The sequence below is a fragment of the Acinonyx jubatus genome, chromosome A2 (assembly GCF_027475565.1).
Source record: "Acinonyx jubatus isolate Ajub_Pintada_27869175 chromosome A2, VMU_Ajub_asm_v1.0, whole genome shotgun sequence".
In the NCBI taxonomy this organism is placed as follows: domain Eukaryota; kingdom Metazoa; phylum Chordata; class Mammalia; order Carnivora; family Felidae; genus Acinonyx; species Acinonyx jubatus.
This window is the reverse complement of record NC_069383.1, coordinates 93326546-93470724: the sequence shown is the minus strand read 5'-3', so window position 1 is coordinate 93470724 and position 144179 is coordinate 93326546. Positions and strand designations below refer to the sequence as shown.

Genomic DNA, 144179 nt, shown 5'->3' with positions numbered 1-144179 from the left:
ATACTACGAAACTCTAGAATAAAGACAAAATTTTGTCAGAAAAAATCCAGATGATGAAGGATATCGATTTCATTCAGGCTATGGCATTAGGAGTAGTCCCCAGATGTGATGGTTGGAGTATCTAGGCAGGGCGGTTTTGCCTTGGACTTCTGTAGGGAGGAGAGACAGGTTACAGGTGTGGGGGACTTACACTTGGGATTGTTTTTGCATTTAGGGGACGTCTCAGTCAGCGAAACAGGAAATGTTTATCTTTGAGTCCAGCTAGTTTCAAGGGGACAGTTTTTTTTTTTTTTAATTAAAAACAAATTTTTTTTTAACGTTTATTCACCTTTGAAAGACAGAGGCAGACAGAGCATGAGCTGGGAAAGGGCAGAGGAGAGGGAGACACAGAATCCAAAGCAGGCTCCAGGCTCTGAGCTGTCAGCACAGAGCCCGATGTGGAGCTCAAACTCATGAACTGTGAGATCATGACCTGAGCAGAAAGTCGGACGCTCAACTGACTGAGCCAGGTCCGGGGACAAACAGTTCTAAGCTAATCACTCATGAGACAAAGAATGGGATACCGGCCAAAGGCAAAAGGTCTATGTCTGGCCTTGTCACTCTTAATCAAGATTTTGTGTATGTCTACACATGCTTTTTTCTTCTCTCTTTCTTTAGCTGGTAAAATTTCAAATACATGCAAAGATAGAGGGAATAGTATGATGAATTCTCAAATAGCGATTGTCCAATTTCATCAAGTATCAAAATTTGGCCAATCTTGATCATTTATCCGTCTTTACTTCTGTTATTTCAACATATTTCAAGACAAATTCTAGACATTGTGTCACTTCACTCCTTACATACTTTGATGCTAACCTGTAAATTGTATTTAGCCAATTCCTGGGGTTTAGGAAGGCTTCCTAGAAGAAGCAACATCTAAGTTGAGATGTGAAGGGCAGGTAACAAATAGCCTGGTGAAAATGTAGGTGGCGGAGCTGAATCAACGAGCAGGATATGTTCTCCACAGAGAGAGGAGCATGTGCTAAGACTTTGAGGTACATTTTGAGGACAAAGGGATCCATGAGTGAAGTCATATGATATTTGTCTTTCTCTGACTGACTAATTTCACTTAGCATAATACCCTCCAGTTCCATCCACGAAGTTGCAAATGGCAAGATTTCATTCTTTTTGATTGCTGAATGATACTCCATTGTATATATATACCACATCTTCTTTATCCATCCATCCTTCAATGGACATTTGAGCTCTTTCCATACTTTGGCTGTTGTTGATAGTGTTGCTATAAACATGGGGGTGCATGTGTCCCTTCGAAACAGCACACCTATATCCCTTGGATAGATACCTAGTAGTGCAATTGCTGGGTTGTAAGGTAGTTCTACTTTTAATTTTTTGAGGAACCTCCATACTGTTTTCCAGATCGGCTGCACCAGCTTGCATTACCACCAACACTGCAAAAGAGATCCTCTTTCTCCGCATCCTCGTGAAATCTGTTGTTGCCTGAGTTGTTAATTTTAGCCATTCTGACAGGTATAAGGTGGTATCTCATTGTGGTTTTGATTTGTATTTCCCTGATGATGAGTGATGTGGAGCATTTTTTCATGTGTCAGTTGGCCATCTGGATATCTTCCTTGGAGAAGTGTCTATTCATGTCTTTTGCCCATTCCTTCACTGGATTATTTGTTTTTTGGGTGTTGAATTTGATTAAGTTCTTTATAGATTTTTGGATACTAACCCTTTATCTGATATGTCATTTGCATATGTCTTCTCCCATTCTGTCAGTTGCCTTTTAGTTTTGCTGATTGTTTCCTTTGCTGGGCAGAAGCTTTTTATTTTGATGAAGTCCCAGTAGTTCATTTTTGCTTTTGTTTTCCTTGACTCCAGAGACATGTTGAGTAAGAAGTTGCTGTGGCCAAGATCAAAGCCTTGCCCGTTTTCCCCTTGAGGATTTTGATGGCTTCCTGACTTACATTGAGGTCTTTCATCCATTTTGAGTTTATTTTTGTGTATGGTGTAACAAAGTGGTCCAGGTTCATTTTTCTGCATGTCACTGTCCAGTTTTCCCAGCATCACTTGCTGAAGAGACTGTCTTCATTCCATTGGATATTCTTTCTTGCTTTGCCAAAGAGGAGTTGGCCATATGTTTGTGGGTCCATTTTTGTGTTCTCTATTCTGTTCCATTGAGCTGAGTGTCTATTCTTGTGCCAGTACCATACTGTCTTGATGATTAGAGCTTTGTAGTATAGCTTTAAGTCCAGGATTGTGATGCCTCCTGCTTTGGTTTTCTTTTTCAAGATTGCTTTGGCTATTTGAGGTCTTTCTGGTTCCATACAAATTTTAGGATTATTTGTTATAGCTCTGTGAAGAATGCTGGTCTTATTTTGATAGGGATTGCATTGAATATGTAGATTGCTTTGGGAAGTATCGACATTTTAACAGTATTTGTTCTTCCTATCCAGGAGCATGGAATCTTTTTCCATTTCTTTGTGTCTTCTTCAATTTCCTTCATAAGCTTTCTTTAGTTTTCAGTGTACATAGATTTTTCACCTCTTTGGTTAGATTTATTCCTAGATATTTTATGGTTTTTGGTATAATTGTAAATGGGATCGATTCCTTGATTTCTCTTTCTGTTGCTTCATTTTTGGTAAATAGGAATGCAACCGATTTCTGTGCATTGATTTTTATATCCTGCAACATTGCTGAATTCATGATTCAGTTCTAGCAGTTTTTTGGTGGAATCTTTTGGGTTTTCCATATAGAGTATCATGTCATCTGAGAAGAGCGAAAGTTTGACCTCTTCCTGGCTGATTTGGATGCCTTTTATTTCTTTGTGTTGTCTGATTGCAGAGGCTAGGACTTCCAATACTATGTTGAATAACAGTGGCAAGAATGGACATCCCTGTCTTGTTCCTGACCTTAGGGGGAAAGTTCTCAGTTTTTCCCCATTGAGGATGATATTAGTGTTGGGTCGTTCATATATGGCTTTTATGATCTCTAGGTATTATCCTTCTATCCCTACTTTCTTGAGGGTTTTTATCAAGAAAAGATGCTGTATTTTGTCTAATGCTTTCTCTGCATCTACTGAGAGGATCGTATGGTTCTTGTCCTTTCTTTTATTGATGTGACGAATCACGTTAATTGTTTTGCAGATATTGAACCAGCCCTGCATCCCAGGTATAAATCCCACTTGGTCGTGGTGAATAATTTTTTTAATGTATTGTTGGGTCCAGTTGGCTAATATCTTGTTGGGGATTTTCGCATCCATGTTCATCAGGGAAATTGGTATATAGTTCTAGGTCCACATTCTTGAATGGAAGAATGAGGACATTGCACAGTACACAGTTGAGTCCACAGGTCAGGAGGGAGATGAGCTGGCAACAGAGATTTGGGAACAGTCTGCAGACATGTACTTGAGAGGGAAAGTGAGCTTAGGCCAGTAACCAGAGGGATGCCAATATTTAAGTGCCCGGCAGAGAAGTCACATTACACCTTGGTATCATTTCCTTAAGCTTCATGATCGCATTCGTTCATTATTTTTCTGGCACCCAACTGTGCTCCTATAGTAAAAACTACAAAATTGTTAATTATGGCAAAGTCTGTGGCCTTGTCCATGGGGATAGTGAGGACAGGAGGAATCTACAAGATAGTAGCAGGTTGGGCTAGTGCAGGGGATAGTAAAGTGATCAGGAAGAGGGAGAAGCAAACAGAGTCCTAAGAATTACAGAAATGGCGGGGTGGGTGGTGGGGAGAAGCACAGGAAGCCAGATTAGCCAAAGAGGGACAGAGTTAACAGAATAAGCATGAGACCCAATACAGAATATGCATTTAACAAAAATTCATTTTATTTTTTTTTAATTTTAATTTTTTAATTTTTTTTATTTTTGAGAGAGCGAGCACAAGTGGGGAAGGGGCAGAGAGAGAGGGAGACACAGAATCCGAAGCAGGCTCCAGGCCCTTTGTTAGCACAGAACCCAAGGCCCAGGAAAGGCGGGGGGAGGGGGGGGGTTTGCGGAGGGAGGGAAGGGGGCAGGGAAGGGGGCCTGGAACTCACGAACTGTGAGATGATAACCTGAGCTGAAGTCGGACACTCAACCGCCTGAGCCACCCAGATGCTCCAAAAATTCATTTTACTAAAAATTAATTTAAAACACTATAATGACCATTTATTAAGTGCCATGTGCTTGATATCTTTTCTCCATGATTTCACGTGATTCTGGGGACACTCCACTGAATCGCTTTTCAGCCCCCGAATGAGGAAATGGAGGCTCTGAAAGATCACCCAGTGTCTTGCTGGTTAGAAACGCTGGAAATGACCTATGTTCTGACTCAGCCACTTGTCAAATTGGGACCTGGGGCAAGTCCCTTCATCCTGACACGTGGCAGTTGAGAGACCCCCAGCTTGGAACCACAGGCCCAGAGGGGCTCTAATGCTCCTGCACTCCCGCTCTGCAAGCCAAACCTCAATATCCCTATTTTACAGATGAGGAAACTGAGGCCAGAGACAATGCCAGGTCTAGAATCCAGTCTCCTCTAGTTAATAAGAACCTCTAATTTTGAAGCTGAAGCTGCTTTTGGGCCATCGCGGACAGTCCCTTCTCTCCGGATCCACACAGGAAAAACATGCCCAGAGGAGATGCCACTGTGAGACAGACAAAGCTGGAGACCAGCACATTCGCGGTCCCGCTGGAGGCTGGACGCCCGCCTCCCCCACCGCGCTTCCCTTCTGCGGTGGTGCGGCGGAGCCAGAGCGGGGAAGATCCGGTTTCCGGTTTCCAGACACTGCGGGCGTAGCCTTCTCTGCCGGGGGGTTCCCCTCTCCTAGAGCAGGCCGGGGAGGTCCAAGTTGGTTCCTCCCTTTCTGCCAGGCTGCAGTCGCCACGGAGACCGCCTCCCAGGACTCCGGGGACCACAGCTCCCCTCCTTCCCACGCAAGGGGGAGAGGAAATTTCAACCAATGAGATAGCGGGATTCCTGTGACGTCGCCGGTAGCTGGGTGAGTGTTGGCCGAGAGCAGAGCCCCGCGGAGATTGGAGCCTCTGGGCGGGGTTGGGAAGGATGGTGCGGGATGAGGAGTAAAATGGGAGTCCAAGAGTCACAGCTTACTCTCCTGCTGGGTGTCCCACAGGCACTCCTCTCGTGTTCGCCCCAGATGCACCTGCCTCCCCCCCCCCCCCCCCACTGCTCCTCCCGCCTTGGGTTTCCACGCCGGTGGCCGTCGGGTGGGGGAGGATGGGAGAGGAGCACGGTCAGAGAAGCCCTCGCTAAGAAATCCGGTTGCTGACTTTTGATTCCGCCTGGAAAGGCTGAATGGGGTTCAGGTAGCAACGGGAGGTAAGGGTGGGAGGACTTTTCTTGATAGGGAGGGTGGAGGAGGGACACAGAAGTCTACTCAGCTAACTGAGGTGTACATGGGGGAGGGAAGGGATTGGCCGGAGCTGAGTCATATGAAGCCTGTCTCCACTTGCTCCTGCTGGAGGTGGCCAGCAGACAGTGGAAAATGTGGGTCTATAAGCCGCAGAGGCCAGAGTGGACATTCCTATGTGACAGGCATCTCCTCACTGGTATTTGTGGTTGGGGTGAGGAAGGGGGGTGTCTTTGTCAACCATTCGTTGGGCCCAGAAGGTTCTGGGGCTGTTCCTTAGACGACTGGCTCAAACCAGAACCTGGCTCAACCCAGCTTGGAGAGGGTCCCTGGAGGGAAGTCAATCATTCCTCCGCCCCTCCCTTTCTCAGTAGATGTTAAGGGCCAGCTGTGAGGCAGGCCTTGTTCCAAGAACTGGGGATACAGTAATGCATAAGACCACAAAGTTCCTGCCCTCAAGGAGGGCACATTCTAGGGCACATTCGAACCTGCTGGAAAGACTCTGATACCTAGACTCTGCTCTATAAGTGATCGTTGTACTGAACATAGTGAAGAGATCATGACCAGACGTGGCCCTATTTTTTTTAAATTTCAGCTTTGTTGAGGTATAATCAACATATACAATTTTAAGATATTTGAAGTGTACATTTCAGTGATTTGATATATGTATTCGTGGAAGGATTCCCCCATTTAGTTAATTAACATATTCACCACTCTTTCTTTCTTTCTTTCTTTCTTTCTTTCTTTCTTTCTTTCTTTCATGAGAGAACATTTACAGTTTACTCTCCTAGCAAATTTCGATTATACAATACAGTATTTTCAACTGTAGTCACCATGTTTTATATTAGGTCCTCAGAACTTACTCATAGCTTATCTTATGGCTGAAAGTTTATACCCCTTTACCAGCCTCTCCCTATTTCCCCCACATCCCAGCCCCTGGCAACCAATTTTCTACTCTGTTTCTATGAGTTTGACTTTTTTTTTTTTTTTTTTTTAAGATTCCACCTATAGGGGCACCTGGGTGGCTCAGTTGGTTGAGCATCCAATGACTCTTGATTTTGGCTCAGGTCATGGCCCCAGAGTTGTGGGATTGAGCCCCACATCAGGATCCATGGGCTTGGGAGTCTCTCTCTCTCTCTCCCCCTCTCCCCCACTCACATGCTTTCTCTCTCTCTCTCTCTCTAAAAAAAATAATAAAAATTAAATATTCCACATATAAGTGATACCATGCAGTATGTGTTTTCCACTGTCTGGGTTTTCACTAAGGAGTATACCCTTTCTTGATGGCATCCTGGCCATATCCTGAAAACTGCCTTTCCCTAGAGCTAAGGACAGAGCCTTAAGGCCACATCTCCAGGTCCCTGGCTAGTATCCATCCCCTCCACCCAGTATGTTCTCTCCCCTTTGGTCAAATCAGAGGATTCACCTAGGAAGAACAGGGCCTGTGTTCAAACCTCAGCCCTACCCTGAGCTGCAGTCTCAGAAAGGAGTAAGAAGGGTATGGTGTCAAGGTTCGAGGGACTTGGGACTGGCCAAGGACAAACATATGATCATGAGACGCAGTAACACACAAGTTTTAACAAGGTTGTTCTCGAACAGGATTACATTCCAGAGCAAGTCTCTGACAGCATGAGACATAAGAAGTTTAAAGCGAGCAAATGAGAGGGATCCTTCCCATCCAGAAGAGGGGGGGATATGGGATGCAGAGAGGGGCTTACATGTTCAGCAACATGGTGGGGAGTGTCTGGGTCAAAGAGCAGCTTGGGGTCTTATAACTGTCAGGCTCTATCTTATCTCTGGCTCACAGATATGGGGTGAGCTGTGTCTTGCAAAGTATGCAAAGCAGACAGACTCTAAATGGCTAAAAATCTGCTTGTTTGAGTTACTTTTTAAATAAGAGGGTGTTTGGGGCGCCTGGGTGGCTCAGTCGGTTGAGCGTCCGACTTCGGCTCAGGTCATGATCTTGCGGTTCTTGAGTTCGAGCCCCGCGTCGGGCTCTGTGCTGACAGCTCAGAGCCTGGAGCCTGCTTCCCATTCTGTGTCTCCCTCTCTCTCTGCCCCTCCCCCACTCATGCTCTGTCTCTGTCAAAAATAAATAAACATTAAAAAAATTTTAAAATAAAATAAAATAAGAGGGTGTGTAAAAACTTGAGTTTTGTGCTGGTGGGCTCTTGAGCTAAGGGGTCTCAGCCCGCAGTGAAGAAATGAACGACCTAGGGACCCGTACACGAAGGCCATCTTTTGCTCATTTACGGAACACATGGACCAAAGGAAGACAGAAAGGTCTGCTGATGGCCTTCCTTCTGCGTGTGACCTTGTCTCAGGATCCTCTCAAAGAGTAAGCGAAGGCATCTCATTGCAGATATTTTCCACCCTCGGAGGCCTCCTAAGCCTGCTATTCAAGGTCCTTCAAGATCCGGCCCCTGCTGGCTCCTTCGCCAGCCACTAAGAATTGTAATGACACAGTGAGGAGATAGTCTCCTTAGAATACAGCTTCTCTCACATCATAATCCCACTTGAAAGCCACATCTGTCTCCAGCATCACATGTTGTCTTCTCCCAGTGTCCGTGTCTCTCTCTCTTCTTACAAGGACATCAGTCATATTGGATTAGGGCCAACCCTTAATGACTTCATCTTAAACTGATTACATCTGCAAAGATCTTATTTCCAAATGAGGTCATACTCACAGGTATGGGGGTTAGGACTTCAGCGTATCTTTGTGAGGGACATAATTCAACCCATAACACCAGGCGAGTAACTTCCTGTGAAACGAATGTGATAGAAATATATGGGAGCTTCCATAGACCTTTCTTAGGAAACAGCATGTGGGTTCCCTTTGTCTTTTCACTGTCTCTTCCTCGATCCTGTTGCCCAGAACTGGAAATCTGATGCTGAGGCCTTGGGAGACAAAGCAACAACATGGAGGTACCCGGGTTCTTCACAATGTGGAGCACGCTTCTAGCCCTGGATGGATTTACGTTAACGAGAAATAAGTTTTAGTGTTCGCTTTGATATACTAAAAATCAGAACTAAAATTGGAAACCATGCAAAGATTAGCATGGCCCCTGAGCCAAGATGACATATGCAAATTCATGAAGGGTTTCATATTTTTATGGACAGATCTAGACAGTATAATGCTAAGTGAAATAAGCCAGTTAGGGAAAGACAAATACCATCTGATTTCACTCATGTGGAATTTAAGAACAAAACAAGTGAACGAGGGATGGGGGTGGGAAGAGAGACCAAAAAACCCAGAATCTTAACTGTAGAGAACAAACTGGTGGTTAGCAGAGGAGGGAGGTGGGGGGCTGGAGGAAACAGGTGGTGGGGATGAAGGAGGGCACCTTCAGTGACAACCACTGGGTGATGTATGCAAGTGCAGAATCACTAGATTGTACACCTGAAACGAATATAACATTGTGTGTGAACTATATTGGAATTAAAACAATTTGTTTAAAGATAAAGGAAATTTCAAAGTGTATAAATCCCTTATTGTGGAGTTTCTACCCGGTGCGGCAAAACCCAGTTCTCATTAAGACACTTTGTGCCATCCTGGACTTGGGACTTCCCCGTGGGGTTTGGTTTCCCCTCGGAGTTACCAAGGGGAGGTAGCAAACTTCTCTGGGGATTCTATCATGTCCTCCCCTTCTCTGGGACACTCACCGGTGCCTAATCTTGTTCTGATATTTTTCTCCCTTCCTCAATTCAGAGGGTCTCCTAAGGCAGGGAAAAAGTTATTCCCTTACAGCCATCCAAATCTGTAACTTCTGTCATAAATTGCCGGCCCCGAGCCCCTTAGGGCTTTGACTTTTGAAACTCAAAGGCTTTATCTCTCATCCTGTTGTCCCAAGGATGTAATCTGAAAGTCAGAAATCCAGAATGGACATTTTTTTGTGTTGCTGTACTCCTCCTTTCTCTGGGGTCGTGAGCCCAGAATGCTATGCCAATGCCCTATTAGGGGAAAGGTCAAAAGGCCCAGGAATGACCAGGAATGAAGACATGCGCTAATTTATCAAACAGGACCCTGCCACATGAGCATTCTCCTATATGTGGTGTCAGAAAATGCCAGTACTAGAAAATGTCTTTAAGAATCTTCCTCAAGTGAGCACGAGCCCCGCATCAGGTAAAAAATCACGAGCCCCAGGTGAGCCCCACTTCTCTCTGTCTCTCTCTCTGCCCCTCACTCACTTGTGCCCTTTCTCTCTCTCTCTCTCCAAAAAAAAAGACTCTTCTCCAAAAGAAGAGTTCTGGGTTCAAATAAGTTTGAGAAACAGAGCTTTTTACCAGGCAAATATACACTGTGAAGTAGATAGAGTGCAGTACAGTAAAACCGTGGTTTGCGAGCATAATTCATTCCGGAAACATGCTTGTGATCCAAAGCACTTGTGTATCAAAGCGAATTCCAAGCACCTTCGGCTCAGTTGTGATCCCGTGACCTTCGGCGACACATACTACTCGTATTGCGAGACACCGCTCCTTCATCAAACTGAAATTTATTAGAAACGTTTGCTCGTCTTGCGGAACACTCGCAGAACAGTTACTCGCAATCCAAGGTTTTACTGTCACTCCTAAATGTATCTTTCTTTTCAGAATGATTTACAACACACCAAAGCACACGAGAGTTGTAAGATGCATCTCTACTAAGGTTATACGGGTGTGTTGTCTGGGAAGAAACATGAGCTGGTACAAACGGTGGCCTCTGGGGAGCCAAGGTGGGAAGTAGACTTCCTTCTCACTGTACCACTTTTGGTATTTGGGGCTTATGCTTTCTATGTGTAAGTGTTACCCAATGACCTATCACAGCCACTAACTCAGGAAATGAGCAGGTGAGCCCTGGTGCTGGCAAGCTGAACTGCCCTGTCCTGGAGAACCCAGGGAGCTGGACACATAGCTCCTGGCTGGGTTTGCCAACCCTGTTGCTGACCAAACTCGGATAAGCCTGTCACAAGAGAAGCCAATAACTCAAGAGACAAGGGTTTGGAAAAGAGAAAGAGAGAGAGATTTCAGGTGCTGGGAGCAGGGGGAGGTGCAAGAGAGCAGGCAGAGAGAAAGTGACCACAGCAGGGGATGGTAGTGTGTGTTCAGCATGGGATCGTAGGCAGGGGCGGGGACGTGGATGGTGTGGTCTTCTAGGCATTCCGTTGCTATCAGGGCTTTCCTGACACGGCAGTTGGAATGTTCTGGTCACTGCAAAACATCTTCTTCAATGCCTCAAGAAAGTGCAATAAGAAATAAGAACAATGGGTTGCAGTTAGAGCATGAGTTAAGCGGTCCTGTCTACTTCTGGCTTTAACAGCTGGGGTTTATAGTTGAGCAAGAGGGCTTGCTAACACGTACATTAAAATAGATAAAATAGGTGTGCCTGGGTGGCTCAGTCAGTTAAGTGTCTGACTTCGGCTCAGGTCATGATCTCGCGGTTTGTGAATTCGAGCCCTGTGTCGGGCTCTGTGCTGACAGCTCAGAGCCTGGAGCCTGTTTCGGATTCTGTGTCTCCTCCTCTCTCTGCCCCACCCCCCATGCTCATGCTCTGTCTCTCTCTGTCTCTCAATAATAAATAAACGTTAAAAAATTTTTTTTAAATAATAAATAAATAAAATAGATAAAATAAACTGGTGGAAGCTTAGATAAGCCCCAAACTGGATATCGAGTTGACATCATGTTTAAGCAAACCCTCCTCGGGACTGATGGGTGCTGCTCTCTACTGAAGGTCATCGTCAGAAACATCCCTCAGAAGCTCATCACTGAGCCTGATGTAAGAATGACATTGAGGATGCTATGAAATAGGAAAGCAAGGAAAACAAAAACATCTGATTTAACTGCTCTGGATATAGAACATGTTTTCAGAGCTCTAACGTGTAGTCAGACTTGAGACCCACTGGCTTCAAGAGGGAACTTCAAGAGGTCTGTATCCACAAGCCAGTTCTCTTGTTTTGGGCAAAGCACTAGGCAGGGGATATTCAAGAGTAAGACTCAGTCTCTATCTTCACATGGCTCCTGGAGCGGGAAGTCGCTCTGTTTCTTATCAGAGATGCTTCTGGAGAGAGCTGCTCCCCACACCCCACCACTCCCAGCTTCATTACCTAAGAGCTGGGGCTGAACTGAGAAGGGTTTGCTCAGAGAGAGCTGAACTGAGATATTGTGTCAGCCTTCGAACCCTGAGGACAAGTGGCCCTTCCAGGCCCTTTGGGAGAATTCCACATTCCAGATCACACATTGCAGGCCTAGGAAATAGAGGAGGGGTACCTAGGCTTGTATAGCAGCTGGTCCAAATTTGCCCTAGAAAAGCCTTATTGATCACCAGCCCTCGAATGAATGAACGAACGAACTATATATTTTTTGTGATCCTGATTCAGAGTCACAACATTTTTAAAACTCTAGCAATGGAGAAATCATCATTTCTCAGGAGAGAGAGCATTCTGATTTTGGAAAATTCTATTTTATCTTAAAACTTTTATCCTGAAATGATTATGGGCTCGCAGGACACTGTAAAATTAGTACAGAGAGTCCCGTGTACCCTTCACCTCACTCCCCGCCACTAGTGATATCCTATTTGGCTGTAGTATAGTTTCAAAACCAGGACATTGACCTTGGCATATTACTGTTCTTATTCAGTTCTTATTCAGTTTTCCATCACTTCTTTTTTAATCTGAATTCATTTGTGTATGCAACTTGTATAGACCATATAATTCATTCATTTAAAGTGTACAGTTCAATGGTTTTTATTTTTTTTAATTTTTTTTTAACGTTTATTTATTTTTGAGACAGAGAGAGACAGAGCATGAACGGGGGAGGGGCAGAGAGAGAGGGAGACACAGAATCTGAAGCAGGCTCCAGGCTCCGAGCCATCAGCCCAGAGGCCGACGCGGGGCTCGAACTCACGGACCGCGAGATCGTGACCCGAGCTGAAGTCGGACGCTTAACCGACTGAGCCACCCAGGCGCCCCATCAATGGTTTTTAATATATTAAAAGAGTTCTACAACCATCACCACAGTCAAGGTAAAGCCTTTTTGTCACCCCAAAAAGAAACTTTCTACCAATCAGCACTTATCCCTTATTTCTCCCAAACCCTCAGCTCCAAGCAACTACTGATCACTGATCTGCTTTCTGTCCATAGAGATCTGCCTGTTCTGGACATTTCATACAAAAGAAATCATATCATACTTATAATCATATAATTTTAGCCCTTAGTAATCTGGCTTCTTGCGCTGAGGATAATTTCATCAAGGTTCATCCATGCTGCAGTGGGCATCAGTACTTTATCCATTTTTATTGCTGAATAATAGTCCATGGAATGGATATACACCTTTGTTTATCCACTTATCAGTTGTTCCACTTTTGGCTATTATGAATTGGTTGAATTGATTGGCTATTTTATTGATTGAATTGATTGGCTACTATGAATTGATTGAATTGATTGGTTATTATGAATCGATTGGTTGTTTCCACTTTTGGCTATTAAGAACAATGTTACTATGAACATTTACATACAAGTGTTTGTGTGGATATACGTTTTCATTTTTTTCAGCTATTCCATCTAGGAGTGGAATTGCCAGATTATATGGTCACTCTATGTTTAATCTTTTCAGGACCCGCCAAACTGTCTTCCAAAGCAGCTATACTATTTTACGTTCTCACCAGCAGTGTATGAGGGTTCTAATTTCTCTACATCTTCACCAACACTTGTTATTATGTCTTTTTGATTATAGCCATCCTGGTGGGTGTGAAGTAGGATCTTATGGTGTTTTTTTTTTTTTAAGATTTTATTTTTAAGTAATCTCTACACTTAATGTGAGGCTTGAGCCCATGACACTGGGATCAAAAATTGCACGCCCCACCCACTGAGCCAGCCAGGTGCCCCTCATTGTGGTTTTGATTTTAATTTCTCTAGTGACTAAAGACATTGAGTACCTTTCATTTGCTTAATGACCATTTGCATATCTTCTTTGGAAGAAATGTCTGCTTGGATCCTTTGTCCATTTTTAAATTGGGTCATTCATTTTTTTATTGTTATGTTGTATGAGTTTTTCATATAATCTAGGTACAAGTCCCTTAAATATACGATTTGCAAATATCTTCTTCCATTCTTTATGCTTTCCTGGTGGTATTCTTTGAAGCACAAAAGATCTTAATTTTGATGAAGTTCAATTTATCTATATACTTTTCTATTGTCGTATATGTTTTTTGTCTTATAGCTTTAGAAGCCTTTGCCTAATCCAAGATTATGAAGATTTATGTCTGTATTTTCTTCTAAGACTTTTGTTGTTTTAGCTCTTATGTTTAGGTCATTGATCCATTTCAAGTTAATGTTTTTGTATGGTATGAACAAAGAGTTCAATTTCATTCTTTTGTATGTAGATATCCAGTTGTCCCAGCACTATTTCGTTGAAAAACTGTTCTTTCCCTTTGATTTGTCTTGGCACCCTTGTCCAAAATAGATTGACTGTAAGCGATTCTTCATTCTATTCCATTGGTCGATTTGTCTATTCTTATGCCTACCACACAGTCTTGATTACACTAGCTTTGTAATACATTTTAAAATCAGGACTTTGGGGGTGCCTGGGTGGTTCAGTGGGTTGAGCATTCAACTCTTGATTTCAGCTCAGGTCATGATCCCGGGGTCATGGCATGTAGCCCGCGTTGGGTTCCACACTAAGCATGGAGCATGCTTGGGATTCTCTCTGTCTCTGCCCCCTCTCTCCACCCCTCTCTCCTGTTCCCATGCTCTTTCTCTCTCTCCCTCTCTAAAGAAATCAATAATAAAATAAAATAAAATAAAATAAAATAAAATAAAATCAGGACTTTGTTCTTTTTGCAAGATTGTTTTGGCTATTCTGAATTTTTTGAATTTACATATGAATATTAGAATCACTTCCTGCAAAAAAATCAGGGATTTTGATAACGATTTCATTGAATATGTAGATCATTTTAGAAAGTACTGCATCTTAGCAATATTAAATCTTCTAATCCATGAACACAGGAGGTCTTTTCATTTATTTAGTTTGTATTTAATTTCTTCCAACAATTTTTTTTAAGTTTTCAGACCATACATTTTGCATTTCTTTTGTTAAGTTTGTTCGTAAGTATTTTACTCTTTTGACACTATTGTAAATGAAATTGTTGTTCTTATTTTCAGTTTCAGATTGTTCATTGCTAGTATATAGAAATACAACCGATTTTTGCATATTGATGTTGTATTCTCAACCTTGCTGAACTTATTAGTTGTAATAGTTTTCAGTGGATCCTTCTGGATTTTCTATATACAAAATCATGTCATCTGCAGATAGATTTTTTTCATGCATTTGAATTGAATTGAATTGAATTGAATTGAACTGAAAGTGTATTTATTTTGAGAGAGAGAGAGAATGTGAGAGGGGTAGAGAGAGAATCCCAAGCAGGCTCTGCATTGTCTGTTCGGGGCTCGAACCCACAAACCATCAGATCATGACCTGAGCCGAGTCAGCCATTTACCCGACAGAGCCACCCAAGGATCACTTCCATGCATTTTTAAAATAGACTTTATTTTTTAGAGCAGTTTTAGGTCCAAAATTAAGAGACGTATACTTCCTGCCTCTACAGGTGCATAGCCTCCTTCATTACCAACAATCCCCACAAGAGCGGTACATTTATTACCATTGATGAAGCTACATTGATGCATCATTATGACCCAGAATCCAGAGTTTACATTAGGTTTCACTCGTGGTGTCGTACATTCTATGGGTTTGAACAAATTTATAATGATATGTATCCATCACTATGGTATCATACAGAATATTTTCATTGCCCTAAAAATCATCTGTGCTCTGCCTGTTCATTCACCCCTCCTCTCTAAACCCTGGCAACCACTGATCTTTTAACTATTTTTTACCTCTTCCAGAGTGTCATGTAGTTGGAATTATACAATATGTACTCTTTCCAGGTTGGCTTCTTTCACTTAGTAGTGTTCATTCAAGCCTCCTCCAGGCTCATTTTTCTTTAGAACCGAATACTCCACTATTGGAGGTGCCACAGTTTATGTATCCATTCCCCTATCAAAGGACATCATGGTTGCTTCCAAGTTTTGGCAATTAAAAATTAACCTGCTGTGAGGCACCCGGGTGGCTCAGTCAGTCTGACTTTGGCTCAGCTCCTGATCTCATGGCTCGTGAGTTTGAGCTCCGCATCGGGCTCTGTGCTGTCAGTTTGGAGTCTGGAGCTTGCTTCACTTTCTGTGTCTCCCTCTCTCCGTGCCCCTCCCCTGCTCATGCTCTGTCTCTCTCTCTCTCAAAAATAAATAAACATTAAAAAATAAATAAATAAATAAATAAATAAATAAATAAATAAAGCTGCTGTGGGACACCTAGGTGGCTCAGTCAGTTAAGTGTCCAACTCTTGGTTTTGGCTCAGGTCATGATCTCACAGTTCGTGAGTTCAGGCCCCACAAAGGGCTCTGCAGGGCTCTGTGCTGATAGCATGGAACCTGCTTGGGATTCTCTTTCTCCCTGTCTCTGCCCTCCTCCCCCCACATCTCTCTCAAAATGAACACATAAACTTAAAAATAAAAATAAAGCTATCGTAAACATCCAAGTGCAGGTTTTGGTGTGGATGTAAGTTTTCAGCTTCTCTGGGTATATACCAAGGAACACAATTGTTGGATTGCATGGCATGAGGATAGTTAGATTTGTAAGAACCACCAAACTGTCTTTCAAAGTGGTTGTTCTCCCCCTCCCACAGGGGACCTCTGATGGGCAAAGAGAGCTAAGCCTGCCCCTCCCACCCCTGTGCACCTTGCGGGTCCACCCCAGCTAATACACCAGATCCCATCGAAGCAGCACCACAAGCCTGGCAGTGTGCAAGTAGCCCAGACAGGGGCCACACCACTCCACAGTGAGTCCTGCCCCTGGGAGAGGGGAAGAGAAGGTACACACCAGTCTGACTGTGGCCCCAGCGGTGGGCTGGGGGCAGACATCGGGTCTGACAGCGGCCCTGCCCACCAACACAAGTTACTCCAGACAGCACAGGGGAAGTGCCCTGCAGTTTGAAGCCACCCTAGGGACTACCCAAAATGACGAAACGGAAGAACTCTCCTCAAGAGAAACTCCAGGAAGTAGTGACAGCTAACGAACGGATCAAAAACGATTTAAGCCATATAACAGAACAAGAATTTAGAATAATAGTTATAAAATTAATCGCTGGGCTCAAAGTGGCTGTTCCGTTTTGCATTTGCAGCAGTGAATGAGGGTTCTTTCTGTTCCCCATCCTCACCAGCACTTGGTGTTGTCAATGTGCCAGATGTTGGCCACTCTAATAGGCGGGTAGTGGTAGCTCCTTGGTTTAACTTGCATTTCCTTGGTGACATACACGACGTGCAGCATCTTTTCATATCCTTATTTGCCATCTGTATGTCTTCTGTGGTGAGGTGTCCGTTAAGGTCTCTGGCCCATTTTGTAACTGAATTGTTTTCTTATTTTTTAAAAAATGTTTGTTTATTTATTTATTTTTGAGAAAAAGAGAGAGAGAGTGAGCAGGGGAGGGGCAGAGAGAGGGGGAGAATTCCAAGCAGGCTCCAAGCTGTCAACACAGAGCCGATGCAGGGAACTATGAGAACATGACCGGAGCTGAAATCAAGAGTCAGACACTTAACCCGAATGGACCACCCCAGTGCCCCTGTTTTCTTATTGTTAAATGTTAAGTGTTCTTTGCATGTTTTTGGATAAAAATCTTTTAACAGATGTGCCTTTTGGAAGTATTTTCTCCCCGTCTGTGGCTTATCTTTTCATTATCTTGACAGTGTCTTTAATTTGCATTTTCTTAATGGCTAATGATGATGAACATCTTTTCATGTGTTTATTTGCCATCTAGTGTAATACCTGTTTATGTCTCTTGTCCGTTTCCTAATTGGGGTTTGTGTGTTACTGTTGAGCTTTGAGAATTCTTTATATATTCTTGATACAAGGCCTTTGTTGAATATGTGTGATCATATGCTTTAAAGATTAATTTCAGTTATGTAAGTAGTACCTGAATGCATTTCTTATTTATTTATTAAAAAAAAATTTTTAGGGGCGCCTGAGTGGCTAAGTTGGTTAAGCATCCGACTTCAGCTCAGGTCACAATCTCACGGTCCGTGAGTTCGAGCCCCGCGTCGGGCTCTGGGCTGATGGCTCGGAGCCTGGTGCCTGCTTCCGATTGTGTCTCCCTCGAGCCCCGCGTCGGGCTCTGGGCTGATGGCTCGGAGCCTGGTGCCTGCTTCCGATTCTGTGTCTCCCTCTCTCTCTGCCCCTCCCCCGTTCATGCTCTGTCTCTCTCTGTCTCAAAAATAAACATTAAAAAAAAATTTAAAAAAATTTTTTAATGTTTGTTTATTTTTGAGAGAGAGAGAGAGAGAGAGACAGAGTGTGAGCAGGGCTGGGGCAGAGAGGGAAGGAGACACAGAATCCGAAGCAGGTTCCAGGCTCTGAGCTGTCAGCACAGAGCCTGATGCAGGGCTTGAACTCACAAACCGTGAGATGGTGACCTGAGCCGAAGTTGGGCACTTAACTGAGTCACTTAGGTGCCCCAAATGCATTCCTTATTTAAACATGGTAAAATAAATTGGATAAGGTTTCAATCCCTGAATCCTTTCCTTTTCCACCATCTGCCCAGTGATAACCATTATTATGTATATGAGGTATAAAATCTAGATTTTTAAAAAACGCTTTTCTCAAGATATACAAACTCAAAGAATGTATATGGTGCTGTTTCATATATGGGTTTTACAAAAAAGTTATCATACTGTTTGTATCACAGTGCAAGATGCATTTTTGAATTAAGGATATTTTAGAGAATTTTTTTTAAAGTTTACTTTTAAGAGAGAGAGTGTGAGCGGGGAAGGAGTAGAGAGAGAGGGAGAGAGAGAGGATCCCGGGCAGGCTTCTCACGCTCAGTGAAGAAGCCAGATGTGTGGCTCCAACTCACAAACCATGAGATCATGACTTGAGCTGAAAATGAGTCAGACGTTTAATGGACTGAGCCACATAGGCTTAGAGAACTTCTTATGCTGATAAATAGTTGTAGTCTGTTCCTTTACACTGTTGAACTTTTATTTTTTTTTATTTTTGACAGAGCCAGAGAGCGAGAGAGCACGAGCAAGCAGGGGAGGGGCAGAGAGAGAGAAAGAGAGAGAGAGAGAGAAAGAATCTCAAGCAAGGTCTATGTTCAGCCCAGAGCCCAACCTGGGACTTGATCCCACAGCCCTGGGATCATGACCCGACTGGAAACCAAGAGTTGGACGCTCAACCGGCTGAGCCGCCCAGGTTCCCCATGTTCCTTTACACTATTGTAAATGCACTGTATTGTATGACTGTGTTATGTTTTGTTTAACCACACCTCTGCTCCTAGACAAGTGGTTCCTGGTGCTTCTCCAGTGAACAGTGCTGCAGGGAACCACCTTGAACATGACTCTGGGCACACGTGAAGAGTGTTTCTTTAGTGAGACACAGAGAAAGGGAGTGTTGTGAGCATTAGGGCCCGTACGTTTTATATTTTAATAGACCCTGCCAAATCGCCCTCCCAGCTGTGTGTGTTTCCCCACGCCTTGGTCGACAACCTCATGTCTTTTGAATGAATGTGAGACCCACCATTTTGTATGCCAATGCCTACTGACTGCAAAGAGGATGGCGGGGAAGATGAGTGGGACTTAGACATATTGCCGGTGAGGGAAAGGGGGGAGCTCACACTGACTGCCTTCTCTGCCACGAGGCCTGTGCCCCGACGCTTTCTGGTCATCTCTGTTAGGAACTGTCATTGACTGGAGGGGACAGAGGAGACGTGAAGATTAAGTTCAGTGCGGGTTCCAGATTAGACCGTGAAACAGATAAAGGGGGAACAGTGGTGAGATCTCACATAGTCTGTAGTTTAACTGTTTTGTACCAGTGTTAATTTATTCCTTGTGACAAGAGTACCCTGGTTATGTTAACATAACCTGGGAGTAGCTGGGAGAAGGGTATGCGGGAACTCTGTACAATCTTGGCAACGTGCCTGTAAATCTAAAATTATTCTAACATAAAAATTTATAAAAGAAAAGACTGGAACATGCAATAAAATACGATGTGTGGACCGTATTTGGATCCCAACAGAAACAAATGAAAAAGAGACTTTTGGGGGGATAAAACAGCAAAATTTTGAATACAGACTAGGTATTAGACAATCTGAAGGAATTTTTAGGTTTGTTAGGTATGATGTCATATGTATGAACAAAAATCACCTTCACCTATTGGAGGTGCATCTCGAAGTGTTTGTAAGTGAAGTGACGTGAGAGCTGGAATTTGTTTCGAAATATCCAGAAACGGGGTACCTGGGGGGCTCAGTCAGTTAAGCATCTGACTCTTGATTTTAGTTCAGGTCACGATCTCACGGTTCATGAGTTTGAGCCCTGCGTGGGGCTCTGTGCTGACAGCACGGAGCCTGCTTGGGATTCTCTATCTCCCTCTCTCTGCCCCTCCCCTCATGTTCTCTCTCACTCTCTCTCAAAATAAATAAATAAACATTTAAAAAAATTAAAACAAACAAATAAATAAAATACTCAGAAATCATGGTGGCGCCTGGCTGGCTCAGTTGGTAGAACAAACATGAGACTCTTGATCTCAGGAGTTTGAGCCCCACATTGGGTGTAGAGATTACTTAAAAAAATAAATAGGGGCGCCTGGGAGGCTCAGTCAGTTAAGCGTCTGACTTTGGCTCAGATTGTGATCTTGTGGTCCATGGGTTTGAGCCCCATGTCGGGCTCTGTGCTGACAGCTCAGAGTCTGGAGCCTGCCTCGGATCCTGTGTCTCCCTGTCTCTCTGCTCCTCCTCTGTTCATGCTTTCTCTCTCAACAATAAATAAACATTAAAAATAAGAAAATAAATAAATAAATAAATAAATAAATAAAATATACATGATGCCGCTTTTTTTAAAAAGTTAAAACAGGGGTGCCTGGGTGGCTCAGTCGGTTAAGCATCCGACTTCAGCTCAGGTCACGATCTCGCGGTCCGTGAGTTCGAGCCCCGTGTCGGGCTCTGGGCTGATGGCTCAGAGCCTGGAGCCTGCTTCTGATTCTGTGTCTCCCTCTCTCTGCCCCTCCCCCGTTCATGCTCTCTCTCTGTCTCAAAAATAAATAAACTTAAAAAAAAAAAAAGCCTATATGACTTTGGGCAAATCATTAAAAAAAAAAGTTAAAACATTCAGAAACAAAAGAGAAGTGCTTATGGGTAAAGTAAAATAATTTCTTGGGGTTACTTTAAAATACTCCAGAAAAAAAAAAAGTAGTTGTGGAAAAAGATGAAAACAATTGGCAAATGTTGCTACTTACTGAAACTGGATGGAAGATACTGGTGTGCGTGAATGATTTTTTCCATAGTAAAAAGTTAAATAGACAACACGGCTCCGTGGATAGGAGTGGCTTAGTGACGTCCCACTTTTTTCACACTTCGATAGCACTTCCTATGTTGTTTGACGCTGTGCACAGAAACTGCTTCCTTTCTGGTGTGAAGGCTCCTTGCAGCTGTTTGATCTCTGCACCAACCTCAGTCACTCCAATCAGTGCTTGTTGAGCATTAGTATGTACCAGGGGGACAGGCTGGTCAGTAAAAGCAACATTGTTGCTAACTCATTGAATACATAATCCAGGGGGGTCATCATGTCCTTGGGTCCTGAATTACTGGAAGCCAATGAAGGGAAGGAAGCCAGTGGCTTGGCGGTCTGCTTCTGTTGTCCTGTCTCCGTCTCCAACCTGGACTCTGACCTTTCTGCCTCCATTTTATAAGGATGCTTGTGATTACACTGAGTGCACCAAGATATTCCAGGATGACCCCCCATCTCAAGAGCCTTACTCAATCACATTTGCAAAGTCCCTTTTGCCATGTAAGGTAGTAACATATTCATGGGTTCTGGGGGTTAGGACATAGACATCTTTGAGAGGGTGTTGTTCAGCCTACCACATCTTTTTTTTTTTTTTTTAAGTTCTGTGTTTATCCTAACAAAAAAATTGGAAGTTAATGCGATGGTTTAAGCAAAGGGAGGACCTGATCAGCTCTGACCTTTGCTCTGACTTTTGTAACCAGGATGGCCAGACTCGGGGCCAGGAGGGGAGCTGGAGTGGGTACAGTGAGAAACTAGGAGGCTATTGGAATAGCTCATTTTGCTTGCATGAGGATGCTGGTGGTAAAGATGGAGAAGAAGAATTATGTTTGATGAATGAACGGATGGATGGATGAATGAATGAATGAATGAATGTTCTGTCATGGAACAAAAGGAACCTGCTTCCTGGCATAGAGATTTCCACTCTAGAAGCACCCCATGCTGCTGCACTGCTGAGACCTGCCGACCTTGACCATCTCAGGATGGCCTTCCAAGGCCCACATAGTCGATGACCTCAGAAGGTTTGTGCCTTCTCTCCTAGAAGCCATTATCTTTGGCATCAGGACAATGACACAGCCGAAGCCTCTCCCAGCAGAGGAGCAAAGGCAGAAAGCAGTTGCTGATTGTCTTGAATGTTTCCATCTCTCTCTGGCAGACACCCAGTAGGGCATGGTGGGGCCCAGGGAGGCAACCCGGATATGGTGCTGGCTGGCGCTGGCCTTTCTGAGTCCTATGTTGATAGAAGCTCACGAATGTTACTCTGTCTCAGAATAAATACATACAACCGTGACGTAGGTTTCACAATTTATTTGGCCCATCTCAGCATGTACTGTCCTTTTCATTTACTGTCACTTTTCTGAGATTTACAGCATTTTCCTTATCTCAGGAATGTTGTACGCTGGGGGCCAGATAAGAGAGAGGCAAGGTATGATGTGCATATGTAGGTGCACATACCTGTTTCACCCATGTGCTTCCCGTATGCTACTGGCCACTCAAGAAGATTGCTTTTTGCGATCGCAAGCCGACCACCGGAACGGAGGATCAAGGTGAAGAGGTGATTCTACTTTGGTGGTTTGAGTCAATGAGCCCCCCATCCTGCCCAAATGCAACCTCATGCATAGCCTATGAAGTGGGGGGTGCTGGTGCTTGGAGCTGGTACCTTGGGTTGCTTTAACTCAGTCGGTGAAACACACAATCCTTGATCTTGGCGTTGTAAGTTCAAGCTCCATGTTGGGTGTAGAGATTACTTAAAAAATAAAATCTTAAAAGAAAATCTTCAGGCCCAGAATTCTTCAGCAATGCTCAACTGTGTGCCTCCTGCATACCAAGTGTCAAAAGACATTGAATGATTGGATCTCCCCAGACTCAGTCAATACGTGTCCTGAAGGCTTCCCCTAGGCTGGAGGGTTCATATCAGAGGCCAGAGTGATTACTTATGCCCATGTTAAGGATTCCTGACTTTGCCTCTCCCCCAGGGCTCCAGTGAGGCTGAGGAATCACGAGCTGTATCCGACCTGTCCTTCTTTCCACGATCCTCATGCCTAGTATCCCCACCTCACTGGGAGGATTCCTGACTCTCATGAGGTACCAGAGTGGGATAGAACCGCATGGAGTGGACTCAGCCAGCAGAGCAGGACTGTCTTGATTCTGCCTTTCCTGCTGTGACATTGCACAGGCCACCTGGTCTCTGCAGACCTCAGTTTCCAGTCCCCGTGACTCGTCATCGGAGGGTCCATTCAGGGCTAAGATTCGCTGAGGACCGATGTGAGACAACCTGAATCTCTGGCTCCTTCAACAAGTTTCCTAGTTCTTTTTTTCTCACCTGTCAGCGTGAAATAGGCTCAGGAAGGCATCTGCACGGTTTAATCAATGCCAAACAGAATGTCACACAGACACGGGTTTGGTTAGAAACAGGGGGCCAGGCACGGTGAAAACCTTCCTCTGCATATAGGAAATCCATGCCCTGTAGCAAAAATGGTGAGGACTCCTCTGCGGTCCCCACAGTAATCCTAGGAGGTAGGCCGTGCATGCCTGTTTTACAATCAAGAATCTGAAATCCGCTGACTCTCTCCTCAAGGCCGGAGAGAAGCAACGGAGGCCGGACTGGAATTCCAGTTCACCAGGTTCTGGAAACCTTAGCCTCTCTTGTGCTGTCTCCATTTATTTTTACTTTATTTTATTTTTAAATGTTTATTTGTTTTGAGAGAGAAGGGAGAGAGTCCCAAGCAGGATCCATGCTGTCAGTGGGGCTCGATCCCACCAACTGAGATGATGGCCTGAGCTGAAATTGAGTTGGATGCTTAATAGACTGAGCCCCCCAGGTGCCCCGAGCTGTCTCCATTTAAAGCACCCTCAGGGGCGCCTGGGGGGGCTCAGTCGGTTAAGCATCGGACTCTTGATTTTGCCTCAGGCCATCATCTCACAGTTTGTAGGCTCGAGACCCACTGATGGTGCAGAGCCCATTTGGGATTCTTTGTCTCTCCCTCTCTCTGCCCCTCCCCCACTCACAAGGAATTAGAAGCCAAGACCTGTGCTTTAATTCTGGTTCTTCCTACATCACTTGTGTGATTTTAGGCAAGTTACTTCCCGCTTCTGGCCTGTAATATGAGGGAATCTTGGCTACGGCCCCTCCTAAGCCAACCTCCAGGACTCTAGAAAATACATCTCCGTATCTTTCCACGACATCTGGCATCCTTTGCAAAGATCAGTCTGCGCACAACTCTCGGGGTTACAGGCTGAAATTCTTCACCCTTCCTCCACCCACCTTTCAGCTGGGGCCCAGATGTTGGCTTTCATATCTATCTGTTCCTTTCCCTTCCAATCCAACACACTCTTGTATTTTGGCTGTTGCTTTTCTTTTTCTTTTTCTTAAGTTCATTTTGAGAGAGAGACAGCACAAGCAGGGTAGGGACAGAGAGAGGGGGAGAGAGAGAATCCCAAGCAGGCTCCGCACTGTCAGTGCAGAGTCTGATGCGGGGCTCCCACACACCAACCGTGAGATGGTGACCTGAGCCAGACAACCAAGAGTCGGACGCTTAACGGACTGAGCCACCCAGGGGCCCCTGGGTGTTTCAAACACTCTGCCCTTAGGAGCATTTCCTGCTAGCTGCTTGCAAACACCTTTACACTTCAGCTGTTTGTTTTCATCGGGGCTTTTGATAAAAGGAATCTTGTTCTTCTATCAGATTAGCCATGCAAGTTATCACAGGCCTCATGGCCTCTCTTGAACAGACGTTCAATGCTCCCCAGGCCCCTCCCCATCCCCAGAAATGGCGTTCTGTAAAGACGAGAATACGGACTGACGGCCAAAGCTCCCTCCCGCCTGCCTCCAGGCCCCTGCCCTATGTGGGGCTGCTGGAGCAAAATGCCTGGAAAGTCATTCTGCGTTTAAGAAAATATGGGAGGAGATTTCCGGCCTGCCAGAGGCAGGCTGACTCTTTCCTGACGTTATGGGAAAAAAGCTGTAAGGCTTGACTCCACAGCTGAGCTCTGCACAAAGTTTTCCCTCTCGGCGCTTGGTCTTTGTCTCAGCAACCAGGCTGTGCACACAGGAGGCCCCTTCGCCTCCGCCTCTTGTTCTCGGCTGCAGCCTTGGGGACGTGTGGGGCGTATCCCACCATGAATTCTCGTCTCCACTCTGCATTGTGCACGGAGCCAGACCACTATGCTTCCAGTGCCAGGTAACGGTTGCTAGCTCTGTGGCCCCGGGCAAGTTTTTCTGTTCTTTGGCCTCAGTTTCTTCATCTGCAAAATAGGGGTAAATGATAGCACCTACCTCATAGGATTAACACTAAAATTAAATACATATATACAGTATCTTGCATATAGGATGCACAGTTTGTTATAATTATTTTTCATGTTGACAATCATAAGAAATAGGCGGTCTAGCCCAGAGTAAGGAGGCCGAATACCTAATCTTTGTTGTTTTTTAACTTCCTCTCCATCGGCATGGGACACCGGGGTAGTTTCTTCCGTGTGAATCTCTGTAATTGTCTCTGACTCATGTTTGTCCTTCATCTGCTATATTCCCAGCAGCGCCCACGGTGGGGGATATACAAATCTACAGAAAACGAAAGGCATGAATGAAGACCTCTATTGACCTGCCACTCTTGACTTCCTAATTTGCTAAAGGAGACTTCTAACACTGGGTTAAAGCAAAAGCATTGCTTTGAAATCTTTACAGGAACTTTTGGTAAATGCTTTGATGGTTGCCAAATATTAAGTTTTATGTCCTTGTCACAGAATGGTGAGACATGAAACTCTGATTTAGTTTAAGACCAGAATTTAATCTAACCTCTGTTTGGTATATATGTAACATCATACCCCATACTGGTGTTAAACATGGGTCCAGTGAGGTTAAAACTATGCAGTTATAATTTATGTGCTCATTCTGGCACTGCTTATGAATTAACTAAGAAAAGTGGGGCACCTGGGCCGCTCGGTCGGTTAAATGTCCGACTCTTCTTGATTTTGGCTCAGGTCATGATCTCATGGTTTTTGAGATCAAGCCCCAAGTCGGGATCTGTGCTGACAGTGCAGAGCCTGCTTGGGATTCTCTCTCTCCTCTCTCTGCCTCGCCCCCACTGGCACTCTCTCTCAAAATAAGCAAATAAGACTTAGAAAAAAAAAACAATGTCTGCTGTTCATGAAATTCTCTCCAAGCTGTTTGGAGGGTGATCACTCCACATTCCCAAGTGCATACGGGTCCGTCCAAGGGCACACCAATCTTGATCAGCCTGAGAGTGATCCTCTGAACCCTGAAATGACCATCAAGACCAAAGGTGTGGATGAGGTCACCATTGTCAACATTTTGACCAACTGCAGCAAGAACAGAGGATACTGCCTTTGCCTACCAGAGAAGGACCAAAAAGAAACTTGCATCAGCTCTGAAGTTAGCCCTGTCCAGCCACCTGCTCCGTGTGATGCTTCTGAGCTGAAAACCTCCGTGAAGGGGCTAGGGACTGATGGGGACTCCCTCATTGAGATCATCTGCTCAAGGACCAACCAGGAGCTTCAAGAAATTAACAGAATCTACAAGGAAATGTACAAGACTGATCTGGAGGACATCGTTTCTGACACATCTGGTGACTTCTGCAAGCCGATGGTTGTCCTCAAAAAGGGTAGAACGGAAGACGACTCTGTCATCAATCATAAACCAACTGACCAAGATGCCCAGGATCTCTAGGATGCTGGAGTGAAGAGGAAAGGAACTGATGTGTTCAAGTGGATCTGCATCATGAGTGAAGAGTGTGTCACCTCCAGAAAGTGTCTGGCTACTTCCAGGGATAAAAAGCTACTGAGCTATGACATGCTGGAGAGCATCAAGGAGTCAAAGGACACCTGGAAGAGGTTTTCCTGAACCCGGTCCAGTGCGTTCAGGACAAGCCCCAGTATTCTGCTGACTGTACGACTCCATGAAGGGCAAGGTCACTCACGATAAAATCCTGACTAGAATCATAGTCTCTCGCAGTGCAGCGGACCTGGTGAAAATGAGGTCTGAATTCATGAGAAAGTACAGCAAGCCCCCATACTACAGCATCCAGCAAGACAGGAAGGGCAACCATCAGAAAGCGTTGCCATACCTGTGTGATGGGGGTGACCGAGGCCCACAACAGCAGGAGCGGCCAGGAGTGGTGCTCCTCTGTTTCCAGCTAAGTTTTAGAAAATAGCTTGTGACTGACAGTCCCCTTGTGCCCGTCCCCGCGAGGATGACCTTAGCAGTGTCCCCTCACCATCTTTATTTCAGTTGCCTAAGCACCGTCTGCCTCTCATGTCTAGTCTTTTTAGTGAAAGAAATTAACATTCCAGGGAGTTGGAAGGGACATCTATGTGAAACGCTTTGCCTCTTGTGTACTGTGTCATGAACAGATGAAGAAACCAAATTTTTACTTTATCAACAAGAAAGAAAAAAAGAGAAAGGAAGGAAGGAAGGAAGGAAGGAAGGAAGAAAAAGAAAGAAAAGAAAGGAATGGTAGGTAACAGCATGGTTACTCCTGCCACAGTTTGGGAATTAAATGGTCTCTGGGGATCATTCCGATTAGAACACGATATAAAGCTGGCCCCCAGCCATTTTAGTTTGGCAGTCTTCTAAAAGTAATGTGCAGTTGTGACCGCATAACAGTATCTTCCACGTAATCGTGCACATGGGGTCCTCCCATTTCTGAGCCCTCCCTGAGCCTAAGCAATGACTTTATTATCCAGGAAATCTGGCATCACTCAAAAGAAAGCCCTAAACTGAGAGTTCAAGACACTCAGCGGCTTTAAAATCTCTGATGAAGAGGCCCAGGTCGGGTCGTCTGAATTTTACATGTTGCATATATTGTAAACATCAAGTAACACCACAAGCATTTAAAAAAAGGAAGTTTATTGGTCTTTAAATGGCTCAAATTGCAAATAAACCAATCGGGTAGTGGCATCAGCCTAAGACATGTGATGCGTCTTTGTCAGTTGGCTTCATAGCACCTCAGTACCCAGGAGAGGAAAGGTCTCAAAGCAAAGTCACAATGTTAGTGGTTAGGACCCCTGGTTAAATAAGACTGTGATGAGTACACACGGAGACCGCCGGGCCCGCGGGGCCAGGGTTACATTGGTAACTTGAATTCTGCACACGGCATAGCCTATGAAAAATACGAAACGGAAGATGTACATCTCAAACCCTTTAAGGACAAATATTTAACATGACAAGTCAGATGTAATATCTAAAGAGCTGAGTTCCTAAAAAGCCTATTTTTGTTAACTTCACATACACACCCGTTACCTGGAACGCCTGAATGCATTTTTCACTTGTTGAAATCAGGACTGAGCAAAAAGAAAGACAAAGTTTATTGAATTAGCCGTCTTAGCCCCATTCTGAAGAAGATAACAAAAATCTGGACAGTGGTATATTTCCCATTGAAATTATGTTCCCAAACAGCATGCTAGAATTCCTCCAGTGGGCACGGCACGCCAGGGCGACACAGGCTGGTGTTCGGTCTGCAGATGCCAAACATGCCTTCTGCACCATACTCGGGGTTCACTGCATGATGTTAGTGTTAGGAAAGCGTGGCTCCGGTGTTCTCCATTATGAACACGACTACAGGGACTCCCGGTAACTCTCCTGCAGCCAAACTGTCACCTCCTAAGTGCAAATGTAGAAATGAACCGGCCGCAAGCACGCACACCTTCCCGAATGTTCTAGTGCAAAATGCATTAGCATTAACGACACCTTTCCTGTGCCCTGCTCCCGAGAGACCAACAACTTAACACACGCTCACCACTTGTAAAAAGGGAGTTCCAGGGACCGAGGGTTCACCGAAACAACTGTACTGAATCCCCACAGTCTACAATTATCTTACAAGTATGGGCTGGCCCTTCATGTCAAACTACCTTACGGTTAATGAAAAGCGATCAAGGAGCTCTGGACCCTTACTTTCGAGAACCAGAGTATGGCACACATTTTAAGTTTGGACAGACTCCTAGCAGACAGTTATTTTGCAAGAATCGTCTATACAAAAGTTGTACTCCATACCAGGCAAATACTCTCACCAGGACACGTGGGGCAATGGGCCCACGGCACCAGCGGGGACACATCCAGAATGACACAACCGGGTACTTTTCAGTTTCTAAATTAAGGCATATTCAAAAATTTCCATGTACAAGTTTACATCACTTTTCTACGTTAATCACCAGGTAATTAATGCAGGTTCACAGATGAATTACTCTCAATTTAACTATATGCAACAATCATGCCAATAACTTTTCTTCTATATTTTGCATAACAATGGTTAAAAAAAAGTGGTACAGTTTAACTACCATGTTCACAATTGTCATTTTTCAAGGCAGTAGAAGACCAAGACATTTTAAAATGATATAAAATTTAAGCTTTGTAATAAACCAGAGGAAGTAGCCTTTCCTCTCATCCCTCCCACCCCGTCTCGGCTCTAACAGTTCCAGAAAGACTGCCCGCGACACACAAACCCATACGCTACATTCAGGACCGCGATAAATGTAGGCAATTATGAGAGAAGTTGAACTCTGCTTCTTGGTGAAGCCACATTAATTTCTTTTTTAGTGAATTTGACTCTCAGTGCAGTTCCAATTCATGCTTTTAGTGATACATAACAATTTCCAAATCGTTAAAGTAATTTCAGTCAATTGAGCCTTCAATGGCAATGCTTATAAATTATATTTATTAGTATGGTCAAGATAAGAAAGGAGTTTGGACTTCGATTATAAAATGCAGCATCTTTCTCTGATTCTCTTGGCTAAACTTTTCCTCTTCTTTTTTCCATTCTTTTCTTTGCTGTCTTCCATTTTTCTGGCTCGAATTTCCCTCATTAAGTCAAAAAATACCTAGAAAGAAGAAAATAGGGTAAATAAAGCCACCAGATAGTATGACCTTGGTACTTCTTGGAACCGGAGCAGTAAACCTTGGGAATAAGTAAGAGTAACTACTTAAGAGCTTTTGTCTGGGGGCCACCTGGGTGGCTCTGTTGGTTGAGAGTCTGACTCCTGATATCAGTTCAGGTCGTGACCTTGTGGTCGTGGGATCGAGCCCTGTGTTGGGCTCTGGGTTCTGCACTGAGTGTGAAGCCGGCTTGGGATTCTCTCTCCCCATCTCTGCCCCTCCCCCACCCATGCGTGCTCTCTTTCTCTCAAAATAAATAAACATTAAAAAAAGAAAGAGCTCCTGTTTGAGGCGTGTAGGGACAGGAAAGCACAAAACTAGAGTCTTCTTCAAGTACACTGGGAAAATCGGGAAATGTTCTGAGTTATGCTTTTTGGTAGAAATGTTCACAAAATATAACCTGATCTTCCCATCCCAACTTTCAAGACAAGTGATGATAGCTCCAAAGACAAAATTCAATGGACCGTCTTTGAGCAATTTACAATTAATAAATGTATCTTACCAGTTCATCTTTAAAAGTAATTAATTTATGTTTAACAAAATTTATATTTAATAACTGGTTTTTCCTCAGGTCCATTTTTAGAAACAAAGCTAAGGAAAGTGAGTGCTTCCTTTGTCATTTTGATACCAGAGGCTAAGAATTTATCAAGTCTGTCTTGATGTCTAGAAACTGGCAAAGGAGAGATATTAGTATAATAATTTAAAAATTACTAATGTAACAACTCAAAAGTTAAATATCAATAGCAAATGTCTGAGTGCAGACAGACAAGAGCCTAGAAGGGTAAGGGCTCACACTGTACACGAATAGTTATGTGCGTGTATGATGAATGGATGAATAACTTTCATGGTTTATACCCAAATTCTGAATTAAAAAATTCAGTTATTACTTCTATTTTATTTTTTTATTTTTCTCAAGAGCATGAAATAAGAAGTGACACCACACCGATTAAAAACAAACATTTAAAAAATTCTGGTTAGCTTGTGCATTCTGAATGCTGTTAAGTCAACAAATGTGGGTTACGTAACGGCCAGTGTGCCTTTTCAAACATGCCTCCAGCTCTCTAAAGGAGACCGACTGGAAAAGCAAGGTGCCGAAAAGCACAGGTGGAGAGTGAGCCTGTGCGTGTGTAGAATATGGGTTATGTGGATCCGCCTGCATGTGAAGTAGAAACAATGAAACCAAACACTAGTATTATTTTGAGGATGAAGGGAACAGGGTACAGGGAACAGTGAGGCATCTCTGAATACATCTCGTTATACAACTTCTATTCTGGAAATGGACATGTCTTACGTCTTAAAAAATGAAACTGGACACAAAAACTGAGAATCAAACTAAAACAAATAAGACTATACGTAGAGTTGGTGACATAATCCTACGGGGGACAGGATTATTTCGAGGGACTTTAAAACACAGTATACAGAATGTACGTCTCAGAAGAGAAGCCGAACAGAAAAACAAAAACAAAAGCTCAACAAATAAAAAAGACGGATCTCCGACATCACTTTGTAACTTGGCTGTTACTAGTAGCAGTGGTATCGTCCTTTTGAACAGTTTTATACAGATGCTACAGGACAGTGTAAGGGAGCAATTATGTTGATGTGGGTTAGGAACCAAGACTTCCAGTGTAAGAGAAGAGGGGTCAAAATCCCGAGTGCTAAACCTGAATCAGAAGTAACGGTGGGCTCTCAGGATTTGCTTCCTTGTAAGAATACATATGTGCCAGCACTTCACTGAAGGGACACGAAGCAACGACAGCCCAACAGCAATAAGCAAATTAGTCCCCAGGCTTTGGCTGCTAAATACCATTCCTGCCAAGGGAACCAGCGTTTCCTAGACAAAGTGGACGATTCCTGATCTGGAGTGAAAAACAAAAAGTCAGTCAGAAAGCAAGGAGGCTATTAAAAAAAAAAAATAAGGCAAGGAACAATCAGAGAGACTAGTGGGTTAAGTCAAATGGACACAGGACCAACACACAAGGTGAGGGGAATGGTTAAAACAGGGAAAAAGTGAGCAAAGAACATCCACAGAGGATGGAGGAGACGAAAACACACAGGTGACACAGACCCCATGGGCCCACGGGCTCGGCTTCCCCAGGATGGAGATTTCAGAACCCTGTGCTTCGAGTCCACAGTTGGCCATCGGGGCAGGGAGCTTCCAAACTAGCTACGTGTAATATCCGAGGACTCCCCTGCGGCTTTCAGATGTGGACTTATCACTATGGAATAGACATCAGAAGAAGGTTTAATTTCTAATTTTAGATAAGTATCCGCAGTGAACTTCAAATGAATCCCTATTAGAAATCGCCAAGGTCATCTTGACTAGCAAACGCCGTGGGGAACTTGTAAAGTCTGCATCAGCTACTATAATGAGCTAAAGCTAATGGAAGCTCTGTTCCAACGGCCACATGGAAGGACACGCATAACTAGGGATAAGAATAAAGGGCTGTGGGGGTGCCTGGGTGGCTCAGGTGGCTGAGTGTCCAACTCTTGATTTCGGATCAGGTCATGATCTCAGGGTCGTGGGATCAACCTGTGTTAGGTTCTGTGCTGAGTGTGATGCCTGCTTGGGATTCAATCTCTCTCTCTCTCTGTCCCTCTCCCCCACTTGCGTGTTCTCTCTCTCTCTCTCTGTAAAAAAATAAAAATAAAAAAGAATAAAGGGTTGGCTTCGACAACCTCAGGCACATGATCATCCCCAAAGCGCAGGGCTGCCTTTGACTTTTTTTAATATAGACCCTTTTCAAAATTACTTTTCTCTGTTTGCTCCCACCTCTTCTTCTCCTGTCTCCTTTGTTTTCCCATTCCCATTTTAGGGCAACCTGGTATACACAAAATTTGGCTCTTCTAAATCCAGAGTAGAGATCACAGGATATCCTTCTCACACAAGTCAAAATAAGACAAAACTAGATAAACATACAAACAGGCTCAGAATGCTAGGCTTACAATACTTACAGCTGAAAAAACAAAAGTTACTAGAAACGACAAACACCTCTCTTTTGAAAAGCATCAACAGGGGTGCCTGGGTGGCGCAGTCGGTTAAGCGTCCGACTTCAGCCAGGTCACGATCTCGCGGTCCCTGAGTTCGAGCCCCACGTCGGGCTCTGGGCTGATGGCTCAGAGCCTGGAGCCTGTTTCCGATTCTGTGTCTCCCTCTCTCTCTGCCCCTCCCCCGTTCATGCTCTGTCTCTCTCTGTCCCAAAAATAAATAAAAACGTTGAAAAAAAATTAAAAAAAAAAAAAGAAAAGCATCAACAGACAGCTTAAATCTAAACCTCTGCCTTGTTTGTTTTAAGCACTTAGACATTATTAAATTTTCAAACAGATTAAGGATCTACCATAAAAGCCAACAAAAAAGAAGGGAAAAAATTATAGGTAAGTTTTTTTTAACTTTTTAATTGTTTTTAAGTTTAGGATGGGAGACAGCTTTTCTAAGAAAGCCACAGAACCCACGAGTCAGAAAGGAAAACACTGAAAGATTTCACAACATAATCCCTAGTGTTTTTCCATGGCAAAAGACAAGAATCAGCCAAGTTAGAAGATGTAGTATGGATTAGGAGACAATATCCACAACAGATATAAATGGACAAACGGTTAATGTCTTTACTATAAAGTACGCTTTAGGAATCAAAATAATAAAGCCGTAAGATCAATGGGCAGAAAAGAAAGTAATTTCAGAGTTCACAGAAAATGTACAAATGGAATGGCCCATGAATCAACTACAACATGTCTCATTAATTATCAAGAAACAATGGTTTAGCCACCTCCCTGGTGACTTTGAAAGGTTGCTTCACCTGGTGCTGGGAAGACAGTGGGGAGAGGGTTTTGGTGCAAGTAAGGACGCTTTCTGGAGGGCACCCTGTTATTAAAATTCACAATGCACCTTGCATGGGTGCACAGAAAGCTCACCGCAGCACTGCTGTGAGAGAAGACACAGCGGGCAATCGGCACGTCACTCACAGGAAAATGGCTGAATTACGAAAAAGCCCAACTATGAAACGCTTCCTAGATGTTTACAAGAATGTGGTATGTCTATATGTAACGGCATGGAAAGAACTACATCTGTTATGAAATTTACAAAGCAAACTACAGAAATACATGATCTACATACACAGAAATACTATATATATGTTGTATATACACCATATGTATATAAATGTGCTACATACACTACAAAAGTCCTATTTATATGGGGGGAAAACAAGCAAACATAAGCTTTCCCTCAGATTCTACACGCCGGGTCTGTAAGTGTAGATAAATGTCTGGAAAGACACACCTGATCAGCAGTGGTTGGTTACCTTACAGGAAGGGGAGGGGAGTGACTCACTTTTTCTCCTTATTACAGATTTTTCTTTATATAATAAGCATGTGTTCATGTTTTTAATGAAAACACTTAAAAATAAACAGACTACATTTCTCCTATAACTCTTTCCCCAACCTAAATTGGCTCTCCTGACGTAATAAATCACACTCTCCTTTTTGACATCTACTTGCTCAATCTGTTTCCATTACTCCAAGATGTTCCTTAAAAATTAAGAGCAACCTTAAAAAAAAAAAAAAATTAAGAGCAACCTTGGAGCCATGATTTAAAGAGCTGGAGCATTTAGCTAGAAGGCTACTAACAAGGTCGTCAGATGAACCTGGCACCCAGTGAGTCCACAAGCAGGTTTTCCATGTGGTTCTCTGCCTCTGGGTGACTCCTCTGTGACAGGCATGGCCTCTGCGACAGGCGAGGCCCCGTCTCCCTCTCCCTCTCCCCTCTCTCTCTCTCTCTCTCTCCCTCTCGAGCTGGCTCAACCACTCTGATGGTCCTGAAGCTTTTCACAGGGAGGATTCAAAATCTGCCTCTTTGAAACTTCAACCCAACGGTCTATTTGGAATCCAGATGAGGACAAGACATGAGACCTTACTCTTGTAGGGAGCTAGTATTTGTTTTTTGTGACAAACAAGATACATGCCAGTTTAATAGGAGCCAGTATTAACACTTGCCACCCCCCGACAATCTGTGCCAGGCTTCCAGTAGCGGGCGACATACAGCCTGGGAGACACCACAGGAGACACCATTGTGTCGAGTAAAACAGTGCGGAAATGACACGGGCACCAGGGTTGGCTGCACCCAGAGCCAGCAGATGCCATCACAGGCCTTTTGAAGTTGAATCAGGTGTATAATCTTTCCACTTCTTTTCCGCATCTAAACAGTGAGCACGAGAAGAGTATGCCTTACAGAGTTAAAGACAAATGGTCTGTGCTGGCCACAGTGCCTGGGTCTTACAGACACCATTGAATATTAGCTCCTTTACCTATTAACATTATTTCCTCAGCAAGAAACCAAATATAACCTAATTCTAGAAACTGAATAGCTGCTGCAAGTTACTTTTATTTAGCCACTGAGGTATTTTATCTGGCAGTCACTCCTCAGGGTGAGTAGTACATCAAGTTACAGTATTCCATATGAACTTGTACCTACCTTCCTTCCTTCCTTCCTTCCTTCCTATCTATCTAATCTATCTATCTATCTATCTATCTATCTATCTATCTATCTATCTATCTATCTATCTGAGTGTGCATCCGTGCAAGTGGGGGGGGCAGGCAAAGGAAAACAGAATCTTAAGCAGGCTCTACACTTAATGTGGATCCCAACGTGGGGCTCGATCCCACGAACTGCGAGATCATTACCTGAGCCAAAATCAAGAGTTGGACGCTCAACGGACTGAATCACCCAGGCGCCCACCCCCACCCTGCTCTGCCCCCGTACCTTGGTTTATAAGCGTCCACATTTAATGTAATTTTGCTTTGGAGAGGTGACCCTTGAGTACAGACGATACTTTGCAAAACCGGCCACAGCAATACTCCCTACGCACTCTTCCAGCATCTTACCATTCTCCATCAGCACGTGGAGTCCATTCCCCTTCCTCCCAAACCTGGGTAGGACCTGCGACTACTCCAGCCAACAGAATGAAGTGGAAATAATGCTGAGTAACTTCCCTGCCTAGGTCATAAAAGGTGACATGGTTTCTGCCTGGTTCTTATTCTCTTGTGACACTGGCTCTTGCTCTAAGAAAGCCTAAAGTAGGACACAACAGAAAAGGTTACATGGCGAGGAACCGAGCCATCCCTGGACAACAGCCAGTGTCAACTGCCTGGATCAGGCATGTGTGGACAGTCTTTAGAACTTAATCAGAGGGCCTGGATGCCTCAGTCAGTTAAGCTTCTGACTTTGGCTCAGGTCATGATCTCATGGTTCGTGGGTTCGAGCTGGGTATCGGGCTCTGTGCTGACAGCTTGGAGCCTGGAGGCTGCTTCGGATTCTGTGTCTCACTCTCTCTGCCCCTCCTCTGTTCACACTGTCTCTCTCTCAAAAATAAACAAACATTAAAAAAAAAATTGAAAAAAAAAAAAAAAAAAAAAAAAAAAGAAAGAAAAGAACAGAACCTAATTGAAGATGCTTCCAGTTCCCAGACTTCAAGCTTTTCAGCTGAGGCATGAGACACTGTGGAACAGAGACGAGCCAACTCCACTGTGATCTGTCCAAAACTTTGGCCCAGAGATTCCATGAGCATAATAAATGGTTACTTTCACCCATAAGTTTTGGGGGTATATTTTGTTACACAGCCAGAGTAACTAAAATAGCCCTATACTTTCAACTTTCCTATTTTGAAAATACATGCATATGGCAAAAAATTCACGCCAGCAGATGACAGCACAGAGATTGTTATAATGACCGCTCCATAGCTTTTGTGGTTACTGCTCACCTCTTGGACCCACTGTCCTTAGTTTGAATAGGTTTTAGAGTGTGTTCTACAATTGCTCATCAGTTTGGAAGAAACGAAACACACACACACACACACACACACACACACACACACACATATTCAATGCTGCCTTTCAAAACCCCAAACACACTGAACTTTAAAACCTATTTTTATTAGTACTTTAAATACATTTGCCATAACTTTGGAGAAAACTGGTATAGACTATGTAGAAATCTTATAACACTCATTTTGTACAGATCTCTTGGAACTACAGGAATCTCACCATGGGACAAGAAATCTAATCAGCTTAAGACAGTATCGTGACATTACCTAAAGACCTACAGTAATTGGGGGTGCCTGGATGGCTCAGTTGGTCGAGTGTCCAACTCTTGGTTTTGGCTCGTGTCATGATCTCATGGTTTGTGAGTTTGAGCCCCATGTTGGGCTCTGTGCCGACACTGCGGACCCTGCTTGGGACTGTCTGTCTGTCTGTCTCTCTCTCTCTCTCTCTCTCTGCCCCTCCTCTACTTGCCCATGCATACTCTCTCAAACTAAATAAATAAACTTAAAAAAAAAACCCACAGCAAATGAAAAGAAAGACTAATTTTTTTTAACTAATGATTTCTGTATTGGTATTACGAGTCTACAGGCACAAGCAGACCAATTCGCTAAAACTTAAAGCCACCCAGAGCAGTGTTACTCAAAGTGTGGTCCACCAGGCCACAGTCTGTACCACCTGGAGCTTCCTAGAAATGCAAATTCTCAGGTCCCACCCCACAGCAAATGAAGCAAAATCTCTGAGGGTAAGACCCAGGAATCCATGTGTATTAAGTTTCATAGACACTTCTGCCAGTTAGAGTTTGAGAGGCACTCAGTAGAGCTTAGATGCTTGGAGGCTAAAAGAGGCCGTGTGTGGAGGGCTCAAGGGGGCGGTGCCTCAGTCTTCCTAAACACTGAAGACGCAGGTCTTGGCAGCAGGATGAAATAACGTATGTGGGCAGGTTCCCAGGAACAAGGCAAGGGTGTTCCTGGCCTGGACTTGGCGAAGGGCCAATGTGGACAAAGAAGAGGGCTCAGGGGGAAACAGAGGTGAGGGTAGGGGCATAGGTGTAGTAACAGATTTCAAAGCCCTCTTATCTGGGGATCCTTTGTCTTCGGAGGTACCTTTACTTTCGAGAACTTAAATAGGGCTGGGCAGGTGTCAGCTCAGAGGACACTTCTAAATTATCCAGCCGCTCAGGGTAAGAAAAAAGAAAAATTAAGAAAAGGCAGCGATTCGGGTCAGAAATCCTATTAGTGCTAGAAAAAAACCACTTAGCTGTGGTGTCTCATGTTTTAATGTCTCTTGGGACCCTGAGGACAAGGTGAAGTGAGAAATGCCTAACATGTTGCACTTGAGCATTTAGGGCAGATAATAATTAGCACATACTAAATCACCATTTGAAAGTTTCACAAATCTCTGGACAAAATGCAGCTGAGTTAAAGCAAATCAGCTTATTAACGTGATGTAGCAGTAAGGACAGCCACCCTTTACCTTGTCAACATTAGCTCGAGTTTTAGCAGATGTTTCCACATAGTTGACATTCCACTGGTCGGCTCTGGTTTTCGCCTCTTCTACAGAAACCTGCCTTTTATCTTCTAAATCTGATTTGTTACCAACCAGCAGAAATGGAACATTCTCATCTTCTTTTACTCTTAAGATCTGCTCCCTGGATAAAAGAAAATGAGAAAGAAATATTAATATCACCCCCACAGGTTAAGCTAACAAAATAACTAACACCATCTGCCATTAGCCTTTACGTGTGTGTGTCTACATAACAACAATTAACTCAATCATGGCACGGTAGGGCGTGTGCTGCACCTCTTCCTTATTCTACCACCAACCACTTGAATTACACACTTCACTGTCGAAGGGAAAATACACTGAAGAGAGTAGCAATATGGTAGTGGAGGCACAAAAGCAAAGTGTCAAAGGCTACTTCCTCCAAGTGTTTTTGAAAATAAGCTTTCAACGTAAGGATGGTTTTAGATTTGCAAAAAGTAGTGAAGACAGTGCAGAGAGTTCCCGTATTCTCCACACCCTGTTTCCCCTACTGTTAACACCTTACGTCAGCATGGTACATTTATCATAGTGAAGGGACCAATCTTGATACATCATTATTAGCTGAAGTCCAAATTTTATTCAGATGTTTTCAGTTTTTCCCTCCTGTCCTAAGATCCCATCCAGGACACCACATGACATTTAGCTGTCATACTGCCTTAGATTCCATGTGACTCTGACAGTTCTCAGACTTGCCTTGGTTTTGATGACCTTGACAGTTTTGAGATGTGCTGGTCAGCTAATTTGTAGAAAATCTCTCAACTGGTATTTGTCTGATGTTTTTCTCATGATTAAATTGGGGTCATGGGATTTGGGGAGGAAGACCACAGAGGGAGAGAGTGCCATTCCTATTACCTCATATCAATGGTCCTACCAAATGTTTTAAAAAAACCCACACATGCCAGAAATCTCTGCAAGTCTGCTCTGGAGTACAGCTTTTGTATTCACAGAGAAGTTATATGCTGTCACCAGTTCCAAAGGTATCATGGCTCTCTGTCCTTCTTAGGCGACTGTGAGCAAAGTACTTCTTTGCCTCAGTTTCCCATGCATAACATGGGGCTAACAATAATACCTTCCTTATAAGGTTGCTATGAGGATGAAACGCAAAGTACTTAGAGTTGTGCCCAGCACGTAGTAAATATTCAGTAAACGTTAGCTGTTGTTAATCATTATTATTACTGTGTTGGAGAAAGTGGTTTTCTTATAAAATCAACACTTTCTTGCTAACTTACCGGTGCCTCCCCTCTGAAATTATTAAAAGACGTTGGAACTACAGGAACACAAATAGTTCAGACTAAGAGAAAAACGAGAAAATCAAAGGGATTATTGGGATGACAGGTCAGCAGAGTATACCTGGTTTTGCGAGGATCTATCATGATAAGATAGATTTGAGAGACTGAGTATGAATCTTCATCAAGCCTTGATCTCAGATTTGTCCATTTTGTGCTTCTTAGATTTTGTGCTTCTGATTTTAAGAGATAAGATGTAAAAAATGCGTGCCTTAGAATCCATGAAATTCGCTAGTATCTGGCTTGTCTTGTTAATGCTTCGAAGTGTCTGGTGTGTGGTGAGCACTGTATGAGTATTAGGCGGTGTGACTACCTTTCCTGTCACTTCATTCACCTGATTTCCAATGTTGTAAATATTCTAACAGACTCAGTGTTTGTAGGCAGCTCTTTGGACCTGAATTCCTAGTTTTTCTTTCTTTTTTTGAGAGAGAGAGAGAAAAAGAGAGACAGAGAGAGAGGGAGTGGCAGAGACAAAGGGAGAGAGAGAGAATCTTAAGCAGGCTCCGCACCCAGTTCCTGATCCCGACACAGGGCTCAATCCCATGAACTGTGACATCATGACCTGAGCCAAAATCAAGAATCAGATGCTAACTGACTGGGCCACCCTGGTCCCCCTAATTTTTTTTTTTTTTTTAATTCCTAGTTTTTCTACCGTGAACAGATTGTAGACCATATAGTCACCTCCATCTTCCACTGACTGGTACTTAGCCTATTACCCATCCTTTTAGGAAGTTACAATGTCAGCCAGGCACAGGGACTTGGTGACACATGCTAAGCTGTACTACAGGGCTGTGATGTTGTCTACCATCCACGTGATCTCTTGCAAAGAGCACGTCAACACTCACCATCACTACTATTAAATTTATGACGTATTTGTGAAGGGGATATCAGCCAGTCCAAATCTTTTTCTACTGCTGGTGACAACAAATTTGCTGTTACCTCCTTAACCAGTTTCCTTTGTGATCAACAGCCTCACACTAAGATGTTAACAACACCTGACTTACTACTTAATCTCACTAACCACCAGAGACTGACTCTGGCATTTGTGACTAGTACTTCTGGTCGCACGTAGATATAGTCATTAACTTATTTCTTAATAAATACCTCATAAGTTACTGAGTCCAATGCTCCAGGAAGACCAATACTGAAAATACAGTGTGATTAATGCTATCAGAAATCTGGCGTTGGAAAGCCTGGACCTTCTGGGTTCAGAGGTGAGAAGACAATATTCATGAGAGTTAATTAGCTGGTTTTAATTAGCTACTTTCCTGGATGTCAGAGAAAGGCACTGCTATATCTACAACCTTCCTACGCATTTTACTTAATGTGATGCTCCCTTTAAGCGGAGTTTTAGAGGCTATTACAGAATTTTAGAATAGGAAAGTACTTTTATAAACTGGTCCAACTTTTTCATTTTTGACATAAGAAAAGTGAGAACCAGAAAAAAAAAAAAAAGAACATTTTCTAACATTTCTATCAAACGTTTACTAAACATGCCCTGTATGATATATGCCAGGAACGGTACCAAATATGGGTCCCGGGGATCCTCAGGTGGATAGGAAATGGGTCCTGCTCTCAAGAGTTTTCTCCTGGTCAGGAAAAACACATGCAAATCAAGCTGATGCTACAAGTGCAGCGAGTGTGCTCTCAGAGCGGGGCCAGGCACTCTGCACACAGAGGAGCAAGCAGTGGGTTCCGCCCTGGGGACAGGAGGCCCAGGAAGGCTGAAGAGAGGAGCCGCCGCTGGTGCCACACTCTGCGGGTCAGACCAGGTGGAGCGCAACCACTCGGACTGTCTCAAAAATGCCTTTCCTGTGTCGCCACTGAGTCACTGGGACTGTTATGGGAAGGGCAACACACTGGAGGGACAACAGAAGAGTAATGAATGATTCACTTATTTTCTGTAAAAGCCACAGCCCAAGATTCTTACTCTCTTTATTCCCTTGAGACACCACTTTGGTTTTGGCAACTACGGTGACACATTTATCCCATCACCTAGAACAGGACTTGCTCCATAATAAGCGCTCAAATATGTGCTGAATGAGTGAATAAGCACTGACAGTTCTCTAACTTTCAACACGTCTCCCAGGACTGTAAGTTAGCAGGGCCTGCCACTGGGTGCACTTTATCCCATACATAACTCCTTCTTTAGAGACAACAAAGTTAATTTTACAAATATATGTGCATTTTAAAAGTTTCTCAATGACGTGTTTTGTCCTTGAGATTCCCTGAGTTCTTGACACTTTCGAATGCACACGGAAAGGAGGCTTTCTGTAAGCCCAGGTTCAGTTTTTGCTCAAGTGCTGGAAAACTTCTTTCCTTATCTGTGGAAATCCTTCTCATCCTTCATGCTCATCTATCTCAAGAAGGCCTCTGAGCTCCTCTCCTCTCCTGGTCCCTGTAATCATCACTGCCCACGTCTCCTACTCTGTCACTACCTTGCTCTTGGTTTTAGGCCTTCATCATCTAGGCTGTGTGAATCTTGAAAACAGAGGGTTCACCACATGCTTCTTTTGTGTGCCTTATACCAAGGCAAACACTTAAACAGAAATAAAAAATATATAATTAAAGACTACTTTTGGGGCGCCTGGGTGGCTCAGTCGGTTAAGCGTCCGACTTCGGCTCAGGTCATGATCTCACGGTTTGCGAGTTCGAGCCCCGTGTCAGGCTCTGTGCTGACAGCCCAGAGCCTGGAGCCTGCTTTGGATCCTGTGTCTCCCTCTCTCTGCCCCTCCCCCACTTGTGCTCTGTCTCTAACAAAAATAAATATACATTAAAAAAAATTTAAAAAAAAAGACTACTTTTGATTACGCATGTAGTAACTGAGGCTATTCAAGAACTTATTCGTGGCATATTTCTCTTAGAACCCCTCTCCCCTTCACCAACCGCCTCCCTGCAAACCAAATGGATGACAGAATTTGATTAGACAAATAGTAAGTGAGATATAAAAACTATTGTATCACACAACCCAGTGTACCACTCTACGGTATTATTACTTCTATTAATTTTATTTTTACATTTATTTATTTTTGATAGACAGAGAGAGACAGAGCACAAGTGGGGGAGAGGCAAAGAGAGGGAGACACAATCTGAAGCAGGCCCCAGGCTCCAAGCTGTCAGCACAGAGCCCGATGTGAGGCTCGGATTCACAAACCGCGAGATCATGACCTGAGCTGAAGTCAGACGCTTCACTGACTGAGCCACCCAGGCGCCCCTACTTCTATTAAGATAATCGGTGTGCACTGTCGGGGCATCTGTGTGGTGAGGAGGATGGCGATGTGCCCGCTCAGCATCACACGGGTGCTGTAAAGCCAGTGACTAACGCAGAAAGATCTGAAATCTGGGTCAGAGCTCCATTATGTGATCCAAGCATCAACTATTCCAGCAGCATTAGTACTGTACTCTGAAGAGAAATACTCCAGTAACGCCTAACAGACTTTGGGGACTGAGGCTGCCACCATCTCACGTGCCAATACAGAGGGCACGGGGATGGCTGGAAGATTACACGACGTACATGGAACACCCGAGTGTACATGCACTGTGGATGGAGTCACGCACTACCATCAAAGAGGGAATAAACACAACTGCACGCAGAGGGAAAGACTAACAAGTAACCACCTCTGGTTGTCCACTTGTTTCTGGGGAGGACACCTGTACAACGGCACTCGTCCCTGACACACCTGAAGTCGGCTGTGGCTGCAAAGGATTCCATTTCTGTAATCGAGAAGACACAGAGGAAACCCTCCCCACTCCGAAAGTAGTTGTCTCTAATTGCAGCGTAATCCTCCTGCCCAGCTGTATCCAAGATATCGATCTGCACTTCCTCCCCATCCAGCACGACCTTCTTCCGATAGCTGTCCGCTTTGGTAGGCTCGTAGTCCTCCACAAACTACAGAAGATGAAATAGAGATTCACGTGAAGCTGCTGAAATAGTACAGAGAGGTCCCATGTACTCTTCATTCAGGTTTCCCCGATGGTAAAAACTCATTCATTTAAATTTTCATTTTAGGTAATTTGGTGGCTTCGACATTTGTAAAAAGCCAGGGTTAAATGATTAACTCTAGACTGTTTACAGCTTGAAAACGGTGCTGTTTTCTTCCTTAAAACACCATAACTACAAAAGCTATTACACATATATTTAATCAAATACATAAAAATTCCTTTCAATGTGACACTAAATATAAATTTTCATGCCAGAATTGTGGAAATAACTTGAAAGTAAGTCAATATTTAGGTAAGCATTGAGAGTTGTGAAATCTCTTTTCTAAAATGAACCAAATCAAAAAAGTTGACTTATATTATTACTCAGTAGAGTGGCAAATCATGAACTTTTAGATCTCTCTCTAAACATCTGATTTTTAAAATAACAGTACAACTAAACAACTTTACATTCCCACATCCATCTTCAACTCTGTAAATCTCCACTTGATATTTTTGATCACTGTATCATTGTTAGCATGTAAGGATGTATACATACACACTTTTGTAGGGTTTTTTTTATTAGGTCCTATAAGTATTTTCATTATCTGATATGTTCTTATATATTGGCTCAATGTCTATATCCCTCTACTAGAATTTAACTCTTGGGAGTAGGGACTTGACTATTCTACTCATCACTCCATCTCCCAGAGCTTAGAACATGTCTGAAACATGTAGACGCTCACTAAATAATTATTAAAAATACGAACACAGTGTATTTGTAACTATAAAGGCTATGGGACATTCTACCATATTTACATGCTAATTTTTATTTGCATATTTATGAATATCAAATACAAATATTCAGATAGCACATCAGATACTATGGTGAATATTAGTATTTATCAATACTAAATGAAAAGTTAAGCATTCATCAAATGTAAGGTATGTGAACAGTCTTACCTTTTTAAAATTTTTTTTCATTTATTTATTTTGAGAGAGAGAGAGAGAGAGAGAGAAAGAGAGAGAACATGCACACATGTGGGTGAGGGGCAGAGAGACGGTGAGAGAGAATCCCAAGCAGGCACTACTACACTGTCAGTGCAGAGACAGATGAGGGGCTTAAACCCACAAACATGAGATCATGACCTGAGACGAAATCAAGAGTTGGATGCTTAACCAACTGAGCCACTCAGGTACCCTGTGAACAGTCTTACTTTTGACCTCCTCCATATTGTCAAGAAGGGGCCTGAAATTAGCGATCAGTTTGAAAGACTAGTTATTAAAATGAGTAGTAGGGAAAACAGAACAGATAAATCAGCAATTTCATTTAAAGTACCATTTCAATCTCCTCTCTTTCCAAATTTTTTATTATAGTCCCCAGCGAACAAGATAATTGATGGAAGCGTTTTGTGTGTGACAGAATGCTGATGAGCAGGAAATAGGAGACATTGGGTGGTAAGGATCTGCAGGATTTGTTGTCAGGAGACCAGGCTTAGAGCTTGGTCACTCATCAGAGATCACTCTTCTTGGGTTGGGTAATCTCCCTGGGGTTCTGTTTTCTCATCCGTAAAATGGGGATACTACCATACCATGCAGGATTGTTATGAAGATTAAGTAAGAAAGAATAATCATAAAACCCTGCTTCTATTGGAAGAATTGAGGATAAATGCTTAAAATGGATTATCAACTCTTAAATCATTTAGGCTTGATAAGAGCCCTCTGGGGAAAGGCTATACTGTTGTCTTAACTCTAGGGAAATAAAGTCCAACATAAATACAGGAACACAAATCTGTAACCTTCTAGTGATTATATTTTAGGGCCATAGCCTTTACTTGTTTAATGATGAGTATATGCTAAGCCAAATACTACAATTGATTTCTCCATGATTATTAAAATTATTTTATTTTTGGGGCATCTGGCTGGCTGAGTTGGAGGTGCATGTGACTCTTGATCTCTGGGTCATGAGTTCAAGCCCCATGTTGGGTGTAGAGAGTAGTAAATAAAACTTAAAAAAAAATTATTATTATCATTACTATTGTTAAAGTTATCACAGACACCTATGTATGTTAACTTTAAGTCTCAATTAGGTACTTTACCTACTAGTTCTATTAATTCAAGGTGGGAATCTCCATTAAAACACTTCAAATGAAAAAGCCAAAGTTAGATTGCTTCAAAATAGGTACTGTTTCCAGTTCTGTTTTGTTTTTAAAGTAAAGGTTTTTAAGGATCTTGAATTATTGACTCGTTAAATCAACACGTGTACAAATAGCTCTGAATTTAAAAACAGGAAAAAATGATTACTAGCTTTCAAGGACTTAAGGAATACACCTAAAACAGCACCAAAACTAAGCACAGAAATACTCTCTGAAAGCCCAAACTTCGATATCCATTATAAAATCGGCACTTACCTCATCATACATGAACTGTAGAGTCAGAGCGGACTTGCCCACACCACCACTGCCCACCATGATGACTTTGTGTAAGGCCAAAGAATTCTGACCCTTGGGCTTATTTGCAGCCATCTTGTGTCAAAGAGTTTTCAGCAAAGGCTTAAGAAGAATCTAGAAGAATAAAAAAATAAGTAATGCTCAGTACAGTCTTCCTCAGAATTCCAAGTGTAGGAAAGAGATAAGGTGTCCTTGGGCTTCAAGATACTAGTTTTCATTCTTCGGTGATTTTCAAAAAACGGCAAACGAAGCACGCTCAAGAATCACTTATGAGAGAACACCATGACAATACAAGTATGTGACTCAAGGGCATTGCTCCTACAATAGCTAGTTTTCAGTAATGAGCTATGACCAAAGGTGAAAATTTTGCAGCACAACCACACGCTGACAATAACGAAGTATTAGATGTATTAGAATATCATCACACAGATTAGGAAAACAGGCTTACCAATCACTTGGTCTTCATATTAACCTTTATTGGCAATAATTAAAGAGATGTTTCTTCTAAGTCTAGGAAGAAACAACTGACCAAAAAACCCACAAAAACCAAGGTTGCTGATCGAAAGGCTTACTCACTGTCAGTTTATAAAAGAAGAAACCTCATGCCAGTAACTTGGTAGCAGAATTAGACAGAATCCAATACTGTAGATCAGAGCTCTCAAGGGACATCGTGGAGGAGATGGCTGATCTAACTTAAATCCCTGGACCCAGTGCACCCTCATTTTCTTCAGAAAGTGCATTTGTTTACTGCCCTCACGTGCTTAGTGTGTGGAGACCGGATCCTCCAGAGGCTGGGGTGCTGCTGTACACTAACGGCACCCCGTCACTCTGGCTCCAAAGCAGGTCCCTTGGCCGGGAGGTCACGGCAAACACGGGGTTTGGGTGGAGCCCAAGTGAGGAGCCTTTCTGTTACTAGAGGCTCGAGGGGTTGTGCGTGGCTGCAACACCCTTCCTTCTCAGCGTCTTTTGACTTGTTTTGGTCCTGGGACAGCTTTCCCAAATTGCAGCTCACTGGACCACACCTGATCCTGCCTGCCTCTCCGTCCTGTGCCCATCTCCCCACTCGGCTGCATCAGTCCCACACTGGCCTCCTTCAGTTCTTCAGATGCTCTTCTGTGCCTCTTGGCCCTTGCCATGCAGTATCCTGTATTTGGCATATTCTTATGCAAGTTGGCTAAGACCTCTCTGTTTCTGGATCTCAGTCTTACCTGAAACTCGACCTAAATTATGCTCTCCTCTGCCCTGTGCGCTCATATAGCATCTGATACTTTCCCTCGTGACCATTATCACGAGCTGAAATTGCTTGAATGTGTTAGTTGCTTAATATGGGTCTTCTTCCCGAACATACCAGAAGCGGGTTGAGTGCAGGGGCCATAGTCTAGTTGGTTTACTTTATGCTTAATGTGACTAACATGGCTGGGTAAAGTCAGCCACTCAGTACGCATGTGCTGAATGAATAAACAAATGTTTTCAGTCTGACAACCTTGGGGAGTAATTTAGACTGTACTGGTATAAAGTAGCCATTGCTACTAGAGATTCAATCACAAGTCTGGGCAAGGACAGTCTACTGTGGGTCTGTGCCTCACACACTGGCTATAACCCAAGAGCTGGGCCCTTCTCAGGCTCTGCCCAGAAATCACGCCCATATGACTATTTGCCCAAACAGAAAAGTCTTAAAGAAAGAAACAACTCATAATCTTACTATCCATTTAATATGAACATGTTATACTTTGAGACTGCTTTCAATCTACGTGGAGCATAACTCTGACACTATCCGTGCAATTTCTGATCCCGTTCTTATTTCTGTAACATTTTAGCAGAAGCAGTTTGCACTGTGAAGTGTATTGTAAAGACTCTACACTTGGAGGCTAGCAGTTTTATCAACTCAACAAACAAGAACTGAGTCCCCCCTTTTTCCTGGGTACCAAGGACATGATCATTAGATTGTGAATGGCTATCACTGCTCAGAAACAGTGAAAAATATCAGTGTATTTCAGATAACTGATAGCCTTATTCAAATAACTAAAAGCCTTAAGTATACTAAGCCTCAGTAGCTTATGGAACATGCTCTTGCTGGTGTTCCTATATAAATCAGGAAATGATCCTCACTATTATGATCCTTACTTGCTGGCAGCTATAATCATTTCATGACTATGTAGCTACCGATTTTTATCTATCTATCTATCTATCTATCTATCTATCTATCTATCTATCTAGAGTGTGTGTGCATGCATGAGCTGGGAAGGGACAGAAAGAGAGAGAGAGAGAGAGAGAGAGAGAGAGGGAATGAATCCCAAGCAGGCTCCGTGCTGTCAGCACAGAGCCCAATGCAGGGCTTGAACTCATGAACCCGTGAGATCATGAAATCAAGCATCAGTCGCTTAGCCAACTGAGCCACTCAGGAGCTTCTACAGATGTATTTAAAGTCACAAAACTGAATGAACTCACTTTGGGATAAGATGAAGATGGGTAAGAGAAGGCAGCAGAAGAGATATCCCTGAGACAGCTCAACAGACTTGTTCAGGAGGAAAAGTGGCCACTCAGGAGGAAATCCAGTAATTATACATAGAAACTAGTTGACTGTCAAATCCTGCTGGGAGACTGAGCTGAGATATAAGAAGATAAGAGACTTACAGAGAATTGATTACTAGATTTTGGCAAGATGGAGATTGCTAATAACCTTGGGGAAAGTCATTTCACCAGTGAGGTAGGAATCACAGCCTGAATGGGGTGTGTTGAAGAGAAAACAGGAGGTACAAAAATGCACTTTTTTACTCTGAAGATGAAGAAATGTGGCCATAGATGGACAGAGTTTTTGTTTGGTTGCTTTTAAAACGTTATTAATGGATGTTCATATGATAATCATCCAAAAGAGGCAGAAACACATTAACACCAGAAAGGATAAAAACTATATCGTCATCTCATTAGATGTGGAAAAAGTATTTGACAAAGTACAATATCCATTGATGAAAAAAACTCTCAACAAAGTAGGTTAGAGGAACACACTTCAACATAATTTTTATTATACACACACACACACACACACATATATATATATGGAAAAAATACAGCTACCATCATTCAGGAACAAGATAAGGATGTCCACTCACCACTTTCATTCAACACAGTATTGGAAGTCCTAGTCACAGCAGTCAGACAAGAAAAAGAAGTAAAAGGCATCCCAATTGATAAAGAAGAAGTAAAACATTCACTATTTGCAGATGACATGATGCTCTACATAGAAAACCCTGCAGACCACCATAAAACTACTAGAACTGATAAATGAATTCAGTAAAATCGCATATAAAATTAATATACAGAAATCTGTTGCATTTTTACACACAAATAAAGAAGCAGCAGAAAGAGAAATTAAGAAAACACTCTCATTTACAACTGCACCAAAAATAGTACGATACCTGGTGAAGGGGAGGGGCAGAGGGAGAGGGAGAGAGAGAATCGTAAGCAGGCTCCACATCCAGCACCAGAGCTCAGAACTCTGGGCTCGATCTCAGAACCATGAGATCAAGACTTGAGCCAAAATAAGGAGTCAGATGCTTAACTGACTGAGCCACCCAGGCGCCCCTACTGTTCAATTTTTTAAAGTGATGTGCTAGAATAATACTATAGAACCTATTTGGTTAGGGGTGGGTTTTGAGTTTTCAAGCTGTTTTTCTCTGCTTCGTTCAGAAATTGGACACCTACACCATGCTCAAAATATTCATTTAAATATGAATTACCTGATTTTTCCCCCTCCTTCTCTTCCTTCCTCCATCAACAAAGGCACCGCTTTTGGTGCTGAGGCAATGGAGTTGAACTCCACAGGTCTAGGGTCTTGCCTCATGTTTAGCTGAGGTGTATGCATACTGTATGAGTTTCCTGTTGCTGCTGTAACAAATTACTACAAACTTATAGTGGCTTAAAAGAATACAAATTTATTGTATTACAGTTCTGGTTGCCAGAAATCCAAAATGAGTCTTAAGGCTCAATCAAGGTATCAGTTGGACAGATTCTTTCTGGAAGCTCCAGAGGAGAATGTATTCCTTGCTTTTTCCAGTTTTTAGAGACTGGCACTCCTTGGCTCTTAAACAGTCTTAAATCTCTTTGAAAAAAGAATTACATCTCTTGGCTACATCACAACAATCTCTGCTTCTGTGGTCATATTGCCTTCTCTTCTATGGTAGTCAAACCTCCTTCCACTTCCCTCTTAAAAGGAGACTTGTGATTACATTTAAGGCCCACCAGAATTTTCCAAAATAATATCTCAAGATCCTTGATTTAATCACAAAGTCTCTTTTGCCATAGAAAGTAAGATTCACAGATTCTAGAGATTAGGATATGAGTATCTCAGGCCATTATTCAGCCTACCACATAAAGTGGGTCAAGGTGCTTCAGACCACAAACCTTCAATCCAAATTCTAAACTCTCTATTTTAAACTTTAAGAAGTTTTCTAGAAACGATCAACCTAGTTCTCCAATACTGAATAAGGAATACTCTTATCAAGTAAGATATCAAATATTCTCTGGCCACCAAAAGTGAAAAACCCAATGATCTTCATATTTCCAGAGCTCATTATCTTTAGACTTTCCTAATAAAGGTACTTATTATTAGTCTAGCAAAAATATTAGCTGGTAAATTCTTTAAAAAAAATTTTTTTAATGTTTATTTATTATTTTCATAGAGAGAGACAGCATGAGCAGGGGAGGGGCAGAGAGAGAGGGAGACACAGAATCTGAAGCAGGCTCCAGGCTCTGAGCTGTCAGCACAGAGCTGGACGCTGGGCTCGAACCCAGGAGCTGTGGGATCATGACCTGAGCTGAAGTCGGTTGCTTAACCAACAGAGCTACCCAGGTGCCCCTCTGACTGGTAAAAGTTCTTAATGAGAGATTCTTTGTCAATAAAGAGATTAAATGAATCATTTACTTCCCCTCCTATTTCAATAGTGCATTAAAAGTTTATGATCACCAGAAGTTCAGTTCCTATCAAACCATTACTAATCACATGTAGGTAGAGGCCAAATTAGTGACTCACTCTCAGAATATAAAGTATTTCATACAACAACTCACCCATGGCACTCCCTATCTGCATTAAGAATATCTGCTCAATAAAAAATTCCCAGGAATTTATTATAAAATTAACAATTTCAGAAGAATTAGAATATACCTGACCAAGGAAACAAGATACACTATTCCTTTTTGAAAGAGTTTTTTTTTTTTTTTAAGACTATTTAGGTTTATTACCAGGCACAAATAACAATATTGGTATATTTTTCCAGCCATTTATTTATTTTTTTTTTAATTAAAAATTTTTTTTCTTTTTTAACATCTTTTTTTTTATTTTTATTTTTTAACGTTTATTTATTTTTGAGACAGAGAGAGACACACAGCATGAATGGGGGAGGGTCAGAGAGAGGGAGACACAGAATCTGAAACAGGCTCCAGGCTCTGAGCTGTAGGCACAGAGCCCGACGCGGGGATTGAACTCACGGACCACAAGATCATGACCTAAGCCACAGTTGGAAGCTCAACCAACTGAGCCACCCAGGCGCCCCAATTTTTCCAGCCATTTAAATAAGGCACAGGTATTATGAATAGTGTTTAATGCTCCAGAGTATGGAAAAAGCTTCCAAATCCTCCTCAGAGAGCTAGCTTAACATTGATAAAGTTCTAACAAAGAGATAATAAAGGAAATGTAGATTAACTGATCTATCATGTGAATACAGTGCAAAAATTCTAAATAAAAAATGTTACCATATAGAATCCAGCATATTAAAAGAATAAACCAAAGTGGCCAAGTAGAATTCAACCAGATATTGTAAGAATAGCTTTATATTTTAAGAAGTCAATAGAATTCCTCAAATTAATAGAAGAAAATAATCATATTATTATCTGTATAAAGCCTATACTATTTGTAAAATCCAAAGTCTGCTGCTCATAAAAACCTTAATAAAGTAGAAATTTATTGGTACTCACTTAATATAGAAACTGGCTACCTTAAAGCCCACACCCTAAAAGTATCACTGTGCTTCATGATAAAATAAAACATTTCCATTAATGCTTTTTTCAGGAATAAGAATGTCCACTATCACCACTCTTCAGCATTGTTCTGGAAGTGGCATCTGATGACATCAGAGAGAGAAATAAGGAGCAAATGACCATTATTAACTGATAATACGATTTCATACTTAGGCCAAAGGAATCAACTGAAAAATTGCTATCAAAAAGAGATTTCAAAGGGTAAATGGTTCTATACCAAATATGTTGTATAAAGAATGAATTTCTTTTCAAATAAACGGTTAGAATGTATAATGGAAGAAGGGGCCAAAGCAATTAAATGGGGGAAATGACAATCTTTTCAACAAATAGTCCTGGAAAAATTGCATAAACCTTAGGAGGAAAAGAACCTCTACTCATTTCTCACCCTGTGCCAAAAAATTAATTTGATATGTATGATAGACTCAAATGTAAAACTAACATATAGTCTTCAAAAAACAGAAAAATATCTTTGAGACTCTGAGGGAAAAAAAGATTTTTTAGAGAGGACACAAAAAATATGAAGTACAAAAGAAAAAACTGAAAAACTGGACTATCAAAACTAAAATCCTCTACTCATGAAAAGGGACTGATGAGAAAATTAAAAGGTAAGCCACAGGCTGGGAGAAAATATTGTCAAAGGACTTGCATCCAAAATATATAAATAACTCTAACAAATTAATAATAAAAATATAAGCAACCCAGGGGTACCTGAGTGGCTCAGTTGGTTAAGCCTCCGACTTTGGCTCAGGTCATGATCTCGCAGTTCGTGGGTTCGAGCCCTGCATCGGGCTCTATGCTGACAGCTCAGAGCCTGGAGCCTGCTTCAGATTCTGTGTCTCCCTCTCTCTCTGCCCCTCCCCTACTTGTGCTCTGTCTCTCTCTCTCAAAAATAAATAAACATTAAAAAATATATATATATAAACAACCCAATAAAAACTGGGCAAAATACTTGAGCTTCATAAACACTTCATAAAAGATATTTCTTTGTCCAAAAAGTTCATAAAAAGTTGCTCAATATCAGAAGGACATTCAAATTAAAGTCACAAGGATACACTACTTTATGCCCACTACAATAGCTAAAATTAAAGAGTCCACATTGAATGTAGGAAAGGATGTTGAACTTTCAGAACTCTCATGCCTTGCTGGTGGGAGTATAAAAATGGTACAATCATTCTGAAAAATGGCAATTTCTCAAAAAGGTAAACATAACACATACCCTATAACCCAAAGTTCTACTCCTACATTTTACTCGTGATATGAAAACATCTGTCCACAAAAATACTTGTACAAGAATGTTCAGTTTTCTTCACAGTAGCCAAAAAGTGGAAACCAAATATCTAACAACAAGAACAATATATACAGAGAGTGGAAGAAAAGACTTGATTTACAAGAGCACTCACAAAGAGTACATAACAGAGAATGAAATGAACACAAATTGTGTAAAATATACATGAAGACAATTTAATAATGTACTTAGGTAACTTTATAAAGGGTGAATCAAATAAATGAAGATAGATCTTGTTTTGGTGCAAGAAGATTGTACACTGGTTAACAAAATTTTGATAATAAAAGACTATTAACTTTTAATATACGAAAATGTATTCACAATAAAAAAAACACCACCACTGAATCAAAAGACTAAGGACCTGATTTAGGAGTCATATGATCTATCTTCTAGAGTTTTCTTTACCCTTAAATTTGTGAAGGTAACTTTTTTTAAGTTTATTTATTTTGAGAGAGAGAGAGAGAGAGAGAGCGAGAGCAGAGAGAGTGCAAGCAGGGGAGGGGCAGAGACAGGATCCCAAGCTGTCAGCATAGAGCCCAACACAGGACTTGAACTCAGGAACCATGAGATCATGGCCTGAGCCAAAACCAAGAGTTGGACGCTTATTATCTCACTGAGCCACCCAGATGTCCCTGTGAAGGTAATTTCTGATGTTGAAAACTGGCTTTAACTTTTTTTTAAAGGCAGTTTGGTATACATACAATCAAATCATCTTTTCAATGAGTTTTGATAAATGTAGTCACGTGACCACTACCACAGTCAAGATCCCTAACGTTTCCATCACCCCTAAAAGGTTCTTCTGACCCCCCTGTGGTCAATATCCCCCCATGACCCCATCCCTTGGCAGCCATTGATCCAATTTCAGTTCCTATTGCCTTTTCCAGAATGTTATATAAATTGATCATATTGTACGTAGCTTTTTGTGCCTGGTTTCTTTTACTCAGCTATGGCTTCTGAGATACATCCATATTGCTACATGTACCAGAAGTGCATATATCTTTTTTTTTTTAACATTGGATGGTATTCGACTGTCTGGAAATAGCACAATTTGGTTACCTATTCACATTTATTTGGGTTATTTCATTTAAAAAATGTTAAAGATGAAGAAGCTATACACATTCATATACAAGTCTGTGTGTGTGTGTGTGTGTGTGTGTGTGTGTGTATCCCCCCCCCCCCCTCACTGTGCACTTCTTTTGGGTAAATACCTAAGAGTGGGATTGCTAAACTGCATGGTAAGTTTGTTTAAATATGTTTTCCAAGTGGTGTACCTTTCTGCATTTCCACTAACAAGTAGGTGATTTCCAGTTGCTTTACATAGGGTACTGTCATCATCTAGGCAGTCTAGGACATCAGCATTAGTATTTCATTGTGGCTGTAATTTGCACTTTCCTATAACTAACCATGTTAAGCATCCTTTCATGTGGTTATCTGCCATCTATATAGGTCTTTGGTGTTCAAATCTTTTGCCCATTTAAAAAAAATTTTTTTGTGTGAGTTGTAAGAGTTCTTTATATTTTCTGGAACAAAATTTTTTTTTTACCAGAAAATATTTTCTCCTAGTCTGTGGCTTATCTTTTCATTTTCTTTACATGTTTTTTGAAGAGAAGCTTTTATTTTGGCAAAGTCTAATTTATCATAGTTTTGTTTCATGCTTTTGGAATCCCAATAAATCTTTGACAAATTTTAAGTGACAAAAAAACTATTGTTTTTAATATTTATAAACAAAACTTTATTAATTAGTCATTATTAAAAAGAGAAGGTGGAAGGAAGTCCAAGTGAAACAACGTTAATAGCAACTGACACCCTAAAGTCTTCCTTCATTTTGAAGAATACAATTAAGCTCTATATGAGCAGCATTCAAAGTTAGAAAGTCACTGCAACACTGTTTTATTTTTGAGATGGAACAACATAATATTTTCCAACTATTCAAGCTGCACTGAATAACAACACAAAATTATAATAAAGACTGAACTAAGGAAAGTAATACTATTTTAAGGTTACAGTAGCTGGAAACTGCTTAAAGATGGCTTAACATTTTGCCTTGTCTGAATAGTAAAAGTTATTTAACATGACTTGCCAGACACGTTGTCAGATATCTGACACAGACCTAAAATCACAAAAGGCTTGAATTACTTTATCTCCTTGGGCGTCAGCTTGTTTGTAAAGCTAATGTTAACATGAATAAAACAGCGTATATACGATAAGCATCTTTTTATTTATTTTTAAATGTTTACTTTTGAGACAGAGAAACAGAGAGAAAGTGCAAACTTGAGCAAGGGAGAGGCAGAGAGAGATGGGGACAGAGGATCCGAAGCAGGCGCTGTGCTAAAAGCAGACAGCCTGAACCACGATATCATCACCTGAGCTGCCCCTATGCATCTTTTTAGAAGATAGTACCTTTAATGCAGCATATATTCAGCCCCCAATCAGGGCAAAATTAGTAACAACAGCACAAAGGTAAAACCCTTGCCACAGTTAAAACAAAAATTTTCTAGAACAAATGAGGAAGTGATGGCTAAGCGAAGACTTGAAAGACAAAGCAATAGTAGACCAGGTGAACCTGGGAGCCATGGTTGGAGATAAAGTTGTTAAGAAGTAAAAAGGGCCAGAAACAGAACCTTATGTACCAGGAATGTAATGATTTTTGTCCTCAAAGCAGTGGAGAACCACCAGGAGTTTTTAAGTGAGAGACTATGACTCAGAAGGGAGAAGAGCTAGAAGCCTACAGGGCCATGGTGACTTGAGTGTGGACTGGGGAGGTGTTGATGAATTCAAGAGTCACTAAGGGAAAAGACTCAACCAATATGGGGACCTATTAGATGTGTGGGGTGAAGGAGAGGGGAAGTTCAAGCCAAATTACTTAACTCTCTGACTAGAGTGGATGGACATGGGTAAGGAAAAGCAGCAGCAACAGCCTTTTGTGGGGTAAGGGTAGGTAGTGAGAAGAGTTCATGCAAGGAAATGATGAAAACCACTTTAATAGTTCAAAATAATTTAAAAATTGAATCTAAGATTGTATAGCTGAAATATAAGAGGTTTTCTCACTCTGGCCCCAGTAGTTTTGTTAGCACATTATGACTTGATTTCAGTAATGCCGAGAAATAAGTAACAGGGTGAAACCCGAAACGTAAAAGAGTAAAAAAAAACCTATAAACTACTATCGATGGCGATTTTAACCCCTAAGTGTGCTTTTAAAATAAGATTATGTACTTTAGAAAAACATTAAATTGTTAATACTTATAAAGAATATACATTTTGCTTCTATATTCCTATGCTAACTCTGGGAGGATAAATAACAGTAACCATTTGAATTGTGAAACATGTGAATATGTTCCTTAATTGAAAATTAAATAAATTAAATGTTTTTACTCAATTTACCAGGTACAAAACTGCATGAAGAAATAATACTCAGAGTCTGGATGCTTAGTGATCTAAAAAAAAAGTATAATTTGGATAAGTTATACCTGCTTTAGGTTCTACCGTGTATGAGTTATAAATTAGTGTATATACACTCTCAGTTTCTTCTTGATATATTTAGGAACTTCATATTGTCTATGAAAGCTTTGCTAATTAAAAAAAATGCAACCAGAAAAAATAATTGAACTAATCCTGTCTGAATTATCCAGCTTAAAAATTATTCAACTAAGTAAGGCTTAGATCAAACTTAAGACATTAGAAGAAATATTCACAAAAAGTTTAACAGTAAACAGTCATAAGCACATAAAACATATTTTTTAAATATTTATTTTGAGAGACAGAGAGAGAGAGAGAGAGAGAGTGTGTACATGCATGTGTGCAAGCAGCTAGGGGTAGAGAGAGGGAGAGAGAGAATCCCAAGCAGGCTCTATGCTATGTACACATAGGAGTGGATGGGCACATAGATAAGTCAGGATCCCCAACTTCTTTGCCATCAAGTACAGAGACATGGGGGGAGGAGGTTAAGTTATAACACAAGCTTGCCTTCTGCATCCCTTTCCACTTAAGTCATACTTGTTTTTCTGTGTTGTTTTGTTGACCTCATGGCTGTAATTCTTAATGGCTATTTAGTATGTCATTTTGTGCATGTACAGCAGTTCACTTACTGAGTCCTGTAAGACAAGACAGCCATTCAGAATTATTCAGTATAACAATTAATGACCATCTATCTATTTCTATGTTTAAAATGCTTTTCATGCTGTTTCCATAAGAAACAGAAATTGAATGAATGGATTGTTTAAGGTTTATCAGGCATAATGTCCAACTGCTTTTCAAAAGTTCTGTATAATTGTTCACAACATTCCTATTAGGCAATTGGTATTCTTTAAAAAAATCTGCTAATTACATATTAGGAAAAAGATCTCATTGTTATTTCTAATTCCATCTGTGATTACATGAGGAGGGTGAATTTTTTTCTATGTATTTGGTTATTTTGTGAATTGTTAATTCATAATTGTTAATTCATTATAATTCCAAGTCACCACTGACTAGGCTTTCTTTCCTCTAGCTTCCCCAGTCCACCACAGCAGGTTTCCTCCAGTGGTGGAGAGATCTACTTCCCATTACAGATCTGGAGAAGTCAAAGACTCCATGTTCACTGTCATTTTAATGGGTGTGTTTCCTTCAACGTTCGTGGGCAAGGAACAGGTTGACAGGTTGGATTCTTCTTCAAATATCAAAACAAGGAGAGTTTACCATGTGTCACTAACACTTTCACTGCGACTCCTAATCCTCCTCAGGCTGAGATTTTAAAAAGAAACTTTTTTCGAAAGCAGATTTCCAAAATTAGCATGGGAACCAATGTTGTTGCAGCATTTGTATGGGTAGGGTGTATGGGTAGGATGTCTAGTTGGCTCTTAATGCGTACAATCATAATATCATGTCCTATCATCTCTTCTGCTCGGTTCCTCCTGAAAGCATAGATTCCTCTCGCAGCCTCTCCTCATGGGTATGCTAGACTGGGGCTTCCTCCACCCTGGCCCACCCATCAGTGCCATCTGTTTCCTGCCTTCTAAAACGTGGAAAGCCTCTGCTTTGCTCATGGCCTACTCTCCTTTGCTCCTACTCTCAGTGCTTGTGAGTTTACAAATTTCTGTTTATAAATTTTATTTTCCTCTGTCATGTCACAGGAAGTTGGGGACACAGAGGAGTCAGTCTATTGGCTTTCAGTACAAACGAGTTAAAATCTTCAGTTGACTTATTTGGAATCCCAAAAATTTCAAATTCAGGAACTTCGAAAATCTCAACTAAAGAGTCTAGTTAAGATAAACCTCAGTTTTAAAGAATACAATCAATTTTAAGTATTCAGTACCAATTATCAATTTTCAGTATCAATTTTAAGAATAAATAGGTTTCCTGATATAAGTGACCAAGTAATCACACAGAAAGAAAAAAAGAGGTCAGCCAATGGTCTTCACTGCTATAGAAAAGTGTTGATATGATTTTTTTTTCTAATGTTTTCTTTATAGCACTGGGACAGCTTAGCTAAAACTAAGAATTTATAAAGGGACATATTGATCCGTCATGCTCTGCAAATTAAGTACTGAAACTATTTTTATAAATCAGTAACTTAAAGCTAAAGATGAACTCTACAGCAATAAAGAGAAATTCCCTTTGTACCAACTAATCTCCACAACAGCTCTATAATAGACCACTTGCTGAATTTCTATTTTGTGGAAATACGGTAGCCAATTCTTTTCATTTATTTTTATTTGGAGGGGGGGTCTGCAGTAACTTTATTTTAAGAGAGAAACCAGGGTTCAATAAGTCTACATGATTGGAGCAGATAGTGGTTATCTTTCCAAAGGGTGAAGCCTGAGCCCAGCTGGCGGCACACAAAAGGTTAAAACCAGAGCCCAGATACCCTCTTTCCTGACTCTGCCCTGCATTGCCCACTCGTGACGTGAGATGAGACACTGCACAACTGCACTGAATGAAGTAAGGGGTCCAACTGGGCAGAGGCAACATCCCGTCAGGAGACAATCAATCACTAAAGAGGATGCTGAAATCCAGTGCAGTTACCTCTTCCATGTTATTCTTTGATAAGGAAAGTGAGGGAATGGGATGAGAAGTAAATTATACACTTCTTCAAATAAGTCAATCCTATAGGATGGGGCTGACAGTCCATCAAGCAGCAGAATAGGATGAAAATCTAGGCTAGTTATAGATCTCTGTGCCTCAGGAAAAGAACAGCAATAATAAGGGAGAAGAGAGCAACATTAAAATGTCTGAAAGTATTAAAAAGAAAGGGCTTTTTTCTTTTTCTTTCTTTCTTTTTTTTTTTACATTTATTTATTTTTGAGAGACAGAGAGAGACAGCATGAGCAGGGGAGGGGCAGAGAGGGAGGGACACACAGAATCAGAAGCAGGCTCCTGGCTCCGAGCTGTCAGCACAGAGCCCAATGCTGGGCTCGAACCCACGACCCATGAGATCACGACCTGAGTCGAAGTCGGACGCTTAACGGACTGAGCCACCCAGGCGCCCCTTATTTTTCTTAAATAAGACAGGAAACAACATCTTTTATTTTCCTCACTGCAGTGGCAGCAGACTTGCTGGTTTTCATGAAACACGGTTTCTGGAACGAGGTCTGTTGATAAGCTTGCCCCATCACCAGAGGACAAACACAGGGCTGACTGCTCATGTTAGAACTAGGTCTTCCCACAATGCCTCTTGTAGGTGCTCTTCGCATTCTAGAGCTACAGAGGTGTCCCCAACACCAAAAGGTGCTTCTGTTAAAGCTCCTGATCTATTGCACTGGCGTGATTGACAGGTTTTTTGGGGGCTCTATCTTGCACATGTACACTCTTTTGGAACACTGGAATTAAAGGATGAGCAGGAGTTTGGTTTTGAGCCACAAAGTTTCAGACACCAGCCACAGATGCCTCTGCCCCATTTCACTACATGTTCTTTTCTGAAAACACATTCAGTGGTTGAGTGTTAAGTACTGTGGTTGAAAGAAATGACTTGCTCACCACCATCCACCCTCCTTCTTCCTCTGTGTGAATCTCACAACCACAGAGGCTGTAGACAGGAAGGTGGTCTTTGTTCCCTCTAACCAGGGAAATTACTTGGTGACCTAGTAAGTGGCATGGACAAGGTAGTCCACGTTGCCTGAGGTGATCATTTGTCCGGGAGATGGAGAACTCCTTGGTCAGCCTCTCCACCTGCTCGAGCTTTAGTCCTGTGAAACCAAACATGCCCATCTGGTCAGTGATGTGCTACCAGTTGTGGCAGGAGCCCTTCTTCTTGAGGAGGGAGACCAGCTGAGTCTGCACGCTAATGACGTGGTTGGCCATGCCTTTTACTTCCTGCAACCATGGTTTCTGCAGGTCAGGGCTGGTCAGGATGGTCAGGATGGTCGAGGCAATCCGTGCTCCACTGATTGGAAGGTTGGAATGCACCGTGTATCTTCAACCGTGACCCCACCCTGTAGGCTTCATCAGCATCTTTCCCGACTACAGTGAACGCTCCCACACACTCACCAAATAAGCCATGTTCTTGGCATAGGATTAGCAGAGACAAACATGAATGCCCTGTTCAGTGAAGTGGCATACAGCCCAGGCATCCTTGTTGCCATCATCCCTGGCAAAGCCTTGGTAAATAGGCCATGTCGAGGAATGCAAAGAGATTGTTTTTCTTCACCACTGTTGCTCTATCCTTCCAATGCTTGGGGCAAGGGTCCTCTCCCGTGGGGCTGTGGGCACGGGTATGCAGGAGAAGGACGCTTTGCTGTGGCATTTTCGAAACGTCCTCTTTAGCGCCTGTGAAGTCAAAGCTGCACGTCTTGGGGTTAGAGTATTGATTAACCATGTAGCCGCAGGCCAGCGTCCCTGAAGATGGGCGTGTGATTTCCTCAGAAGCGTTTGGGCAGAAAGGCAGCTCAGCAGAACTTAAAAAAAAATCTTTGCAGAAAACTGGCTCCAATCTTCAAGGCCCCAGTTTCAGAAATGGTCTGCATGGTGACATACCAGTTACTTTTCAATGTTTTCTTGTTCTCACCCAGGGCTAGTTCTGCAGATGCCTCACAAAATTCAGCAAGTCTCGCAATGGGAAGGTATTCTTTGTCAAATACTTTGCAGCAATCTGGGCCTCTGCCTTCCAGACACTAGGGAGCACAGAAGGCTTTCCATTATCATCTCAGTAGGCACCAACTCCCAGAATGATCTGTTTGCTGTTGGTGTTTCTCTTAAAGGCTCCTGTGACTCCCAGGATGGGATCCGGGAGCCCCATCTCCATACGGGTCCACCAGGAGCTGGCTCTGCCAGAGGCCACAGCGGTGAGGCCTGGGTGGAAGGCGGTAGTGACCCTGGACAGGACACAGCCAGAGAACAGCAGGGCCAGGGCAGGTGGCAAGAAGGCAGTGGGTAACTGCAAGGCAGAGTGGAGGGCCAGCTGCCAGTTCTTTTTAAATAGCAACAGGGAGCCATTCAAAACAGAGAAAGAAAGAAAACACGAACTAGTAACCTTTGAAATTCTGACTTGCTCTTGTGTGCGGCATCACACATCCATCCATTCACATTAAGCATTTGGTACGTACTCTGTGTGGTTTACTGTAGACGTATGGCACAGCAAAATGACAGGAAATATCACGGTTTTTAATTAAAAACTCTAACAACATGGGGCACCTGAATGGCTCAGTAGGTTGAGTGTCCAATTTCGGCTTGGGTCATGATCTCACAGTTTGTGAGTTCGAGCCCCACATCGGGCTCTGTGCTGACAGCTCAGAGCCTGGAGCCTGTTTCAGATTCTGTGTCTCCCTCTCTCTCTGCCCCTCCCTTGCTCATGCTCTGTCTCTCTCTCTCAAGATTAAATAAACATTAAAAAAAAAATTAAAAAAAAAAAAAACTCTAACAACGAATATAGAAAATAGACTAAGCTTATGTTTATTTATTTTTATTTTTATTTAAATTCTACTTAGTTGGGGCGCCTGGGTGGCTCAGGTGGTTAAGCATCTGACTTCGGCTCAGGTCATGATCTCATGGTTTGTGGGTTCGAGCCCCGTGTCGGGCTCTGGGCTGACAGCTCAGAGCCTGGAGCCTGCTTCGAATTCTGTGTCTCCGTCTCTCTCTGCCCCTCCCCAACTCATGCTCTGTCTCTCTCTGCCTCTCAAAAATAAAGAACCATAATTTAAAAAAAAAAAAAAAGAAAAGAAAGAAAAAAAGACTTGGAAATTCCTTGAAAATCATGAAAACATCCTTTAGCACCTAGATTTTCCTTCCAAAGATTGAGTACTGATAAATCTTAATTTGAGATTTGAGCATATCTTACAGTTAAAAATGACTAATTTGTTGAGTCATGAAAATAAAGTTTCAGTTCATGACTATATAATTGACTATATGAAAAACATACTGGTCTGTATAAAAGAACTTGTACATTAAAAGAAAAACAACCTGAAGGGAAGATTCTCTCACAGGTGTTTTAGTAGGTGTATGTGCTAGAGTCATCTGGGGAACTTTTGAAAAATGCACTTACCCAGGACCCATGCATGAAGATCCTCACTGAACGAGCTAGGATGCGGACAGTGTATATTGTAAAAGGCTGACCTGATCATTCTAATTTGTATCTTGGTTAAGAATCATCACTCCATATTATCATAAAGTTGAACTATATAAAACTGCCAACATTAGATTTCTTCTTTTACTTAGAAATCAGCAATTTCATGATTCATTTATTTTATTATTTTTTAAAATAAACTTTATTTAAAAATTTTTTTAATGTTTATTTATTTTTGAGACAGAATGCGAGTGGGGAAGGGCAGAGAGAGAGGGAGACACAGAATCCAAAGCTGGCTCCAGGCTCTGAGCTGTCAGCACAGAGCCCAACGTGAGGCTCGAACTCACGAACCGCGAGATCATGAGCCAAGCCAAAGTCGGACGCTTAACTGACTGAGCCAGGCAGGCACCTCATGACTCATTCAATAGACAGTGGCCTAAGACTAAAAACAGCTAACATTTACTGAACATACTACTTTGTACCAGGCACTAAGTTTTGTGCACCTGTTGTTGCCAATTTTATAACACTAGCCAAGAAGTGGGCAAAGACATCCCCAGACTTTGTGTGGGGAAGTGAGGGGGAAAGAGAGGCAGTTGAGAAGGGGAGGAGGTGAGTCAGGGATGATACCACAGGGCAAATCATCATTGTATTTGGAATAAAGACCACTGGGGTTCTCGATGGATCGATGGAGGCAGAAAAGACCAGACAACAGTAATTTAAAACAAGTCCCTGGGACACCTGGGTGGCTCAGTTGGTTGAGCATCCAACTCTTGATCTGGTGCAGGTCACGATCCCAGTGTTATGGGGTCAAGCCCCACATCAGGCTCCGTGCTGAGCATGGAGCCTTCTTAAGATTCTCTTTCTCCCTCTGCCCCTCTCTTGAGCTCATACTCTCTCTCTAAAGTTAAGAAATTAAATTAAATAAATAAAACAAGTCCCACATACAGCAATTGCCTATGTGGCCAAGGAAAGGGACAAGACTCCTTGGTCATTTCCAATACGTCTAACAGGCAGAACATGGAACAGAGTGTATGTCAAATTACTCTAAGCGGGAGTGGGTGGACGGTGAATGACAGTGGGTATCAGGGGCTCATTGGGGATAGTCATGGCTCATCAGGAACGGTTGGGAATCATAGGCTGGGAAGTAGACCCACACACAGGTAAGCTTTCAATCTCTTCAAACTGTATCACCAAAAGCCAACCATACATTTAAAATTAAAACATTAAACATGTGCACCTAAATGCAAAATAGGGGTTAGAAGCAAAGGTGTTGCAGCTCATTATCACTTAAGGTTACAGGCTTCAGCACAGATAACAATTTGATGCTCAAAGAGATAACATTCGGAAGGTCCAGGCCCCACAGAAAGTGAGATTTACCCAGGGATCGCATCCAGTAAAATATCCCCTTCAGTATACTAGCCTCTTTCTTCCAATTTTACACGTGATAGGATTTTAACAAATTATTTTCATTTTTACCTACAAGTTTCACTGCAAGATGTTTTTTAAATCAAATAAACATAATGCAACTGAAGAACCACAGAAGGAAGTCTTAAAATATTCTTAATTCTCTCATTTTTCATAAAAGGAAATAAGGGCTAGAGAAGAGTTAAGTCACTTGCAAGAAATTCCACAGAAAGTTGTGGTAGAGTTAAAACTAGGAACTGACCCAGGACGGCGTGATCCCGCAGAATCTACGTATCTGTGCCAGTGCAGTTAGAGCAGGCATGTGTACTCACAAACGACTTTAGAAGCCAGTATCCCATATCCTCATTCTTTTGCTCTATCCCAAAACCCGGAGTTCAACTCAAGGGATGGGCTGAGCATGTTTATTAGTAACTGGTACCCACTTACAGGCTTCCACAGTCACCAATCCATCATACTAGATGACTGAGTTCAAGTAACCTCCTGAAGGACTGGTCTCACGTGATCTAGAAATTTCATGTTATGCCAGGTGTTGAAAAACATGGTCTGGGTTAGGCAGTGGCCGGTGCTGTATGACGACACAGAAACTTGTTCCAGTAAACCCTCTTTAACAACAAAGGATCCTGTTTCCAGATAACTGGCTGCTGCTCAGAAATCACATTTCTTCCTTTCTGGGTTCTTGCCATCCTTTGCTATCAGGAGATGACATCAAGAATCAATAGTGCCTTACAGAGAGTCATACCTAATTCCAAATTAGTGAACCTTGACTCAAAAGGTTTGAAAGGAAGAAAAATAAAATAGTAAAACCTCTTACAGGCCATTTTACAAGATTTCCTACTGAAAACCAGCAAGGATGAATAGATGAAGCCTGTATTTAGTTCCAGTAGACTAAATTCTTAAGCCTAAATATAGTTGTCATTCACATAAACCCAAGAAGCAGAAACAGGAAAGTTCAGGTAGTTCTGAACTTTGAATTACTAGTTCTATTTCAGTTGAAAGGATGCAATTATAATGTATAAAGCTTGGGAATAAATTTAAGATCTTGGAATAAGAGTTTTGACCCTGCCACCCCAAAAATTATGTATTAACTAAAATACCAAAGGGACTCAACACCCCTTATTGTTAATAATGTCTGCCTTTTTATGTAACTATAACCTATCACAATAAAAAGTGAAATTAGTTTGACATGGCTTAGCTAAAATTCTTCAAAGACTCCGTAAGTGCTCTTAGGTTGAAATCTAAATTCTATAACATTGTCTCCTTATACCATGTGCCCCTGATCCCTTTTTTATGCTTCTCCCCTCAAACTTTATATATCTTAATCCTATGCATTTTCCAATTTTTACTAATGAAGTATGTGTGGACATTTAGGAGAGTTTGGGTGAGGGGGCAGTATGGATTAAACAATAACAAAGTAGGTCGTAGGTAGTTGAACAATGATACCGAGGAAAGAGTAATAGGCCCTGTAGGAACTGGCATGACACAGGACTTGAAGCAAAAGATATACCTGAAGCGAGTTTACAATGATCACATGTTCTGAATACTATGTCCAGATCTACTTATCATTTTTTAAATAAAACAATAAAACAGGGATTATAGTATGAAGAAAAGATTAACAAGTAGGAAAAGAAAAATTTTAGTGATCAAGTTTAACTACTGTTATTCTATAAAATTTTTAGAATTTTATGTGTAACAGCTTTATTGAGGTATAACATATAATAAACTGCACATATTTAAATATGACCCACCGTAATCCCCCCTAGCATTGCCACACCCCTTAATACATTGCTGTTTTCTATATAAATTAATTAGCATTTTCTATAGTTTCTAGAATTATGCAGTATGAACTCCATCAGGCTTCTTTCACTCCATGTAATTTTGAGATACATCCCTGTTGTTGCCTGTATCAGTAGCTCTTTTCCTTTTACTGCTGCACAGTAGTCCAGTATACAGCGTTACTACAATTCATTTATCCATTCATCTATTGGTGGACATCTGGGTTGTTTACAGTTTTTGACACCTGTTGACAAAGGTGTAAAAGGCAATGCAATAAAGAAATGACAGTTTTGTGGTTTTGTCTTTTGGTTTTTTTTTTAAGTATGCTCCATGCCCAGCTTGGAGCCCAATGTGGGGCTTGAACTCACAACCCTGAGATCAAGACCTGAGCGGAGATCAAGAGTTGGATGCTTAACTGAGCCATCCAGGTGCCCTAGGATAGTCTTTTCAACAATGATATTGGAACAATTAAGATATCCATATGCAAAAAAATGAACTGAGATCCATATTGCAAAACTTCTAGAAGAAAGCAGAGTTAGGCATATGACCTTGGATTAGGCATATGACCTTGAGTTAAGTAATGATTTCTTAGCTAGAATGCCAAAAGCAAAATCCACAAAGAACAAAATGATAAACTGGACTACCTCAAAGTTAAAAACTTCTGTTCTTTAAAAGACAGTTAAATAAACAATTACAATCATCGACTACATTCCCCACAATGTGCCTTTTATTCCTATGATTTATTCATTCCATAATGGTGACAGATGGCAACTATATTTGTGGTGAGCACAGCATAATATATAGACTTATTGAATCACTATATTATACCTGAAACTAATGTAACATTGTGCCAACTGTATTCAAATAAAATCAGTTTTTAAAAACGTATTTTCTGCCTTCAAAAGATAAAAGTTAAGAAAATGAAAGGATAGAAAGGTCCCAGTGGAGAAGCTGAAGTCAACGTGGAATCTGAATATTCAAAATAGATGCAAAACTGTCTCAGCATGGCAGACAAGTAAGTGCACTGTTGTGGGTGATGGTGCCACTGGTAAAATGTGTCTCCTGATACCCTACCAGACACACTTCCATCTGAACATGTACCAACTATTTTTGACAACTATGCAGTCATAGTTATGGTTGGTGGAGAGCCATATATTCTTGGACTTTTTGATATAGCAGGGCAAGAGGATTATAACAGATTATGACCATTGAGTTATCCACAAACACATGTATCTCTAGTCTGTTTCTCACTCTTTTCTCTGTCCTCACTCAAAACATGAAAGAAAAGTGGGTGCCTGAGATAATTCACCACTGTGCAAAGACTCCTTTCTTGCTTGCTGGGATCCAAACTGATCTCAGAGATGACCCCTCCACTACTGAGGAACTTTAAGAATCAGAGAGGCCTATCACCGCAGAGACTGCTCGCAGGCTATCGAGTATATGGAGTGCTCCGAACTCATACAGCAATGCCTATGGAATGAACGTGCTTGAGGAAGCAATACTGGAGGGCCCACAGCCAGAACCAGAAAACCCACAGGTGTATGCTGCTATGAACCTCTCTCCAGAGCCCTTTCTGCGCAGCTGGTGTCAGCATCGTACTAAAAGCAATGTTTAAATCAAACTAAAGATGAAAAATTAAAATTTGTCTTTCCAATAATGACAAATGCCCTGCACTTAACCCACATGCGCTGGTGTGAGACAAGGCCCATAGGTATGGCCCCCTTGCCTCCCCTGATACTAGTTAATTCTGAGTGATTCTGTATTGTCAGAAAAGTGATCAGTACTAGTTTTTGTTCTGTTGTTTCCAAAAAAAAAAGTTTTCACTGTTGTTTAAGAGAGAGGCCCGCTTGTGATGACTCTGTAACAACCAATTCGGGATGCTGAAGCTTCTCCCCGGTTCCACTCTGGAGAGTAATTGGGGACATCTTGGTGGTATTTTTTATTTTCCATTTTTAGGGTGTGTGCTTGCTTTGTTTTATTTAGTCTTTAAAAAAAAGTGTCATTAACCAGTGGACAGCCCTTAAGGGGAACAGGACAAAACTGATTCCACATTACACTTCCTAGATCTAGTTTAGAAAACACGTCCCCAACCCCAGCCCCCACCACCCCACTGGTGCTCTTAGGAGGTGTGTAGTAATGGCCTCATCAGGTAACACACTCCTTTTTGAGAGGTGACTCTTCTGCCTCCCCTTGAGTAGGTCCAGTATTTGATGAAACCCATAAAAGCAGGAGCTACGTGATCTGCCCCTCCTCTTTTCTGGGATGCACTTTACATGGGACTGTGACTTCCAAGGAGATTTGTCTGCCATTTGCTGAGCTTTTTTTTTTTTTAAGCTAATTTCTAACTTCTTTCACTGATAAATGAAGAAAAGTATTACATCCTTTGAGATATGTCTAATGGATTGAGTTTATAATTTTAAAAAATATTTTTCCCCTTTCAAAAAGAAAATGAGAGGCGCCTGGCTGGCTCAGTGGGTAGAGCATGTGACTCTAGATCTCAGGGTTGTAAGGTCGAGTCTCATGTTGGGTATAGAGAGTACTTATAATCAGAAAGAAAAGAAAAAAGAAAAGAAAAAAGGAAAGGAAAGGAAAGGAAAGGAAAGGAAAGGAAAGGAAAGGAAAGGAAAGGAAAGGAAAGGAAAGGAAAGGAAAAAGAGAAAGAAAGAAAGAAAGAAAGAAAGAAAGAAAGAAAGAAAGAAAGAAAGAAAGAAAGAAAGAAAGATGGGAGAAAATGTTTCGAATTTAAAACAAAATACTGAGGAAAAGACAAAGGCAAATTCTGGCTCACTGGCAGGTTCTAATGATTTTTTTCTGGTAAAAAGTGAATGGAGGTGCCTGGGTGGCTCAGTCAACTGAATGTCCAACTCTTGATTTTGTGATTTTGGCTCAGGTCATGATCCCAGGGTCATGGGACTAAGCCCCGCACTGGGCTCTGAGCTGACTGTGGAGCCTGCTTAAGATTCTCTCTCTCTCTCTCTCTCTCTCTCTCTCTCTCTCTCTCTGTCCTGTCCTCCATGCTTTCTCTCTCTTAAACAAACAAACAAACAAACAAAACTGTCTATAAGCTCCCAGGAAAAAGAATCAAACAGATCAGGAAAGAAGGTGGTAGAGATTGAGATAATTAAATTTAAATTGCTTCTTACTCTATAAATGTACTTTTCAGCTATTTCTGAGATGACCAATTTAATGCATGCTTGATACCATATTAAATCAGTGGTGAGAAAAGTTCTTGATCCATACAACTTGATCAAAACATTTTCAATGAAAACATTGTGGCCTAACAGGGTGATGTGAAATGTGTGCATAAGGGTAAAGAAAGCTGTTTACACAGAACCTCTTCTGTGCAGCATTTCCAGCCTTCCAACTGCTCTCTGGGCCTGAGTGGCTACTTCCTTGGTGGTTCCAGAGCATTCTGGACAAAAGGTCTATCAATGCATCTCACCACACTAACTATCAGGGGCTTTTCAACAGCAAAGAGCTACCCACCCCCCCACCCCCCGCCAGGTCTGTAATCCCAGTATCTAACAGCAAATAACTGGTATATACACTTTCAAAAAAGAAACTAAACTCTAGAAAATGACTTTGGAGAACAAAGTAATTGGTAGTGGTAAAATCCTGAGACATTCCCCCAAGAAGAACAGGAACTCCAGTAAAGAACTGCTATGGACAGAACGGCTATGGAAGAACTGCTAAAGGAGAGTCGGCACAGGCAACAGAGTCGCGCTGCTCCCACATCTGATAATGCCATATTGTATTACTTGTAACTTGCAATGTGTTATGCATTATGGACAAATTAAACCCTGGTCTCTGAAGCTAAGTTAGTTTCCCCAAGACTAATGTTCAAAAAAAGCCTCCGAAAAAAAATAAAATGGAATAGTCAGAAGTAATTCTAAATTTAGCAGACACTTCATGCAATTTTCTTAATAGATTAATACAATCATGTCAATGTTACATAACATCTGACCTAAAGCAATTCAATCTTCTGATAATAAGGTCACTTACTAAGATCACTACAGCAAGTGGCAAATTTCTGCAAACATTTTTTGTTTCTTACCTTATATATATATTATAAGATTTAGGAGTTTGGGGGGCAGTAGATGTGTTATGTTCATATATCCAACCCAAGAGGTTTATGTAAGATAAGTTTATGGTCACTGACCTATTTTTGCAAATTAACCAAGGACGTGAATATCCCAGTCCTTTTTGAGAACCTAATAAGGTTCTACAGATCCTCAACACAGAAGCCTCACCATGGCCCTATTTAAAAACAAATACAAATAGAATACACTTTATACCTGCAGTTATTACTTTTCTTGAATTTGTATGTGAATCATTAGTAAGAACTGATATTTGAAAAAAAGGCTATCATAATAATCATGGTTGTGCACAGAGAAATTAATGACAAGGATATTTACTGTAACATCCATAATAATTAAGTGAAGAATTAAATTATGGATAGCCACAAAATGGGATTATAAAACAATCATAAAAATGATGCTGAGTACTGTATGGTCCTGGAATATGTTCACAAAATCTGTGAAAGCAGCTTACAAATAATATTCATGTATGAACTTTTATTTTATTTATTTATTTAACATTTATTTATTATTGAGGGACAGAGAGAGACAGAGCATGAGCATGGGCAGGGCAGAGAGAGGGGGAGACACAGAATCTGAAGCAGGCTCCAGGCTCTGAGCTGTCAGCACAAAGCCTGACACGGGGCTCGAACTCACAAACTGCAAGGTCATGAACTGAGCTGAAGTCAGACACTTAACCGACTGAGCCACCCAGGCGTCCCTCGTGTATGAACTCTTGAAACAGATTATGTATTAGTAGAAACAGGAAAAACATCAGACTGCAAAATGAAATTTCAGAAAGAGAACTCTAAACAGGGGCGGCACATGAGAAATGTGTAATTTCCAGGGCTTTTTACTTATCTGAATTCCAGTGTTCTGCCATGTTACTTTTGTGATCAGAAAAGAAAAAGCTCGGGAAAAAAGAAAAATATATTTAAACAGTGTTTTTGTGGTGGGGCTTTAATATAATCAAACTGTCACTAATTGCTGCCGTGGACAGTTACAAAAACATTGGTCACCGCCCGGCAAAGCTGGAAGTACACAACATAACACACAATTTTGTAGACATTCAAGTGAGTCTGTGTAGTTAGCCTCCAAGATGTCTCCCAACAATCTCCACCTCCTGGTATTCACACCCTTCTGTAGTGTCTTCCTGTGATGTACCAGGGCTGACCTGTTTGACCATTACAATACAGTGGAAGTGACGGCATGTCACGTCTAGGATTAGGTAATAAAAGACTAAGGTTTCTGTCCTGGATACTCTCTCTCATCACTCCCTTTGGGGGGAACCATGTTGTGAGTAGTCCTGTGGACAGAAGTCCATGTGGCAAGGAACCGAAGCCTCCTGCTAACAACCACATGAGTGAGACAGGAAGCCAGCCTTCTAGACCTAGCCCAGTCTCAGATGACAGGAGTTCTGGCTGACACCTTGATTGTAGCTTCATGAGAGACTGAGTCAGAACCACACAGCTAAGCTGCTTCTGATTCCTGACCCACAGAAACTGTGAGATAATAAATGTTTGTTGTTTTAAGCCAATAAGATCGTGACAATTTCTAACACAGCAATAGCAGGCTATATAGTTAGCTTATACCTTTGGAGAGCAGAGTCCTTCTAAGAACCCACCTTAGGAAAAAGCACCTAGGGTATAACCCATTTTGCTCTAAATTCAAAGTTCTGATTTCCTATCCGGTCTGACCTAAACCAGAAAAGGCATCTGAATACCTTTACAAAATATTCAGTTCCTTAGATTTGCCTTCTACTTCCCTTCTCCCACTCATATTTCATCTCCTCTTTCAGTTACTATAAGTCTAGGGTTGACAAACCCCTTCTGCAAACAGCCAGACAGCAAATATCTTAGGCTTCTCTGCAGCAACCATGCAATCCTACGGCTACAGCTTGAAAGCAGCCATAGACAACATCTAAATAAATGGGCACAGCTGCATTCCAACAAAACTTTCTTTTAAAAAAACAGTCGGTAAGCTGAATTTGGCTCCAGAGCTGTGGCTTGCCAACCTGCTATAAATGAAAACTAGTAAGACCAATGTTTCCAACTCAGGCAGCAGATTCCGTTCCCTCTAGCCGACTCCATATATTGCTCCACAAAGCCCTGGCCCCCCAACCAATGCGTCAATTTTGTTCCTCTTTACTGAATATACACGTTATTTCAACTATCTTAAAAGACAAAACAAAAAGTCTCAATCCTGCTTCCATTTCTCCAGCTCAGTGTGTCTAAATTTGGTCCTCTCCTCCTCCCCTCTTAATCAGGCTTTTGTTAAGATCCTGGATTATCTTCACACTGTTAAGTCAAATCGTCAATTCTCAACCTTCATTATAGATGACCCAGATGATCACTCCCTTTTTCTTAAAATACTGTGTTTGATTTCCAGGACACCATAATCACTTGGCTTTCCTCAAATCTCTATGGCGCTCCCTTTCGATCCCCTTTGTTCTAAGTGTGGTGGACCTCAGGGTTCAACTTGAACCTCTTTTTTTCTGTCTACGTTCATTCCTTCATAACCTCACTCAGTATACTTCGATAAGAGATGCCACCCAACTTTATACCTCCAGATTTCATCTCTCTCCTGAAGGCCAGACTCCCATTCAGCTGCCTCTGACAGCTTCAGCTGGTTGCATTCCAAATTTAACTGTCCCAATTCCAAACCGTCCAAAATTAAACTCCTAATTTCACCTACCTCAACCTGCCTCTCTCTCAGTTTTTCCTTTATCTTAGTAAACAGCAAACCCATTCTTTGAGTTGCTCAGGCCATACGAGTCATTTTTGCCTCCTCTTTCATAGCCCACATATGATCTCCTGGCAAATCTGTAAGCTCTACCCTCAAAATGTATCTACTCCTGAGAAGAATTTCCATGTTACTCTGAATAACAATAACAGTCTTACAATGAAATGTAAGGTCCTAAGTTATCTTACCAGTCCTTCTACTACTAGAAGGGAAACACATGGCTCATTCCTTCACATTATTTAGGACTCCCCTGGGTAGAATAGAAGATTCGTGGGGGCAGGGAATTTTTCTTTGTTTCCTGTTTGTTACATCTCCATTATTTTATATAGTACACAACACATAGTAGATACTTAATATTTGTTGAATAAATGAGTTAACTGTGAGAAGAGGCAAAAAATACTTTCTAAGGCAATAGAAAACTTATTGGTAAAATAAATTGTATGTTAATTTTTTTCTCACTTCCTACTTTCAAAGTATTTTTTAAACATAATCAAAGCCCCTGGTAACTTATGGCAGAAAGAAGACTAGCAATGAGTCAGCGGTCCTAGGTTGTGCCACATACTACTAGCCTCTAGAGACTTCAGTTTTTCTTTAATGACTGCACAAGGAGCCTTGGACCCTTTAAAATCAGTAAACATACAAAATTTTGCATCTGACTTCAGAGACTTACACAATGACAGATACTTTCCAAACCCACAGGCATTTGACCACAGCCTCTATAAAGGTGTGTTGACAGGGAAGTCTAACTTCCTGGAAAAAAATGTCCTGCTATACAGAAGTGTCAGAGTAGCTGATAAGCTGGTGACACAGAAGTGAAACAAACACTTATTAAAGGGCTGAAAATGTCCAAGGCTTTATGTTAGATACAATTAACACTGGAAAGTAGATAGGAATTTTCTTTGTTTAGATTTTTGTAATAGACCATGTAAATGAGCCCCCAAAATTATGTAGCATGTCCAAGGTCACACAACTAATAAATGGCTAAGCTAAAATTCAAATACAGGTCTATGAAATCCCAACCTACACTATTCCTAATGTATCATACACCAAAAGTTTTGGTTTACAAGGACACAACATATCTGGGATGGCAACAGAAATTGATGGAATGTTTTGATCAGAGAGACAACTAACTGGGCTCTACCTCTAGCATATTTACAAAAATTATCTTCCTAGCTGAGTCATAGGTCACTATGAAGGATAATTCCAGAGTTCCCAGAATAAGTCCCATAAGGGCAGAGGTTATGTAGACTTCCTACGGGAAGAACCCACTCCTAAACAAATAGGGATACTCAGTTATATTTCTTCATAAAAACTAATACATACTCCTACTTATTTTTCAAGGAAAGGAAGCTAAAATTTGTGGATGAATGCCCACCGTGTTCTAATATTTTGCAGTATTTATTAAAATGACCCTGTAAGGAAGGCAGGCATCAAATAGATGCAAAATACTAGACTCAAAAGACTGTGGAAGATATTACAAATCTTTGATATTAACAAGCTGATGTAAACAGAGCCCATCTGTTTCCAAGTGCTACTGCTCAGATCTATCTACTTGGATATTCACAAACAACTCAAACTCAAAATCATGATGTTCTTCCTCCTATATTCCCCTTCTCAATGAATGGCATCCTCATCCACTCAGGCTCAGGAACCCACACCAGAAACTTCCGTTATTCTTGATGCCTCTCCTTAACTTTTCATGTGCAATTAATCACTCAAGCCCTACACATTCTACCTCCTCAGCATTTCAAATGCATCTGCTTTTCTTAATTCCCCTGATCCAATTCAGGGCATTATCGTATTGGCCTGAGTTGTTCTAAGAGTCGTATTATCCTCGCCTGATAGCCTGACCCCTTCCAATGCATTCTCTAGAATATCGATCTTGAGAGCAGGCTTCTATGCACCCCAGGATGAATATAAAATGAACCACTGGAATATGGGAAAAATCAGAACTTGTATTTACATGTGTTTCTAATGTTAGAAAATGAGAAATTAAGCTTTACTAATAGCCAGCATACTGACTGACACTGGCATCCTCGCTGGGTCTCTGTCAAGTGGGGAAGGTCTATGTGGGGTTTGAGAGGTAGGCCCTGAGGGAAGACTGAGCAACCCGAGAGAGGTGGAGAGTAGTGCTCTCACAGCTGTTCACTGTCGGGATATTAGAGTGTGTTTTTTAGTTTACATGACCCAGGTAGGTATGTGTAAAAATTATTCTCTACGTTTTACCTAAAACATCTTTACAAGACAGATAATTTAATAAGCTTCCTGAAAAGAAATAATGAATTGAAAAGATTCGTGCAAGTGCAGGTGAACAACAAGACAACGGCAGGGCTTTAACTCATTTTCACTTCTAGTCTAAGCTGTTCACCAGTTTCGTGGAAGAAAACGATGACAAAGTAAATCAGATCTGAGAAGGCCAAACTAAAATGGAGGACTGAAATGGCAATATGCATTTATGTATGTAATTCTGTTAGGTTTAGGTCTGGCCTCTGACAGAAAACCCAAAACATCGGTTAAAAATAGACCTTAATTTCCATGATGATAGAAGTATACAGAGACAGGCAATCCAGGACTGACAACGTTGCTCCAAAATTATCTAACAACCAGCATGCTTCCAGTATTTTAGGGGGCAGCTGCACCCATGGTACAGAGGATTCCCAGTCATTACAAATAAGTTTAAGGTATGCAACCCTCTCTACTTTAAGAGCCCTTCCTGGAGTTTCACAAATCATTTCTGCTTGATCTCACTGGCCAGAAATTAGTCACCTGGCCACACAGTTAACTGTAAGGGAGACTGGCATTTGTAGTCTTTATTCTGGGCAAGCCCCACCAATATCTGGGAGTTTCATTTACAAAAGAAGGGGAACACTGAGATAAGCTGTCTCCAACACTTGGTATAAACGATAAACCTCATGCTGTTCCTCATTAACCAAGATTTAGCCACAGTATCAAAATACAAAAAACAAAAAAGATATGAATAATGAAGTCCCCCCATCCACTGTAAATATGGTGCAAACTGATGTGAGGCAAAATCTGAACTGAATAGACTAGAGACTATTTGTACTATTGATTTACTTAGTGTGAATAGTCGTATATTTTGCTGCAGAAATAGTATTTCATTAAAGGGTATTACACCAAATTATGAAATACTTAGTATATGCATAAAATTATCTTTCTTAAGTTCTAAGAATTCTAAAGCCTAAAACACATTCATTTTAGATAAAAGAATTATGGAATGGTAGTATGAAACAATTAGAATTATTAAGGTATTTAGAAACTAAGTGAGGGGCACCTGGGTGGCTCAGTTGGTTAAGTGTCCAACTTCGGCTCGGGTCACGATCTCGCAGTTTGTGAGTTCAAGCCCCACAATCAGCTCCACACTGTCAGTGCCGAGCCTGCTTGGGATTTTCTTTCTCTCCCTCTCTGTCTCTCCCCCACTTGTGTGTGCTTTCTCTCTCTCAAAATAAATGAATAAACTTTAAAAAACAAAACACACAAACAAAACTATGTGTCTGGAACAAGAAAGCCTCCATGTTTTTTAGTCCTCTTTAAATTAATGTTATACTGCAGCAAAACTTTATATAATTACTCTGAACTTAACGATAAATGTTCACAAGCATCCATTAAGGCATTCCTATTAATAGTGAAATCTACATTATATTCTATTAACACTTGTTCTTCCTGTCATGTCAAAATGTCTAAAATAACACAGAAAACAAAAGGTCAAATTAAAATGCATTTGCAACAAATACTGGAAAACATACAGGTTTTTGGCTAACAAGAAGAATAAGATTCTTGGACAGGTAGATTAAGGTGCAAATGTTTCTAACATGTCAGTTAAAGTATCTTCTAGATTCTAAAATAACAGCACAAAAGAGCTGCTTTTTATTTGCTAAAAGAGCAAGGGGTCTCAGAGAAAGAAGGTTATCTCCAAAAGTAAATTGCTTCTTTCATAAAAACAGTGTGTTACATGGAAAAACAATGTAAATATACCACTGACGGAGCTATGTGGATGAATAAGAGATTCTAGGGTAAGCACACACAGGTAGCACTGCTCTGAAATTTATTCTCTGCATAATTGACAGCTAACATAACAAAACTGAAACTGGAAATGCACAAAATGCTATGTTATTAACATGGTTCATTTTATAAAAATAAGACCCTAAACATACAGAGAAGGATGGGGACCACATCCCCACTCATTTTGTAACATCAACATAATCTTGATATGAAAACCTGAAAAGAAAGAAAAACACAGGCCAATCTCTCATAAACACAAATGGGAAAATATTAAAAATATACAATGGCTGGGGCTCCTGGGTGGCTCAGTCGGTTAAGCGTCCGACTTCAGCTCAGGTCATGATTTCATGGTTTGTGAGTTCGAGTCCCGCATCAGGCTCTGTGCTGACAGCTTGGAGCCTGGAGCCTGCTTCAGATTCTGTGTCTCCTTCTCTCTCTGCCCCTCCTGAACTTGTGCTCTGTCTCTCTATGTCTCTCAAAAAATAAATGTCAAAAAAATTAAAAAAAAAAATACAATGGTACATTAAAAAAAAAATCATGATCCAGCTGGATTTGAGGAATACAAGGTTCCACTAACAAACTGATGTAATTCACAAAAGGGGAGAAAAATCACACGATTATCTCAACAGATGCAAAAAAGTCAGACAAAAATGCAACATTCATTCACGAGAAAAGCCTTAGCAAATTAGAAAAAGGAGGAAACCTCTTTATACTGATAAATAATTTTTACAAAAACTTAACAGGTAAAATAGGAAATGTTTTCCCCATGAGCTGAAGGATAAGACAAAACTGCTTCCTATCATCACTTCCAGTCAGTAAAGTCCTGGAAATTCTAGTCAGTACAATAAAGCAAGCACAGAAATAAAAGGCAAAGGACTGGATAGGAAGAAGCAAAACAGATTACTCACAGGCAACATTGCAAAAGAATTAAATTATCAATATTAACAAGTGAATTTAGCAAAACTGTTGAAAATCTGATCCTAACTTAGAACATTCTATTTCTGTATTTTAAAAGTAATTATGGATCAAAGTCCTAATGTAAGACCTAAAATAATAAAACTCTTGGAAGAAACACAGGACAAAAACTTCACAATACTGAATTTGGTAATGGTTTCTTCGATCTGACACCAAAGGCACTGGTAACAAAAGAAAAATGGACACACTGGACATCATGAAAATTAGAAAATTTTGTGCATCAAAAGATGCTATCAACAGAGTAAAAAGGCCACCCACCGAAAAGGAGAAAATATTTGCAAATCATATATGTGATAAGGGATTGATACCTAGAATATACAGAGAACTCCTATAACTCAACAACAAAAAAACAACCTAGTTTAAAAATGGGCAAAGGACTTGAACAGACATTTCTTCACAGAAGATAAACAAATGGCTGACAAGCATATGAAAAAAATACTCAACATCACTAATTATTAGGGAAATGCAAATCAAAACTACAGTGAGATACCATCTCACACCAATTAGGATGACCACTATCAAAAATACCAGAAAACAAGTGTTGACAAAGATATGGAGAAATCAGAACGCTTGTGCACTGCTGGCGGGAATATAAAATGGCACAGCCATTGTACAAAACAGTATGGTAGTTCCCCCCAAAATGAAAACTAGACTTATCACACAATCCAGCAATTCCACTTCTTGGTTTATACCCAAAAGAATTGAAAGCAGGGTCTTGAGATATTCATAGCAGCATTATTCACAACAGCTAAAGCATGGAAGCAACCTAAGCATCCATGGGTAGATGAATCAGCAAAACTTGGTATGTATGTATGTGTGTATATATACATATATATGTGTGTATGTATATGTATGTGTGTGTGTACATATACATATATACATATATGTATATATACACACAATGGAATATTATTATTCAGGCTTAAAAAGCAAATAAATTTTTAAGTTTATTTATTTTGAGAGAGAAAGAGCACACACATGCACAAGCAGGGAAGGGGCAGAAAGGGAAGAGAGAATTCCAAGCAGGGACCCAGGAATCACTGTCAGAAACCCAGGAACCATGAGATCATGACCTGATCTGAAATCAAGAGTCGGATTTCGCTTAACTGACGGAACCACCCAGGTGCTTCCGAAACAGCAAATAAGTTCTGACACATGCTACAACATCAGTGAACCTTGAGGACACTGTGCAAAGCCAAGTAAGCTAACACAAGAAGGCAAATACTGTAAGATGCCACTTATATGAGGTACTTAGAGTAGTCAATACAACAAGATGGAAAGTATACTGGTGGTTACTAGGGACTATGGGGAGAGAAGAATGTGAAGTTATTATTTATTCAATACAGAGTTTCAGTTTCACAAGATGAAAAGAGTTATGGGGATGAATGGTGGTGATGGTTGTATAACAATGTGAATGTGTTTGGGGTGCCTGGGTGGCTCAGTCGGTTAAGCGGCCGACTTCGGCTCAGGTCATGGTCTCGCGGTCCGTGAGTTCAGGCCCCGCGTCGGGCTCTGTGCTGACAGCTCAGAGCCTGGATCCTGTTTCGGATTCTGTGTCTCCCTCTCTCTGACCCTCCCCCGTTCATGCTCTGTCTCTCTCTGTCTCAAAAATAAAACGTTAAAAAAAATTTTTTTTAAATAAATAAATAAATAAAAACAATGTGAATGTGTTTAATACTGCTAAACTATACAATTAAAACATTTAAGATGGTAAATGGCATATGTATTTTGCCACAAAAAAGGAAACAATAGAATTTGAGAATAAAAACTTAAAAATATATCTGACTGTGTTAGTTGCCTGTTACTGCACAAACTACCCTAAAACTTAGTGACTTAAAATAACAAACATTTATTATCCTACAGTTTGAGCAGCCTAGGTAGTTGGCTCCAGCTCGGGCTCTCATGAGGCTACAATCAAGATGATGTTAAGCTGTAGTCATCTAAAGGCTTAAACATTGGAGGAGCTGCTTCTAAGATAGCTCATTCACATCACTGTTGTGGCAGAAAGCCTCTGAGTTCTTCACTACCTGGGCCTCTCTATTGGGCTACTTAAATGTTCTCTTAACATGACTTCTGCTTTCTCCAGATGAGAGAAAGAAAGCAAGGCAGAAGCCAAAATATCTCTCATGACCTAGTCTTGGAAGTCACACAATGTCATTTGGTCAGCCCTATTCAGTGTGAAAGGGAACCATATACCAAGAGGCAAAATTTTGGTGCACAATTTGGAGAATGGCGACCACAAGGAACTTTGTATGGGAAACTATAAAACACTGATGAGAAAATTTAAAGAAGACCTAAAGAATGCTTTAGTTCAGGTTTATGGATTAGAACACTCATTGTAAAAAAAAAAAAAAAAAAAAAAAAAAGCCACTCCTCCTCAAATTTATTTATAGATTTAATGCAATCCCAATAAAAATCACAGCAGGTTTTTTGGTGAAAATTGGCAGCTGCTTTTAAAATTTGTATGGAAACAATAACACCAACAACATCCAAGATGACTGTGAAGAACCACCACCAAAGTATGCAGTGATTGGCAAGCTAGGCTGTTTGGGTGTTCTTCTGTAATAAACTTATTTTACTTACTTTTAATGATATGTATTTCTTAAATGTTGAAACAATCTAAAATTTATAGAAAAGGTATGAGTACAATACAGAAAGATGTTTCCCTGAACCATTTAAGAGTAAGTTGCTGGTATGCTGCTTCATCTCACCTGAACACTCTGAGCTTATTTCCAACAAACAAGGACAATCCCCGAAAATCACAATATAGTCATTACCATAGGGATATGAACATTAACACAGTCCTATCTTGGAATCCTCAGACCCCATCCACGATTCTGCACTGGCTTAGAATCATTTGTTGCCTTTGGTTGCTGCATCTTGTTGGCCTCCTTCGGTCTGGCATGATTTCTCATACTGTGACTTTCATGAATTTGACAATTTTGAAGATTACTAACCAATTATTTTATAGAACGTCTCTTAAAACTGATTTTTGTCTGATGCTTAGATTCAAGTTATGCATCTTCCACAAGAACAACACAAAAGTGATGCTGTTTCTTCTGTCTGCATTTCTTTTTAAAAGACTCTATTTTTTAAAAATATTTATTTAAGTAATCTCTACACCTAACGTGGGGCTCGAACTCATGACCTCAAGATCAACAGTCACTTGCTCTTCTGACTGAGCCTGCCAGGCACCCCAACAGACTATTTTTTAGGGCAGTTTTAGGTTTATGACAAAATAACTTATTTTTGTAAATAAAGTTTTATTGGGATCTAGTCATCCCCATCTGTTTACGTATGGACGATGGCTGCTGTCTATTACAACAGCTGAGGTGAGTGGGTGTAACAGAGACCACATGGCCTGCAAAGCCTATATTTAATATTTTGGCCCTATGAGAAAACCTTTGCTGACTCCTACTCTACTAACTGTCAAGACTTCTTAGAAAGCTACAGTAATTAAGACAGTGTGATATTAGTGAATGGATACACCAGGAGTTGGCAAGCTTTTACTGTCATGAATGTAAATGTGCCCACTTTAAAAGATAACCTCACCTGAACACCAACTTGAAAATTAATTTCTAACCTGTTTAAATCTATAGTTTCATTAGATTTTGAAAACATGTATTACAAACACACACAAAAAAGGAAACACATTTTGATGAGTCTGTAAGAATTGACTGACATCAGAGAAAATGGAAATTAGCAAGATATTTCATTAAACATCTGTCCTTAATTGTTAGATAAAATTAACTTAGGACTATCATTAAGTCAACACAACTAACAACATCATTCTCCCATTTTTTATCTGTATCTTTATGAGGCATCTATTTCAAATGTGACAAGCATTAAAATGAATATAAAACAGACTGCACCTAAAACCAAGCCTTTGAATCACCATTTTACAAAGTGTTAACTTTCACTAGAATGAAGATCATGTGAACAGAGATTTTTTTTTTTTTTTGTATATATTATGGTCTACTGTATCTCCCAGCACCTGTAAGAGGGCCAAATAGTAGTTGTTTTTTTACTTATTTTTTCCAGCTTCATTTAGGTAAAACTGACAAATAGAAATTTTATACAACATGATGATTTAATATACTATTTATCTGGCATGTGAATGATACAAGACCTGCAAAAGTTATAATAAAGCACAGTTGATTACACTGCTTTCACTAAACAATGCTTTGTGCCAACAAAAATTTTTATTCTATTAATAAAACTTTTAAGTTTAAAATAGCTTATATAACTTATTTTCTAACGTTATTTTCTAACTTATATTTTATGATTTATAATGTATATTGTATAACTGCACAGCAGTACATGTATGTGATTTAAAAGTAAATATACACATGGGAGCTTCTAGAATTCTGTAGTGATGGGGCACGTGATCAAAAAGAGATAATTCCCCCGTGGCAGAGGTACTCAAAACCTAACTAGTTAATGACTAGGAAAGAACAAATTTGAGAGTATACATTTGGAAACTTCTAGAGAACTTAAGAGTAATTTTATGTCTATTCAATCTAACTTTTATTTTTTAATGAGTTCATTTGGTTGTTTTTTCTGAGAGAGCACACATGCAAGTGGTGTAGAAGTGGGGGAAGAGGGAGAGGGAGAGGGAGAGGGAGAGGGAGAGAGAGAGAATCTTAAGCAGGTTTCACATTCAGTGCAGGCCCCGACGCAGGGCTCAATCCATAACCCTGGGATGATGACCTGAGCCAAAATCAAGAGTCTCACACTCAACTGACTGAGCTATACAGGCACCCTGTCAATCTAACTTTTAAAATGGGCTTGCTTTCTGTTTTGAAATTTTCATTTTCCTAGTAATTCATCTGTATTGTATTTTATAAACATACATATGTAAATATGTGTGATACATATTGAAAATTTTTATAACGGTTCTTCACCAAAGATAATTTCAGAAGCACTGCCATAGAGAATAATCAAAATGCAAATCTGATCATAATGCTTCCTAAATTCTTTTGATGGGTCCCAAGGGCCTATGATGAGGAACCTTATGATCTCTCTACAACCCTCCCAACCCTCTCCCTCTCCCTCAGGGTCTTTTTGCTTTCCCCTTCTCACCCTGCAGGAACACACCACACTCACTCTAAATTTAACGACATGAATTTGATTACCTGATTGTCCTGATCCATTTCTTTTACCAAAGTCCTGCTGGTCCTCCTGGTGATCACTTGGGGAAAACTCTCCTTGTTACTTAAGCCTAGGCTGAGTGCCTGTCCTTTTATGTGTCCAGCACAGTACCTGACACACAACAGGTGCTTATTCATTCAACATTTTGTTAAGCAAAACCTATGTTCATGTCACCACACCATACTGTCTCCCCCGAAATGTTCTATGCTTCTCTTAAAAACTTTTCATTCTACTGACAAATGGATGTCTATCAGCTTCAAATATTAAAGAATGAAAAAAACAAACTATAATTTCTAAAGGAAAAAACCTTCTCAAATACTATCAATCTTCCCTTTTTCACTTCATTTATGAAACATTACTGCCAACATGTCCCAGTTTTGGAATGAAGAAAACACACGTTGGTAGCAACTTTCATCTCAAAATTACTTTCATATGACTGCCTTAAAAGGGAATTCTTCTTTCAAACCCTCCTGCCCCACCTTCCACACTGTAACAGAAACTTGAAACATAGGTTGATTGACTAATAGATATAGCAAAAATAAACTACAAAAAGGAAACCTGCTGCCGTTTATCCTTGGCCCAAGCATTTTAATATAAGTAAAAATATTTTACACTGACAGTCAAGTTGAAAAAATGAGTCCTGAGTTCTGAACCCAAATGATATTACAATTAGTCTAGTTTTTAAGGAAAGCCATTGAAAAGTCAGAATGTATCCTACTTCTTATTCCTAATCCGTCAACATCAAGAAACAGCACAAAGTAATTTATAAGCGGAGGTTGGGCTTCTTACATTTTTCACTACTGTGTCAGGTGCATTCTACACTGCGCGACAAACCATTCTTAATATGAAGTCACTAAAATTTCACTAAAAGTATAGATAAGCTTTTATTTTATAATCTTCAATGGTAGCAACGCTCTGACAAAGGATTACTACTAGGTTTTAAACAACCAAAAAGAAGACCCCATAAATATCTGGGCACCGTATATCTTAATGTTTTTTGATTGAAGAACAAATTGTCAATATTTTCATCAAAGATTTAAAGATGTAATAAGATTAGATCCAGCCGAAGCTTATAAGAATAAAGGGCAGTAGCTATTTGATTAGTTATAGCAAAACAGCAACCAAATGAACAGCTGGGGTTTGGAAGAGGAGGAGAGGGAGGATAAACCCTACAGTAATTCTGGAGCAATATAATCTAATACTTTTATTTCCTAATCCAAAAGAAAGCAACTGTTAACTAGATAATTTTTTACATATTCACATACATTTTTATATGAAAATTTAAACTATGTTTTGCTTAGTCTAATAACAGCATTTTCTAAATATTTAACGACTGATGGCAGGGGGAGTGGACCAGAATGTGCTACCACGCAAAGGGAAGTCACGTTGTGATAAACCTTAACATCAAGGTGGGAAAACGGTGGTGGTTCAGCCAAAGTTGTAAGAAATGACAAACTCTAACTGTATAGACTACCTCCCCCACTCAATCATCAACAAGTGAATAGCCACGATTTACTGGGTGCCTTATTTTACTTAATGCTTAACATACACACATTAAAAAAATAATCATCATGGGAATTTAATGAAGAGATGATAATCGATGAGAAAACAAGCGATTTGGCCCACCAGAAGCAGTGTCCAGGCAGGATGGTATTTTAATTTTTGAGGTGTATTCAACAAAAATTTTAAACTCTGAATTGTATGTCTCACAAATTCCTCGAGGCTATTCTGAAATTCTTAGAGGCTATTATGAACCGGGTACTTTTCCCTGGATTTAACAGCCCTAGAATGTGGAACTCTAAATTCTCCTATTGTCATTTCTAAGTCTTTCTGCCCCTTCCCTTCCTTTCAGAGCTGTCCCTCGCTGATCACTACTGCCCCTGTACTTCCCTTCAGCAGCACCCTTCACTCCTAAAAACTGTTTGGGCGCAAATTACCAGACTTACTGTAGTTAGATATAAAGTAAGAGTTCTGAAAGATGGCATAATTATTCCCGTAAGCATCAGATGCGTACCAGCCTTCAGTGCTAGGACTCTGCATTTCTACTTTGGAGGTTCGAAGGTATGTTGTTTTTTTCATTGGTTTTTAAACTTTACTTCCTGATTCTTAATAGTGCAGCCTTTAAGTTTCCTCACCTTCCACCTCATATGGTTAAATCTGGACGATTAAATGGAAATAAGGAATCTGAAACTGTTTAGGGTCAGAGACTGGCCACAGAAGGAAATGTATAGATTCTAGTTTCCTCCTTCTTTTTTAAGTGTTTCATATTTTAAGCTGTAAAATTTGACCTCAAAAGAAGTGAATGTTACTGTATGATTTCTGGAAGCCTGTGATCAGGATAGTTAGGAACTAACTCAAGAAATGAGGGACGTATGGCCTGAAAAGGCAGACACTTGGGAAGCCGGCAAAGCAGCTGTATCATTGCTATTTTCAATTATTTGAAGAAAAGTATCTGTAAAATGACTGTTCTTGATTCTGTCAACAAATGCACTATTTAGCAAGGTCTCAAAAATATGTTTGTGTACTAAGTGCTTCTTCAGAGAGCAAATCAGGAACAAAGAGAAGTCACAGGATAATACACTTCAGTTCAAAACAAGAATGAATTTTTTTTAATGTTTATTTATTTGAGAGAGAGAGAGAGAGAGGGAACACACAAGCAGCGGAGGGGCAAAGAGAGAGGAGGACAGAGGATCTGCACTGACAGCAGAAAGCCACATGTGGAGCTTGAACTCACAGACCGTGAGATCATGACCTGAGCTGAAGTTGGACGCCCAACCGAATGAGCAACCCAGGCACCCCAGGAATGAATTTTTAAATGAACATATCTAAAAAGGACCCAGATCTCCACAAGATCACTACAGTAAGTGTTTAAGCAATGGCTAGTGGCTGGGTAGTTTTGAGGGGATTTTTGTAAATAGTGGAAGAATACATTAGAAAACCTTTCAAGGTATGCTCTTTTAATTCTATGAGAAATGATACGTCTTAGACAGACAGCCTCAAACCACGAGTTCTCAATTCTGCATTTAATTTTCATACTGAAAACAAATCCTAAGGAGTACTGGAAGAGCACAGAAGCAACACAACAGGGACATGGTATCCAGTTATTTGTTCAACTTCATGATGGTATTTATATAGCAGTTATAGCTATTAAAGACTTAGATAAGAAACACTTTCAGTGATAACAATTATTTCCTTTTAGAGCAGGAAAATCACAACTTCATCAACAGTGTCTTCACCATCACCATGCACATCACACACCCAATGTCACGAAAAGGAACTGGGAACTATCCTGACTTTAAAAAAAAAAAAAAAATCACTTCAAAGATGAATCATTCAACATATGGACACTGACAGAGCTTGAGAATCCAAGTAAATGAAAAAGAGGAAGGAAACTAATTATAAAAAAATTGATTTCAGCAATCTGTAGGAATGTAGGCACTCCGAGACAGTTGGATATAACCCCGCCTCAGAGAGCTAAAGAAAACTACATAAAAGAACTCTCAAAAGAAGTACAGAAAAATCAGCCACAATTACCAAGTTGTTATTACTGCTAACGTCGCTTGCCACTCACCTCAGTGGGAGGGGGAAAGGGGTATGCGGAATGCAAAGCAAACATCACATGAGTTTGTTTAGGTAAGAAAAAGTACTACTAGTAAAGGCTAATTTAGTGTTAAAATTAATCAGATAACAAATGTGTTTTTTTCCCAAAACTCCAGGTATCAACTTTCTACTCATTACTTTTGGTTTAATTTCATAAAAGTGGGCAAAAAATGACCCCAACACCCCTGAAGAAGCAGACGTAGATAGAGTCTGTCTGCCTAGCACCTCTTTCTGGAGGGAACTACTCCCTCCTTCCCGCATTACAACAGGACTGAGAATCTGGATGCTCCACATCTCTCAAAAGCAAAAAGCAGGGCAAGCGACCTAACTTGGCCAGAGTACTCCATTCTTGGGCCAGGGGGAAAGACTGGCTCTTTCTGCTGAGCTGGGAAGAACTGAATCTGGAGACGAAAGTGGCCACATGTGAAGAGTTGGCCAAAAGAATGAAAAAAGAAGCAGAGCTGAAGAAGCGAGAGAAAAGCACTAAAAGTCTGTTTTGCTGAAGAGTCTAAACTGGATTTCTGACTCTTACAACTGAAAGAGCCCTAATACCCATAGTGTGTGTCTATTTGCTTCTTGTGGTTCAGAAGGAAGTTTCTCACTGCTTAACTGCAGAACGAAGATGACAGTGACTATCACTGTCTTTAATTGTTTATTCTACTTCTGTACTAGCTAGACACATGAAAGAATTAAGAAAAGATCTAGCTCTTACTCCAATTGTCTAGAAAAGCCCCATAGCAAATGAGAAAAATTAAGCAAGGTTCATGGTTAACATCATTACCAAAATAAAACCCTTAGCATTCTCTGGCAGAAAGACTTTGCAATTCAAATATCTATGAAGGATTTGTATCTGGAACACACAAAGAACTCACAATTCAATAACAAGATAACCTGTTTAAAAAATAGGAAAAAGATTTGAGAGGACATTCCACCAAAGAAAATTTGTGAATGGCTAATAAACACATGAAAAGGTGCTCGACACCATCAGTCATTAGGGAAATGCAAAAAAAACCCTCACGAGATACAGTTTTATACCCACTAGACTGGCCATAATAATTTCTAAAAAGACTAATCTAATAACCATTCTTAAAAGTGCAGAAAAATGAGGGGCCCCTGGGTGGCTCAGTCAGTTAAGTGTCCAATTTCAGCTCAGGTCATGATCTCACGGTTCTTGAGTTCGAGCCCCGCGTCGGGCTCTGTGTGAACAGCTCGGAGCCTGGAGCCTGCTTCAGATTCTGTGTCTCCCTCTCTGTCTGCCCCTCCCCCATTCATTCATTTTCTCTCTCTCTCTCTCTCTCTCTCTCTCTCTCTCTCTCTCTCTCAAAAATAAACATTAAAAAAAATTTTCTTTTTAAAGTGCAGAGAAATGGGAACTCTCAAACATTGCTGGTGGGAATGCAAAATAATGTGAGACCACTTTGGAAAACAGTTTAGCACCTCCTTAAAAGGTTAAACATAAATGTACCATACAACTGAGCATTTCTACTCCTAGGTGTATAAAGGAGAAATAAAAACATATGTCCACACAAAGGCTTGTACATGAATGTTCATAGCAGAATTATTCGTAACAACCAAAAAAGGGAAACAATCCAAATGTTCATCAACTGGTAAATAGATAGCAAAATGTGGTGAATCTATTGAATGGAATACTTACCTACTATTCACCAATAAAAAGAAAAGAATTAGTGACACATGCCACAAAATGATGAGCCAGAAAAAAATTATGCTAAGTAAAAAAACCCCAAAGATTACTCATGGTATGATTCCATTTATAGTAATGCCCAGAAAAGGCAAATCTGTGGAGATAGAATGTAAGTTAATGGTTGCCTGGGGCTGGAGGTAGGGATGGGGATTAACTACAAATGGGCAAAGGGATTTTATTGAAGTGATAAAAATGTTTAAAAACTGGATATTGGTGATGGTTACACAACCAGTTACCAAAAATGACTGTAACTTAAATGGGTGAATTTTATGATATGTAAATTGTATCTCAAAAAAGTTAATTAGAAAAAAATGAAATAGGGACTAAGGAAGACATAATAAGCCAACAGATCAGAGGAAAAACAGCTATTTAAAGACAATTGGTGGCAACTAGAGAAATCTGAATCTGGGCTACATAGTAGATGATGTTACGGAATTATTACTTATGTGTTAAACAACAGTATTATGATGATACGGGAGAATGCCTTTATTCTCAGAAGACATAAGATGAAGTACACAGAGGTGAAGTTTCATGAAGTCTCCAACTTCTTTCAAAGTAGAGAAAAATAAAAGCATCTATACTTAGAAAGATAAAGTAAACAGGGCAAAATAATCGGTAATCGGTGAAGAGAGGATGATTGGGAAATACAGGAATTCAAAATTCTACTCTTTTAACGTTTTTTGTAAGTTGGAAATGTTTCAAAATACAAAGCTGGGGGGCCAGGGAAGAGCACTTTCATTTTAAAAGGTAACCAAGTATAAAAGAATCACCAGTGCAGTTTTCTATGCATTTCAGAAAGAGGCTCATAGTTGAGGTACAGAGACCATCATCTTTATTCCATACCTGTTCAGATACAGATAATAACAGGGAACAAATGGGAACTAAAAGAATAAAATAACTACACTGTGAGCAAGTTAGAACTTTATGAAAATGCTAATGCTAACCAATACTTTTTAAATAATTTAAGACAAAGCAACACAGGTATTGGTTGGTGTGGAAATCTTTACGTTACAAGTGCATTCAGTAAAACATTTTGACTGAAGGTCAATAAATTTTCCCATCCCACCTATATCTCTTGGCTGATACAAAGATCAAATGAGATCATGCACACAAAAGTGCTCAGTTTATTAAACCTAGCACCATTTTTGGTTACTCTTGTCTATAATTGGTGTTCCCCAATTTTGTAGTCAATACTGCACCAACAATTCTTGGAAACACTGTCAGTGTTGATTATGAATGATTCCCCTTCACTCTATTAGGCACTTTGTCTAGGTACTTGTTATGCAACAATTTGTAACAGTGTGCTTTTAACAACTGAAAATTGTAACAGCTTGAAACTCATCAGACACACTAAGGCAAAAACCTTGCTATGAATCAAAAGCAAAGTTCACTTAGAAGTTCCAACAAAAAGCCACATTTACAGTTTTTACAACAAAGAGAACATTCTTGGAACTGGACATCAAACTAAAATGTCTAAGAAGAAAAAGACAGGATATGCCAAGATGTACATTACTTCACACACACAGCGCAGCTTAGACAAAGTATTCTAGCAGATGAAAGATAATCACACCCACTAGGATGGCTATAATTAATAAGAGGTGGACTATAACAAATGTTGGTGAGGATGCAGAGAAACTGGGAAGCCTTATACACCAATAGGGAGCAAGTAAAATGGTGCAGGTGCTTTAGAAAACAGTTTGGCAGTTTCTCAAAATGTTAAACGCAGAGTTACCATATGACCGAGTAATTCCATTCCTATATGTATATATATATACACACACACCCAGGAGAAATGAAAACACATGTCCATGCAAAAACATGTACATCTATTTTCATAGCAGCATTATCCAATATATGCCAAGAAGTGGACGCACCCAAATGTCCATCAACGGATGAACAGATAAACAAAATGTGGTATATTTACTCACTGGAACATTATTTAGCCATAAAAACGAAGGAAGTAGTGATACATGCTACAACATGGACGAACCTTGAAAACATTATGTTAAGTGAAAATTGCCAAATACAAAAGATCACATATTGTATGATTCCGTTCATGGAATCCAGAAATGTCCAGAATGGGAAAATCTGTACAGATGGGAACCAGATCAGTAGTTCCCTGGAGCTGCGGGTGGAGGGAATCAGGAGTGAAGGCTGATGAGCATGAGGTTTCTTTTTGGGGTCATGAAAATGTGGTCAGATCAGATAGTGGCCGTGGCTGCACAATTCTGTGACTGCATTAAAAACCACCAAATTATACTTTAAAAGAGTAACTTTTGCAGTATGTGAATTTCATCTCAATAAATCTGTTATTTAAAAAAAAAAAAAATCTAGCGCCCATACCCTTCAAATAAGCGAAGGACATAAAAAGACAATTCACAGAATAAAAAATATAAATGACCAGTTACTGTACAAAGAACTTAAACAGTTGTGACCAAATAAACTTTAAAAACAAAATATAAAGACAAGAATGGGTTTTATGATCTAAGCCAAAGCAAAGGATAAAAGGAAATAAGCAGAGAAAATGACCAAGTTTTGTTTTATTCTGAAGGACCAAAAAAGCTACTAAAACCCACAAGCAGCAAATAAGAATATGTGAAGTTATTCTTAGTTGTAGAAGAGTTGAAGAATTGTCTTAGTTGTATCATGGAGACATATGAAGACCTTGGAGACTAACAGGGTAGTGGGAAAGTTTCCAACAATCCAAGCATTAAGACTACGGCAGCCAAAGACCTCAGGGAAGGGAGATTTTCTGTCACAGACAAATGTCTTACGCAGAAGGATGAGGGGAGACAGACTGTCCTCAGACTTAAAAGGTGAGGGTAGATAAAGTAAGGGGGGGGGGGGGGGAGGAACAGGACAAAACCAACCTCCTGCCCAAGCTCTGCCATCAAGGTGCCATCAATTTACCAGAGGGTGAGGCTTGAGGGTCTTCACAGCAAGGCATCCCAAAACCTCTCAAGGATGAACTGCATGCCAGTGAGGCAATGTGACCCAGAGAGAAAAAGGCAACATGGGTCCTGGGAAAAGCAGAGATGGACAAACGACCTGGTGAGTGAGAGCTCCTCAAAGTTGGGACCAAAAGGGATTATTAAACACCCCACCTACCAGCGCTCCTGGGACCATGAAGACAGACAACAGACCATGGACTAAGAGTTGTAGGGACTTCTGGGGGAGGAGCACGTCAGCCCAGGGGGCAAGAAATTAATAAATATCCTTCCCTGCACTCCTGGGAAAGGAAATGCTTAGAATGACAAACACAGAAACAGGATGTGGACTGAGAGTTCACCAATGGACCTAGATAATTGTAAAATTATAAGAATTTATGGAAAATGTGCTATTTGAACTTTCTGGGTGAATTAGATGGCAGTCGAATGAAAGCACCTTCTAGAACTTGGGAGGCAACACTGGTGTGTATCCATAACCGGCATGTGGACACCATATATGCTGGATGCCCACCCAACACTTGATTCCACACAAACACATCACTTCCAGCTAGAAGACTGGGTCTTCCAAAACGAATTGTGGAGAAAAAACAGATGATCCAGGCCCTACAAACTTCTCTGAACAACCCTACATCTGTGTACTCTAGGTCACTCCCAGGGATAAGCTCATTTAATTATAAACCTGACTTGCCATATGACCTACAGACCCAAGGAGCCAAGCCATGACCACATCAATAAAAGGTAAGCCTAATTTATCTGTCTACAATACGAGGACACCACTTAAGACTGTGAAAGCCTAGGGATTCCTAAGTGGCTCAGCTGGTTAAACATCCAACTTCAGCTCAGGTCGATCTCGTGGTTTGTGAGTTCAAGCCCCACATCAGGCTCTCTGCTGCCAGTACAGCTTTGGGTCCTCTGTCCCCCCTCCCCGTCCCTCCTCAGCTTGAGTGGGCTTTCTCTCTCTCTCAAAAATAAATAAACATTAAAAAAAAAAAAAAAAAAAGACTGCGAAAGCCTAGAAGGGAATCCTTAGATCTTCACAGACCCATGGCAGCTTTAGCCTAGAGGAGAAAAGGAGGTTACCCTATGGCAAGCATGACTGGCTGAGAGAAGACTGCAATGAAGTTCAGAAGAACTGTGTGGCAAGGTAAGAACAAAACTTAGGACTGGGAAACCTTGTATTAGTCCTCACCTTGCTTATCTTTGTACTTTGCTCTGTCCACTAGGAAAGTCAGTATTTCCTGCCTCTAACCACATGCATCTCCATTTAGTGTCTCTTACAGAGACAGTGAAGGACTGCAGGCTTTGAAAGACACTTCCATAGCTAAGATAATATCTGGTACAATGTACATTTTTGTATATTCACAGAAAAAAATAATACAATAAAACAATCAGCATCTCTTATTGAAGACACTGTTATTCCTCTGTTTAACATTGTTCTGGAGATACTAATCAATGCAGTTAGATAAGATAAACATTTAGAGGCATAACCATTGGAAAAGAAAGGATTGAAATCTCTACAGGTGACACAATAGTATATCTGAGCCTAAAGGAAGCAATGATAAAAGTAACTCAAACAATAAGACTTTAGCAAAGTAGCAGGAAAACATGCAGAAATCAGCACTATTCATTTACATGAATAATAACCAATTAGAAGATATAATGTATAAGAAAATTCTATTTATGATGGCAACAACAACAACAAAAGATAAAACACTTAGGAATAAACTCTACAAGAAATGTTCAAAACTTATATGAAGAAAACTATAGACCTCTCCCCAAAGACACAAAAGTTGATTTAAGAAAATGAAAAAACATTGCTTGTTCTAGGTTAAGATGTCTCCAACACCATCAAGAAATCAGTTCTAAGTTAAATCATAAGTTTAATGCAATCTCAATAAAAATAGCAATGATCTTTTTAATGAATGGACTTAGAAAAATTGACACCGAAGTGCATATGGAAAAATAAAACACACAAGAATAGCAAGGACGACACAGAAGAGGACAAGTTATAATGGGGCATAGACCTACCAGATATTAAATCATATACAACGCCCCATGATTAAACCAGTATGGTACTGGTGCATAAACAGTTCAACAGAGTAAAATACACCCAACTCCATAAAAATTCTAGTATATGACAAAGGAAGCCAAGATTTTTAAAAACTAAATGGCACTGGGACAACTAGAGAGCCATGTAGAAAATGATAACATTATACCCATTCCTCACACCATAAACATAAATGTACTCCAAATGGGTCAGGAAACTAAATGCGGAAATGAAACTATAAGAATACTGGAAGGCGGCATGGGTGAATTCCTCTATAACCTGAGGATAAGGAATGACTCTCTAATGATGATGAAAAACTCAGATACAAAAAATTTAAGATTAATATATTTAACTACACAAGAACAGACTTTCACACGTCCAAAAAATCCTGTAAGCAATGCCAAAGATGAGTGGGCAAAGTATCTGCAACATACATCAAAGTTACATGGTTAACAATCTTTTTTTGCTTTTAATTTTTTTAATATTTATTTTTGAGAGAGTGTGCGAGCACAAGTGAGCAGGGGAGGGGCAGAGGGAGAAGGAGATACAGAATGTGAAGCGAGCTCCAGGCTTTTAGCTGTCAGCACAGAGCCCGACATGATCACGAACCACAAGATCATGACCTAAGCCAAAGTCGACGATTAACCGACTGAGCCACCCAGGTGCCCCTAAATGGTTAACATTCTTAAAGAGAACTTTTAAAACCTGAGGGAAAAAGACCAAAAATTATTTAAAAAGTAGTTAAATAACATGAACATTTAATTTTTAAATGTAAAAAAAATGACCCTTTAATGTACAAAAAATGTTCAATTTACAAATTAAAACTATACTGAGATACCATTTCTCACCTATTAGATTGGCAGAAATTCAAAAACTTGACAATGTAGTCCATTGAGGCTGTGGAACTTACACATTGCTGGAAGGTATTCAAAATAGTAGAGTTCCATTAAGAAGAGGAATTTGTCAATATCTAACAAATCTTATATATGCATTTATCCTGAATATTTACCTCCAACAATACAAAGACACACATATGTAAAGATTTTCATTATAACATCATTTATAACTGAAAAATATTGGAAATTACTTAAATGTCCAAGTACAGGACATAGGTTGAATACGCCATGGAATATTCTGCAGTTAAGAAAAAAAAGGTAATTTGTTTTAATTTATGTGTATTATTTTTTTCAAATAGCTACTAAATCTTTAGGACATAAATAATTATTAAATTGTCTGGGCCTATTTAATAAACTGTTAGGTGTTTCTTTTGACCTAGGGATGCTGTGAAAAAATTATTGATATGACAAGGATGTCATGAACTAAAGATTCTGATAAAGGCCTGTGAAGGCTTTTTGTTGTTGTTGTTAATGTTTATTTTTGAAAGAGACAGAGAGAGACAGAGACAGAGTGTGAGCAGGGGAGGGGCAGAGAGAGAAGGAGAGACAGTCTCTGAAGCAGGCTCCAGGCTTTGAGCTGTCAGCACAGAGCCTGATGTGGGGCTTGGACTCATGAGCTGTGAGATGATGACCTGAGCCAAAGTCAGATGCTTAACCTACTGAGCCACCCAGGTGCTCCTTGTGAAGGCTTTTAAGAGTGCATTTATGTATGTACCTATGAGATTACTATGGACTGTGATCAACAAAATTTACAATAGACTAATGAAGGCACTGTCCATAGTGGTAAGTGCTATGTTAGATTTTACGGCAGCACATAATAGGAGGAACCAGCCCAGTCTTGAAAGTTCCTGGGGTTCTTATTTGATTGGTTGGTTGGTTGGTTTCCTGTTGTTTGAGGGATGAGATCAAGAGAAAGAATCTAATCAAGATACTAAACTGAGTGCTGGAAGATAAGTAGGCATTAGTAACTTGGAATAAGGAGGAATGGCTAGAACTAACTACGGAAGAGGAAATGGAGGACTAGGAAAACGCTAGCATTCTAGAAGCCTGGTATTGCTGGAACAGAATACCCTGCAAGAGATGAGGCTAGAGAGTTAGGTAAGGAGTAGGTCTTGAGAATTTTTTATATGAGACTTAGGGATAAAAGGAGTTTGGATTTTGTTAATGGGCAAGAAAGAGCTGAGAAAGGGCTTAAAGTAGGGGAGTGTCATAACTGCTCTAACCAAGTGTGGAGAAAAGATGGAGGTGGGGTGGCACCAAGAGGCTAACAGGCTGCTGCAGTAATCCAGAACGGACCTAGACAGGGCAGCTGGACTAAAGCATTTGCAATCAGTAGTGGGCAACCTCCATTTTCAATCAGTTACTATGCCAGCCACTCAACTGCATTAGAAAGCAGGGATCCTGTGGCTTAGATGACTACAATCATGACCTTCGTCGAAACCGGGGATCTTTGCCCACTCTTCACAATGCATCTGGGAGTAGAAGTCATTTCATAATCTTACTATGTCTTATTCTCCAACACAACATTGTCAAACCCTGACCTTTAGTTTCAATAAGTGAATTTGGCAACCCAATTGGACCTCAGATTTCAAAGAGATTGTGTGTGTCACAATTCTAAGTGTGAATTCTAACTGTGAAGGCTTTTAAGAATAATATCACAATATTTTATGTCAGCTTGCTGACTTTGGCTTCCACAGACTACAATCTTGATGTTGAGCAACTATACCTTTGGGTATAATTACATCAGAGATTTAAATTCTCTTCTAAAGTGTATTCCCATGACTCTTAAAACTCATGGAGCTTTAATTTCATTTTTTTCTATATGGTAGCCAAATCCTTATGAGTGTCATAAGGTAGTAAAAAAGGTGTCTTAGATGTAAAGAAAAAAAGAAAAACTATTACTAATGGGGACTGAAGAATGAGCCATATTTTACTTAGAGCTACTTTTTTTTTTTTTTTTTAGACCAAGAGATGAACACATCCTTGAAATCAAGCCCATTAAAAGTGCATCTTTTGAGGGGCGCCTGGGTGGTTCAGTCGGTTAAGCGTCCGACTTCGGCTCAGGTCATGATCTCGCGGTCTGTGGGTTCGAGCCCCGCGTCGGGCTCTGGGCTGACAGCTCAGAGTCTGGAGTCTGTTTCAGATTCTGTGTCTCCCTCTTTCTCTGACCCTCCCCTGTTCATGCTCTCTCTCTCTCTGTCTCAAAAATAAATAAATGTTAAAAAAAAAATTTTTTTTTAAAAGTGCATTTTTTGAAAAGAAAAAAAAATGCACAGGCTGGGAAAGGGTGAATAGCAATTAGACCCTTACAAGTTCTGCCACCTTTAAGCCTCTACACTAAACCCAAAGAGAAAACGATATATGGTCCGAAATGGTAAAAACAGACCCAAGACAACCCTGCCTCTTTTACCATTCTTCCCAATTCCCCTACAACCTCCCCCACCCCCACCTCCTTTAATGAAAGAACTGAAAAACAAGATTTCAGGAAAGGTCACTACAAAATAGGTTTTCCATAGTCCTCTCAAGTAGGGATTATTCAGGTACTTCAGAGGTAAAAAAGCGGTATCAACACCACTGTTGAGTTCCTAATACTCTACTCCTCCAGGGCACCTATCCGAACAATATCCAACCATTTTTTTATCATGGCATACACAGCAGATGAGAACACTGTATTTGCACGCACGCTGGAAATAAACAGTGGTAACCCCAGGACCCACTGGATGGCCAAGAGTGCTGAAGGGCCCATTATCTTCACATTCCTGAAGCTCAGCTCAATCAGAATCTTGTTTTTCCTCAGCCTTTTAGGATTAATTGCAATATGCAATGCTCTCAGAATTCATTACTTTCAAATCCAGATTCTAATAATTACCAGCTACTAGCCTCCAGCCAATAATAACTTCACTTAGTAAAGTACGGCAAAACTGCCTATCTTACAGAGGTACTGTGGAGATTTAAAAATAATATAACTAAAGCTCTTATCATAGCGCTTGGCAGGCAATCAATGTATACGGATTTATTACCAAGAGGGTTGTTGAATTAAAATAGAAAAATCTGACCTCTGTATAGTGGTGATGTTTCGGAGATAAGAAACTGCAGGCTTCCCTCACCTTAGTGTCTGAGAGTTAAAACATTTTATAAAACAATAAAAACCATAAACTGTCTCCCTACTTCTTCCAAATCATAATCTTTTCCCTCCTTAAAAATATCATTGTATTCTAAAAGTGACTGTCCTTGCCCTCCATCCACTAAGGATTACAAGTGTGTATAACACTGATACACATACAAGAAGTGATTCTGGTACGTTTATTTATGTTCTGCAGAAGCTGAGCTGGAAAACCAGTGCAGGACTGCCACCAGACAATTGGAGGGGAAAGAAGATATCAGCACTTTTTTTTTTTTTGGACCTCCCTAAAGTGAAAATAACCCTACCCTCTAGAGACAAAAACTCCCCCCATAAACAAATGTAGACAAGATTCTTCCCTATAAGTAGGCCCTTTCTCCCTGAGAGCCCTGCAAAGAAGTGTTGTATGAACTACTTCAAAATAAGTGATACAGATGACTGCACATTCAGCAGTCACACTAGAGAACACCTGAATCTCTGAAAAGAAATGTGGAAGTGCCTACTGGTAAATCATGCCAAGGTCATACCAGGATGTCAGAGGATTTCATGTACCCATGGGAGAAATAAGCCACTGTAACCAATTCCGTGACGTACATGTTTTCCCAACAGTGGTGACTCCCAATTTCCTCTTTCTGATTAAGACAGGGAACAGTTATCAACTCCAAACATAAACTTACTATCACTAGAAAATCTCTTAATAACTCTGGATAAACATGCTTAAGTAGTAAGTATTTAAGACTGGAATACAACAAGTTATTATAATGCCTAATCACAATACCCCAAATATAATTTTAACCTTTCAGGGGAGGACAGTTTTGGAAGGACAGCAAAGGATTCTTCTTGAATCGTCCTTTAACCCTGCTAAAAAAACACTAAGACAAAGCAAAGTCTGTATATGCCAAGAAACTGGAACACAAACAAAAACCCCAACAAAATAAATGTTTCCTGAGGCAACAACTGTGGGATCACCTACACATTCATTCATTCAGTGGAAATACGGGAATAACTTCTTTGTTCCAGGGACATAGCATGGGAACACATGGATGCATAAGACACGGTTCCTGCCCTGAAAAAATTCAAAGTCTAAAAATAATGTCTGAAGAATCACAAGTCATTTTATAGTAATATTGTATTAATAGAGACAGACCCACATAAACGAGTAAGATACATTTAAATACATTAAAAAAGAAGCTAAAAAAAAGCCTTCTGCGAGTTTACTAACAAATTTTGTTATCCGAGTTTGGGAACACGATTAAAGTTGTACTGTACTTTCACGACAAGAATTAACTTATGACACACGTTTTATAAAGCTCCCCCTCTCCCAACCAAACACAATTTGTAAATTGGGTGCTTTTCAGCTTGACACGTAGGGCGTGGCACTGGAGTTCTCACACAACCCTAAAGACACTTGGATAAGCTCTCACAAGTCTGGACGTTCAGGTTTCCCAGCAAAGGCCAGTTAACTCCCTAATTCTCCTTCAACCTTGAAACAACACTGCCACCTCTCTGTGCTGTCATCCCTGCCCACTTACACATATATACCCAGCCTAAAGCATACAAATCACATCTTCCACTCCTGGAAAACCTTAAGGAACGAACCACGAAGGAAACACCCCCTCGCTCAACATCTATATTCTCTTCTTCGTTTTAGAGGCTGGATTACCCTAATATGGGTAAACCAGTGCAGTTCAATGCGGAGCATCTAATGACTTCAGTCTGAAAAAGCCATTCCTTAGACTGGCACAAAACCTTGGCGGAGATGCTTAAAAAGCAACTGCTCTGGTACAGGCGAGGACTGGAAGAAAGGGAAGGAGGGGAGAGGGGCGGAGTGAGGCGCGGGGACTGCGGCGGTGGCGATGGGTCCCCCCAGGTCGCGGGCACCGCCCAGGCGGAGACCTCGGCGCGGCGGGCCAGAGATGCGGGGTGACCTTCCGACGAGGCCAACTCAAGGAGGTGCTGGGCTCGGAGGACCGCGCCGCAGCCGCCGGCTCTCGGGCGTGCACTCGCCCGCACAGCAGCGAACACCGCGCCCCGGATTCCAGCCTGGGCTCGTCCCCGGGCAGAACGCGGCACTTGCAATCTCCGCGTCCGGGCCCTGAGCCTCGGCCTCGGCCCGCCGCCGCCCGGACACACCCCCGCCGCCGCCGCCCCAGCGGCCCCAACCTCTCCCGGGGCGGCCCGGGCAGGCATCGCTCACCTGCACCGCAAGCCGGTCTGCCGCCCCGCGGGCTCCGGAAGCCGCGGCTGAGCTGGCTTCGGCCGGAGAGAGCTCAGCCCTGATCGTCTGGGAGGTTCCCCGCCGCGAAAGGCAGAAGGACGAGTCCGACGGGCGGCGGCGGAGCCTGGGCGGCAGGAGGAGGAGGAGGACTAGGGGCGCTCCGCTCTCCAGAGATCCACCCTCCTCCTGGCCGCTCTGCAGCAGCCGCCGCAGATCACTTCCGGGGCGCTGGGAAGCGGGGCGGGGCCGGCTGGGGAGTAACTTCCTGTTCGCGAGCGGAGAAGGGGGTGTTGGGGCCGGAGCTGGAGAACAATGGCCAGGAGCGCGCGGGCTAGTAGGCGTCCACCCTGTGCGTGCAGAGGGCGGGCTGCGCTGCCGTTTGGACGGCCCCACACCCGACCCCCCGCGTCCGGCGAGGTGGAGTCGCCTCCCGGGGGTCCGGGAGTGGCCGCGGGCCCCGCGGAGGTTCCCGGATCTCAGCGTCGGCGCCGCGACGTCCTTGTCTCTCTTCTGGGGACCGGGAGGGGGTTCCCGGGGAAGGAGGGGAAAGCAGAGGCCGCCATTTTGCTTCCGGGGGACAGCCGCTTCTCCCTGGCTGTCCCAGGGTGGAGGTCGCTCTGTCCTGTGGCCGGGGTTTCCCAAAGGGGAGCTGGCGACGTGGCTCGTCGCGGGCCGAATCCTTGGAGATGGTTTGGTCAGTCTCCTGGCCTGGCTGGAGGGTTTCGGTACCTGCTCTGGGCCTCATATCTAACTGCTGATCCCTGGAGAACTCGCCCCCCGCGGATGGTCTGTGATCTTTTGCTGAGAGCACTTGAACCCCCTGGACACCGCAGGTCTGGTGTCTGGTGTGGCGCTGAGATCAAACGTCGGCCCCGTGTTGTGATTTGGTAGCTTAAGTTAGAAGTAGTTCCACTAAATCTGTTGCTTTATTTGAATCCTTCCACAGGTTCGAAATAGATCTTTTGCCTAACATCCGTTAGCAAATAGAGTCTTATCTCTTGCCATTTATTTATTACCTTTTCTCCACCGCCTCCCCACCCCTATTGAGTACCCACTCCCTGTTTTCCACACCTCGTTCAAGGAATGCCCAGTCTGATGCGCAGACATAAAAGCAAATAATTATGATTGAAAGTGTATATGTCAAGGTGTACAGAGGAAAGAATAGATGACCACTAACTGTGTTAGAGTTTCAAGATAAGGGATTTCCCAGCACAAACAAGAGATGGGATGGCAAATCCAGATCTTAACAAAAAAGACATGCAGCCCATGGACAGATGATACGTGTTTAGAAGTCTGAGTAGTAATTACAGGGTTTAAAGTTCAAGCCTGGGTTAACTGAAAAAAGATGAGTCCGGAGAAGCAGATAGGAACCAAATCGTGAACTGTGTTTCATGTCTTGGTGAGGCCATGGATAGAGGAATGAGCCTGGATAGATTTACAATTTAGGCTGTTGGTGGAGGATGTTAGTTGAGGGGAGGAGTAGGGCAGGAGGGCTTGTAGACAAGGGACGTTACAGAAATCCAGAGAAAGGATAAGGACCATTATGTGAATGGTAGTTGGCATCCAAAAAACATGGATTCCTAAAATATCAGGATGCCAGATCAACTGAATGTAAATGTAATTGCTGAGGGCAGATTCTGGGTAAGGGAACGGAAGTAGCAATAATGATTCCTTGTTTTGGTTTGGGGGGGAGGGTAAAGTTGTAAAAAGGAGATAGTGAATGGCTGGACTCCGGCAGGGGATGTGGAAAAGTGCCATTTGGGACCTGGTGCGTGAAGTAGCAGCGGTGCAGTCCAATGGCAGTTGCTACATGGGTCTGGAAGCTCTGAGGGAGATTCTGGGCTGAAGTTAAAAACATCACAGGCTTTGTATCACCACATCCAAGCCCACTGCAGTCTCCCTTTATTGAGCACAGTTTCAAAACCACTTCTTTCATGCTACTTTTTCTTGGGCAAATCGCTGAAATAGAACATTTTTAAAATCCCCCATGCTAATACTCAAATGTTTAATGTTCTTGTAAGGACCAGAAAGGTCAGGCTTACAAGAAACTGAATATGACGATGGTACCTAGTATAGCGTTACAAACTCAAGAGATGAAGTATCATGATTGATTTCACAATTTTTTTTAACATTTAATCATTGACAATAGTTTATTTATATATTTACTTTTGACATTAGCTTATTTAAAGTGGCCACAGACTAAGGACTGAGGATGATAGGTTGCACAAATACCTGTTGAATGGAGAATTAGAAGAAGGATGACTTCAAGAAGAGTGAGCAGTGGGAACACAATGAAAGACAACCACAAGTTCATTAGTCAGCCTGTCTCAGCTGCTTTTTGGTTGTTCATAGCCATGCTAACCTAGCTGAAAGCAGTCAGAAATAGAATGGATTATTTTGAGCCGAGGCTTCAGAAAGCTACAAATAACAAAAGCCCTGTAAATAATAGCTACAGCGGCAAACCAGAGACTAATTATTAGTTTTTACTCAGCATTTTTGAACATAAAAAATGAGGAACTCTCACCTTTAATTCTTAGATTATTCAAATACATTATTCTCAGTCTTTCTAGAGTAGAAATACATGTAGGTGTTTTAAACAACTGTATAATGGCTACCATAGTGAACTGGAAACGAGAACAATGACCTCAAGTCCCATTTTTGTTCTTTGCTCACCATATGACCCTAGCAAAGTCACTTAACCTCTCCCTGCCCTAGTTTTTGACTGTAAAATAGAAATAATAATAGCCTTCTACTGGCCTGCCTCTCAGAGATATAAGAAATAACAAATTAATACTTTAAAAGCTCTTTGAGGGACTTGGATGAAAGGGTATTATTGTAACTACATATTATTAATAATTAGCACTAATATCCTGAAGAACTCATGAGCATTCCTAAATTTGTTGCCTGAGCAACTCAACATGAAGGATTCTGTTTTTGAAATGGGTTTCGATTAAAAAAAAATATATAGGGTTAGATTTCTTTTTGACTTATGAGTTTTTTTATTATTTATGATCAAACCCTATGTGTTAATATAGTATGAGTAAAAAGTAAAAGAAATTTTAGTAACTACAGTCCTAGATTCACTGCTGTTATAGCTAATATATGCTTTGGGAGGATGTATAGGTAGGTATGCTTTTGTCAGAATCTTGTTTAGAAATAAATGATTAGTTTACTGCAGTCATTTAACTGGAATTTTCTATGAAAGCATTACTCATGTCCCTATAGAATAATAAGAATTTGACATGCAATTCCATGGTTGTCTGAAACATGAAACATTCCTGTGAATCTTCTGTCCTTTCCATCATTTAATCAGAAATACAAAATAAAATGTATAGGCCTGTGAACTTTTGTCCAATATCTATCCTTAAAGTAGACGAAATTTTGCCCATTAGATTAGTGGCTTCGGTATTTTTTTTGAAAGGTATATGCATATATAAACACATTTAAACATATTCATGGCAATATAATGTGCACATTTTATGCACACACTCATTATCTGCCAATTCATGAAAATATTAATGTACAATAAGTACAGGTATAGGAACAACTGTTAACAACAAAAGCTTCTTAGAAGGGTGTATTGGCCAGATAAGAAAGCAGTTGGTTATTAGCAATTTGTCACTATTGATGGGAAAGAAACTCAGAATACATGTTTATCATTAGTAGAGTTATGAATGCTGTCTATAGTACTCATGACACCATAACATATTATTTCATTTTGTTTTCACAACAACTTTGTGAGGCTCGCATTGTTCAAAAAAATAGGCTCAGAGGCTTAAAGACTTGCTACAAATTGTCAAGTAGCAGAGTCAAAGTCAAATTTTTGAGATTTGCAAATGCACTGTTCCCTGTAGGACTTTATACCATGGTTACCAGCTTGATATGACAGTTATGCCAGAATATATTTAGAATAGGGACATTTCTGGCTTAAGATTGCTTGCCTGCAGAATCTAAAATTCAGCCAAACTTAAAATTTTAAAACTTAAACTGCTATTCTTGTATTTATGGCTGTGTCTTCACCAAAAAGGCAGGAACTTTGTTTTATTCATCTTTGTCTTCTTTATGATGTCAGGCATAAATACTCAAAAGCATTTTAGGGATGAAAATAAAAAGTATCTTGTGATGATCCGTTGAATACTTAAAGAAAAAAACCCATGTTTATAATCACCTCGGAAACTTTTAGGGGTGTATTTGTGTGTGTGTGTGTGTGTGCACGTTTTCCACACATTGAGGAAAAGATCATTTGTTTTGGTTTGCTTTATAATTTAACTTAGTGAGGCCATTGCCTCAGTTTCCTCCTTCACTTTTATTGGCATCAGGCCTTGGAGGGGTAGGCTTATACAGGTACCATAGATGACAGTCACTTGTGTGATACCGTTTCTAATATTTTTGCTTAAATATTCAAAGTAGCCCCCCCCCTTTTTTGTGGCCACTCTGGTGAGAATGTATAAGGAACAGAGGTCTGACAATTTAGGCCTTTATTATAATTCTTCATGTCCACCCTTGTGGACCACATATTTCCATACTTCTGTCAGGAAATTAGAGGATAAGACTGAAATCAGTGGTCCCCAAGTGTCACTACTCCTCAGAGTCACCTGTACAGCTTTAAAGGGAAATCCCACTCCAAACAAAGTCAGTTAGAAAGTCTTGGGTGATCCCTTATGTATATAGTTACATAAATAAAAATATAACTGGGTAGCATAGTCTGTTAAGCATCTGGCTCCTGGTTTCACCTCAGGTCATGATCTCATGGTTCATGGGTTCAAGCCCTACATTAGGATCCACAGCTGGCAGTGTGAAGCCTGCTCGGGTATTCTCTATCTGCCTCTCCCCTGCTTGCACTGTCTTTGTCTCTCAAAGTAAAGTTTATTTCATCTATCTGTCTATATCTATCTATCTATCTATCTATCTATCTATCTATCTAGCAAATATAAACTATTACACCCTCCTTTGAATTCTGATCATCAGTCAGGTTGGGGAAGCTCTGGTTTCAGTAACTTATCCGAGGTCACCAGAACCATAAATAGAGCCAGAAACAAATTCAAATCTTACAAGTCTAAGTTAAATATCTTTTCACTGGGCTTTTCTGTATTTTTACTGACTACATATGATGGGGTAGGAGAGAAAAATAGCAATTTTAGTTTTTTAAATTATTATTTGCCGTATTCTGTTACATGGTTTTAAGATTAAATGAGTGAATACCTGTAGAGTACTTAGAACAGTACCTGGCATGTGGCAAGTACATGTAAGTGTCAAATAACAAGTCTGTTGCCTAATGACAGCATTCACTTTGCCTAGGGTTAACATGGGTAAGATTGTTTTAGATAATAAACATTTTCTGGGTAGAAAAAACGTGTGTAAATAATGGTGGAATGCTCAGCCTTTTTTTTTTTTTTTTTAATCAGGAATGCTCTGGAATTTGTATAGTTGAAAATATTTCTATATTGATTCTTTTCATCTTTTCTGATCTATTAAAAGAAATGTTAATAACATACGTACTAAAGTTTCGGACTTGTAGCTGTGTAGTATTCTCATATGATTTTATTTAAGATACAGTTATAGCTAAGGTACGTGAGATGATGGACTGTATTTTACATTGTCCTCTTGTCACTCACTATTCTAGCTCCAAAATCAATTCTTCTTGTTCTGTAATCAAGTATTCATTGTTTAGAAGCCATTGGCTGTTCATATTGATCTTTCAAATAAAATACTTCCCTGGAATGAGGTAATAGATAAACTTGGTTCTATTTTAATCTCTCTACTTCTCTACAGGTTTCTTTGTCATCTTTCAACCTTGAGCAAACTTTTATACTTGTTAACTATAAATAAGATTGTACATTTTCATCACTAGTATATGAAGAACCCAATCTTAAGGGCTCTTTCATGTATTTTGACAAAGCCTGTAAAAATAAGCCTTTGGTTAGCATCTGTTAAAATTGATACCCATCTTAGTTTTTGTTCAATTTCGTAAGTTGTGTTACTTTTCAGAGGAATCATCACATGCCCAGCAGCAATTTCTAATGGCTCCTGAATTCTTATATTTGGGGGGGAGGGGCGGCGCAGGGGCGTGGGGGCGTATACACATGCACAGAATACCTTCATATCTTCATGCAGAATATGAATTTAGTGGTTAATATACTTCATAAAAATGAATTATACTATCATAAATCAGTTTGTCCTGGAAAAGGGTAGAGGTGGGGATAGACCAGAACAGAAGGTATTTACAAAGTCAGGAAGGATCCAGTAGGTACAGAGGATTAGACCAAAAGGTACAGATCTGAGAAGCCAGAAGGGAGAATTAGATGCTGTCAGTGGTGAAGCAGCTGATTATTGGAGTCCAGAGTCAGCCAAGGGAATTTAATTAGCATTTATTCAATATTTACTGTATTTCAGACTTTGTACCACGGACCTTACAAAGAAAGGAATGTTTGGCTAGGTCCCTTAAATCTAGGTGGTTTGAGTCTTGAAAGAGAAAATATTATTAATAAGCAGGACACTTGAACAAATTCTATCATTCTCTGCCTTTTAAAATACTTATTCTGGGGGTGCCTGGCTGGCTTAGTTTGGTAGAGCGTGTAACTCATGATCTCGGGGCTGTGAGTTTGAGCCTCACATTGGGTGTAGAAATTACTTAAAATCTTTTAAAAATACCCTGAATAGTTTATTATAAGAATTAAAAATTACATGAGATAGTGCATGTTAGTTTTTATAACCCAGCCCCCAGCTTTTGATTCTGGGGGCTTTTGATTTTGATGAAGCCCCCAGTCCTTCATTCTTTCCACATCATTCTGTCTGTATTTTGGACCTCAACTCCTCCCGTCTACTGAAGGGCCACACTCAGTCAATTATTCTCTTTTTATTGTGTATTCAACCTCTCACTCTACTGTTTCCTTGTTGAAAGTATCTCCCTCATATCTTCCCTCCCTCTAGCTTCTACCCAGATTCTCCTTCCTTTCACTAAAGAAAAATTTTTGGAGAATTTTCTGTTTTTGCTATCTCTCCTTCCTCACCTCCAAGTTACTCCTCAACCAGTTGTAATCAGGCTTGTGTTCCCAACACTGCTTTGAAACTACTCTGATAAAGTCACCAATATCATCCTTATTGTATAATATCTCTCACTTCTTAATGTTTCAACTGCATTTGAATTTGTTGACCATCCTCCCCCACTCCGCCTTTTTTTAAAACAATCTGTTTTCTTAGCTTCTGTAATGCCACACTTCAAAGTTTCCTTTCTGGCCCGCCTTCTTGACCTTTGGACCTTATGTCTTTGTTTAAATATTGCCATTCAAGGAATGGTAAGGCTCTTATCACTTAATCTAGTCTACACATTCTTCTTGGATGATCTCATCTATGCTGGTGGCTTTACTATCCATATGCTGATGACTCCTAGCCAGGATCACACTCCTAAGCTTGAAACTGATATTCAATTCCCTACTTGGTATCTCTTGGGTGTTTCATACGTACCCAGCTCAAACACAAAGTGTCCAAACTGAACTGATGCCATCACCCACCCAAATGCCCCAAACCAGAAATCTAAATGTGTACTTTGAATTTTCCATCTTCCTCAACATCCATTCTATCACCACAATCTGTTAAACCTTCCTTTTCAGTATATCACAGTCATCCACTCCACTCCGTTTCGACTGCCACTTTCCTAATCCTGATCATTATTGCCTGCTTACTATCACTGCAGTGCAGATCCCGTGAGTTCAGTGTATTCCCCCCACATATCCACTCTTCATACTGCAACTATCATGATCTGGAGCAAATAGGTTCATAGAACTCCTCTGCCTCAACCCTTTCAATACTTCCATTAGTCTCAGAATAGTCTGAACTCTTTTGTGTGTCTTTTACAGCCTTACACAACCCAACATCAGCTTATCTTTGTATTCTCATCTGTGGTCACATTTCCCTCAACTCCCGGAGAGAGAGGGATCTAGCTCCAAGAATACAAGGAATTGTCTGCTTTTGTACATACTGTGGTCCCCCAAAATGTATGAAAGTTAAATGAGCAAAAGTTAAGACCTATTAGACCAGGCTTGTAACTCAATAATATAAATACTAGAATATTCTAATTATTGTACAAAGGTTTTATTTTTTAACCCCTGCCATATGTATACCTAATATATTTAAAACCTGGGTTAAACATTAAAAATGATAAATTTCTTAACTCACATTCCATTTCTCCCATTTATGGCGACATTTAGTAGATGAAATTTATTTTCACGTTGGAAAGAAATTGATGTGTATTTTGTAGAGTACTGACCATTACTGTTAATATTTTATAAACTTCAGAAAATTACTGAGAAAAATTTGAATTCCAGTTTTCTCTTGATAATGGGTTCATTAGTGAGTTGCATCCTTATTCTGTTTATATCATGTTCTTTCTGTGTTTGAATCTCTGGAATACTTAAGGATGTTAATTTTCAATCCATAACTTTAACAATCTCTCCATTTCCTTTGTCACTGTATTTTATGTTTTTAGACACAGTTGTCAAGGATAAATTTCCAGTGTTTTCTAAATGTGCTCTCATATAGTTCTTTCCTTTCATATTTGAATTCACAGGAAATCAACTCCAAGTTCAACAAAGAATTTGATTTGGGCTAACGATTCACAACATTAGGAAAACCTATTTTTTTTTTTTTTTGGACTTTGTCTCAACTGTAGTATTAATGGCAACATTTTCAATTTTTGTCATTAACTTTTATAAAATATAAAGCTCAAACGTGGTAAAATATTCAAATAATTGCACAAATACTGCTGTACAAAGATGGCATTATCTGAAGGTAACTGAGCCACCCAGGCACCCCTCTATATTTTTGAAATGACCATTTTAAAATACGACCTATAGTTTTCTCTATTCCACTTCTGACTCATTGTGTTTAAATTTTCTTTTTTCTGAGCAGAAAAAAGTAAAGCATGAAGTCGCAAAGAAAAAAATTATGGAACCAATAAATTAATATAATAATGGGATTTTGAAGTTCTAGGAGACTTTTGAAGTGGTCTAGACCAGAGAATTTCTCAAAAATTATTTTACCATGACCTCTGGAGGAAGGCAAAAGATCCTGTAGCCCACCTGTCAACCGTTTTTTCTTGAAGATCTTATCTTTAAGTAATCTTCACACCCAATGTGGGGCTTGAACTCACAAACCCAACATCAAGAGTCACATGCTCCACTGACTGAGCCAACCAGGCACCCCGTTTCCATTTTCTAATGAAAAGAACTCACTGATGATGAATGGATCAATAAAAATTGAAGTAGAACTATAGTTCTAGTCTTCCTCAAACCAGCAATAAGCAAAAAGTTAATTTACAGAGCATGAATTACTCACCTGTAAGAACTGAAGAAAAGATTTGCTTTGTGAAAAGTTCTCAGTCCATGTATGTCAGGGTTCTTTAGAGAAACAGAACCAACAGGAGACTACTATCCATCTCTCTCTATAGAATTGGCTCACATAACATGGAGGCTGAGAAGCTTCAAGATTTGTGGTCAGTAAGCTGGGGACACAGGAGAGCCAATGATGTAAGTTCTAGTCCAAAAGCCAGGAGGCCAGAGACTCAAAAAGAGTTAATGTTTCTATTTGACTCTGAAGGAAGAAAAAAAGCTGATGTCCCAGGTTAAAGGCAGTCAGGGAGGAGGAGTTCCCTCCTCCTTTCAGGAGGGTCAACCGTTTTGTTCTTTTCAGGCCTTCAACTGATTGGATGAGGCCACATGCATCTGGGAGGACAGTCTGCTTTACTTAGTCTACCGATTGAAAGGTTAATCTCATCTAACAACATTCTCACAGACACACTGAGAATAATTTTGACCAGATATCTGGGTACCCAGATGTCCATCACAGCCTACACATGAGGTAGGCTGTCAGCTTACAGTAGGTTTCAAAGTCACGTTGACCTGATCTGGTTTCCCACCAAAGCAAGAATCTCTCAACAACACTGCTACTGGCTGGCCATGTTAGTTTGACCTGAAGGGTGTCTGTCTGTAATTACAGCCAATTTTCCTACCTCTAACCTGTGGAAGTACTCAGAATAGGTCTATGCTGCATTCCACATACTAACTTTTCAAATAAATTGAGACTTTAGTTATAGTCTCCCAAGTGGCTTTTTTCCCCAAATATCCCTTCTCATCCTCCTAATATAGGATTTCTTCATGTACTCTGGTTCTGTCAGTTTTCTTTAAACATGATGCCTTGAACTGAGCACATTTTTCTAAATGTGTCCTACTTCCTTTATGCTGGAAAAAAAAAATCAACTTTGAGTCTGTTTCTGTTCTTCCCACAAAACAAAAGGAACTTCTTGTTGACAGAACCACCGAAACCATTATTTATGACTATACGACTAATAAACTAGCCTTAGTACAAGTTGTTCAAGCACTTTACATAAATGATTCTCTAAACTGTATATATGCAATGTGTCATTTTCCTCGAGACACAAACACCAGTGGAGCTCACACTATATACCCAACAATCCTAATTTTTTAGATATCTACTTATATCTGCCTATGAATTAGGTGAAGATGACTCATCCCCAACTCAGGAGTCAATCCTGACTGGCCTAAGCCATTTAGGGTGTTTCTGGATGGGAACAACCCCCCTTGTCAGCAGGTTGGTTTCACAGCAGGTGTGTGATACAGTTCTGGCCAATTAGATGTGTAGGAAAGTCTGTTGGAGTTGCTTCTTGGAAAGATTTCCTCACTCATAAAAGGAAGATTCCAATAAATGGTCTCTTTCCTGACTCTGGATATTATATCTTGATGTATTGCCAAGAACTTCTAGCCACTTTGCTATCAGCTGGAAATGTCAGAGTGAAGATATTGAAAGGACCTAAGTCCTTAATGTCAACCAACCCACCTCCATATTCTCTGCCCTTCTTCTTTTATCCTTGCAGTAATATGAGATAATTAGCTACCTTATTATTTAAGTCAAATTGAGCCAGGGTTTTCTGTTACTTGCAAGCCAAAGTCATCTTAATTGATAAAATCTGTCCTTGAACATTTCAAAAACTGAGTTAACCCTCATCTTGCAATTGGTGGGAAATCCAAAATCCTCCCAACATTTCTTTGAGGTTCCTCAGGCTAACATTCTTCAAGTCCAACTTCTTGATTCTATTTAATTCTTGATTGCTCATCTCCTCTCCTGTGGCAAAATGTCTCCTTATGTACTGTGTTCACCCATTCATGGAACATGGCTTCTTTTCCTCAGTATAAAATCTATTCAGATCAGACACACAGAGGTATGTGTATGTGTGTATGTGTGTGTGTGCACACACCAAACTTTATTGAAGGTTCAGAATGAGGAAATAGAGTTTACTTTACTCCAGTAAAACACCTTAAAATGGATTATTAGGAATTCTTGTTTTTAAACATCCTAGGGAATTCTGTCTATTGGAAATTTTTACTGGTCACCTTTCATAGTCAGTAGTCTCTGGTTTCATTCTTCAAGCTAATCTCTTCAGGAAGAAGCACTTCATCACAATTCTCAGGCCTTGTTTTCAAATTAATTTAGTTTTTCACTTATTCAGGGACTCGGGTTTATTTTTGCATATCAAAACTCATTACGTGTACTGCCAGATTAAGAGCCATCTACTTTGGATCTTATCTGTTGGGGGCATAGAAAAGTGGGGCAGATACTTGGAAATTTCAGTCCCTCTGTTATTCCTCTTCGACCAGTATCTGCCAAAGGAAGGAAGCAACAGAGAGTAATGTTCCTGCTGATATGAATTCTGCCAGTTCATCTTAGAAGAAAGAAACAGCTATGGTCACTATGAGTTTTAAATGACATTTCCCTCCCCCGCCCCCCCCTCCCCACTGTGATGTACAAGAATGTTAATACAATGAGTGTGCTAGAATATTTGCAGTGTGAATCTTCTCAGAAATTTTGAATCTTTTTGTGCTGCCACAGACCTCTACAGCACAGGCATTCCTCATTTTATCACCAGTTTCTATTCGTGGTAAAACTTTGAATAAAATAAAACTTGGCCTTTAAAACATCTTAGACATGTATTGTCTACCTACGTCTCAGCAAGTCTCTTAGGCATCAGGGAAGCCAAGCTGTGTCACTGTTTTCGCTTCAGTGGGGTATTGGCTGGATTGGGCTGGAATGTGTTATCTTTCCGGCAGTAGCAGACTGGTGAATTTTCAGGGAGAGGCCGTGTTGGTTTAGTCGGTGCTAAATTCAACCATGTCTCTCTAACCAAGCATTCTCCTAGGGCTCTTACATCCTTTCTGATTGGCTATGTTTTTGAGTACCTCTAGTCTGTTTCTAGAAAGGATGAAGGTAGTAGACATGATCCCAGGACAATGACTACTCCACAAAAAATCCCATTAATTACATTTTTGTGGTTCCGGTTTTCAAAAGTAATCTGCTCTCTTAATCCATTCCTTTTTTTTTTTTCATTCATTCCTGAATTTAATACTTATTGAGTATTTCTGTGTGTTGATACTTGCTGAGTATATTTCATCATTAGTCTCCTTGAAGTTCTAATATTCATGAATATACTTCAAACTCCTGTTATTTCATGTCAGTGTCAAATGTATATAATGTTCCACCTAAGTGTCTGCTTAATTTCAGTGGGATTCAATGCAACAAAGACCAGTTAGGTCAAGGAAGTTGGGCTGTTCTTTATAGTTTATTGTTACACTTACTGTCAGTTATTCTTGAAAATTCAAAAGAAATACTGCCATAAGCAGATTTGTTTACTAGTGTTCCTTGGCTCCATAAACCTTTTACGATGTTTTCATAAAAGTAGTAGAGGTGATTACAGAGCCTCAACTTGAGTATAATTAAACAGTGAGATTTGTTCTGTTGCTGATCTCAGTCTGCTTTCTGTACGTAACGTCAGCTGTCATGTCAGATACCGAGTATGCATAGAGCTTAGTAATATGCTGCTGGTTGCAAAAAGCTTAGACAACTTTTTAGAATTGTGCCTACCCAAGAAGCAATTTCATTTTGCACTTGATTATGTTTGGTTTGAATAAAGTTTGCTTATGCAAAATAATATTAGAGCCTCTCTTTCAGAATAGGTTCAAACCACCGAACACTATACTTACAAATCAACATACACTGTCAGTTTGAAGATGATGTTGCAACTGACCTATTGAATTCATTTCCTGAGGCTGCCATAACAAAGTATCACAAACTGGGTGGCTTAAACAAAAGGAATTTGTGTCTCAAGGTTCTGGAGGCTAGAAGTTTTAAGTTCAAGGTATGGACAGGGTTGGTTCCTTCTGCTAGGACAGGGTTGGGAGGGAGAATGTTCCACGCCTCCCCTCTGGCTTCTCTGGTGGTCTGTTGACAATCGTGGGTGATCCTTGGCTTCCAGATGCATCACCCCATACCTGTCTTCATCTTCACGTGGTGTTCTCCCTGGTGTATGTGTCTGTCCCCAAATTTTATTTAAAGTTTATTTATTTGTTTATTGGGGGGAGGGGAAGTGGGAGAGGGGCAGAGAGATGGAGAGAGAGAGAGAATCCCAAACCGGCTCTGCACTGTCAGCACAGAATCCGATACAGAGCTCGAACTCATGAACTGTGAGATCGTGACCTGAGCCAAAATCAGGAGTCGGACCCTTAACCGACTGGGCCACCCAGGCAAACCCCCACCCTAAATCTACCCTTTCAGTTAAGGACACCAGTAATACTGGATTAGAGCCTTACCCTTCTCCGGTATGACCTCATTTTAATTATATCTGCAACAACCCTATTTCCAAATGAAGTTACATCCTGAGGTACTGGGGATTAGGGCTTCCCCCTAAGAATCTTGGGGAACACAATTCAACCCATAACATCTGTAATTGAAATGATGTTTTGTAATAATTGTTCTTCCATTCCTTCAACAAATATTGACCATTTGTGTGCCAAGCACTGTGCTAGATACGGGAAATACCATAATAAATCAGATACACTCCTTGCCCTCAAAAACTTTTAGTTCATGGATTTGTGCCCTTCTTCACTTCTGAGGGAGTGAAATAAAGCACAAAGGGACTATAAATGATCATAAAACATGTGGCAAGATAGCTAGAAACAATAATAATAACCAGTATTTGTTGAAGTCTATGCAGTGTCGTCATGTAAATTACCTCATTTAACCCTTAAAACAACACTACAGGAGCACCTGCGTGGCTCAGTTGGTTATGCATCCAACGTTGGCTCAGGTCACGAGCTCACAGTTCATGAGTTTGAGCCCTGTGCTGTCAGCACAGAGCCCACTTTGGATCCTCTGTCCCCCTCTCTCTCTGCCTCTCCTCTACTTGCACATGTGCTTGCTCTCTCAAAAACAAAAACAAAAACAAAAACAAAAAACACTACAAAGTAGGAACTATATAATCACTTCTATTTATAAATGAGGAAACTGAGGCTCTGAGAAGTCTAGCAAATGGCAGTGTGAGGATTTACACCTAAGATGGTCCAGGGTGCCTGGGTGGCTCAGTTGGTTGAGCGTCTGACTTTGGCTCAGGTCATGATCTCGCAGTTCCTGAGTTCAGGCCCCGCATTGGGCTCGTGCTGACAGCTAAGAGCCTGGAGACTTCTTCGAATTCTGTGTCTCCTTCTCTCTCTGCCCTTCCCTCACTCATACTCCACTCATACTCTCTCTCTCTCTCTCTCTGTCAAAAATAAGTAAACATTTAAAAAAATTTTTTTAAACTTAAGATGGTCTGGCACTTGAGCTAGATTCCCCTGCTACATAATCAGTACATTTACACACATCTTGTGTGTGTTTGTGTGTGTGTGTGTGTGTGTTTTAGAGTTTATTTATTCATTTTGAGAGAGAGAGCGAGTGAGAGAGTAGGGAAGGGGCAGAGAGAGAAAGAGAGAATCCCAAGCAGGCTCTGCACTGTCAGCACAGAGCCGGATACATGGGCTCCAACTTACAAACCGTGAGATCTTGACCTGAGCCAAGATCAAGAGTCAGATGCTTAACTGGCTGAGCAACACGCATCTTGTAGTGGTGGGAAGAACTGAAACAATGTCTTTCCTTTCATCTTTGAACAGTATGTAAAGTAATACCTAGGGGTAGTCCAGGGTGGAGTTGTAATTTCTTCCCTTTCTCTTTGTTCCTTTCTTTTTAACTTGCCAACATTCACAAATCCACTTGTTTCTTTGTCAGCATTTCTTCCTATGTATCTCACTTTGCTTTTCTTCCCCCTTTGCTTAGAGGGCTTCCTTTTCTTTTCTTTTCTTTTTTTTTTTTTTAATTTGTTAACAATTATTTATTTTTGAGACAGAGAGAGACAGAGCATGAACGGGGGAGGGTCAGAGAGAGGGAGACACAGAATCTGAAACAGGCTCCAGGCTCCGAGCTGTCAGCACAGAGCCCGACGCGGGGCTCGAACTCACGGACCGCGAGCCAAAGTCAGCTGCCCAACCGACTGAGCCACCCAGGCGCCCCGAGGGCTTCCCTTTCTACCCAGAATGTAACTTTGCACTGCAGAGGCACAGAGTATACTAAACCCAGGTTCTCTACTGGGAAGTGTTGTGGGGAGGTAGTTGGAATACTCTTCTAGGACAAAGAACAGAAAGCATCTTACCTTTTAGAGATAAACCTTTTGGAAAGTGGAGGGGTGGGATTAAGTTCTTTCCAGAACAGAAAACAATCCTGTTTTTAGGCTGTCTCTCTTGACTCCACCCCGTCCCCTATCAAAAGCCCAGCACCTTGGTGCTACTGCTGATGTTGGTTTCTTAATGACCTGGAGACAACAGATAAGGGTTAACTGGCCGATCAGAGGTATACTCCAGGATTTAAGGCAAAAACATAACTCAGCAATGGCGCCTTTGTGAAGAAAAACAAAATGTAATAAACTGGGGCCAGCTAGTTCTCAGTGCTGATAAGTCCTCAAAATTAAAGTCATAATAAATTAAACAGGTGCCCAGCCATATATTCCACTGTCTTTTTTCTAATAAGTCACACGGCACTGAGGGTGAAACTATTCTGTTTGATTATGTAGCACATGGTGAATAATTACATGAAGAGTATCTAGATTAACTGTATACATTTTTTACATTTGTAAAGACTTTAATAGAACCCTTTCTTTTGTGAAGAAAGCATAGTTCAAAAATAACCCCATTTCAGGGACAAGCCTTGCATTTCCAATCTATTAAATGATGGCAAACCCCACAGTTACCGTGACCTATTCCAGAAATGTCTTTTAAAAGTCTAGGTACAAATGATCACTGGAAGCACAAATAGAAAGAAGGTCAATTCCAGAGCTGTAGAATCGTATTTGTTTCTAAAATCTCTCCCTTGAAATTTTAACAGACACGACCTGTCTACTTATCATAATGTCAATTAATTTCCCCACATTACTTGTGTCCTGGGCACAGTCATTCATGTCTTCAACAAACACGTATTGAGGGTGTACTTCATTCCAGGTACTGATGGAAAAGCCAACGATTCAAAGTGAAGTGAGAGGTAGGAGCATATCTTCAAGGAGCAGATTGTCTAATAGGGGAGACACAGAGGTAAATAGGGCATTTCAGGGCAATGTGGTGAGTAATAGGATACAGAATACACAGGAACCCAGAAGCCAGAGCCCAAGCCAGGCTGTGGGGTGAGCGGGGTCAGGAATGTGGTGCAGGAGAAGGAACCATTTTAGCTACCTCATGAGTAAGATCTATTGTCAGAGGTTACTTAACGGATCGCTAGATCTGGTAACACTCTATTCTGTCAGTGCCCAAATGTTCCAAATAATAAGTGCCTTTCTTTTGCAAACTCTAAAAAAATATATTCTTTTGATAATGGAGAATTCAGCCACGTGTGACTGCCTTTGTCTTTTCTAACTCAATTGTTAACACCAGAGACATGAAGAAAAAGATGTCATCGATGGAGAAAAGTTAACAACTGGGCAGGAACTTAACTGCTTGAGTTAGAGAAAGAAATATGCTGCACACAGACTTTGCCAGAAAGAAGTAGGTATGATTCCTTCTCATCTCAGGAGGGCTTGATGCAACACAGTTTCCAAATGTGTTCCTTGGATACCAAAGCTCTGTTTTTTCCATCTTTAAGCCCAATCATTCCAGGCTTGAAAGTCAGCCATGTATCTGTCTACCTGCTACCACACACAGCTTTGAATAAGTGTGATGATATCAACAATAATTGTACTTGGGAGTTGGAAGTGAGGGCTTCATTTCCCCCTCCATCTGTAATACAGCAGTTACTGAAAAAGTTGTTTAGGAACTTTTTGGTCATTTATTCAGATATTATTCAGCCTTGGGGCTCCTGGGTGGCTCAGTTGGTTGAGTGTCTGATTCTTGATTTCAGCTCAGGTCATGGTCATGGGATTGAGTCCCGAGTCGGCCTCTGTGCTGAGCACAGAGAATCTGCTTGGGATTCTCTCTCTCTCCCTCTGCCCCCTTCCCCCACTCATGCTTTTTCTCTCTAGAATAAAATAATAATAATAATAATAATTATTATTATTATTATTATACATTTATGGTGTGCTCCAATGTCATCTTCCCCTCCCCTCAGCCCCAGTAAGAACAGACCAGTAGCATAGTTTGGCACATAAATCTTTCTTTCTTTCTTTCTTTCTTTCTTTCTTTCTTTCTTTCTCTTCTTCTTCTTCTTCTTCTTCTTCTTCTTCTTCTTCTTCTTCTTCTCTTCCTCCTTCTCTTCCTCCTCCTTCTCTTCCCCCTTCTCTTCCTCCTCCTCCATTGTAGTCTTTCTCTCCTCCTCCTCCTCCTCCTCTTCCTTCTTCTTCTTCTTCTTCTTCTTCTTCTTCTTCTTCTTCTCCTTCTCCTCCTTCTTCTAGGTTTCTTGAATTGAGTAGACTGTGTGGCCTGGTTGTGTCCCTCTACAGGGCTCTCCATCTTCTTTGGCACACATGACAATCCTTTCTCCTTTCATGGTTATGCCATTGCATATGAACTCAAATCCCCTTTATTCAGAATTTGACTATACAGTCCTCTAGGAAAAATTTATAGAAATATTTTTATCAATAAAAAGAAAATAATTGAATGGAAAGCTTGGAAATGTTCCCAGGCAGTTCCTCAAACTTGGAAAAAAAATCCCGTCTATAATGTTTCTATTCATTAATCCACAGGAATAGAATTGGAAGGATAAATCAGGACAATTCAAAGTCATATTAGTAGGGAGGTTCTGGAGAAAAAGTAGCCTGACAGCTTCTTTTCAAGCAGAGAAATGGATAGCAGCACCAGAAGATGAGGGGAGAGGCTGTCTTCTTTACAAATATTTTATCTCTAAGAGGTGAATAAAAAAGCACATTCTGGTAGGGAGTAACAGGGATCATATAAATAAATACAATACAGATGTCTAGATATGGAGCAGATTTTTCTTGGTTAAAGAAAATTGTGAGGTTCCACTTCTATTAATGGTTGAGTAGCTTGTATCAGATCAACCATTCCATAGGTAATGTTTATAAGCTCTGTGCAAAATAGAAGAAAACAACGGTATGAAAGCATTGAAAAGTGACCAAAGCAGGCAGAATGTGGAAGGAGTCGACACTTGGAAGAAGGGAAGGACATGAGATGAATTTTCCATTTTTTATGACTCTACCTAAGGGTTGGCTTCCGTCAGCATCATGTGGTGTGGCTAAGGTTTAGAAACTCGTAATCTTACAGGTTAAATATTCAGAGTCGGTGCTTGAAGTAACTACAATGTGTAGGAGAATAATCCAGAAAGGAGAGAGCCATAGGGGGGTCTCCAGTTTATGAGTATAAACTCTGCACGATGAGAATGCGAGCTGGTGCAGCCACTCTGGAAAGCAGTATGGAGGTTCCCCAAAAAACTAAAAATAGAACCACCCTACGACCCAGCAATTGCACTACTAGGCATTTATCCAAGGGATATAGGTGTGCTGTTTCGAAGGGACACATGCACCCCCATGTTTATAGCAGCACTATTGACAATAGCCAAAGTATGGAAACAGCCCAAATGTCCCTCGATGGATGAATGGATAAAGAAGATGTGGTATATATATACAATGGCGTATTACTCGGCAATCCAAAAGAATGAAATCTTGCCATTTGCAACTATGTGGATGGAACTGGAGGGTATTAAGCTAAGTGAAATGACTCAGTCAGAGAAAGACAAGAATCATATGACTTCACTCATAGGAGGACTTTAAGAGACAAAACAGATGAACATAAGGGAAGGGAAAAATAATAATATAAAAACAGGGAGGGGGACAAAACAGAAGAGACTCATAAATATGGAGAACAAACTGAGGGTTACGGGAGGGGTTGTGGGAGGGGTGATGGGCTAAATGGGTGAGGGGCACTACTCCTGAAATCGTTGTTGCACTATATGCTAACTAATTTGGATTTAAATTAAAAAAATAAAAAATAAAACAAGTTAATAAAAAAATTATATTAAAATTCCCCCCCCGAAAATAAAAAAATAAAAAATAAACTCTGCATAAACATCTGGTTGATCCCTGTGCTATCTGCAGGCAGGGTAGAAACCAAGCTGCTCTAAGGCTAAGAGAACTGAATAGAGATTTCAGGTGCTGCCTAACACAGAACAATCAGTTTGGAGCCTGAGTTCTGCCAAGTTAACTGTCTTCTGTAATAAAAAGGGATATTCTTGAGAACATAATGAAGTTCAGTCTCTACACTGTGTCACTCACCATGTCCAGCACACAACCCAAAATTACTAGAGAAAAGAAGAAACATGAAGATGAGATCAATACTCAAAAGAAAAGATAATCAATAGAGACCCTAGGAGGTTTCAGATTATAATTAGCAGACAAAATTTTAAAGACAGTTACTATAACATACTTAAGGATATAAAAGAAAATATAATTTTAATGAACAAACATATAGGACATCTCAGTAGAGAAACAGAAACTAAAAAGAATTAGCCAAATGGAAATTCTAGAACTAGGTGTTAAAATACCCAATATTACAAATTCACTAGATAGCCTTAACTTCAGATTGGAGATAACAGAAGAAAGAATTAATACCATAGACAATAAAATGATCCAATCTGAAAAAAAAAACAAAACAAAACCGGAAGGAAGTCTGGGGAAAAATAAGCAGAGCCCTAGTGACTTGTTGAACAATATCAAGAGGTCTAACATTGTGTGTAAATGGAGTCCTATAAGGAGAGAGAGAGAGGGGGAGAATGACTAAAAATTTGAAGAATCAATGGCCAAAGTGTTTTCAAATTTGGTGAAATCTCCAAGGTGCTTGGCATTAAGTACCAAGAGAACCACACCTAGGCACATCCTCATGAAACTACTGAAATCCACAATTAAAATCTTTAAAGTATCCAGAGAAAAACAGCACATTATAAACAGGGCATCAATGATACATAATGACATTCTATTTAATGTGCTGAAAAGAAAAAAAAAAACCTGGAATTTTATATCGGTTTTATATCTGGTAAAAGTATCTAGAATTTTACATCTGGAGCAGAACTCAGGCTCCAAACTCAAGAATAAAAATGAGGGGCGCCTGGTTGGCTCAATCAGTTAAACATACAACTCTTGATTTCAACTCAGGTCATAATCTCATGATTCGTGAGTTCAAGCCCTGAATTGGGCTCTGTGCTGACAGGGAGGAGCCTGCTTGGGATTTCTCTCCCTCTTTCTCTGCCCCTCCCCACTCGTGTCATCTCCAAATAAAAAAATTAAATAAAAAAAATTATAAACAAAAAGAATAAAAAGGAAATAAAGGCATTTTAGTATAAATGAAAACTGAGAGAATCCATTGCCAGTACAACAACACTTTACAAAAAAAATGCTAAAGAAATATTTAGTACTGTGTGTCAAACAGTGTCCTTCATGTTTTGTGTTCCCAAGAAGCCATGCCTGGAATAAGGTTTCAGTTGAAGTAGTTTATATAGTAGAGGTTATGGGCTGAATTGTGTCCCTCCCAAGTTTATATGTTGAAGTCCTAATCCCCAGTATCTCAGAACGTGACCATATTTAGAGACTTTGAAAAGGTGATTAAGCTAAAATGAGGTCTTCAGGGTAGGCCCTAATCCAACATGGCTGATGTTTTTATAAGTAGACGAGGTATGGACAATGGAGAGAAACCAGGGGCATGAGTGCATGAAGAGATGACCGAATCAGGACAGATGGAGAAGGCAGCCGTCTGCGAGCCACGGGCAGAGGCCTCAGAAGGAACAAAGCCTGCTGACACCTTGATCTCAGATTTCTAGTCACCAGAACTGTGAGGAAATAAATTTCTGTTGTTTACACCACCCAGACAGTAGTATTTTGTTATGGCAGCCCCAGCAAACTACTGCAATAGGGGGCCCCAGGAAACACGGTGGAAAAGTGGAGAAAGAAAGGCAGCCAGTGAAAAGTGTATGACTAAGCTCTGTGGGCAGCCACCAATGTGCATCCCCTAGTGAGGAGGCCTGAGGGGTATCACTAAAGATCACAGTAATTAAGAGGAGCGGGGTTGGAGCCAGGTAGAAGGTTCAATCTTCCTGCCTCTTAAGGTATCTGTAAAACAGGGACAACATTACTACTCAATGAGAATAAAATAACACAGTTTCCATGTAAAACCTTTAGCCAATATTTGACATAATCTAACTGCTCAATAAGCATCATGATTTTATCATTTAATTTCATGACAACTCTGTGAGATTTGTGTAAGTGATGATAATTACATCTCAAATATCTCCACAAATTAAAATGATTAAACGCATCTTTTTTTTTTAAATTTTTTTTTAACGTTTATTTTTGAGACAGAGAGAGACAGAGCATGAACGGGGGAGGGTCAGAGAGAGGGAGACACAGAATCCGAAACAGGCTTCAGGCTCTGAGCTGTCAGCACAGAGCCCGACGTGGGGCTCGAACTCACAGACCGCGAGATCATGACCTGAGCCGAAGTCGGATGCTTAACCGACTGAGCCACCCAGACGCCCCTAAACCCATCTTTTTAAAGCTTATTTATTTTTGAGAGTAAAAGCAAGTGCAAGTGGGGGAGGGGCAGAGAGAGGGGTGCACAGAGGATCCAAAGCAGGCTCCCCACTGACAGCAGAGAGCTTGATGCAGGGCTCCAACTCATGAACTGTGAGATCACCTGAGCCGAAGTCCCATGCTCAACAGACTGAGCCACCCAGGCGCCCCATAAAATGATTACTATTTAAGTTGTGTTGGGAATCTTAACTCTATTATTGTGGCTTTTGTTGTGTAGCATAGCGTCTTGGTAAATACTTAATATACTAAAATATATAGTATATATTCAGTAATAATTCATTTATATACACATGGGGTTTTCATGCAGATGGGGCAGGGCTGTACTGAAATTACATTGCCTTGTTCTCTGAATTTCCTGCTTTTACAATCACAAACTGTAAAGTATGACACTTACATATTATATTAGTGACACAGGTCAGGTGTTTACTTCCTCCAACTCCCTAGGTTTGGAAAGGGACTTTTAGTGAGTCATTGTTTTGGTGTCTTATGATGTGTGACCTTACCATCTGCTGGCTGCCTCCAAGCATGGCTTCCTGAAATAAGGCTGCAGTTCCCTAAATGCTGAGTGTTGGCAGGGGCTTTTTTACTGCTCTAGACACTGGGGCCGAGTTCCTGGAATTGCCCTTGGCGTCATGGTCCATCCTGGCAAACACAAGAGTACTTTATAACAGGGGTATCAGCTACTGAAGCAAATTACCTTTAGTTCTGGAAAACCCAAAGGCTCCTAACAGCATTAGTGATCAAAATAGATTAGCCCTATATAAGGAGTAGCTGGAAGGAATAAAAATTTAAATACAGAAGTTCTATTTTCATGTTTTAAAAAACAATTTTTGGATCCTACAGTAGAAATTGAAAGATCCAATTTACTTTAAAAAAATTCTTCTTGGGGCGCCTGGGTGGCTCAGTCGGTTAAGCATCTGACTTCGGCTCAGGTCATGATCTCACAGTTTGTGAGTTCGAGCCCCACATCGGGCTCTGTGCTGACAGCTTAGAGCCTGGAGCCTACTTCGGATTCTGTGTCTCCCTCTCTCTGCTCCTTCCCTACTCATGCTCTGTCTCTCTCTGTCTCTCAAAAATGAATAAACGTTAAAAAAATAAAAAAAAATTCTTTAAGAGAATGTTTTTAAAAAATATTTTTAATGTTTATTTATTCTTGAGAGACAGAGAGAGAGAGAGAGAGAGAGAGAGAGAGAGCGCATGAGTGGGGGAGAGACTGAGACAGAGAGGGAGACACAGAATCCAAAGTAGGCTCCAGGCTCTGAGCTGTCAGCACAGAGCCTGATGTGGGGCTTGAACCCATGAACTGTGAGACCACAACCTGAGCTAAAGTCGGATGCTTAACCAACTGAGCCACCCAGGCGCCCTTAAGAGAATGTTAAGAACACATTTTTAATAGTTTTGTTTCTATTAAAATCATGATAAACATTTTGCTGGTTTCTATGACAGAAAAAAATCAATTTGTGTATGTATTATTATAACCAGTGCTAGGAATTGGGGGATTTAAAAAAAGGATTTGAGGGGCGCCTGGATGGCTCAGTTGGTTGAGCATCCGACTTTGGCTCAAGTCAGGATCTTGCAGTTTGTGAGTTTGAGCCCCGCATCGGGCTCTGTGCTGACAGCTCAGAGCTTGGAGCCTGTTTCAGATTCTGTGTCTCCCTCTCTCTGCCCCTTCCCCGCTCATGCTCTGTCTCTTTCTCTCAAAAATGAACAAACGCTAAAAAAAGGATTTTTTAAAAAAGGTTTTGACTTGAAATGTTCACACCTTCATTTGAGATATTTAATGAATATTACCAAACACTAGTCTAGGTGCTGTAGTCACAGCTGTGAATAGAATACAATTGTTTCTTGAACAATACAGGTTTGAACTGCATGGGTCCACTTATGCACGGGTTTGTTTGTTTTTTTAATCGTAAACTACTACAACTGTATTTTCTCTTCCTTATGATTTTCTTAATAACATTTTCTTTTCTCTAGCTTACTTTATTGTGAGGATACAGTATATAAAACACATAATGTAAAAACTACGTGTTAACTGACTGTGTTATTGGTAAGGCTTCCAGTCAAAAGCAGGCTGTTTAGGGGTGCCTGGGTGGCTCAGTCAGTTAAGCATCCAACTTTGCTCAGGTCATGATGTCGCTGTTCATGAGTTCAAGCCCTGTGTCAGGCTCTGAGCTGTCAGCACAGAGCCTGCTTCAGATTCTGTGTCTCTCTCTCCCTCTGCCCCTCTCGCACTCACATTCTGTCTCTCTGTCTCTCAAAAATAAATGTTAAAACATTTTTTTTGTTTAAGCAGGCTATTTAGTAGTTAAGTTTTGGGGGAGTCAAAATTCTACATTTTGATTTTCAACTGTGCGGGAGGTTGGCTGCCCTAATGCCTGCATTGTTTGAGGGTCAACTGTATACTAAAAAATGTTACTACTTTCACATTTGAAAGAATTATTTCAATAAACAAAATGGAATAAATTATGAAAGAATAATAAACAAAAACAACTCCTTAGTTTCAGTCAATGTAAAAGAAATAGTCAAATCCCAGATGATGTGTCAGGGATGGCCAAATTATTTCCAATTTGGAAGTGATTGACCAAAAACAAAAGAAAAACAGAAATAGAAACAATCACACATTACAGATAACCAAAGAAACCACCATGAAAATGGGTAAGGCAATAACTGCACAGAACTGTCAAGGGATGTTGGCCATTTAAAACTTAAAGCCATGCTCCAACAAGCAATCGCAAACAGATCTTTATGTCCATCAGATCCAATAAGACAAAATTCTAGGAAGAGAATACAATAAAAGAGGAAAATCTAACAGTCATCTGAATGTTCCCACAAGGTCTGTGTCCGTGGGTTCCCTTGGTTGCTTAATAGGCTCTTACTATGTGTTTGGGGATTCTATTTCTTCTGTTCAATCAGAGCAATCAAGTTCTGTCAAATTGAGTCATATAAACAAAATTCAAGAGACCTACACAAACCAGACCAATTATGTCACTTAATTCATTAATACCTTTCCAGTGGACAAAATCCTCATAGACATTCAAGACACTATTCCCCAGAAAATAAACGGACTTGGATGAGTTTAAGGAAGTCTCATCTAGACTGTGGGAGAGAAAAGAATCATCCTGCTGAATGTTATTTGTCCCATACAAATATATGGAGCACTTACTGTATGTCTAGCACTGTACTAAATGCTGAGGATCCAGATTTTAAGAAAATCTGTTCAATCCCTGTAAGATCTCACAAAACTAATGGGGCAACCCTGAGGACTAATTATAACACGTGAGGTGGCGTGTAGGAGGAACCAGGGGAAGCACAGAGGAGAAAGTTATTGTTCCTTTAGCCCTGGGAGAATGAGTAATGCCTCCTAGAGAAGGTACTTCAGTTGAATGTAAAGGAGGAGACAGTGGTAAAAATGTATTCCAGGCACAGCAATAAATAGAAGAATGTGGAGTACTTAGGGAACACCATGTGTTACTATAGCTGGTGGGTGAGGCTTTGTCATACTAACAGGAGATGACATTGGAAAGGAAGGCGGGGACCTATTGTTTCAGTCATGGAGATGCATGGAAGAGAACAATATGATCCAACTCGGGTTTTAGAAAGATCCTTCTGGCAATATTTGCAGGACAGGGACGTATGGGAAGCAAGGAGGAAAGCAACGAGGTATTCCTATAGCACAGGCAAAAATGGTAAAGCAGCGGAAGTTAAAGTCAATGCATTTAACATCTGTCCCTGAGCATGACTGTGTGCTCAGCTAAAGAAAACTTTGTGTTGTTTTTTTTTTTTCTAGGACAGTATTGGATACATACCAACCATATTTTTGCATTGATTCTCTTTCTTTCTCAAATCTATCCAAATAATCCACAAACACTTAACTCGATATGTGTATCTCTTATTAGACTTCTGTCTCCCTATGGAGTCCAGGAGAAAAATCTAAATCACTGACAAGATTTTAAGAGAGGATAGCTTATTATGTATGGAAGTCTAACAGTTGCCTCACCAGATAGGTAAGAAATGGCCTTTTGGTACACCAGGATTCCTCAGGTGTTTGGGAGTCAAAGGGAATACTGCCTTTTGGGGGGTGGGGGTGGGGAAGGGTGGATCGGATTTAGACTATGCTGGTTAAACACCAGCTTGAAGAAAACAGGGTTTCTTGAACAGCCAAGACCAAGTTTGAGCTATTTTATACTCCATCAAAAAGAATAGGGGGACTTTTAGTAAAACCCAACAGGATTTGGGGTCCCCAATGATATAGGAAAAGATAATTTATCTATTAAGTATTTTTATACACATCAATAAGTCTGAACACTATTGTATTCTAATTAAGCAATTCAGATACTGCAAAGTTGATTTCCCACCAGAAGGACACATTTCAGATTTGGAACAAGAACGCTCTTCCTAAACAATCAACAAATAGCTTCAATTTCAGATCGTAAAATACATGTGCTCTTCAGACCACTGAACTAGCTATATAGAAAGTTATACACTAGGGATTTTTATCTACTGCTATCACTTTGCAAAAATCCACCAATTTATAAGGTAAATTACTTTCTACTGCTTCTAAGATGACCACAAGTGACTTATTTTATAAGTTTTTCATTTTACGCTAAATTAAACTGAAACTAAAATTGGACAGTGTTTTAGTTTTTAAAGAAAATTCTAAAAACAGAATGTGGGTTTTTTTCAAGAGCAGAAGCAAGGGAGGGAATAAACAGGAAAACTTGTTTGTTAGTAAGAACAAGCAAGTGGATGTAATTAAGCAAACAACTTCTAACCAAATGGCCACATACCTGGTATAAGTGGGGAAGACTTTTTTTTTTTGAGAGGAGATACACTGCTAGAAAAGAAATACTGGAGATTCCCGCCAGTGCTGTGCATTAAGTGGGGCAGCTGTGATTTTTCCTTCTCCCAAGCTTTGCCAAGTTTACAAGCTCCCTACGTGCACAAAGGACTAAGTATCACTAGCTTTTCAAAACCAGAAAGTCCACAATAACATGTTAATTAAACCTAGGTTGGAGCAAAAGAAAAAGGAAAGAAAATTTAACATGTCTAAGAGACAAGTATAGAAGAGTTTTGGAGCTTTTAAAAAAGCCCTGGAAACCAGCAGAGACTAAGAATAAATTGGAGCCAGTTAGCCAAGAAAAAGAAATAAATAGCAATTAAAAAAAAAAAAAAAGAGTAATGAAGAAGATACATACAAAAGTTTTTGTTTTCCAGATTTTATCTAAGTTGCTACCTTTAAAGCAGTGGTATGTATGTATGTATGTATGTATGTATGTATGTATGTATGTATGTGTGTATTTATTTATTTATTTATTTGAGAGAGGGAGAGAATGAGCACATGTACACATGAGAGTGCGGGGGAGGGGCAAAGAGAGGGAGACAGGATCCCAGCAGGCTCTGAGGATTTGGGGCTGGAACTCAGAAACTATGAGATCATGGCCTGGCTGAAGTCTGATGCGTAACCAGCTGAGCCACCCAGGCGCCCCTAAAGCCATGGTTTTTAGATACAGCACTTTTCTGTAAGTAATATGTTGTCATGCATCCTTGACTACCTCGAAGTGAAAGTATAATAACTTGCCTACAGACGTAATTTTAAAAATTGTGATATGGCTGTAATTGTAATATAAAGAAGTGAGAGGAAGATAATTAACAGCCTCAGTTTCCTCACATGTATGGTGAATAAAAGCTCCATCCAAGCTTGATGGCTTCCAGTCAGTGAATCAACGAAGGCCACTGTGGGGGGAAGATCCTTTACATGTAGTTAGAGCTTTAGAGTTTCCAAAGGGTTCTCAAGTCTATTATCTCATCTGGCTTGGAGGCATGGGGAGTAAGACATTGCAAGCCAAGTGTTTATTCCAGTGTCTGGAACATACAAAGCCCTCAATAAATGATTGTTATCACTAGTACAGACATAGACTGATATCTAAGATACATTTAAAGTGAACAGATAAAGCTGCTTTTTGTGTATTTGGTATGATTTCATTTTAGTAGGGATTTTGTTTTGCACACCAAGGTACCCTCTCTGAAAATACTATATATTCAAAACGTATCTGTTGAAGCGATGAATTTCTATAAAATACAGTTGTGCCATTTGCTAGTATGTACCTAGAAAGATTCTGGAGGAATCCGGAGGGCTAATCAGTTTGCTTGGGTGGCCATAACAAGATCCTACAGACTGGATGGCTTAAACAACAGAGACTTATTTTCTCTTAGTTCTGGATCAAGATCAGGATGTCAGCAGGTATGGTTCCTTCTGGAGCCTCTCTCCTTGGCTTGCAGACGATAGCCTTCTCCAGTGTCCTTACATAGTCTTCCCTCTGTGTCTCTTTGTGTGTCCAAATTTCCTCTTCTTATAAGAATACTAGTCAGATTAGATTATGGCCCACCCTACCAGCCTCATTTTAAATTAATTACCTCTCTAAAGGACGTGACTCCAAACACAGTCACCTTCTGAGTGAGGTACTAGGGGCTAAGGTTTCAAAGTGACTTTTGGGGGGGACACAATTCAGTCCATAACAGGTAGCAAGGTGGAAGCTTTACTTTTCCTAAATACTATGTTCTACATTGTTTCTGTAATGTTTAAATACTTTACAAGGAACGTAATTACTTTCTAATTTGGAAAAACAATAACATTGAACACCCACCCATTTGTGTGTGCATATTTAATAAATAGTTATATTCTATTTTTTCCTTCTGATATTTAATTTAAATTCTAGTTGGTTTGGGGCGCCTGGGTGGCTCAGTTGGTTGAGCGTCCGACTTCGGCTCAGGTCATGATCTCACAGTCCGTAGGTTTGAGCCCTGCATCGGGCTCTGTGCTGACAGCTCAGGGCCTGGAGCCTGTTTCACATTCTGTGTCTCCCTCTCTCTCTCTGATCCTCCCCTGTTCATGCTCTGTCTCTCGCTGTCTCAAAAATAAATAAATGTTAAGAAAAAAATTTATAAATTCTAGTTGGTTAACACACAGTGGAATACTGATTTCAGGAGTAGAATTTAGTGATTCATCACTTACATGTAACACCCAGTATTAGTTAGATTCTAATCGAACTAAGGTTTTTCATTTACATGCATGTCTGCTGGGACATTTGAAAGTCCTGAGGGATACAGGATAATTCTTTGTTGTGAAGGATCAACCCGGGCATTGCAGGAGGTAAGGCATCCTCTCTGCACAACTCTTGCCAGTAGCGCCCCTCCTCCACCACTCTGACAATCAGAAAATGTTCCCACAGTTTCCCAAAGCTTTCCTATTGATCATCACCACTTTAAAGTATACTTTTACGTTAATAGTTGTAAATCTTTAAAGAATTTTCTTTTTTTTTTCTATGTAACCATCCCTCTCCTCCCCCAACCCTTGTTTAAAAATAAATAAATAAATAAATAAATAAACAAATAAATAACAGAGGAAGAAATCATGCTAATTACCTTTAGCCATGCCAGTGGGAAGCTCGGCTGTGTCCGAATCCTGGCAGAATTTCATGACAGCTAAAGTTGTCTAAAGACGGTTAACCCCCTTGCCACAGTTTACCCACATGGCAGGCACGATGCTCAGGAGAAAATAAAATCAGTAGCAAACGTGTAGTGAGCACTCCAGATGTGCCACGCATTGTCCCAAGTGTCCTGTACATACAGTTCCACTCATTGTCTTCATCAACCCTATAAGGTAGCACTATTATTTGACAGTGAGGAATCAGGCACAGGACGGTGAAGTGACAATCTGGTTTCAGGGCTGCCACCTGGAGCCACCAGGATGGCTCTCCTTACTGTTTGCTGGATATCCAACACCGAGGAAGCACTTCATTTACATACATTAAGGCACGTGATTCTCAGGGAAACAATGAAATTGCTACCATTACTTCCGTTTTACAGATTTGGAAATCAAGAGGCTCAAGTCTGTTTGCCGAAGTAGACAGCATGTATGCATATGGTTTATTAACACGCACAAAATAATGGCAAATTTAATCAGTTGTTGCCACAATGCAATCAATTTGGAGAATCAAAGAAATGATATGAATATATATATTTTCTTCCAAATCTATTTAAGTTAGCAGTCAGTCACTTCTTGTTGGATTTCTCGAGGTTTTGAGTATCTTATTATTGGGTAAGATGTATCATGTAGAAGTGATTCATACTTATGGTATTGGTTTTCCCCAGAAGGTAATAAAAAAAATAACTCAATTGGGCTAACAGGAATTCCAATTTTGTGGACTGATCTTTTTCTTTTAAAACAGAAGCGATAGTGTGACAAATCCAATAAAACATTTTTATTCTTTGTTTTGTTTTGTTTTGTTAAGAGAAGACAGTCCCAGAGATTTTTAAAGCCAGCGTATTCATGCTACTGAGAATGTACCTACATTCTTGGGGCACTATCTGGTTCGTATAATTGTTAGTATCAGCTGAAATACAACCTTACAAGAGCTGTTAGAAACTGCACTGGGGCACTTGGGTGGCTCATTCCATTGAGCATCCGACTTTGGCTCAGGTCATGATCTCACAGTTTGTGGGTTCCAGCCCCGCATTGGGCTCTCTGCTGTCAGCACAGGGCCTCTTCAGATCCTCTGTCCCCCTCTCTCTCTGTCCTCTCTACCCTTCCCCATTCTCTCTCTCTTTCTTTCTCCCTCAAAAATAAACATTAAAAAAAAAATGCACTAAAGGCAAATAGAAATGGCTTCTAGCATTTCATACCCCCTTTCTCTTCCATTAGGGTTTAAGGTTGATTATGTATACTTCAAGAAATAAATTTAAGATTTTGATATAATCGAAAAAATTATAAACTTAATAAATTTTTCTGATTTATTGTTATATGCCCCCTCACCAGATAGCAGTCTGGGGATCTTTTTCTGATTTGAATTAAATACATTTGCTTCTTTTTTTTTTTTTTTTCCAGAATTTGATTTTCAGGATAAGGCCTACATGGTTCTTAAAAATGAAGAGTTTTCCAAATATTTTTCTTTTCTTATCGTAAAACAGCACAACATAAAAGAAAATTCTGAAGAAGAAGAAAAAAAAAACCTCCTCTAATCCTACCACATTAATACATCACTATATCTGAGAATAATCTTGCAGTTTTTATCTGTAAAATGCACATTTTTGAATGTAATTTGTCCACATAGGTATGTGACATTTTTACAGTGGCTTTCACTTACAAATACCCCATAAGTATCTTCCTTTTTTCTCATTATGATAACTTATAATGGGTGTGTAACACTTCTGTGAATACATGGATTATAATTTCCTTAGCTATTCTTTTAGGGTTGTTCACTTAGGTTGTTTTTTTCTCTCGAGATGGAATGTGGCCATGAGTATCTTTGTGCTGAGTTTTTATTACCTGTTTGATTATTTCCTTAGATCAAATCCTAGAGGTAGGGCATCTTTGATTTGATACATACCCCACTGTATCAAACCAAAAACTGTACTGATCTTCAGTGTGCTTGTCAGCCTCTCCACTCATTCTTTCCATCAACGGAACAGTATGTTAATGGCTACTTACTCTGCCTGACCTTTCTCCAGTCGTCCCTTGGTTACTTCCTTGGCGACAGCAGTAACCTGTGATGAGGTCAGGAGTCTCATGTTCACACTAAAGAGGTAGAGCCTGTGAGCAGCTGAGTGAACATGGGTCACATCTCTGATCTCGGTGCTGCTGCTACCTTCATGAAGGCAGTCCTTTGTCCTAGCACATGGACAGAAGTAAAAATGGCCTCTGAGCTGACAAATGGGGTCATAATCATAATGAACACTGCCAGAATGCAGACTTCATATGAACCTGATACAGTTCTAGAAGAAGATTAAAACACAGACTGATTATAAATTATTTGGCATCTTGAATAGCAAAACAAAATGATTTCAAATGACAATAGTTTAATTGGCTCCCACTTGGGATTTAAATGTCTAAGTGCATTAAATGGGTTTTCTTTCCACAATCAACTCCATAACAGGAATATCTACTACAAGTCAAAAATTTATGGTTAGTTTTTAATAAGTAAGTGACTTCCTCACTGAGGATTCCTAAAGTATCATTTGATGTTTTCTTTTTAATTTTTTTTTACATTTATTTATTTTTGAGAGACAGAGACAGCGCAAGCAGGGGAGGGGCAGAGAGAGAGGGAGTCACAGAATCAGAAGCAGCCTCCAGGCTCTGAGCTGTGAGCACAGAGCCTGATGCAGGGCTCGAGCACATGAACCGTGAGATCATGACCTGAGCCGAAGTCGGATGCTCAATCAACTGAGGCACCCAGGCGCCCCAAGTATCATTTGATGTTTTACCATAAAGTTTATAATCACAAATAAGAGTCCCTGGTTATTTTAGGGTCTGATTTGAAAAGAAATGTTTTGCAATGTTTCCAAAGAAGAAAAAGAAACATCTTTTATTTTCAGGTTATTTATATTATATCCCCATTTCAGCTCAGTTTTGCTTTATTGGCAAGGACTGTCAGTACTATTGTTGTCAAATCACTCTTATTATTACAAAGGATTTGACAAGTTATTTATATTTTATGCCAAAAAAAATTCTTATAGAACTTACATACTTATTTTATAAGCAACAAAGCAATATTACATAATGGTGCCTAGGCACGTCCTAAGAAAACAGGCTTAATAGTAGCTGGAAAGAGTTCCATTTGATGTGAGGAAAACCTATTTGGCCGTAGATTTGTTGACTAAAAAAAGGGCTGTTATATATTTGATAGGTTAACAAAGTAAGTTGTCTTTCCCTGAGAAGTTGTGTTTGAGAGAAAGAGAGAGATAGAGATAGAGAGATAGAGATACAGAATAGAGACAGAGGTAGAGAGAGACACAGAGAGAGAGAGGTAGAGGAAGAGAGAGAGCTAAAGAGAGAGGTGGAGAAGGAGGGAGAGAGAGATTGTTTGAAACACTTTAGGCACAGTCCTGCCTGACAAAATAGATACTTCAAGCATGTGAAATTATAATTTTATATCAATTCTGATAAAAGCCATATATATTGCGGTCTAGATATTTAATTTTAGGCCTCAGGGATTTGGAGAATAAAAGGTGCTTTTTCTTGGGAACAGGGTTCCTTATGATTGGTTATTTTGATTTAGAAAAATTCTCAACCTAGAATTAAAAAGGTGGGGGCATCCTCATTTTTTGAGTTTCTTGACATTCTTCAGAAAACTCTCCCTACTCACCCAGTGTTAGAAATGACTCAATCTGTTTGGCCTGGCTTTAGGGATAATAATCAGTCTTGTCCTTGTGACCGCAAAGACTAAGCAAAGAGGACATCACATAGCACGATGCACAGCACCACCCAGTGGCCAACCAATTCAGCAGCTCCTTGGAAATAAACAGGATCCAGACAGGAGGGCCTCTCTCTCAGAGGTGAGTTGCCTACCCAAGCATGAAAGAACAAGGAGGATTCAACTTCCGCAGAATTGAATCCATCACAGGTGGATCTTGTCATACTTTGTTAACATTCCTTCTGGAGAGATCACACTATTTATAGGGCAAGGAAATAAAGTTTGGCGTATGTTAAGGACACTTGGCTCTTTTTGGCAGATCTCTAGCAATGCAGTGAGCTAACTGTTTTTGAAAGTTAAGTAGGAATTTAGAAAGCTCAAGAAACATTATCAGAAAATAGGTGGCACAAATTATCCTCTCTATGAGAAGTGTAGAAAGTCTAAGGAGTCTAAGGAGAATTCAATTTCTGAATATGCTAAACACAACTTTCTATACCACTTCCTAAAGGTTCTCTTCCCCCAGTAGGGAAATGGTATTTTTCTTTTTCTAGATATATAGCAAACAGATTTCTGGTAAATTTTTCATTCTTTGGAGCTGCTGATTATCACATGACATTTTATTATAAAAATAATACTTGCTGACTGGACATTTGAAAACTGCAGAAAAGTAGAAATTAACAGTGAGGGGAAAATATAGTCCATAGTCCCTCTACTAAACATGGCCCCTGCTACTGGGTTATTATTCACCACACATCTACCCTGAGCACAAACTGTGGAACTAGATTTGCCTTGCTTTAAATCTCAACTGGGCCATTTAATAACTGTGAATTGGAAAAGCGGCTTCATCTTCTCAGTGCCCCAGTTTCCTCATCGCTAGGATGGGGATAATTAATAGCTCTGCTGCATGGGGTTGTTATGAGAACGAAGCAAATTAATGTATGCAAAGTTTTCAGAACAGTGCCTGTATCTTGTAAACACTGTATTTGTTAGCGATTTCTTTCCCACTCCTCCATTCCCTCCAACTCCTTCCTGCTATCAGATATTATGCACCAGACATCCTGCTAAAAACAAGTATTTTTGTGTTTCTTTCCGGTTTTCACCTCTCATGGTTTCTTTCTGCCATTTCTTAAGAGCTGAAACTGTACTCCAAATGTAATTTTGTATCTTTAAATGTGACATCACAATTTGGTTAGTGCAATTTTATTTTAATGTTTATTTATTTTTAAGAGAGAAAGACACAGTGCACGAGTGGGGGAGGGGCACAGAGAGAGAGACATGGAATCCGAAGCAGGCTCCAGCTGCTCTGAGCTGTCAGCACAGAGCCTGATGCGGGGCTCAAACTCACAAACTGCGAGATCATGATCTGAGCCAAAGTCGGACGCTTAACCAACTGAGCCACCCAGGTGCCCCTTTGTTAGCGCAATTTTAAATGAGTGGTAAGTAGTATTGTCTTAATGCTACTATTTAGCCTTGTATAAGATGATACACAATTTGGGTATATGGATTTTATTAACATACAAATGAAAGAAACATTTTTTTTTTTAATGAAATACAAACGTTCCTTTTCCTTTCCCAAAACAAAAGAACAGGACATATTTTTGAATCCTAAATTTCTGGTTTTATTTTCATTTTGGCTAGTAGAGTCATTTTTTTTTTTTTCTCTCTCTCTTTCTCATCAAGCACCACCTATGCATCTAAGTATAGGGTATGATGCTAAGTACTGGGGATGTAACAATGAATAAGGCAATTTCCTGAATAAATTTGAAGTCTGAGATACTCAAAATGATGAAGGCATACTGGGAAGAGCAACCAACTCTGCCTGAGAAAGTTGAAATCTGAGCTGGTACTGAAGGATATAGGATATAGGATATAGGAATTTTCTGGGAAGGAAGGATGTGGAATAATGTATTCTGGGAAGAAGAGTCAGCAGTGAGTAAGTTTAGAAGTTGGGAACTGTCCATAAAGCAGACAGTATTGTTCATAAAGAAGCGTAATGTGCATGGTGGAGCGGGAGGCATGATGGGAAATCAGACTGACAATGCAGCTTAGGTCCAGAAATGAAACTCAAGTTTATAACTTATCCAATAGAAAAAAAGGGAAGAGGTATAGGCTCTAAACTCTAGAAGGAAACTGTTCAGGTAGATAATGGTGGCAGTGGAGCACGAACAGGAAGAGCACTAGATTGGAGGTACTGACATTAGTGATGAGGCCGGTGCAAAGGTTAATTAAAATCCAGTGAATAGAAAGGTGGCCAGATTCAAGGTATGTTCTAAAGATGCAAAAACTCCCAATTGGAAGTAGGGTATGACAGCAAAGGAAAGAGAAAGACTTAAACATTTCTAGCTTTTACAAACATCCAGTCATAAAATCAATGTCATGGGTTGTAATGTAAAGTGTGGTGACTATAATTAACAACACTGTGTTGTATATTTGAAAGCTGCTAAGAGAGTGGATCTTAAAAGTTCTCTTTACAAGAAAAAAAACTGTAACTATGTATGGTGATGGATGTTAATTAGGCTTATTGTGGTGACCACTTTGCAATATATACAAATATTGAATCATTGTACTGTACACCTGAAACTAATATACTATATTTTATATCAATTATATCTCAATTAAAAAAAAGGTTCCTAGCTTTGAGTAAACAGAGATGACATTAAAAGACTGAAAATATGAAAGGCGAAGCAGTTTGGGACGGGAGGGAGGAGAGAAGATGGAAAGGAGGTGTTTTAGACACGTACGGCTAAGCCACTGAGACAGGCAAGAGAGACTGCAGTTGGAAATACAGGTCTAGGGCTTGGGAGAGAAACAGGGGTTGTAATATTAGCTTTAGGATTATAATCGAAACCGTGGGAACAAAGGAGATGATCTGGTTAGAGTACAAAGACAAAAAAAGGTCCAAGAATGAAATTCTGTGGAATCCTCAGGCAGGTAGAGAAGGGGACTTAGCAAAATGATAGGCAACAGTGAGAGAACAGAAGAAACAGTGCTGCTGCAGAAGGCCGTGGAGGGACGGTCATCATGTCCAGGGATGGAGGAGACAACTCATTGAGGGGCAGTTCTGGGACTTCAGCTATAGGTGACCCTAGCAAAAAAGCAGTTTGAAGCTGAGGAGTGAATGGGGAGAAAGCAATCAGGGAGCGACAGCAGATTCCTCTTCCAGGGGGTTTGCTGGGAGAAGTGTGGGACAGCAGATGCAAGAAGGGCAAACTATGCGGGTGAAGTATCGTCATGGCGAAGATTTGAGAATTTCTGTAGAGCAAAAGGCCTGATAGCTTATTAACAGAGCATTGGACATTTACTACATCCATTGGTCTGAAATTAACAAGATTATTAAAACACGTTAAGGACTATTCCTATATATATCTGCATGCCCCTCTTAGACGGGAACGTAAAGCTTTAACTTTAATTTGGAGATGGGGGAGAATCCCAACTTGGATTTGTTTCAAAGCTTTTGTTTTGATGTACCACAGAAGCAGTTAACAAGCAGTGCTAAGGATATAACTGAGATAAGGATGCAGGTAGGTAACTTCAGCTGCCCACTTCCTGCTTGTGTATCACAAACACTTTGGTGGCCTCAGCAGCTCTAGCAACTGAAATGTCCAGAAAGCAGAGTATTGTGGACTCTCCCTCCCATTAAAACAAACAAAAAAGCTCTGGGTATTTCAGCATCTAGAAATTATTTAAGGTGAAAATCCTGTTTGTAAGGAAGCCACATCACTCAGGCCTAATGTATGGGTTTTGGGCCTTGAGTGTCGGGCTGTGCCCACTCTGGGGCAGTCTTGCTTTACCATTATGGTTGGCTAGGGTCCTTCATGACAAGAACTGGCAGGCCTATAGCAGAGGTGTCAAAGCAAAACACATAATGCGAGCAAGGTTTCTTTCCCTTACTCACGTTCATTGAACACAGGTATAATTAGCATACCATTAATACTCCTCTGCAGTCCACAAACTTGTCTTTAAAAGGCAAAGCAATTTTAAGAGATGTTTTTGACCAACAGCCCCATCCACTCAGCTAATTCTCTTGATTTCCTTCTTTATGAACATCTGCACAAAAACACCATATTATCAATGGTGGCAAGGGGTGTTATCTTCAGAGAACCTTAGCAGGGTGAGCCCAGATAAAATCTCTTTATTGCACTTGTGAAATTTTCACTCAGGGTGACTTTCTTGAGAGGCATCATTAGGGATGGACATTTCATATCTAATATGCAGGGCAGAACAACACTTTCAGACTTAGAGACTGTTTATAATATTCCATGTGGATTTGAGATTTTGGCTGTATCCATAAACACAGAAAAGAATATGTAACAAGACAAATTAGTAAATCTCTGAAATAGTGTTTAATCTAGAGAGATATAAGCATTTTTTTTTAAAGGTGATGTCAAATGGCACTTGGTTATCTTTAGCATGTTTTAGAAATCCTAAAACAGTATACGGTCTTTTTATTTTTAACTTACTATTATTATTTTTTAAAGATTTTAAGTAATCTCTACACCCAGTGTGGGGCTTGAACTCACCATCCCTAGGTCAAGAATCACATGCTCCTCTGGGCCAGCCAGACACCCCAGTATATGGTCTTCTGACTTCAAATTTGTTGCTTTAATTTCTCATGTTCTATGAACTTTCAGGAGGTGGTAAGATCACAACAGAATATTTTATTAATCTCTTGAAAGATGTTGGATTCTCCATCTTAGTATGCCTGTCTTTTAGAGTAGATACTAGATATAAATACTGGTGAAAAAGCAATTGAGGCCATTGACAAAGAGCAATTATTTGGATGCCTTTGACGGCAGGCACCTCACACAACTTCGTGTTTTAGGCCAAGGAAGTGCTGAAAATTCCTTTCCTGATTTTATATGCTTAGGTCCTAGAGCAAAAGCTTAATCTAATTTTGTCTATGCTAGACAAAGAATATTGCTACGAGGTAATACAGAAGTCAGTGGTTTCAGTGTTTTACTACTATGTGAATATGTAAGACAAACTGCAGTTTAGAAATAATCTGGCACATTGCTGGATAACACAACTCCTAACTCATTAATACTTGGAAAAACTAAGTAGGTACTTTGAACATGAAATATATTTTGTATTTTCCATAGAATTGTATGTCCTTGCCTTTAACACAAAACTAAAATGAATTTTAGTAGTTTTTAAATCATCAGTATAAACATTTCTTCAGTTTCTTATACTTATAGCCTCTTAATTTCAATATATATATTTCTATACACCTATGCGTGGCTATTTACAGTGTTATCCACCAGGCTATTTAATGGTAACTTTGGTCTGATTAATTGGTGATACTGTCCTAATCACCTGAGAGTGACAAGAGGAGAAAGCAGAGCTAGGTCCTTACAAAATGCATTTGATTGTTGTTCACTTTTGCTAATGAGTCTGAAAATGCCTGATTTTGATCAGAAACTCGTCACAACTAGAGTTTCTGAGTGTACCTTAAAGTACATAAAAATTACCAGTGACAATGACAAAGAAAAAAAGCTCTTATTACATTTAATAGTGTTAATTTTGAAGACATTTCAAACTTCCATGATGGATAACCTACAAGTGATGTGTTCCATGTAGAAACCACTACAAATTTTGGTTAGTTTGTTAAGAAACAAAGTGTTCCAACAAATGTTCTCAACATTACTTTCATTAGAAACATGAAGAGAGTTTTTATAATTGTTTGAGGTGCTGTAATACATCGAGTGATACTCCCAGCTGTTTGACCAAACTGGCTGTCTGTTCTAAAATCCATGTGAGGCTTGGGTTTTCAGAATGTGGCTGCTCCTGTATTCTACAACATTCTAGAGATGAACAATCTGCCTCACTAAGACTCTTGCCACAGTTTTTGTGAAGCTTAGCATTATTTTCACAGAGTCTTTCATCTTTACCTTCATCCATCTTTTTCTCAGCTGGAGCTACATGACCAAGGTCCATATCCTGAATAGAGTCCAATAAATCTACCACATGGGGCTGAGATGTGATTGATTTCAGATGTTTGAGCACATACTCTTCACACTGGCCAACTGCATCCAGAAGACTATTTATTTTACTGATCAGAGCCGAACCATTATCATGAAGGTGACACCAGGAGAGCAAAGCACTGAATGAAAATATAAACAAGAGTTAAACAGGAAAAAAATGAACCAATCAGAGGCTTTTTGAATTTCTGATGCTAAACCCTACGTGCTTCTTTTCCACATAACACCATGCAAAAAGAAATCAATAATGATGCAAGTCAGAATCAGGAAAGTAATGGTAAAATGGATTTTAAAATATATAAAGATATTATCTTTTGATAAAAATTAAACAACTGGGAGTAACCATTTAGAGTGCTTATAATTCCTAAGACCTCTTTCACAATTCCATCCACTTTTCTTGATTTTAGGTTTTCTCTTTGTGACTGTGTAGCTTCCACTTAAAAGGGATGCAACTCAGAGAAGAGATCACAAAACTTAGTTTCTCCTTTAAGGACATCCAACAGTTTCTGAACTAGTGATTCTCAGACTTGGATATCCATTAGAATCACCTGGGGAGCTCTTAAAACTGTCAAGGTCTAGGTCACATCCAAGACGAATGAAATCAGAGTCTCAAGCTTCCCATCTGATATCAAGGTGCAGCCAAGGTTGAAAACAATTGTTCCAACCATATAGGTGCTTCCCATCAAAACACTGCGGGGCAGGAAAAAAGTTCTGAGGCAACTTCTCTTTCCCAACTTTGTTATAGAATGGACCCTGTTTGTTGAGCTAACAACTTTCTTGAAGAAGGTTAAGAATTCTTCTAGTCCTAACAAATATTTTTCTTTATTTTTCTAGTACAGACAGTACTTTTTGTTTTCTGCCATTTCAGATTGTTCAGGTAATCATGACATAAAATAATGGTTGTTGTGAAAAGTAGTCATGTTTTAAAAATGTAATCAATTGATGCAAAAGATTTAACAATAAGTTTTCTGAGATTATAAAAGATTTAACTTGATGTAAAATGAGTACTTGATCATTTTCCCGTCGTAGTAGACTCTAAATTCTGATATCTGATAGTTGAATTTTCTAAAAGCTCAAAAAATGAAATTGTTTTGATGACTTATTTTCTACTCTTTTTAATTTTTTTTTTTTTAAAGAGGGGGGGGGGGCAGAGGGAGACAGAGAATCTTCAGCAGGCTCCATGCTCACTCCTGAACCCGACGTGGAGCTAGATCTCATGAGAGATCTTGACCTGAGCCAAAATCAAGAGTTGGCTGCTTAACCGACTGAGCCACCCAGGTGCCCCATTTTCTGCTCTTTTAAAAATTAGTGATTCTTTGAAAATTTTATGTTTTGTTTGTTTGTTTGTTTTCTATAGAGGACAATTTAAAAGGTATACAACGTCAGAGAAGACAAGCCTATCATGCTCCTAGCTCCATGTGCCATCTGACTAGCTGGCCCTGACATATGCCATTATTACTATGGAATCGTGACAGGTATCCAATGTTCAGCACTAAGATAAACAGAATTATTTCCCTCTCTATTACCAGTTATAATTCTCATCATGTTATTCTAGTCTAGACGTCTGTCATATTGTGTTCTGCCACATGTGAAGATCTTTTAAATTGAGATACAGTTTAGTGGTAGTTCAGTAGCAAAAAATATCCACCTTCCTATCATTTCCTTGCAATAAAGGACCACACCTGACTCACATACTAAAGTGGATGAAGTGATGATTTTTGACTTTTTGAAGGCAATATTATTCTATACTCTGCAGTACTCTTTTGTGGATTTAAGACTAGGAAAAACACTTCAGTTCAAATACTTTAGTTTTACCTACGACTTTTCAAAAGTCCTCCAGTAGTATTGAGGCTAAACTGACTCTCAGCATTTAAGTTACAAAATTACCTCAATGTTCCTCTGAGTTGCCCGTAGTTTATAATCACTTCTGCACCTTCCTTATAACCTTGATTGAAGCCTTGTTGAAGAGTAACTGCTTTGCCCGCATCTATTCCATCTCTGTAACCTTCCTAAAAATAAATAACGAAGAACTGTGGCTGCGATTAACACCACATGAACCACTATAGATTTCTCTAGAAAGTCATAGGACCAATTTAGAAACTGATGAAACAGGCCTTCACTATTTACTATTTAACATAATGGTTCCACAACAAATGACACAGTCACACAACCAAAGCAGACAATGCTTCTCATAAAAGTTTATTATTGGCCTATCTCACTGCTGAAGTCTAGACTTACTTGGCACATTTAAAAATAATGATTCCGGGGCGCCTGGGTGGCTCAGTCGGTTAAGCGTCCGACTTCGGCTCAGGTCACGATCTCGAGGTCCGTGAGTTCGAGCCCTGCGTCAGGCTCTGGGCTGATGGCTCAGAGCCTGGAGCCTGCTTCCGATTCTGTGGCTCCCTCTCTCTCTCTGCCCCTCCCCCGTTCATGCTCTGTCTCTCTCTGTCTCAAAAATAAATAAAAAACATTAAAAAAAATTAAAAAAAATAAAAATAATGATTCCTACACAGTTAAAAAAAAAAAAACTATTAAAAATGGCTTCACAGGGGCGCCTGGGTGGCTCAGTCGGTTAAGCGTCCGACTTCAGCTCAGGTCACGATCTCGCGGTCAGTGAGTTCAAGCCCCGCGTCAAGCTCTGTGCTGACAGCTCAGAGCCTAGAGCCTGTTTCAGATTCTGTGTCTCCCTCTCTCTGACCCTCCCCCGTTCATGTCTGTCTCTCTCTGACTCAAAAATAAATAAACATTAAAAAAAAAATTAAGAAAAAAAAATGGCTTCACAGAAAGGAAACTGAGAGTTATGTGTCTGACCCCTAGGCAACCTTGACTGATGTGACAAGGCAGGGCGGTAAAGAGGTTATCAAAGGTCTTCAACAATGAACTCAACTGGGTTCGCAAAAAAATGAACAGTGTGATTTTAGAAATTTTTCTTGATACCTAAATTCAAATAAACTGCAAACTCTCTGTGGGCAGGGATTTTGTCCAGCATCTTCAATGGCGCCACAGCGCTCAAAAGATGATCACTACTGACTGGTCCAGCCCACGCTTCACATAAAGCATTTCTGAAACTGGTAACAAGGTTGTTGGGCTAAGCAAACATTTTCCTGATACATTAAGGGCAGATCAGGGGCGATTTAATGGTTGGCAATGATATTAGGTGTAAATCAAACTCGCCATGTGAACTAAGCTCTGAGTGCTCCAACTGGAAATTGGGGATGTGGTATTAAGCTTAGTTTCAGTGAATAATGAGGCAAATGAGATACGGGTAATTCACACCTAACAAATAAGAAAGAAACCAACTTCAGTATTCCCTCACCTAGCCACCAGTAGCTTCCCTTCATCGCTCTTCGTTATTCTTAAGTTCACTTTTTCCATATGTCTTGATTAATACCACTCCTAACTTTACGCTCTTCACCCCTTCAAGCAACCCAGGTAAAAAATGTCCTTTGACAGCCATAATTAGCAATAGTCAGTGTATACGTTTCTCCCCCACCTTCTCTGTGATCCTCATCAAAGTCCAGACCAAGTTTATTTTGGTCTGTTTCCAGCGTCTAACGCGCCCGGTGGTTTCACACGGCTTCAAGTAACCCCACTGGAAAATCCTAGCAGGACGCGGGCCGGAGTGGAAGGCAAGGGGTTGGGGAGGGCAGCGCCGGGCCAGGCTGCGACCACTGTGCCTCTACTCTCGAGACCCTTACTTCTGACAACTCTGCGCCCGTCTCCCCCACAACCCGGCATAGCTTCCCCGCTCCCGCCACGCAGCTTTACTTTGACTCGTCTCAGCATGTGGCTCTGCCATTCCCGCTGCACCAGGAGCGACTCGTCCGCTTCCTCGTCAAACACGTCCCCCTCTTCTCCGGGACCCTGGACCAAGGGAGTACTTTGAACCCACGACATCACCGAGGCAACCACCGCCGGAAGCGCCAGCAACTCCTTCCGGTCCGAGGGACCGGCGAAGGCTGCGGGTCGTGCCTCAGCTGCTGCGCATGCGTGTGTGGTGTTGGGTGATGTCGGGTGAGTCCGGGTTGCCGCTTGTGCGTTTTGCGCTTGGGAGCTGGGGACTCCTTCAGTGGACCCAGAGTGTCGGCGAGCGCCTGTTGTGGGCGAGGCAGATTCCTGCCTCGCGGGACCCGTCCGCCCTTGGCCTGTGCGGAGGGCAGCCAGGAAGCTCAGTGAAACACTGCGTTCCCACTGCGGTCCCGACGGCGTTGTGGGTTTTGGAGCCCCGCGCGTCGGTAAAAGGTAGTTAGGCAGATTGGCGAATACTGGCCAAGGACTCTCTCACTTTCAGAAGCCTCCTCAGTACGTTGTAGGGATTTGACAGCCCAACGGTTTTTGTTAGAAGCAAAGGACAATAAGGGCCGAAAAGTTAGCTAGTGCGGCCATTTATGGGATCATTACATATAAAGAGTACATTTATGAGACGAATACATCTCTCATGGATTCACCTAATTCTTCACTGGCTCGCGTTCCGGCTCGCGTTCCGTCTCGCGTGCCCTATTGGCTGGGTGAGGACAGAGACCTGTTTACGTAAACCCAGCACTGGCACGGTTCTGACACGTGGTAGATGGTGAAGCATCTAAGATGTTAGTGAATGAATGGACACCAGTAGTTTTGCTTTTTTGCGTGGTGATGTGGCACGATCATTTATTTATTTAACGTATTTTGTGTGTGTGTGTGTGTGCCAGGCACCGTTGTACCTTTTGGGATACATCAGTGAACGATAGACAACTTTCCAGCTCTCGTCCGCCTTACATTCATGTAGAATGGACAGGATAAACAGTAAGCACTGTATAAGTAAATTACGTAGTTTGTTATAAGATCATAAAGGATACCTGTTATGAAAAGGAATTAAAAAAATAAGCAAAGTAAGGGGAACCATGAGCATGTGTCTGAGAGTGGGTGGTGGTTTAGGTTATAATTTTTAAATGCTCAGAATTTTGCATTTTATATATATGCATACATATATAATAATGTATAGTAATTTATATAACTTACTTGGTAGGTCCATGTATAAATATAGAATGTGTAAAAACATTCTGTACTTGGCTACATAAAATACCTTAATAAACTTAAAATCCCACACATTTTATCTGGGTCATATTATCTGATCATATTATCTGATCATGATCCAACAAAATTAGTAATAAGTAATAAAAAAAAGACTCCAAGAATTATAATAGTGGGCATTAGAAACACCTTTGTAAATAACATTTAGATCAAAGGGGAAATAAAAATTAAAATGACATACAGTAAGCAATTAAAATCTGAACACTTCCTACCAGAAAACATAGGACCAAATGAAAGCTATACTGAAGCAATTCTATAGGCTTAAATATCTTTATTATTAAAGAAGAAAGAAAAAATACATAAATTTTGTTATATATCTTAATTAGCAACAAAACTAGTAAGAAAAGCAATAAAGATATCAATTGGAATTAATAAAAGAGAAAATCCCCAAACTTAAATAAATCCTAAAGCTGGTTCTTTAAAGACACCAATAAGACAGATAACCTTTTTTTTTTTTTTTTTTTTTTTTAAAGTAAGCTTTACACCCAATGTGGGGCTTGAACTCACTACTTTGAGATCAAGAGTTGAATGCTCCAGGGACTGAGCCAGCCACCCACCCTCAGTAATCCTCTTTTGACCTTGATTTAAGGAAAAAAAAACCAACACCACCAAAATTATACAAAAGAGAAAGGAGGCAATGATGCAGAAAGAAATTCCAGTGGTATACATTACTAACTGAAGTTCAAGAGCCACACATTTGAAAACCTAGGAGATGTTGAATGACTTTCTAATAAAAGTGACCCAGTAAGTAGAAAACAGGGAGAGACTAATTACCCTAGAAAAATTGGACATTAAATATCCGCTATAAAAAATAGCATGAAGACTTGACACACAGGCAAATGCCTTAAATCCTTTTTAATCTTTAAAGGACAATGGATAATTAAATATTTTTTACTCTCCTAGGGCAAAGAAAAAGAAATGCCCTGAATCATTTTATGAAGCCAGCCTTATAGTAACCTGATAA

The 144179-nt window shown here is 40.5% G+C and overlaps 2 protein-coding genes, 1 non-coding gene and 3 pseudogenes across 3 annotated transcripts; 3 read left to right on the top strand and 3 right to left on the bottom strand.

Annotated features, from left to right (window-relative positions):
* The first annotated feature begins 8369 nt into the window (after positions 1-8369).
* LOC113603106 (U6 spliceosomal RNA) lies at positions 8370-8471 on the top strand. Its single transcript, XR_003424660.1, has one exon. It is a non-coding gene; the product is annotated as a U6 spliceosomal RNA (small nuclear RNA).
* Positions 8472-25845: 17374 nt separating this feature from the next.
* LOC106974446 (annexin A2-like) lies at positions 25846-27080 on the top strand (annotated as a pseudogene).
* A 480-nt stretch (positions 27081-27560) lies between these two features.
* On the bottom strand, positions 27561-99207 carry RALA (RAS like proto-oncogene A). The gene is made up of 5 exons (XM_027071613.2): positions 99069-99207; positions 45567-45719; positions 42918-43126; positions 37883-38057; positions 27561-29544 (listed from the first exon to the last, which is right to left on the bottom strand). Exons 2-5 carry the CDS (start codon positions 45678-45680, stop codon positions 29422-29424), a joined length of 621 nt encoding a protein of 206 aa, XP_026927414.1. The 5' UTR covers positions 45681-45719; positions 99069-99207; the 3' UTR covers positions 27561-29421.
* Positions 53382-62453, bottom strand: LOC106974455 (aspartate aminotransferase, mitochondrial-like; annotated as a pseudogene).
* Positions 63501-67397, top strand: LOC113602971 (cell division control protein 42 homolog; annotated as a pseudogene).
* Positions 99208-128881: 29674 nt separating the features above from the next.
* YAE1 (YAE1 maturation factor of ABCE1) lies at positions 128882-142048 on the bottom strand. The gene is made up of 3 exons (XM_015071599.3): positions 141914-142048; positions 140033-140154; positions 128882-138267 (listed from the first exon to the last, which is right to left on the bottom strand). Exons 1-3 carry the CDS (start codon positions 142040-142042, stop codon positions 137838-137840), a joined length of 681 nt encoding a protein of 226 aa, XP_014927085.1. The 5' UTR covers positions 142043-142048; the 3' UTR covers positions 128882-137837.
* Positions 142049-144179: the final 2131 nt, after the last annotated feature.

Coding starts and splice junctions, on each gene's coding strand:
- RALA (XM_027071613.2), bottom strand. CDS start 45,680: ATGGCTGCAAATAAGCCCAAGGGTCAGAATTCTTTGGCCTTACACAAA. Junction 43,127..45,566: donor TACAGTTCATGTATGATGAG/GTAAGTGCCGAT, acceptor CATCTTCTGTAG/TTTGTGGAGGACTACGAGCC. Junction 38,058..42,917: donor GCAGCCACAGCCGACTTCAG/GTGTGTCAGGGA, acceptor TCTTTTATCCAG/GGAGCAGATCTTAAGAGTAA.
- YAE1 (XM_015071599.3), bottom strand. CDS start 142,042: ATGTCGTGGGTTCAAAGTACTCCCTTGGTCCAGGGTCCCGGAGAAGAG. Junction 140,155..141,913: donor ACATGCTGAGACGAGTCAAA/GTAAAGCTGCGT, acceptor ATTTATTTTTAG/GAAGGTTACAGAGATGGAAT. Junction 138,268..140,032: donor CAACTCAGAGGAACATTGAG/GTAATTTTGTAA, acceptor ATTTTCATTCAG/TGCTTTGCTCTCCTGGTGTC.